The sequence below is a fragment of the Muntiacus reevesi genome, chromosome 4, assembly GCF_963930625.1.
Source record: "Muntiacus reevesi chromosome 4, mMunRee1.1, whole genome shotgun sequence".
In the NCBI taxonomy this organism is placed as follows: Eukaryota; Metazoa; Chordata; class Mammalia; order Artiodactyla; family Cervidae; genus Muntiacus; species Muntiacus reevesi.
In genome coordinates this window covers 32,833,078-32,954,973 of record NC_089252.1, presented here as the reverse complement: position 1 = coordinate 32,954,973, position 121,896 = coordinate 32,833,078, and the positions used below count along the sequence as shown (strand labels likewise).

At 38.2% G+C, this 121,896-nt stretch overlaps 1 protein-coding gene, 1 long non-coding RNA gene and 2 other non-coding genes across 9 annotated transcripts; 2 read left to right on the top strand and 2 right to left on the bottom strand.

Moving 5' to 3' along the window:
- Positions 1-8,470: 8,470 nt before the first annotated feature.
- Positions 8,471-106,925, top strand: MIB1 (MIB E3 ubiquitin protein ligase 1). Its single transcript, XM_065932478.1, has 21 exons — positions 8,471-8,913; positions 25,749-25,920; positions 27,798-27,927; positions 34,416-34,520; positions 35,943-36,009; positions 37,308-37,512; positions 44,144-44,327; positions 45,619-45,763; positions 47,435-47,568; positions 51,395-51,502; positions 61,076-61,273; positions 62,112-62,263; positions 81,728-81,860; positions 83,758-83,844; positions 85,496-85,657; positions 87,765-87,946; positions 89,457-89,649; positions 94,166-94,244; positions 97,120-97,233; positions 98,582-98,682; positions 100,716-106,925. Exons 1-21 carry the CDS (start codon positions 8,685-8,687, stop codon positions 100,854-100,856), a joined length of 3,021 nt encoding a protein of 1,006 aa, XP_065788550.1. The 5' UTR covers positions 8,471-8,684; the 3' UTR covers positions 100,857-106,925.
- On the bottom strand, positions 12,866-12,938 carry TRNAG-CCC (transfer RNA glycine (anticodon CCC)). The gene has a single exon. It is a non-coding gene; the product is annotated as a tRNA-Gly (tRNA).
- Positions 38,365-72,064, bottom strand: LOC136166348 (uncharacterized). 6 transcript variants are annotated; one of them, XR_010662884.1, is made up of 4 exons: positions 71,757-72,064; positions 71,193-71,358; positions 69,802-70,033; positions 38,365-38,679 (listed from the first exon to the last, which is right to left on the bottom strand). It is a non-coding gene; the product is annotated as an uncharacterized lncRNA (long non-coding RNA). The 6 variants fall into 6 exon arrangements; XR_010662885.1 differs by lacking the exon at positions 38,365-38,679 and adding an exon at positions 48,805-50,836; XR_010662883.1 differs by lacking the exon at positions 38,365-38,679 and adding an exon at positions 64,003-66,010 and having other exon boundaries at positions 71,775-72,061.
- Positions 80,304-80,375, top strand: TRNAC-ACA (transfer RNA cysteine (anticodon ACA)). Its single transcript has one exon. It is a non-coding gene; the product is annotated as a tRNA-Cys (tRNA).
- Positions 106,926-121,896: the final 14,971 nt, after the last annotated feature.

The following is a 121,896-nucleotide window of genomic DNA, read 5'->3' as shown; positions in this document are numbered from 1 at the left end:
GTTTTATTGGTTGAAAGAATTTATTTGTCAAGTGAGGAATGTTTCCACCAGAAAATACCAAAAATATCTCCACTGAATTGGAGGTTGAGACAGACACTTGAACACTTGGGGTTTTTCAAGACTGAAGACAAAAGGAGAAGGGGACGACAGAGGATGAGATGGTTGGATGGCATCACCAACTCAATGGACATGAGTTTGAGAAAACTCCAGTAGATAGCAAAGGACAGGGAAACCTGGCATGCTGCAGTCCACGGGGTCACAAGGAGTCGGACACAACTTAGCCACTGAACAACAACAAATTGACAAGCACTGAAGAGGGTTACTGTGTTGACTGAGTCATGGGTTCCGATTACCAAGTGGAAATGGGATTCTTGCTACAGAAAAGGTTAAGAAAGAACTGCGCTTGGAATCAAGAGATTCTTTGAGGCATATTTCAAAATAGTACACATAAATTCTAGTAAAATTTAATGGTAGACTACATGCATTAGGGCTCTCCAGAGAAACAGAGCCAATAGGATGTATATATGTAAACACATACACGTAGCACAGTTCTCAGGGGTGTGGTGGGTCAAAGAATCTGCCTGTCAATGCAGGAGACGTGGGTTTGATCCCTGGATTGGGAAAATCCCCTGGAGAAGGAAATGGCAACCCACTCCAGTATTCCTGCCTGGAAAATCCCATGGACAGGGGAGCCTGGTGGGCTACAGTCCATGGATTTGCAAAGAGTTGGACATGACTGAGAGACTGAACACACACACACACACACACACACACACACACACATTTGTCTTCACATAGATAACATATACAAAAATATAAAAAATACTATTAATAGAGTTCAATTATGAGGAATTGCCTCAATGGATTATGGAGGCTGAGGAGCCCAGAGATCTTCAGGCAGCAAGCTGAAGAGTCAGGACAGTTAATGCGTTCAGTTTGAGTCCAAAGGCTTGAGAACTACGAAAGTTGATGATATGCATCAGGTCCAGTTTAAAAGTCCACAGACTCAAAACCCAAGAGAAGTTGATGTTTTGAGCTAAGTTCAAGGACCAGGAAAAAAAAAGACACAACAAATCAATGTCGCAGCTGAAGTAGTAAGGCAAAAGGAGTTCCCTCTTATTCAGACTTCGTATTCTATTTAGGTCTTCAATTGTTTATAAGAGACCCACTCACATTAGGGAGGGAAGTCTGCTTAACTCAGTCTACTGATTTAAAGGCTAGTTTTATCTGGACACACCTCATAGAGACAGCCAGAAAAATGTTTGTGCAAATTTCCTGGTCCCCTGTCAACAGTCAAACTGACACATAAAATTAATTATCACAGTAAAACGACCCACTAAGGACTGAGAGCAAAGTCCTTCAAAAATGAATACTTGAACCACCTGCCAGGTATGGGACTACAGTCAGCTGACTTGTTGGCAGAGGGAAAAGGAAATATGAACTGTGTAATGGAAAGAGGGGAGTTATAAACATCAACTATGGTCTTGTGACCAGTAACAGAAATGAGGACAGTAACAGCTATGCTTATTTTCATCCTTGCTTGTTGCATTAATTTCCAAGAGATGCCATAAGAAAGTATCACAAACTTGGTAGAATAAAACAACAGGAATTTATTCTTTCACAGTTCTGGAGGCTTGAAGTCCAAAATTAAGGTGTTGTCAGGGCTCTGCTCTCTGTTTGAAGGCAGTAGGGAAGAATCTTTGCTGGCTTCTCCCTGGTGGCTGGTAGCCTTTGATCTTCTTGTCTTACAGGGGCATCACTGCATTCAACCTCTGCGTTTCTTGTCACATGGTCTTCTTCCCCATACATCTGTGTGTCCACATCTTCTTTTCCTTCCTCTTGTAAGGACACCAGTCATTGGATTCAGGGCCCACTCTATTCCAGTATGACCTAATCTTAACTTGATTACATCTATGAACACTCTTTTTTTTAAATAAGCTTGTTTCACAGGTATCAGGGGTTATCTTTATGGGGGACATAATTAAGTTTGCAACACTTACATATGAAACCAATTATTTTCCTCCTTCTCACTTCCCAGATTAATTTTTTTAAATTGAAGTTTAATTGTTATGCAACATTATTATTAGTTTCAGGTGTACAACCTAGTGATTTGCTATTTGAGATAGTGCAATGTGTGCTAAGTTGCTTCAGTCATGTCTGATTCTTTGTGACCCTGTGGACTGTAGCCCTCCAGGCTCCTCTATCCATGGGATTCTCCAGGCAAAAATACTGGAGTGGGTTGCCATGCCCTTCTCCAGAGGATCTTCTCAACCCAGGGATCGAACCTAGGTCTCTTGATTCTCCTGCATTGGCAGTCACATTCTTTACTACTAGCGCCACCTGAGACCACATGGTGCAAAATGATCATCAAAATAAGTTAGTATCTGTCACCATCCAGTTCCAGTTTTCTTGTGATGAGCACTTTTGAGATCTACTCTCTTAACAATTTCAAATAAGCAACACGATATTTAAAATTTTTTTAAATTTTATTTAGTTATTTTTGGCTGTGCTGGGTCATTGTTGCTGCGTGTGGGCTCTCTCCTGTTGTGGTCTGAGGACTTTTCACTGAGGTGGCTTCTCTTGCTGAGGAGCACGGGATCTAGGGTGCACGAGGGCTTCAGCAGTTGTGACTCAAGAGCCCAGTTGCCCTGAGACATGTGGGATTCTCCCAGGCCAGCGATCAAACCCATGTTCCCTGCACTGGCAGGTGCACTCGTAACCACTGGACCACCAGTGAAGCCTGCAATATGGTATTAAGCCATAGTTGTTATGCTGTACATTACATCCCCATGACATTTATTTTATAACTGGAAGTATGTACCTTTGACCTTCTTTACTCAATACACCCACCCTCCAATCACTGTTTTTGGCAATCTCCAATTTATTTTCTGTAACTAGGAGAACTTGTTCTTCTTCTTCTTCTTTTTTTTTAAATTCCATATATAAGTGAGATCACATATTATTTGTCTTTCTGTTTATTTAACTTAGCATAATGTTCTCAAGGTCCATCCTTGTTGTTGCAAATGGCGAGATTTTATTCTTTTTATGGTTGAATACTATACCACTGTGTGTGTGTGTACACACATTTTCTTTATCCATTCCTCCATTAATTGACCTTGTGCTATGTTGTATTGCACAACTGCACAGACACGAGAGTGACTAGGCACAGCACATGTTGTATTGTTGGGTCTATGTGCTAAGCCGTGTCCGATTGTTTGTGACCCAGTGGACTTTAGCCCACCAGGTCCTTTGCTTATGGAATTCTCCAGGTAAGAATACTGCAGTGGGTTGCCATTTCCTCCTCCAGGGGATCTTCCTGACCCAGGGCTCAAACCCAAGTGTCTTATGTCTCCTGTCTCGGCAGGTGGATCCTTTATCACTAGCCCTACCTGGGAAGCGTTGGTGGTTGTCTGAGCCTTCTCTCTTTTCTCTTGGTCTGTCTAGGAAAATGTGAATTTCATTGGTGGTTGTTTACATTAAAATGTAGGTTACAGTTTATCTAGGAGGAACTGTGGCTGAACTGGAATTAATATCTCTCAGATACAAATATGGAAATAGATGGGAATTTGTGTCTTCTCTTCTTGGGGGGGAGAGAGAGAGAGACGGTGCAGGTATCTTCATGTTCAATAGAACAGTTGCATCCTGCGTGGCAGATGTGTGATATTACTTCTCTGCTACCTGCAAGTATTTAAGTACAGTAGAGTGAGAATAGTGCTGAGTACCCCAGAGGGTAGACTACTATTATTCGTGAGAGATCACTGATGAGAGAAGTCATTTTGGTTTCCTGCTTCTGAGATGGAGCTTACAGCAGCTTCTGGGTTCCTACTCAAGCAGTGCGGTTTCAGGGATTGCAACAGTAGAGTGTGTCTGTACAATGGTAGGTGGCTTTGGGCTCCCGGTCTCCTGCAGCTTCAGGGAGCATGGGCCCCTGACGTCCTGCAAAATAGTAGTCGTTTCAACACCAATAGCTTCAATGGCACAGTGGTCATGGGTCCTTGGTAACATTATTTTCTCTTCCAGTCCTGAGGGATAGTGTTCTCCAGTATTTTCTAATCTCATCTTGCTTCTGTATCCCTTTGAAAACTTTTGCAAACAATTGACTGCATTCATTAAATTCCATGTCTGAGTATTTAGCAAGTTTTGTGTTTTCCTAAGTGGACACTAGCTGATACCCTTTTCTTCTTGGGCACCCAACTAAGCTACATTTTTCCTCCCTTTAAATTACATGTGGCTGACTTCTAGGCGATGGTATATAACTGAGTGATATATGCTGTTTGGGTCCAAGACTTTTGAAAAGTGAGTATGCAACCCTCTCTACTTTTCCTCCACTTTCTTAAGTGCAACATAGATAACTTTAGGGGGTGGTGGAATAACAGAATAAGTCTCTGGATGGCCATGTGGAGGAAAGCATTAGGCTATTATATGAATGGAAAACAAAAAATTGTATTTGAACCTTTATGTGCTTTGGTGTCCATGATAGCAGATGGTGTTACTCTAGCTGATAAAGTTATTTTCCAAATATTATACATTTTTGCTGACTATAAATCAGCCACAAATGCATTCATAGTAGTAGAGTAGCAGGTGAATGGCAAAATTACTACATTTCTGGAGCAAGGATTTATTTAGTTTACCTTACTTATGGTTGGAATAAAAATTGTACTATTTTTGAATACCCTAAATGTTTCTGAACAAATGGGAAGATAAGCCTACATATGTGCAAAATGACTGGCATATTTGGAGATGTGCATATGTCCTAAACATGACAAATACATGTATGACACAGTGTTTTCCGAAGTGCGGTATGCCTACTTTGGAGACTAACTTAAACATCTAGGGATGCAGAAGATGATCCACTGGTGTGAAAGAAAGTATGAAAACTTTTCTATTTATTCAGTATCTTATCCTCTTGTAATGTCTATTGTTGAGTATGTTACATAACATGTAACATGCTACTACATATATGTTATACAGTAATAATTACACATATTGGAAGTATATGGTCAAAAATTTTGCACTGAAAAGAATGCATGAACAAAAATATTTAGAGATCACTGGCAAGCTTATTTAAGGGCCTTGAGTAGTCTTAGTGACATGATAGTGTTATAAATTCACAGTGTATTTAACAAGGTAATAGATGTATAGGAGAGTGTTTAATATATAGAAATTCATCTAGTATTACATGGGTTATAGCTTTTGCTTTTTTCTTAACTTTCTCTGAAATTCTGGATGAGTTACTTAATTAGTGCTGGTCTCATTTCTTCTTATCAAATATGGGGATTAGGTTAATTTGATTAATTGTGCTCAGTGGTACTCCAAAAGTTTTGATGAGTTTCTCTAGAGCAAAGGTAGGAGGCAGGGAGGCTACAGGAAGACTCTAGACAAGACTTCCAGCCTTGCTCTATTACGTCATCTAGGGTACTTAGCTCCCATTATAGGTCATACTACAGGGTAAGAACAGGAAGAAAGGAAAATCGCTGGGCTAGATCACTTCTTAATATCCATTTCCATTTTAAGGGCAAATAAAATTCAAAGCTATTATAACTAATCTCTGGTATTGAGAATAAATGCCTATCTAAATACTACATGATGTCCTCATAAGTATAAAACTCCTGGGTGAGATAAACACAATCAAACATATGGAAAGTCATTATCAATATATTGGACTTGATGTAAAATGCAAGGTTGTACTATTAAGTGTCTTAGCATCTCAGTTGGCTTTTTCTTGAGTTAGCTTACTTTACAAAGTCAACCACAGTATAACTTGTGCTGTGGCTATATTTTTTTCTAAAATCTTTTTATCAACTTATTAATGCATGTCATGTGATTAATTTAACTGGTTAAAAAAAAAAGAAGGAACCCAATAAAGATCCCAAGAGAGGAGAGTTGGCAGCGAGAGAATAGCACATTTAACACTTCCAGGATGAAAACGCTTTAAAATAGACTAGATATTAGGCTGGTCTATTTTGAACAAATACTTTAACTGTTAATTTTCTAAAATAAGCTCTGTTTGGTCTTTGGGATTCCATATGGTATTTTCCTGTTTTGAACATGAAAAAGTAAGAATATTTATTTCGCTACATTACTATTCATTGGTTATACTTTACATCTCATTATTTGATTCAGCTGGAGTACTCCTTGATCCCTTGACACTCAGGAAAAGTGACAGCAAGCCGACTTCACATCCGTGCTGGGCTGTGAACCACTTATTTTAAAACTCATACACCATAATGTCATTTAAGTAAAAGCAGCCAGAGACCACTCTTCAGTTCAGTTTAGTTCAGTTTCTCAGTTGTGTCTGACTCTTTGAGACCCCATGAATCGCAGCATGCAAGGCCTCCCTGTCCATCACAAACTCCCGGAGTTTACTCAAACTCATGTCCATCGAGCCGGTGATGCCATCCAGCCATCTCATCCTCTGTCATCCCCTTCTCCTCCTGCCCCTAATCCCTCCCAGCATCAGGGTCTTTTCCAATGAGTCAACTCTTCACATGAGGTGGCCAAAGTATTGGAGTTTCAGCTTCAACATCAGTCCTTCCAATGAACACCCAGGACTGATCTCCTTTAGGATGGACTGGTTGGATCTCCTTGCAGTCCAAGGGACTCTCAAGAGTCTTCTCCAACACCACAGTTCAAAAGCATCAATTCTTTGGTGCTTAGCTTTCTTCACAGTCCAACTCTCACATCCATACATGACCACTGAAAAAACCATAGCCTTGACTAGATGGACCTTTGTTGGCAAAGTAATGTCTCTGCTTTTTAATATGCTGTCCAGGTTGGTCATAACTTTCCTTCCAAGAAGTAAGCGTCTTTTTATTTCATGGCTGCAATCACCATCTGCAGTGATTTTGGAGCCCCCCAAAATAAAGTCAGCCACTGTTTCCCCATCTATTTCCCATGAAGTGATGGGACCAGATGCTATGATCTTACTTTTCTTAATGCTAAGCTTTAAGCCAACTTTTTCACTCTCCTCTTTCACTTTCATCAAGAGGCATTTTAGTTCCTCTTCACTTTCTGCCATAAGGGTGATATCATCTGCATATCTGAGGTTATTGATATTTCTCCCAGCAATCTTGATTCCAGCTTGTGCTTCTTCCAGCCCAGCGTCTCTCATGATGTACTCTATATAAGTTAAATAAGCAGGGTGACAATATACAGCCTTGATGTACTCCTTTTCCTATTTGGAACCAGTCTGTTGTTCTATGCCCAGTTCTAACTGTTGCTTCCTGACCTGCATACAGGTTTCTCAAGAGGCAGGTCAGACCACTCTTATAACCCTCTTATTTTGCTGTGTTTTGTGACTGGGGGCCGAATTATGTAACAGACAGGGGTTGTTACAATGGGTAAGGTGCTTGTAAACCCTTTCCAGGGACTTGTGCTGTTTGGGGTCTACTTACCCCTCTGACTCCGTATAAAGGTAAGACACACGTCATTCGGAACCATTCTGCTCAGTTTCGAAACACATCACTGATTACTCACGGTGGTCTGAAATGCTTTCAGTTTACATAAACAGAAATACAGGTCTCCCTTAATCTGTGTCATAATCTGCCCTATTCCTCGCCTCGTAAAAAGGAAGACTAAAATGTTATGTAATCCCAAATTCACACGTAGTACAATCAGGCCACGCTAGAACTTAATGAATTAAGACTGACCCAGAGAGACTCCGTTTCGGCAGCCCGGGCGGCATCCGGAGCCTCACTTCCTCCAGCCCCACCTCCAAGCTGTCCAGACGTGGTGCCCCGCCCCCTCCACTCACAGCCAATGGGACACGCCGCACCACCGGTCCGCCCCGACCACGGGGAGCCGCCCCTCCTTTGCCCCAGACAGGGGCGGGGCGTCTACCGCTCCCTGCTCCAGGCTGCGCGCACGCGCACTCTCATAGGGCCTGGGCGAGACGCTTAGGGCTGGGTTTTCTTCTCCTTCCTTCCCCCTCTAGTTGCGTGACTTTCTCAAAGCCGTACACCGCAGTGTTACTGAGGGTCCCTTTCCTAATCCCTCAAAGGACGTGCTGCTCCGGCCTTGGGTGCGCCAGTACCCGGATGTGGAGCCGCTCTCGCCCGGCGGGGACTCTGTGGCGGGGCGGAGCGCGGCGGCGTGCGCGGGGGCAGAGAGAAGGGGGCCCCTGGGCCCGGGCACTCGCCGGACGCCGGGAGGTACCATCACCGCCCACGGGGGAGGAGGCGGCGCCGGCGCTCGGGCGTCCACCCCGGGGCGAGGGCCCGGGGGAGAAGATAGGCCGGCAGTTAAGCCTGCTCCCCGCCGCCCGCGCCGTCTCCCCCGGGCGAGCCTCCCCCGGTCCCCTCCGCTCCCCGCGCTCACGGTCGGGGGAGAGCGTGGTTTCCTGGCGGCCGTCGCTGTAGCCCGGCCGGGGAGCCCGGAGGAAGCGGGGGAGTCCCCGCCCACGGCCCCCTCCCCTCTGCCCGCCCGCCGCTGCCGCCGCCGCCGCCTCAGCCTCCGAGCCGCTGCAGTCCGGCCTCCAGTCTGAGAGGGGGGCGCGGCGGCGGCGGCGACGGCTGGGGAGTGGCTGCGGGCTCGGCAGGGACCGCGCCGCCGCCCCCGTGAGTTATTCCCACGTCCCCCGGGGCTCGCTGCCGCCCCCGCCGGCGCCGAGAGTCCGGCCCGGGCCCAACTCCCTTACGGGCCCCCCGGCGGCGGCGGCGGCGGCGGAGCCCGCGGCTCGGGCCCCGATGAGTAACTCCAGGAACAACCGGGTGATGGTGGAAGGGGTCGGGGCCCGCGTAGTGCGCGGCCCGGACTGGAAGTGGGGGAAGCAGGACGGCGGCGAGGGCCATGTGGGCACGGTCCGGAGCTTCGAGAGCCCCGAGGAGGTGGTGGTGGTGTGGGACAACGGCACGGCCGCCAACTACCGCTGTTCCGGGGCCTACGATCTGCGCATCCTGGACAGCGCGCCCACGGGTAAGGGCGGCCTCCGGGGCCCGGGGCCTGCGCGTGGGGCCCGGGCGATGCGGGGTGGGCCGGGGGGCGTCGGGCGGCCTGGGCGAAGCCCCGCGGTCCAACGCCTCCCCCGCCGCGCCCGGCCGGAGGGAGCGGCTAGGGAAAGAGCCAGAGGGAATTTTAGGTTCCTTACCTGGTAAACACAAACTTCCAAGGAGAAAAGACCCCCCTGCTTCCCTTCCCTCCGCCCAGTCCCCAAGGGAAATGATGGCTGCACCAGTACAAGGATGCTTTCAAGCCTGGAAGGCACAAAGCGCCGGGAAGACAACAGACCCCTCCCCTCCTCCTCCGGGGAAGGGATCTGGAGAGGCCTGTCCAATAAAGCCATTGAAATTAATCAGCCGCCGAGTGATAAGTGTCTGAAGGGAGGCTTGCTTTGCCATATGGTGTTTCGTTGGCCGGTAACAATTGCCGTGGGGCCGTTGGTACCTCGGTTTTGTTGCGATTCCCCTTCCTCCTCTGACATGCAGTAAGACTTGGAGTTCAGTAGCTGAATGCCACTTCGTACCCTGTGGACTGCTTTTTCATCTTGTTTCGTTATGTATCTTTATAGCAATAGAAGGAAAAACAGTCTCAATATTGAACCCTTTCTTTGTGTTAAATACTCTCTCAAGTGAAAGATAGGCATAGGGCTCACCAGATATCTTTTAACATCTCAGTTCCTCTGTAAGGTTAAGGCAGGGACTTATCCTTTAACAAGACTCTGAGTCATTGTCCTCGATTCACTAAGTTTCAGGGAACTGTTGGTTACTGATTCTAGAATTTTTCTATAATGTGATCACCTGAAAGCTTGCTCTCAGAATAATTTAATCGTATTCATTTTCACGTAGATTTATCCTTGGGACCCTGTTCAGTAGGAAATAGTTTCAGATTTCATATTTGATAGTTTCCAGCATGCTTTAGCTATTTCTAAAGCTTTATGATTGAGTTTTGCGAAACCTAACAGATCCTGAAATGGGTACATAGTTATTGTTAGCCGCCAGTAGAAAGGAAATTAACACAAGGCAACTCAGTTATTGAATAGATAATGCCTAGAATTGTGTTTCTTAGCTGGTTGTTTAAATGTTGCAGAAGATTTATGTGCAGGGCCAAAAGAAGAGATTTCCCTGTAAAGAAAGGGACCACCAGTGTCTTCTTACAGAACACTCATTGCAAGCATATGTAAATATCAATGTATTGTAAATCTGCAACCCTTTTAAAACTGTTAAGAAACTACTGTTTTATTCTCTTCTGTACTTCTGCTTCTTAACTTAATAGTACCTATTATTGATTGTTAAACTGTGCTATGCTAAGTCGATGCAGTCGTGTCCCACTCTTTGCAACCCTGTGGACTGTATAGCCTGCCATGCGCCTGTGTCCTTGGGATTCTCCAGGCAAGAATACTGGAGCGGCTTGTCATGCTCTTCTCCAGGGGATCTTCCCCATCCAGGGATCGAACTTGCATCCCTTATGTCTCCTGCATTGGCAGGCAGGTTCTTTACCACTCGCGCCACCTGGGAAGCTCCTTAGTGATTGTTCCATGTTAGCGAATATAGATAGGTCTACCTTATTATTTCATAGCTGCATAATATTCCAGTGACTGTATGCAGTACTTTAAGTCCTTGAACATGTATATGCAGGTGTACGGAGCACTTCCGAAGTGGAATTGCCACATTAAAGGGTACATATGTGTAACATTTTGGTAGATGTTGACTAAATGCCCTGCAGAGACATTTTTACCAATTTGCCCTCCTAACAACACTGTATGGGGCATATTCTTGTTTCTGGACACTCTTAATTAAAATTTTATCCTGCTAGGGCAAGCTAAACTTTGACCACAACTCAACAATTTGAAGGCATCTTGGGATCTGTAATGATAGGTTTATGGGGAATTTTAAATATCTCTCCAGGGTAAAGGTAAAGTGTATCAAATCCTGTACTGCAGCAGGTTTTGAAGGGATATTCCTGTTCCCTGTATGTTTTATAGTATGGAATATATCTGTCCTATAAATAGTTATATTATGTAAAAACAGGTATTTTTCAGAGGTTTAAAAATCTTAGTTTACAAGATAATTTTACACATTATTTAATCCGTTGGTATGTATCAATTCATCTTGTTCATCGGATGCTGTTAGCAAACATTTTTAAAACCCCTATAGAAAATTAGTGTTAAGCAAATAAAACAAGAAAGTAAAGTTTCTTCAAGAAGAAAACGTCTGATATGTTAAAATGTAGAATAGTCCTGTTTACTGTTTGGGACAAGGTTTCTCGGTTTTGGCACTATTGCTGTTTGCAGCTGATTAGATAATTCTTTACTGGAGGGGGCTGCCCTGTGCACGCGCCTCTACCCACTGGTTGTAGACATGATAACCCAGAATATTTCAGATAGTGCCAGGTGCCTCCTAGGGAGCAGAATTGCCCCCAGTTGATACTCATTAGTTTGAGGATATGTGCTTATGTGGTAAAAGTATACCAAAAAGTAATAATAATTGCCAAACATTTCTTTCAGGTGTCATATGATAAGTTTGAATTTATGGCTAGGATAGTCAGGCTTTGAAAAGAGGAGCATTTAGTGTATATTTGAGTGATATAACTTCTGTCTTGTATCCAGATATACTTGGTTAATTTATAGTGAGTAAGAGGATTGTGGAAATACGTATGTTACTGAATTCGTTGGGAGTTAATTTTGGGAAGTGTGTAATCAAGTAGGTATAGTCAACATTTTATCATTTGGGTACTGACTTTATAGGATTGGGGAGAAATGTATTTTTACTCAGTGCTCGTTTTTTGGTCACTTGACCTCAGTGTTGTATTGTTACCAGAGAAAGACTGGAGAAGATAATTTGCATTGCCTATTAAGGTTCTTTCTACCCTCTTGAGTATGGATAGTAAAAGTTAGAAGTATAAATGATTAGGTTTATTTAAAATCAGCTTCTGGTATTGTTGGTCCAGGCTGCGTTGGGGTGGTTCTTTGTCCTTTTCTTCCACCCCTAGCAAAGAGTGCCTCTTTGGTCACACGTGGACCAACTCCTCAGACATCATTACTCAGTTGAAGGCCTAGAAGTGCTCACCCTGGAGAAAAAGTGAAGTCAATTAATAAGCCTCAGCATTTCCTTTCTGAGTCCCCTTATTTCTCTTCTGATCTGTTTCTAAAACTACAGGAGAAAAAAGTGTTATCCAGGGAGAGAGCCTTGGGAAAAAACAGGACTTGTGTGAACAGTGTTTGGGGAGTAGGATGCCAGACCTGGAAAGGATGAGATATTGTGAGATGGTTTTTGCCAAAGGCATCTGAAAGGAAAGCTTGATTTTCCTAAACAGCTATCTATTTTGAAGACTTAGGTAACATACCTTTTCCTTTTTTATCTTCATCTACTAAAGTGATGTTTTAAATGATGAAAGTCCATCTAGTTGTTTTTTTTTTTTCCATCTAGTTTTAATACTCCCTGTAGATTGCAACTTGATTGAACGAGGACCTCAAGAAATCAATTTGAAGTTCTCAGGAAATAGTTACCACTCTATCAGTACTTGTCAGAAAATAAACATGTGGGTCACCTGGGAACCTTTAAAAATGCAGATTCTGATTCACTAAGTGTGGAATTCAGCAAGAGTAGTTGAAAAGCTCCCAGGTGATGGAGATGATGCTGGCCCATGGACACGCTTACCTGGTCTTAGTTGTGGCATGTGCTTAGTTGCTCAGTCGTATCTCACTCTTTGCGACTCTGTGGACTGTGGCCCACCAGGCTCCTCTGTCCATGGGATTCTCCAGGCAAGATTAGTAGAGTGGGTTGCCATGCCCTCCTCCAGGTGATCTGTCCAACCCAGGGATCGAACCCAGGTCTCCTGGATGGCAGGCCGTTTCTTTATTAAGTCTGAGCCGCCAGGGAAGCCCTAGTTGTGGCATGTGAACTCTTGAATTGCGGCATGTGGGGTCTAGTTCCCTGATCAGGGATTGAACCTGGGCTCCCTGCATTGGGAGCACAGAGTCTTAACCACTGGACCACCAGGGAAATACCCTGTAATGCTGTCTTATTATATGGTGGTGATTTAGTTCCCGAGTTGTATCCAACTCTTGCAATGGACTGTGTAGCCTGCCAGACTCCCTGTGTCCATGAGATTTCCCTAGGCAAGAATACTGGAGTGGGTTGCCATTTCCTTCTCCAGGATCAAACCCAGGCCTCTTGCATTATAGGCAGATTCTTTACCAACGGAGCCACCAACCAAAGGCTTATCTCTGTGGTTAGATTAGATGTTCCTTTCTGGCTGTGTCTCTGGGTAGCCTCCCACAGGTTCCCTCCTCCTCCTCTAACTGCTGGACGGTGTGATTGCAGTGTACCCTATGCTCCTTTCTGCTGCCACAGGTATGCTGGTTGTGATTGGCTTTTGCATGAGATTATTAGTTGGAGGGGAAGGAGTATGTGTTTGTTCCTTGTATCTCCATTTTCTAGCAAAACCATAGCTCTGGATGAGTATTTTCTGAATAAATCGCCCTTTTCAAAGAGCTTTGAAGTCATTAGATGCGCAGTTGGATTTCAAACACAGATAAAGAGAAACTCAGGCTTGGAGAGATGAGAAACTTGTTCAGTCCCAAAGCTGGTGAATGGCAGATTATAAGGATGAAAACTCAGTGAATTCATTGCTTTCCCCCATCATTCTCTCTTCTGTTCATAGTAGTTCAGAAATGATCACCGTTTGTATTACTTTTCCTGAGGGAAAATTGACTAGAAAATTGAGATAAATTGTTCTAGTCTGTGATATGGTTGTTTGATTAACTTAGTGTAACACTATTGTTGGACATTAATGGTTTTTCTGTATGTGTGTCCCACATGTAACATGTAATCCAGCCCTATGGAACCCTCCTTTAAGCCTCTTACGTTTAAATAATCCTGTTTTTTCATTGTTTTCCCATTTTTAGAAGTGGTGGATTGGTGTGGTTTCCTGTCTGCTGACTGGACCCTGATTAATGCAGTGTGTTTACCTAACTCAGTCTTATGTTTCTATTTCATTTACCAGTCAAGTAAACATTTTTATTGAAATTTAGCTGGTAGTTTTCCACCTTTTCTGATCCTGATCATTCTTACAAACGAATTGGAAGGTGTTTTACTTTTATATTTTGAATAAATGAATCCAGAATCTACTGAATTTAAGATGAAATAAAAATGATTTTCTTTTATGGATGCAGATGTTAGAGTTTATTGGTGACACACATTGTTTCAGCATTAAAGACTACATAATGAGGGAAGTATCTCCAGATGTCAGTTTTCACCTTGCTTACTCTAGTTCCCTTTGGACTGCATTTATTTTCTTATTTCTTGTCAAACATCACCTTTACCTGGAGGGACAGATTAAATGGTATAATTAAAAAGTATATGTGTCTTCTAGGTAGCATACTGTTAGCAACCACTTTTCATTCTAGAAAAGGCGTGCAATTTGGGAATACTTACTCTTATTTTGTAGGGAAAAAAAGAAACTTATTTTTGATTTTGACTTTTAAGCACTTTATCTCAAGAGAATCAACATGTGGTTTTATACCAGTAAGATGTATTCTGCAAGTCTGAATGACTATGTCTTAGTGTGCCAGAAGTGAGCAACAGTGTTAGACCCTCAGCTGTCAAACTCCCACCCATCCTCACTACACCTTGTATTGTGTGTGTGATATGATTTTTTTTTTTTAGTGACCCACTGAGGGTGCTAGTATCAGCTGAGTAATGTATAATTACTAACCTAGTTTCATTCTTAGATTTTTAGAAAAAACAGTAAATATGAAAGTTTTAATGGAAGTCCATACCCTTTATTCAGAATGCTTGGGACTGAGTTTATAAACTTTTGGATTTTAGAGCTGTAATATGGTATTTGCCACAGAGTACATATCACCCACTTCCAGGTCCAGAGCAGCACCTGTCATATCAGATACCCCAGTATTTCTGCAGAAAGCGTATGAATAATTATACTATGGGAAAAACATCTGCTTCACTGAATAATGCTGAAGCCTTTGACTGTGTGGATCATGACAAACTGTGGAAAATTCTTAGAGATGGGAGTATCAGACCACCTTACCTGCCTCATGAGAAACCTGTATGTGGGTCAAGAAACAACAGTTAGAACCGTACATGGAACAATGGATTGGTTCAAAATTGGGAAAGGAGTACGTCAAGTCTATATATTTTCACCCTGCTTATTTAACTTATATGCAAAGTACATCATGCAGAATGCTGAGCTGGATGAATCACAAGCTGGAAATCAGGATTGCTGGGAGAAATTTCAACAGCCTCAGATATGCAGATGATATGACTCAAATGGCAGAAAGTGAAGAAGAACTAAAGAGCCTCTTGATGAGGTTGGAAGAGGAAAGTGAAAAAGTTGGCTTAAAACTTCAGCATTCAGGAAACTAAGATCATGGCATCTGGTCCCATCATTATGTGGCAGGTAGAAGGGGGAAACATGAAAACAGTGGCAGATTTTATTTTCTTGGGCTCCAAAATCACTGTGGATGGTGACTGCAGCCATGAGATTAAAAGATGCTCCTAGGAAGGAAAGCTATGACAAACCTAGAAAGCGTATTGAAAAGCAGACATCACTTTGCTGACAAAGGTCTTTGACTATGTGTCAAAGCTGCTGGTTTTCCCTGAATATTCATTGGAAGGACTGCTGCTGAAGCTGAAGCTCCAGTACCTTGGTCACCTGATGTGAAGAGCCGACTCATTAGAAAAGACCCTGATGTTGAGAAAGATTAAAGGCAGGAAGAGAAAGGGGACAGGGGATGAGATGGTTGGATGGCATCACTAATTCAATGAATGTGAATTTGAGCAAGCTCTGGAAGATGGTGAAGGACAGGGAAGCCTGGCATGCTGGAGTCCGTGGGGTCACAACGAGTCGGACACATCAAAGAGTGAGTGACCGAACAAAACAACAACATAGCATTTTGTTCATTCAGATCAGGATTTACCACTAAGTTTGCCGCTCATTTACAAAAAACTTGAGACTTTTGGGATTTTGGAATAGATAAGAGATTGTGGGCGTATCCCTTCCATTTCAAAGCACCATTCTTCTGTATTTCCTGGGTCCTGTACCTCACTTTGGAAACTGTTGTACTGAGTCACCAGACAAGAGCTTATGCATGTTAAGTAAGTGTCTGTAGGGAAATGGCTCTTCTAGAACATTCCTCATTCTCCTAAGCCCGTTTCTCTGCTCATATACTTTCATTTGTACCCATGGCCAGCTTAGCTTGCCCCCCCCCGCCCCCTTTTAAACTGGGATGTTTGCATTACAATAAACCACCTCCTCAGACTGAACTAGGAACACAGAAACAGTGTGATCTTTTCCCCATAGATAGCTCTGTGTAAATAGGTTCTTATGAAATAGTCTGGTATCTAAGTTACTTTTATAAGTTCATTTCTGAGGGAAAATGATCCTGAATTCTAAACAACTGGCTTTTAAATGAACTTGTAGAATACAACTAAGATAAGGTGGGATTTAAACTAATGGAGGAGATAATGGAACGTAGCAGGTAGTCCACTCACTCACTCCTGGCTTGGAGTGACTTTGGGAGCATATTTACTTTTGTAGATGCTTGCTGTGGTTAGGATTAGTTTATATTCTGTATGCATACTCATGATAAGAGTATATGGCTTTCTCCCAGGAGTGGGTTTATCGTCTTGATGATAATTTTGTTCCTAAAAAAGCAAGAAATGGGGTGGAAACTTCTGATATTAAAAAAAAAAAATCATTATTTGAACTCTGGGAGTTTTATATGGCTAGTAGTAGTAGTAATAAATCGTGAAAGCTTAAGATTGTAATGTTTTACATTATGGGGCCTTGCTTACCTCCCTTTCCCAGTCTCTCTCCGTGGAGTAGTGGAAAACGCGCTGGGTTAGTACAGAAGTTATGGTGTTTGTTCATTCTCTATTTCCTCATGTGGGCTTGTTAACTAGAGGGATGGACATTGACTGAACTCGCGTCGTGTCGGAAACTGTGCTAAGCTTTTTACATACTTTATCTCATTTAGTCCTCATAAAAGTGTTATTTGATAGCTTTCATTTTACTGATGAGAAAACAGGCTATGGGAAATGGACAAGTTTGCCCAAGATTTCATAAGTAATTGGTTGAGGTTGAGGTTCACATCCAGGCTTGTCAGTTTCCCCCCTTCCCCATACTTTATAACATTAATCTATTTAAACTTTAATTCTTCACCTGTCAAATGAAGTTGGAGTAGGTCAAGGTACATAGATTGTTTTTCTTCTAAAATGAAATAATGAAGTTTTATCTGTTAGGGAAAAAAGTGGATAAAGTTTTCATTTTTGTTTGATTTCATTAATTTTCTACTCTTGTGTAACAAGTGCTAAAAATAGCAAATATATTACTGAAATTGCTAGTTGTGTGCCTAGTTTGACACCTTGTTTCTTTTGTTTGAACTGTGTGAGGCATGATTGTTTTGCAAGCTTTTAATAAAGTAGAGTAGAAAAAATAGATGAGAGAATAACTTGTCCAACAGAAAAGATGAGAGAATCGTAGATTTTGAGTGAGACACTTTCAAAGACATCTCCTTAACTCAAAATAAGAGTTGGTTAGAAGTTGATGGTGTTTCACTCTACTACACTATTGAAATTAACTAATAAATAGATAATTTTTTCATTTTCTCAGGGGGCACTAGTGGTAAAGAACCTGCCTGCCAGTGTTGGAGACCTCAGTTACGAGAGTTCAGTTCCTGGATGGGGTAGATCCCCTGGAGATCTCCAGTGTTCTTGCCTGGAGAATCCCACGAACAGAGGAGCCTGGTGGGAGGAGTCCATGGGGTTGCAGAGTCAGGCACGACAGAAGTGACTTAGCATGCATGCAGATAATCTTTTCAGTTTTTAAAATGTATCTCTCTGAGATTTATTTGGTTATTAGAATGGGATTCAATAACTTTTGAGTATATAGTATGTTAAATGGGAAACACGATGCCCTAGATATGTAATTATTCTTCAGACAAAATCAGAGCTAAGTAAAGAAAAAAACCCAGATAGAGTCAAGAGCATAAGAAGCCAAGCTTTGTAATCAGACTCACATGGTTTGAATTTGAGCCCACTCAATTTCTTCATCTATAAATGAGGATAATAATGCTTACCTTTTAATATTGTTGGGAAGGTTATGTGATATATGTGAAGCACCTAGCTTGGTGTACTGATTTAAGTGGTAGTTAGTATTATTAATAATCTTATTTTCACTAATTTACTGTTTCTCAAGAGTAAGGAATGCGGAGTATACCAAGCAGCTGGCAGGTCACAGAGGCCTCACCCTCATTAGGAATTTTAATTACACTTCAGTCAATTTCTAAACAATAAGTACTTTGATAGTTCAGGGAGGATAAGATGCATGTTCTAGTTGGTTAACCCTCTTTAATTTCTGTAAACTTTTTGTCACACTGATTTGGGGTTAAAATTGAGTGAATCCATAAATCAGAAATAGGAATTCCTGGTTAGTTGAATGACATCAGCAAATAGTTACGCCACAATAGATAATTGTGTTCAAACACTGGTTGATAACTTGTAAATTACTTTTTATTGTTAGGTGAAATCTTTTAATTAGGGCAAAAAGGTAGTAGAGGGTTAACTAGGCACTGTACTAGTCTACTAGGAATGCTTATCTTTTATTTTAAAAGTTTATTATGTAGTATTTAAGGTATCCAGGTACATAAGTGATTAATAAATACCTTCACCCCTATCTAAAAGATAAAGCATTTCTGATTGTTTGAAACACTGTGTACTTCTTCCCAATTTCATTCCCTTCCTCTCCTAAAGTAACCACCATGTAGAAATTCTGCTATCACTATGTAGAAATTAGTAGTTCCTATGGATTTCTTTATATTTATGCTATGTTGTATATATCTGTAAACAATCAGCATTTTTGTATTCTTGTATAATTTTAAAATGGAACTTTATGATTGAAGAGTTCATCCATGTCGAATTGTGTGGCTCTTAAAGATTCATTTTAGATACTCCATTATATACCTAATATATGTCTGCACTCTCTTGCTAATGAACATTTATTTACTTTTGCTTCACATAATGAACTGCTCATAGAAACTTCTTTCAATCATCTTTTCTCTCTAGAAATTTAGCTTGAATAAATGCTTTGTGAATTTGAACTGTTTTCCTTGCCACTTTTAAGAACTTGTGGTTATTGATTCCAATTAGCATGTTTTACCGTTCTCATAAAATTAGCCAACAAAAAGACTTAAGCTATGTAGATTCTCTAAGTTACTGAATTTAGGCGAGATGTCATTAAATGTAGAGCAGATGGTCATTTAAGTATTAGAATGAGTCAAAAGCTAGCATCAGGTGGTTCATTTAGCAGTGGCAGATGTCTTCATGAAGCTTAGCAAAGGGAAAGAGCGTTACTCTCTAGGGTGATATGGTATTCTATAAGGAGAAAATGCACTAATGGGTTTAGTTAAGGAATTACATTTCAAGAAAGGGAAATTTTAAGGACTCACTCTGGCCAGGGCTGAGGAGGTTTTGAATGGAAGAGAACAGTTTTAGGTGAGAATGAATTGGGTGGATGAAGTAAGGGCAAACAAAACAGCTACCACAGTAAGAGGTCAATAAAATGTTGGCCTTGTTCATTTAAGGCTGTTTCTCCTTTTTAATGTTTTCTTTAAATATCAGCTTTTGTTTTAAAGTCAATTCATTGCATTCTCATTAAAAATTCTCTCCTGCTCATTTCGGTGTTGGGGCAGCTGCTTTGTTGACTTTCTCCAGTTCTCAGCATCGGTCTGTCTCACAGCTGTTCAGTAGCTTTGTTGGCATTCGAACTGTGGGAACCAAGAAAGGATTTGGATGTGCTTTTGTGTGCATTAATGGTTTTCCTGAAGTATTCTTAAAACCATGAATTGTAGGAGGGGTTTTGTTTTTAACCAGTTATCATTGTGTGTTTAAATGGTTCCATTTAAAGAAAGCGTGTACTCAGATTATGAGCTGATGAATGTTATTATTGTACTGTGTGGAAAATGCACTTAGAGATGAAAAATATGTAAATAGGGGACTAGCTGAAACCTGGACTTGTCTTTTTTTGGTCAGGTGGGGATACATTTTCCCTTTGCCTCTCATCAATCCACACTCCTTTGAAGAGCTGGACCAATAGTTTAGGATGTGCCTCTCAGAGTGTAGTGGGCCAGTTTGTTTAGTATGCTTGGCTTTTTGTGATGGTGTAGGAGACCTGTCTTAGACCTTGTTCAGAAATGTAACTCTTGTGTGGCCATTTACTGTTACTGCTCTTTGATATTATGAAGTTTTGGGTCCTGGTATTTTCCTTTGTTAAGACAGATTAAGGAGTGTACATGTTAGGTATGCGTTTATTTTCATAAGCATGGAATAACTAGGTTAGACTATGGGTTAAAAGAAGAAAACTTTGAGTTGTAGTTACGTACCACATTGCTAACGTAACAATTTGAAAGTTGGTTTCTATAAATCATTGGAGTTCCTCGTATTTTTATTTTCAGCTTTTATTTTAATTGTGAGGGACATATACCAGCATTTCTGATGCTTATACTGCATGTTAAATGTGCCTTCTTACCCAGCTGCTTCCTAGAATTAATATACGCTGAGTGTAGAAAATTTGAAAAACCACAAAGGGGAATGAGTCCCATCAAGCACATTTTGGGGGTTATCTTTCAAATTTTTCTATGTACATGTGTTATACATATAATGTAATTTATTTACCAAAGTGCTGTATTGTAATTCTTAGCAAACTACTTTATAAAATAATAATATTGTTTACCATCTCAGTAATGTTTCTTCTGCAATGTAGTTTAATAACCGCAGAGAATTTTCCTCTATGGATTACCCTAGTTCACACATAAATAGTCCCATATTTTCAGCATCAGTTATGTTAAATTTTTATTTACTACAAAAAATTTAGTATCATTGGGTGTACCTTTTTAAAATTTTGTAGGCGAGGTCAAAATCTTTTAGCGCATTTAAAACATTTTGCAGGTACCTTCTAGGTAGAGATTGTACCAATTTATGTTTCCCTCTCAACAGTATCCAGCTGACTGACTTTCTTGACACCATCTTCACATACACAGATGTGTTATTTGTAATGTGTGCTGATTCAGGAAGATAAAGTTGGTATCTCTTGTACTTTCTTTTTAAAGTTATGAAATTATAATAGACACTTCTCCAAAAAAGACATACAGATGGCTAATAAACACATGAAAAGATGCTCAACATTGCTCATTATTAGAGAAATGCAAATCAAACCACAATGAGGTATCATCTTACGCTGATCAGAATGGCCACCATCAAAAAGTCTACAAACAATAAATGCTGGAGAGGGTGTGGAGAAAAGGAACCCTTTTACACTGTTGGTGAGAATGCAAACTGGTAGAGCCAGAATGGAGAACAGTGTGAAGATTCCTTAAAAAACTGGAAATAGAACTGCCGTACGACCCAGCAATCCCATTGCTGGGCATACACACTGAGGAAACTAGAATTGAAAGAGACACATGTACCCCAGTGTACATTGCAGCACTGTTGACAGTAGCCAGGACACGGAAGCAACCTAGATGTCTGTTGGCAGATGAATGGATAAGGAAGTTGTGGCACATATACACAATGGACTGTTACTCAGCTATAAACAGGAATGCATGGGGCTGATTCAGTTCGAATGAGTGGATGAAACTGGAGCCTCATACAGAGTGAAGAAAGTCAGAGAAACACCAATACAGTATATTCATGCATATATATGGAATTTATAGAGACGGTAATGATGATCCTACATGCAAGGCAGCAAAAGAGACACCGATGTAAAGAACAGACTTTTGGACTCTGTGGGAGAAGGCACAATCATCATATGTGAGATGATTTGAGAGAATAGCATTGAAACATGTATGTTACCATATGTAAAATAGATGATCAGTGCAAGTTCGATGCATGAAGCAGGGCACTCAAAGCCGGTGCTCTGAGACAACCCAGAGGGATTGGGTTGGGGAGGGAGGTGGAAGGGGGCTTCAGGATGGGGGACACACGACACCTGTGGCTGGTTCATATCGATGTATGGCAAAAATCACAATATTGTAAAGTAATTATCTGCCAATTAAAATAATTGAAAAAAACCGAAAAGCGAAATAATTCAAAAGTGTACAGACAGCAAACAAATGTGGAAGTGCCCTCCTTCCTCATCTGTGCTGCCTCGACCGCTGTGTGCAGTTGGAAGGAGTGGCTTGGTTTCCTCCGTTTGTACACTTTCTGCATGGGTGTGCAGACATGGGTATGTGCATGACTTCTACATTTTGTGTCATGCTTAGACTTGACTCAGGATTATAAAAGATGCTGTTCAGCTATTTTTTCTAGCACTTTTATGGTTTTCTTTTTTCATATTTAGCTCATTATCCTTATTTTTGCTACACTGCCCTGCAGAGAACTATAATTTAACAAAGATTGTATCTTATTTTTAACTTGCATTGTTTTAGTTGCAATGGTTGTGTAACAAATACCCCAAAACTTTGCATCGTGGAAAATATTTGTATGCTCGAGGCTGAGCGGGGAATGGTTTGCCTCTGCTCCACCAGTGTCTGGGGCTTCAGTGAGAAGAGTCAGCAGTGGAGGGGCCGGCCCAGCCAGCCTTCCTTGGGCATGTCTTTCCACCTCTCTGTGGCTTCTCCGAATGGTCTCTGCTTTGTGGCAGCTTCAGGTAGCCAGACTTACTATGAAAGAGCTCGCGGGGCGGGGCGGGGCGGGGGCGGTGGGCGGGGCGGGGGCGGTGGGCGGGGCGGGGGCGGTGGGCGGGGCGGTGGGCGGGGCGGGGGCGGTGGGCGGCGTGAATCTCCAAAGGGGGAGAGAGAGACATGGACAGACAGATGGCACAGAAATCACACAGTGTCACTCTGACCGCCTTCTGTTAACCAAGGCACATGTCCCCTCTGGTTCATGGGGAGGAAAACAGACCTGCCTGTTGATGGTCACTTGTCATTCCTTGTCCTGTTGTCAGGGGAGCACTTGGGGTGGATATAGTCAGTGAGATTTTCTTCAGAAAATAATCTGCCACACCTTTCCTCCATTTTAAGTATACACTCAGTTTTCCAGGAATGTAACTGATATAAATCTTAAAGCAGGTGTATATCTGTATTTCAGTATTAAAATCAATGAATTAAAAAACTGCTCATAGTGTGATTTTTGCTGTTTCTTATTAAAAAGTGTGATTTTTATGAAAATTTAAAATTCACTTTAGTAGCCTTGCATCAGATATGACAGTTGTTCAAAGTCTTTTGTCTGTTGATAGGTTTTAGAATTTACCTTAAAATCTTAATGTGAGCCAGCATAATTTCTTTCTTAACTCTGTAGACTTTTGCTATTTGTGTTGAGAGATAATAATTACAAGAATATTTACAATATTATGTTTTCAAAATGAACACTTTAAGGAAAGGTTATATTTTGGTTTAAATAAAAATATAGCAGATTCTTAGTAATCCTTGTGATTAGCCAGATTATGGATTCCTTGCTACTTAGGGAATTAAAAAAAAAAACAAAACACCTCCTCATATGATTGAAAAACACCAAACAAATCCTTTTCTCTGTACTCACTTATACACCCCAAAAGAAAGAGTAGATGCACATTGCATTTGGCCTTCTGATTTATATCCTAAAAACACTAAAGCATGCAGTACCAGTGAATGCTGGTAGTTCTGAGTTGTGCAGCCATAAACTTGGTTTTTAATTTTAGTTTACAGTCTGTTAAGCTGGAGCCTAATCTCCTTTGGGCCTGTGGCAGATGATCACTTCCATGATTGATGCAGTCAGAATTAATTAGCCGTAGGCTAGGATGGGAAAGGCTGGATGAGCTACCCTGGAGTAGGCCTGTCTCGAATGGCAGGTGTGTCCTCTGTTGCAATCCTGGAGTGAACACAATGAAAAGAACCCAGGGGATAGGTCAGGGAAGCTATAAGCTTTGGGGAAAAACCAGAGATAAAATAGTAATTAGTGAATGGAGAGGGCGGGTAATTTGCTAAAATGAAGGTCACCCACACATGAATTGATTGATTATTCTCCATATGTAGTCTCTGGGAAATTGAGAAATTTGTTCTTTAATTTTTGTATAAAGTGTTGCTGAATTTGCCAAGGATATATGACAGCTTTGATCGCTAAGTTAGAAATGGTTAGAAATGGTTGACAAGCACATTTAATATAGCTACATTAAGGTTAAGTGCAGTCTAACTCCTTACATTTGCCTTTTTGCTCTAATGCCTTTCAAAGCATGTTTACCCCTGTTATACCACTTCAGCTTCACAATGTCTCTTTCCATATTGTCTTGGTCTGCTTGGGCTGCCATCACGATCTACCACAGACTGGGGGGACTGGGGGATTTGTAAAGAACAGGAATTGATTTCTCAGAGACTAGGTAGTCCGAGTCCAGAGTGGTGATGGCTAGTTCGGTTCCCTGGTGAGGGCTCATTCCTTCCAGTGTTCGTTTCTCCCCACCCCATCCCTCCCTCCCTTTTACATCTTAACTGTCTCAGCTTAGGCACTTAATTTAGAATCTGGTTACCATCCTCATAGAGATTTTAAACTTGGATATAGATATGAGTTAAATAGGGTTTTTCTCTTTTCCGGGAAGTAGCAATAGTGTATTAGTTCTTGTTTAGTTACAGAAGTGCTACTTTTTTTTTTTTTTCTTTTTAAGAAGTGCTACTTTTATAGTTCTTGCATATTCTGCACATTCTCATTTTATTCTTAGAACATACCTTTCCTTTAAAGATCATGTCACTTCCTCCGAAGGGGATGAGGTTCTGAGAACTAATAGGACTCATTTTTTGTTTAATTATTGGAAAATCTCTAAATTTATACAAAACAGTATAATGAGTCCCTGTGTTGACTGTTACCCAACTTCAAATGAGCAGTCTTGTTTCATCTCAACTCACTGTACTTCCCCTCCCTCTCCACTGTGTATTTTGAAATAAATACTGTAGTTTTACATGTAAATATTTTAGTTAAAATGACTTTTGTGGACACAGATAAAGCTATTGACAGAGCCAGAATTTGATGTAGGAGTGTGCCATCATCGAGCGTGACCATTCAGCATGTCATGAAATAGTGACACTGATGTTCACAGGCCACACATTGTTTAAAAAACCCCTAGTTTTAATTTACTTGGACAAGTGGTCTTAATGTAACAGAATAATAAAGGAGCATTATTTCCTCGTCTTATTACCGTACGGTGCCAGTTTTTTCGTTAATTTGTAGTGGTATTTTTGGTGGAGATTGTTTTACCAAGTGCTTGTTTTATTTTTCTCGTGTTTATTACTTCTTTTTCCTTAAGGAAAAAAAAAAAAACACCACCCCACAACAAACTCAGCTGTATTATTTCCCATTAAACTGGGAAGCAAAAAGTTATCAATACCTAGGGATAAAAGCTTAAGTTAATTGACAGCTTGTTTCTGATATTATGAGGATAAAACTGTCTTCTTCTTTGGAATTATTTACCTGGAGAATAGGTTCATGTTCCTCAAAAAGTGTTTTTAGTCTGAAACATCTCCTTGATGATAAAGTATTCTTCCTTCTCTCTCTGGATTGAACCTGCATTTCAGGTTTGGATGAGAGCAAGGAAAGTGCTACTGAGAAGTGTTCTTACTAATGAAAAAAGAAGGAATAGGAAAGATTTAGTCTGTAATTTGTACTCTAGAATATTTGCTGTCTGTTATCTTGAAACTGTATGTGGTTCATTTGAAATACTGTTTCTTGCTTTACTGAGCTATTTTGTAAAATGTTGTGTTCCTATTTTTTCCCTCGGAATACTGTTAAACAGTACTGGAAATTAACGTCAGCATGGCATCTCTGCTTTAACAGGCATCAAGCACGATGGAACCATGTGTGATACCTGCCGCCAGCAGCCGATCATTGGCATTCGGTGGAAGTGTGCGGAGTGTACAAATTATGACTTGTGCACCGTTTGTTATCATGGAGATAAACATCATTTAAGGCATCGCTTTTATAGAATTACCACACCAGGGAGTGAGCGGTATGGGAATCAATTTTTTTTTTTCCAATTGCAATTCTTTGTATCTGTTACATTTTTTGTACCATTCAGCCTTAAACATAGGATTAGGAAATAGCTTCTGACAGCTGGTTTAGTGGGAAGTAGCAGATACCAGGCTAGATGAGGACCAGGGCCACCACATCACGAGAAGAGAGCTAGTGCAGACTAGCTATGTGTGTTTTCCAGGATAATCACATCACGAGAAGAGAGCTAGTGCAGGAGCTGTGTGTGTTTTCCAGGATAATCAGGGCTGTTTGTTCTCTCGTATGGAGACCTGGCCCTGCTCAGTGTTTGGATGTGTGAGGGTGGCCCAAGGAAGGCTGATGGTTTTCTCGTGTGCATTCTGTCCTGTGAACACTAGGTCACAGTTATGGAATCAAGAGACATTTATTCAGACTATAGAGCATTAAGACTGTACTTGGGTAAGTCTGAAGATAAATAGGGCATGTTATTCTTAAGCAGTTTACAGGTTAAGGGATTATTTGTCAGCAGTGATTATCATGTCATGTTTCAGACTGTATATAGAGATACGTAAAAAGTGTCTTAGGACCAAAGAGAGGAGTGTTGAGTGTGAGTCAGTGCAGAGTTTTCGCTCATGGAGTATTCTCAGGGAGCTGTGACTAATGCAGAGAAGCAAGAGTCAAGTCGGTGAAGGGAGGCAACAGGAGTGATAGAAAGATGGATTTTTGGGTCAGACTGTCCTGGTTCAAATCTTGGCCCTGCCATTTGTTAAGTCATTTCCTACATATTATTTAGTTTTGTCTTTTGCTTACAGTTTTTAAAGTTGGAGTGTGGTAAAGACATTCTGAAAATGAATAGAATAATGAGATGAAGTAGAATTTAAAAATCCCAATTCTTTTTGATTTTTTAGGAATGAGAAGGCTGTAGGAAAATAAGGGATGGAAGGCCTTGGAGAATCATGCTAGTCTAGGTAGCTGGATGTAGCATCTTTTTCAAGGTCCGTAGTCTTTTGTAGGTATATACTGCTTTAGAGACAGTTTTGTGTAGGTCAGATCCAGTCCACAGGTGTATTTTGCTTGACTTGCTCTCAATTTTTGAACAGTTGCTTACCTTGTAAAACTTGTGAGAGGTGAATTTCTGTGAAAGGTGATTTCACAGAAAGATCAAGTTTTTGAATTCTAACTCCCCCCCGCGCCCCCACCCAGGCTGTCAACACAGGGCCTGCGTTTGTTCCTGGCAGTGGTTGGCTGAAGCCCAGGAGCATCTGCCCCTTTGGACAAACCGTCCTCTGGAGTTCACCAAAGTCCCTACCACTCCTTATTGTCTTCCTCTGCCCAAGGTCAAGTGCCAGTTGTCATTTGTCATGGCTGCGGTGCTCTCTCTCAGGCCCTCGTTTGTAGTATGTGCCTGGCAGTTGTAGGGTTTTGTATATGCCATCTCTAAAGTAGTGAAGAGCTGTAGTGATGCCCTGCAGTGGTTAGACTGGATTCATGTGTTGATTCCATTCCTGTGTAACTTTTGTGACCTTGGGCAAGTTATTGATGCTTACCTCTTTGGGACTTAGTTTCCTCATTTGTAAAATGAGCAATGTAATAGATAGTACCCTTTATCTTAAGGCGGGTAACAGAGTTTATATCTCTAAGTATTTTTATGTATAGGAAAAGCTAAGTGAATATAAAGTGTTGTTATTATTCCAACTACTAATGTCTTCATCAGCGTAACTTAGGGAATGAGGAAAGTGTTCCTGTTACTTGCTGTTATGGTGTTAACCAGAGCAAAGAAAAATCTTTTATACTTTCAAAATAACCTTTTATATAGTCTTTATTTTAAAAAATAAATTGCCACCCATTACCAATTTTATTTTTACATAAATTTGAAAATAGATAATCTTCTTTTAGGGTTCTGTTAGAGTCTCGTAGAAAATCGAAGAAGATCACGGCCCGAGGGATCTTTGCAGGTGCCAGAGTGGTACGAGGAGTGGACTGGCAGTGGGAAGATCAGGATGGAGGAAATGGACGCAGGGGAAAGGTAAAGGTTGTTTATGATCCATCATGTTGTTCTCGAATACTGTATATTCAGATAATGTTAAAATTACTGTAATTGAATTTCATGGCCCATTTTCTTTAAGGCCAATAGCAGTTTCTTAAACTTTCATTTTTCTTTCCCCTGGGAAGAAAAATGATTGTTCCTCTCTGCTGTACACATTAGTGTTCAGCGAGAAGATTGGTGGTTGGGTTTTTCTTTTCCACCTTTAGGCTTCGCTTTACCATTTTGTTGCTCAGAATGCCTTTCTGGACATCCTCTTTGGGCCAGTCCTTCTTAAGCAGTATCTCATGTTCTTGGCTTTCTTGTTATTAACATTTCATCTGAATTTACTTGCTTTATGTTCCATTCCCTCAAACGTGTGTTTCTGAGGGATCATAGGCAGAGTGGTCTGGGGATCAATTACAGCAGTTACTCTGAAGGGAATTTTGTAGTCTCTTTAATGGGGTGGGATAACCAGAGATATCAGGGTAAGTGAGTTGTTGGTTTTGCTTATTTTGGATTTCATGTTGCTTCTGCTGGTGATGCAGTCGTTGATTCAGTCAACAAATCCTGAATGTTTGTTCTGGGTATTTTGCTCAGTGAACTGAATGTGTATTCAAATCCTGAGTGTGTGTTCTGGGTGTTTAGCTCAGTGTACTGAGTGTATATTCAAATCCTGAGTGTGTGTTCTGGGTGTTTAGCTCAGTGTACTGAGTGTATATTCAAATCCTGAGTGTGTGTTCTGGGTGTTTTGCTCAATGTACTGAGTGTATATTCAAATCCTGAGTGTGTGTTCTGGGTGTTTAGCTCAGTGTACTGAGTGTGTATTCAAATGCTGAGTGTGTGTTCTGGGGTGTTTTGCTCGGTGTACTGAGTGTATATGCAAGTCCTAAGTGTGTGTTCTGGGTGCTTTGCTTGGTGTACTGAAATTAACAGTATTTCCCTTTGAGACTTCAGCTTCAGTCCCTGTTCCACTGTTACCTTCTGTAAAATATTGTTCTTAGGATTAAGGAATGATGACTTTAAAGTCTGTGTCTTCTGAGGAACTCCTCCTAGGAACTTGAAGGCCTCTTGTACTACTTCGTGCTGTATAGATTCTTTTGAATTTAAGATTTTTAAACATTTGTCAAATAAGATGTTTTCCAAATTCAGAGTATTGCTGTATTGATTTCATTTTTAAATGATAAGGTCTAATGTTTAATGTTTGAAAGTCAGACAAATATTTTAGTCTTTATCTTTTAAGTACTTTGATTTTTATTAAGGAAGCAATGCTTTTTAAGAAAAACTTTAGTAAATATTTACTGACCACTTAGGTGCAGGATTCTGTTCCAGACGTGAGGGTTGTAGGAATAAACAGAAAAGGCAAAGCTCCTATTCTTCGGAGACCTGTGTTCTCATTAGAGGAGATGGAGAACCAGAAATCCGAATCTAAGTTCTGTGACCAGCAGCATTAGTGTCACCTGACAGCTTGTTAGAAGTATGCTAGGTAATAGTCACCTTCCTCCTAGACTTTCTAATTTAGAATCTTCACGTTAATAAGATGCCTAAGTCACTCAGGTGCACATTACAGTTTGAGAAGCATGCTTCTTTCTTTTTTATTATTTAAACTTTTTGTTTTGTATTGGAGTATATATAGCCAGTTAACAATGTTGTGAAAGTTTCAGGTGGATGGCAAAGGGACTCAGTTACATGTATACATGTATCCATTCTCCCCCAAATTCTCTTCCCATCCAGGCTGCCACTTAACATTGAGCAGAGTTCCCTGTGCTATGCTATACAGCAGGTCCTTGTTGGTTATCTGAAATACAGCAGAGTGTACATGTCCATCCCAAACTCCCTAACTATCCCTCAGCTCCCCTCCCCACCCCTACCCTGGGCAACCATAAGGAGAAGCATGTTACCAGAAGCAAAACTAGACCGCAGACCAGTGTGAGTTTGGGGAAGGCACCGTCTCTGGCTGAATGGAGTGCTGTGGGGGCACGCTTGGCAAGCCAGTGGCAGAGCAGGGGCAGTCTTGTCCCAGTGCAGAGGGTCTTGGTGAGTGGAACTCAGCCTGGATGTCACCCTCTGCTTTCCTCTTTGGCAAGGCCCTTTGTGCAGTAAACAGCTTCTGCAATCATTTACAGCAATCCTGTGTCACATGGGGTGTGTAAAACATACGTTGAAGCTTGAAGAATAGTAGTGAAATTTTAAAAAGTAAATTTTATTCCTACTCTACGGCTTAGAAAAGAGTGTTATGAATACCTTTAAAAGCCTTCTGTTTACTCTTTCCCAGCTGCAAGCCTTGCAAGGTAACTAATTCTTCCTGTCATTATTCCCTTGTTTGTCTTTATTATTGTATGACTTAGTGCTCTGTATTACAACATTTAGGATTTAATTTTTTGAGAAACCAAGTAGCAAGCAGAAACCTAGCCTTTGTAAAGACAGAGCAGAACTGTGCTTTTAGACGAAGGCTTCTAGGGAGAAGATAAACTGAATTCAGTCTCTGGATAACGACATCCCTGGGAGCTCGTAAGAGTCTTTCTGGGGTAGTCAGTAGCCGTGGTCACTAGTGGGTCCTGGAAACACGGGGCTCAGCGTGGGCAGGACACCAGGGAGGGCAGAAGTATGGACCACGTGCTGTACGCTGGACAGGAATGGAGTCAGAGCGCGTGTGTTGTTTGCTTCCAAACTTACCATGCTGCACCTCAAAGTTTTAGAAATAAGGCAAAGCAGAGTATTCTATGGAGTGGGCTGGTTTAGGGGGCAGGGAATGGGGGTGCAGGGGAGAGTGGGAACCTCATCATTACATAGGCCAGTAAGCCAAGTTCAGTTGAGAATTTGGGTCTGGCTCACTCAGGCAGTGTGTCCTTGGGTCGATAAAGCGATATGATGGCAGTGGACATCTTGGTATTGAAAGCCTTCAGCACGTCTGGCCTGTGAGTCATGTGGCTGCAGTCGGGTTGCCCTTGACACCTGGTAGCCAGCAGGCATCTTGGCAGCCCCCTCTGATGGATGCCTTTGTCTCTTTCCTGGCTGGATCTTGTGTTTTCTGTATCCTATTACATCATCTTCCTTAGTTACTCTTCCTTTTGACGGAGTACACGTCCTAGTAATGTTTTTTGAAAGAGTACATGAGAAGTAAGTTTTTTAATACTTTTATTCTAAAAAGTGTTTTAGCTTTATATTCTTCCTCACACTTAATTATGTGGTCAGAGGGTTAAAAAAACTTTTTTTCATCACCTTTTCAAAAGCAGTTGCTGCTAAAGCCTGAAGCCACGTAAATGGTACTTCCTGGGATTTGTATTATATCGACACTTCTTAGGGGGAATGCAAAGTAGCAACTTTGAAGCTTTGAGTCATCAGTATTACATTTTTGGTTTGTTATGATTTAATGCTTGTTACATTTTAGGAACAAAAAGAAAAATAAATGAAACCATTTTGCACATATGACTCTGAGTGAGGGAACTTAATGTAATAGGAAGTCTTCAAGGTAACATTATTTAAGCACATGTTTGAAATGAAATACAATTTTTGTCTGACTCTGACTGTGTGTGTGAATGAATAACGTTTTTAATTTCCCCTTTTCCTTCATGGCTGGCTTCTCTCTCCCAGTCCTCTGGTGTAACCCACATGAAGGTGGTAGTGTATTCTTATCTTTTTTACCTTGAGGTTCAAGATTCCCCATTCTCATTACTATGTGTTCTCAACTGTATGGTTAGTTGGAGCCATTTTAAGGGATGGATTCCAAATTGGGCTGATATTGTGTTAATACTGACACCGGCTATGGCCTGTCACATGCCTGCATGTACCGTGGTTTTTTGCATGTGACAACAGTGTTAACACACAAATAAGCAGAGCAAGTGCAGGCTTTGACAGACATGATGTAAGGATATCACAGAAATGTGTAATATGGTCTTAACTACCTATGTTAGTATTTCAAGACTGTTTTCATTTTACACATGCTTTAAATATGTGTTAATTGCCTCATACACATACACTAGATATATTTCCTTCTTTTTATTTTATTTTATTTTATTTTTAGTTCTACCACTTTATTGCTACCAACCCATCTCCCTCCACCCTCGTGCACACATGCTCAGTCATGTAACCCCATGGACTTCAGCCTGCCAGGCTCCTCTGTCCATGGACTTTTCCAGGCAAGAATACTGGAGTGGGTTGCCATTTCCTTCTCCTATTTCCTTCTTTTTAAAAAACTTTATTATGGAAAATTTCAAACATACACCAGAAAGCATAATATAACAAATCCCCGTGCACCCAACATCCAACTTCAGACTTTATCAGTGTTTTAAAAACTGCCATTTATTTGTTGAAGAAATCAAGTTCTTTGTATTTTTCTGATCGATTCTTTATGGTATTCTTTAACGTGTTCTTCTAACTGTTGTATTTCTTATAAACTTATTGTTAGATGTAGAGAAATGAGTAGATTCGGGTTCAAGTTTATTTTGGCAAGAGTACCTCATTACTGGTGTGTGTACTTAGATTGCACATAAAGGAGGCATGTAAAGTCTTGATTATTCTACTATTAGTGGTGTTAAGATTGATCAGTGCAGATATTGTCGGTTTGATCTTTACAGAATTTCTCAGCAACCTTCTACCAAATGTTTTAGTAGCCATTCCACACGTATTTATTAATCAGAATCGAAAGTAAGAAATTAATGTAGTTATTTTCTTATGCTTTCCACTTTATTTCCTACTCGACAAACTGAATCACATTAACAAATGAAGTGATTTCATTTAGTGTTTCACAGTTTGAGTAATGAACTTGCTTATATTCCAAGTAATTTGAAATTTAGGATGAATTCGATTTAAGCAAAATTTGTAGTCTTTGTTTTTTAGTTGATTGAATGCTTTTTTGTCCCTCTCATAAAAACACAGGCTTATTTAATCTAGTACTGCATTTTTAAAAATAAATGAAATAGAATCTGACTGTATTATAATCAAAGTGATTTTTCCTTTCTACAAATTGCATGTTTCACTTTAGAATGTTAGAAACTCTTGCTTTTGAAGATTATACAGTGGTTAGTTGCGAAAATCATAAAACACAGCCTGGCAGCAATGGACTCCGCAGTCGGGATGGCAGTTACTTCTATTAGGAGGCAGGAGGGTGGGGTTGATGAGAGGCATGCAGGGGACTTTAAAAGTACTGGTAATTTTCTTTTTCTTAATCTAATGTTCATTTCATTTTTTAATTATTTTTTAAAGTTTGTGTTATATTTTTATAACATAATTTATTTTAAAATTAGAAAGAATAAACTCATTTACTAATGCTTTGAAATATTATTCAAGTATTTAATTAAATCCTAAGCATAAAAACTTTTTATCTCACAAAAGCACTGTAAACTACATGGCTTGCAAAATTGTTTCTTTAGCACAGGATGAAAATGAAGCAGTCATTATGTAAAATATGTAGCTTGCGAAACTGTTTCTTTAGCACAGGGTGGAAATGAAGTGGTCATTATGTATCTTATTTGAAATAGTAGTCTGTTTTTAAGGGCATACCTTAAAGGTTATGTTTAGTATCAGCCTGGCATTCTGAGAAACTATGACGGGTGGTTGGTAAGTGCCAAGTTGGAGAAGAGTCCTGAGTTGCACATGTACAGCCTCCCAGCCTGGGCTGTAGACTGGTTCACTTGAGAATCCCCAAGTTCAGTGCTCACTCTGTGTCATTTTTGTGTAGCTGATTCTTGGCCCTAAATCAATAGCAACTCTAGTTTTTTTGTTTTTTGTTTTTTAAATATTGACTGCTCTAACGAATCCGTCTTGCGGCATGTGGGGCCTGGAGGTAGTGTCTGGGTTTCCATTGTAGTCGTGGCATTTTAGCTTGGATGGCCTGCTTTTCAGGGCAGCTGAGGGGCACTGCTGGAGGACAGATCTCTCAGGCCCTCTTTAAACTTGGCCTTTGAGCCTGTGCTCATCCCGTTTCAGCTGACCAGAGAGCTGAGTTATCTTGAATTGTTCTGGGTATTTGGTCAAAGATTTTAAATTTTGTATCAAAAAATAGGTTTGAAAGGATACACTGCTGTTAGTAGGAACCCTTTAAGAGTAAAGATTTAAAATTTTGAATTACGTATTTGCTGATAATCCATCATCACTGTAATCACTAAGCCTCTCAATTTAAAATTTCTGCAGTAGTTTTAGGGACTTCCCTGGTGGTCCAGTAGTTAGGACTCCATGCTCTCTCTCACTGCTGTGGCCCCAGGTTCAATTCCTGGTCCAGTAAACTGAGATACTGTAAGCCATGCCATGTGGCCAAAAACAAATAAATAAAATTTCTACAGTGCTGTTAGAAATAACCTTATAATATTCTGGAAAAGTATCTCTAATTCAATTATATGTTAGAAGTGATATATATTTGGCAAGTAAGTGTTTTTCATGATCCTGTTACACAAGATTGTAACTGAGGTAATTTTAAAGATTTAAATATAATTAAAAGAATCAGCCTTTCCTCTCTTCTTAAAGATTTTTTTTCCCTCAAAAATTTCCCTTAGGTAACAGAGATCCAGGACTGGAGTGCATCAAGCCCGCATAGCGCAGCCTACGTTCTCTGGGATAATGGTGCTAAGAACCTGTACAGAGTTGGCTTTGAGGGCATGGTAAGTGCAAGAACCATAGAAGATGAAAATATTGGGTGGGTGAAAGAAAGGAAATTAAAAATAGCCCTTATTGTAATCTTTCATTTTTTCTTGTGTCATTTCCTTTTGTCATAATGTCATCTGAATCATGAGTAGGCAGTAGGAAGGAACATCTGTAAAGTGAGAATTGAATATAATAGGTGTTAAGATTATTTTTAAGGTGTTTTTTCCTTGTATTTTTAAAGTGTACTGTTGATAATTGAAAATGACTGACCTAGAAACACTGTGAATTACTCAAGTGCTAAAGGAGTAGTATTTATATATAGGTTGATTCCCATTCTTTTTTGATGGCTGGGTAGCACTCCTTGTATGATTATGCCATTGTTTATGAAATTTCTGTTGATGGGTGTCTGGGTTGGCTTTTTGTTTTTGTTTTTCATTGTTGCAAGCACTGTTTCAGTGACATACATCCTTGTGCATATGTCTTTGTACATTTATGAGTATATTTTCTTAAGATAGATTCCTAGAAGTGGAATTGCTAGGTTAAAGTATCACATTAAAACAGTTTGACCCATGACTCTTTGGCTAGGATTGAACTAAATGTGAACTCCAGTGGCAAAGGAGGCTGTAACAGAGAGTTGGATTGTGTGTATGTGTGTAAAGGAGCTCATTTTCTTAATACAGTAAGTGTATATTGGTCACTTTATACATCTATATATGTGTATATATATGGTACTGTTAGGCACTTTCAGGTAATCTAGTTCTGAATTTTCATAGTCACCCTCAAAGTTTCTCATCTAACTTCACGTTTTCTGTACTTTTCGTTATACCACAACTGCTTCCCCATTCAAATAGATACTTAAGTAATTTCTTATTAAAGCTAAGTGGGAAGGAACTTCAGTTAACTAAATTATGGTCAAATAAGGACTAAAAGTGATATAAATAGGAAATTATATGGACACAGAATCAAAAGACTGGATTTGGTACTTTCTTTTTCTCCCTTCTGACTAGTTTTGGATAATTTCCTTTATTAAATGAATCAATGCCTACCTTGTATGTTTGATAAAATTGGTTAGAAAGATCAAATGAGATGACCTCTTTTTTGGTAAAAGTATCTTTTAAATGGAATGTATTATGTACTTTTTAAATACAAGATTTTTGTTGTAGTTCTTTTTTTCCAGCATGTGTTTTTGAAAATATTTCAGTGGTAAAGATCCAGACATTTTAATTTTGAACTATAAAAGAAAGCTTAAAGTATGACATATCTGAAGATCAAGTTTATAGTTTTTGATGGATGTTTTTGAAAGCAGTGTTTAGTGTGATTATTAACCCAGAGCTACTTCTGTTGAGGATAATGTTCTGAGTGAACATTTTTGCCTATTTTAGGTATTGAGCTATACTTGGAGCTTTTAAGGGTGATTCTTTTGGTTTCTTTTTTTGTAGTCTGATCTGAAGTGTGTCCAGGATGCCAAAGGAGGTTCTTTCTACAGAGATCATTGTCCTGTGCTAGGTAAGTTAGCAGACAAGAAAATTTCTGAATAACGGGTCTGAGTTCATGGAATCAGAAAAGCGTTTCAACTGGGCTTTACGAAAATTAGTTACCATTAAAGATTTTTAAAGGCATGCTCTTGGTTGTGTTTGGTTTTAAAAGCATTTGTTCTTTTTTAATGATTCATTTAGTCTCTGAAAGAGTTATCATGTCTTGCTAAATTGATACATCATTTATAGGGCATACCAATACTGTGTGAAACTTTTTTGTTTTAATCATGAACTTGTTGAAAAATTTTGTGTTGTATTACCAATGTTATATATCTTATACTGCTGAGAATGAGACTGAACAATTTATTTATAAATTCCTTTGAAAATATAACATTAGCTCCAAGATTAAGATAATATGATAAATATAAATTAACGTATGATTAAAATAAAGAACAAGAAAACCAAAACTACTTTCATTTTATAGATTCTTCATTGTTGCTACAATGGACATTTGCCACATTCTTCAGATTAAGCCTTTAGGCTCTTCTGATTTAGCTGTTCTCGTGTGAACTCTGTGTTTCTCTTTTCAAATCATTTGTTTTCCCTTACTGCCCCAAAGTGCTGTTTTCTTGCAGCATACTCTAATTTTTTAGAAAAAAGGAGAATATGGAAGAAAATCTTACGGTTTTGATGAGAGATGAGATCATCTCTCTTGCATTCAGAAACATTCTTCTTTTGTATTTGGACTTTACAAGAAAATTGTGGAATCAACGTAGACATTTAGGATCTCTCAGCATAGTGTTTGATGATCATGCCTCCTCTGTCCCAGAAATAGCTTTGAAAATAATCTTGGAAATGGGCTTTTAAAATATTTAAAAATGCTATTAAGGCAAAAATCACAAAAACCATTTGGTAAATAATAATAGTAAGCACCTCAGAGATAGCAAAATTCCAGGAGTCTCTTTCGTATTCTTTAGTTAGCTATCCTGACTCTTCAACAAGCCGTCCAGGCAGAAAGGCGAGTTACCAACGCCCAGAGCTTCGTGTTTCGATAGTTAGTGCCTTGTCATCTATAGATTCTGCTCCTCTTCAGTCATTGTTATAAATCATTACTTTATTTCTGCTTTTGAGTCTGTTTTCTTTTCTTTCTTTTTTAAAGCTGTATAATTCTAGATTTTTATACTCACATTTTATTCTCAAACCATTTTAAGACTAGATAGTAACTGAAACTCAACTGTCTGGGGCTTTTTAAAAAAAATTAGAGCAGTGCAGTTGCCTGTTGTTGCTGTGGTTTTCCTCGTCCTTGGTCACCTCCCTCTGCAATTACAGGTGAGCAGAATGGCAACAGGAATCCTGGTGGACTGCAGATTGGGGACCTGGTCAACATAGATCTTGACCTTGAAATTGTACAGTCTTTGCAGCACGGTCATGGCGGATGGACTGATGGCATGTTTGAGACCTTGACTACAACTGGAACAGTTTGTGGAATTGATGAAGATCATGACATTGTAGTACAGTATCCAAGCGGCAATAGGTTGGTTCTATTTCTTAATTTTCAGTAATAGCAAGTGAAATTTGTCTACAGAGGAACTCTGAGCCTTACAAAAAGCAAATAATGTGACATAACAAAGACTTCTTACAGCTGACTCTTCAGTAGTAGAAGAAAATCCAGAATACCTTAGTAAAGTGGAAGGAAGCAAGTAAGAACTCTCTGTGTGTGTGTGTATTTATGAGTCAATGCTCTGTGCACTTTTTTCTCCCTTTAGTGAGCAGAATACATTGTATCAGTATTGGGTCCAAGTGTAGCTAACAAGTTGTCTGTTCCTGGTGGACTGTATCAGTCTACCCTGAATGAACAGGGTAATAGCAGTGAACTCCTCTGGTCCCTGTCTCCTGTTGTCTCATGGTGACACAGCTCTCCTTTGCCACACGCTCATCGGTATCAGCAACACAGCACTGTGTGCATTTAGTCATTTCTGTAACCTTCCATACACACCATCCTTCCATGCACACTCCATCCTTCCATGCTCCTTGTCTTCCTCTTCTCTGGATTACTCCTCTGCCTCCTGTAAATACTGAATATGTGCTTGCCTCCTCTCTCCAGCTACCCTCCCTGGTACATGCATACAATATTTGTCTGTTTAAGCCTCCTATTATCCACTAAAACGGTTATTTATTTGATCGCTGGGTTTCAAGTTTCTTGGAGACTGGGCCTGTGCCTTTTATTTGTTTATCCCTAGGGGCCAAAATGTATCCAATTTGCTAATATGTTTATAGTATTTTAGAGAAAAAACAATAGTTAATTGTCAAATCTTTATTACTGCCATGTACTTAAAGAAACTAACTCTCCCAAATTTCTTTAGGGGAGGGATTATATATAGAATAAGAAAAATAAACATTAAATTGCTAGCCAAAGTATAAATTAACTCTAATTGTTTTCAGATCTGGAGAATATATGTGACCATATCAAGAGATGCACAAAAAACATTTGACAAAATCCAATATCCTTCATGGTAAAAATACTAAATAAACTAAGAACAGAAGGGGAACTTCTTCAGCCTGATAAAGGGCATCTATGAAATCCTACAGTGAGCAGCGTCCTCAGTGGTGAAAGACTGAATGCTTTCTCCTTTAAGATCAGCAACAAAACCAGGATGTCTGCTCTCCATGCTTTTATTCCATCTTGTCCTAGAGGGTCAAGCTGTGGCGGTTAGGCAAGAAAAAGAAATAAGAGGGAGAAGTAAGAGAATGGAACAAGTTAAACCATCTCTGTTCACATGTGATGTGATCTTGTGCATAGAAAAATCTAGGAATCAACAAAAAAAACTGTTAGAAGTAATAAATGAATTCAGCATAGTCATGGGATATAATATTAATATAGAAAAATAATATAAAAAGTGTAACTCTCTATACTGCAATGAACAACCTGAAAATGAAAATAATAAAGCAATTCTGTTTATAATAGCATCAAAGAATAAAATACTTAATGTTAAATTTAGCCCAATAAGTACAAGGCGTATACACTGAAGACTAAAACATTATTAAGGAAATTAAAGATGACCTAAATAAATGGAAAGATGTTTCATGTTTATGGATCAGAAGATCTAATATTGTGTAGCTGGTGCATTAGTTTCCTAGAATTGCCACAACAAATTAGCACAGAGTGGCTTCACAGCAGAAGTTTCTTCTTTGACAGTCCTGGAGGCTCACAGCCAGGCTGCTGGCAAGCCTGGTCCCTTCTGCGGACTCGGAGGAGGGTCTGCGCCGCGCCTCTTTCCTGGCGCCGACGGCTGCTGTAGTCCTTCGTGTGCCTTGGCCGGCTGGCGCATCACTTGTTTCTTTGTCTCCTTCTTCACTTGGCCTTGTCCCCAGCGAGTCTGTGTGTCCCTGTGTCTTCACATGACCACCTCCTCCTCCTTTTTTGGGGTGACGCACACATTTTATTTTTAAATTCATTCAAATTAATCTCTGGTTAGTCAAGTTCAGTATCAGAGATTATCTGATACCGAGAGCCACATAAACTATCCTCTGGCCCACTATTTTCTTTTCATCAAGCCAGCACTTGTAGCTTAGCCCTCCATGAGGAAAGAACCCTAAGGAGGCGTAGAAGAACATTAATTGAGCTCATGGAAATTCTAAAATCTTTTACATAGAAAATGATGAAAAGATGGTTGTATATGACCTTTTAAGGACACCAGTCATTGGATTTAGGGCCCATGCTAATTATTCATGACCTTATTTTGACTTGATCATATCTGCAAAGACTCTGTTTCTAAATAAGGTCACATTCAGGTATTGGGGATTAACATTTCAGCATATGTTTTTGGAGGAAATAATTCATCATTTAACATATGATAGTATTCCTCAAATTAATCAACAGATATATACAATCCCTATTAAAATCCTGTTGCCTTTCTTTTACAGAAATTGGCATACTGATCCTAAAACTCATGTGGAAACTGAAGGGACCCAGAATAGCCAAAACAGTTTGAAAATGAACAGCAAAGTTGGAGGACTCCCTAATTTGAAAATTTACTACACAGCTACAGTAATCAAGACAGTCTATTACTGACTTAAAAATGGACATGTAGATTCAGTTCAGTTCAGTTCATTCACTCAGTCGTGTCCGACTCTTTGCAACCCCATGAACTGCAGCACGCCAGGCCCCCGTGTCCATCACCAACTCCCGGAGTTCACCCAAACCAATGTTCTTTGAGTCGGTGATGCCATCCAACCATCTCATCCTCTGTTGTCCCCTTCTCCTCCTGCCCTCAATCTTTCCCAGCATCAGAGTCTTTTCAAATGAGTCAGTTCTTCACATCAGGTGGCCAAAGTATTGGAGTTTCAGCTTCAAAATCAGTCCTACCAATGAACACCCAGGACTGATCTTTAGTGTGGACTGATTGGATCTCCTTGCAGTCCAAGGGACTCTCAAGAGTCTTCTCCAACACCACAGTTCAAAAGCATCAATTTTTCAGCACTCAACATTCTTCACAGGGCAACTCTCACATCCATACATGACCACTGGAAAAACCATAGCCTTGACCAGACGGACTTTTGTTGACAAAGTAATGTCTCTGCTTTCTAGGTTGCTGTCTAGGTTGGTCATAACTTTCCTTCCAAGAAGTAAGTGTCTTTTAATTTCATGGCTACAATCACCATCTGCAGTGATTTTGGAACCCAGAAAAATAAAGTCAGGCACTGTTTCCACTGTTTCCGCATCTATTTGCCATGAAGTGATGGGACTGGATGCCATGATCTTAGTTTTCTGAATGTTGAGCTTTAAGCCAACTTTTTCAGTCTCCTCCTTCACCTTCATCAAGAGGCTCTTTAGTTCTTCACTTTCTACCATAAGGGTGGTGTCATCTGCATATCTGAGGTTATTGATGTTTCTCCTGGCAACCTTGATTCCAGCTTGTGCTTCCTCCAGCCCAGCATTTCTCATGATGTATTCTGCATATAAGTTAAATAAGCAGGGTGACAATATACAGCCTTGATGTACTCCTTTTCTTATTTGGAACCAGTCTGTTGTTTCATGTCCAGTTCTAACTGTTGCTTCCTGACCTACATACAGGTTTCTCAAGAGGCAAATCAGGTGGTCTGGTATTCCCATCTCGCACAATTTTCCACAGTTTATTGTGATCCACACAGTCAAAGGCTTTGGCATAGTCAATAAAGCAGAAATAGATGTTTTTCTGGAACTCTCTTGCTTTTTCAATGATACCGGGGATGTTGGCAATTTGATCTCTGGTTCCTCTGCCTTTTCTAAAACCAGCTTGTAGATTGATTGAGTAGAATTGAGAGTCCAGAAATAAGCCCTTGCATTTAAAGTCAGTTAATTTTTTATAAGTGTTCAGCACAGTTCAGTGGGGGAAACAATAGTCTTTTCAACAAATGGTGCTGACAGTATTTACAAATATTCAATTATTACAATCTTCATCTAATTTTGTGTTAACTAATGTTTTTGTCAATTATGCAATAATTAAAAAATAAAACTGCAGTTAAAGAAAACACCCAAACCAAATCATGCTGCGTCAGTTGTATATTGGCATGCAATAGAATGAAATTGGACCCCTAATTTACACCATGTATAAATATTAAGTCGGAATGAATCACAGACCTAAATGCAAGAGGTAAAACTGGAAAACTCTTAGAACAAAACATAGTTGTACATCTTCATGACCTTGGATTAAACTGTGGTTTCTTAGATATGACCTCCAGGGTAGAAGCAACCAAAGAAAAAGTGAATAAGTTATACTTCATCAAAATTAAAACTTTAATATTTCTAAGGGGGCTGTCAAAACGGTGAAGAGACAACCTGTGGGATGGGAGAAAATATTTGCAAATCGTATGTTTGATTAGGGACTTGTGTGTAGAATACACTGTAAAGAACTCTTAAAATTCAACAATAAAAGGTAAATAACCTAGTTGAAAATGGACAAAAGATTTAAATAGACATTTTTTAACAGAAGATATTAATATTGTTCAGTTGTATCCAACTTTTGCGACCCCATAGACTGAAGCCCACCAGGCTCCTCTGTCCATGGAATTTTCCAGGCAAGAATACGGGAATGGGTTGCTATTTCCTTCTCCAGGAGATCTTCCCAACCCAGGGATTGAACCCTGGCCTCCTGCATTGCAGGCAAATTCGTTACCATCTGAGCTACGAGGGAAGCTTCTCACAGAAGGTACAGAAATGGTCAGTGAATGCATTGCATTAGTCTGCTAGGGTTTCCTTAACAAAATATCACAGGCTGGTGGCTTAATCAATAGACATTTCTTTATTTATTCTTTTTTTTTACTGTTCTGGAGGCTAGAAGTCCAAGATCAGGGTGCCATCAGGGTAGGTTTCTGGTGAGACCTCTTCTGGGCTTGGAGAGGACTGCTTTCTCATTGTCCTCACGTGGCACCTGGCCTTTATGAGATCATTCAGCCTTACTTTTCTCCCTAAAGGCCCCGTCTCCAATACACTGACATCAGAGCCATAGAGCTTTACCATGTGAACTCTGGAGGGAGTCAGTCCATTCTGTTTCACCCCTGAGGAGATGCAGGACATTGTTAGTTACTAAGGAAATTCAATTCACAGCCACAATGAAATACCACTTCACATACTAGAATGGCTAGAACAGAAAGGTAGGATAATTACAAGTGTTGCTGAGGGCATAGAGAAATTGGAACGAAACCCTCCTACATTAACGATAAGTAGGTGAAGTGGTCTAAATGCTTTGGAAAACAGTAGTTTCTCAAAATGTTAAATATAGAGTTGACGTATGACCCAGCATGTCCACTTCCAGGTTTATAGCCAAGAAAATTACAATGTGCCCACACCAAAATCTGTACATGAATGTTTGTAGAAGCATTATTCATAACAGCCAATATGTGGAAATAAGCCAAATGTGTATTGACTCCTGAATGGATAAGCAAGTTGTGGTATATCCATCCAATGGAACATTTTATTTGGCTATAAAAATGGATGGAGTACTGACATATGCTGCAACATAGATAAATCTTGAAAAAATTTCTTGAGTGAAAGAAGCCTGTCACAAAACGTCACATACTATCTGATTTTATTTATAGAAAATGTCTAGAATAAGGAAATCCATAGAAACAGAAAGTGTATTACTGGTTGTTAGAGGCTGGGAAGAGAGAGTTGATTTCACAGTCACTGCTGATTGTCATGGGGGTATCTTTTTGTGATGATGAAAATGAAATTATTATAGTGGTGATTGGTTATATAACTGAATATTCTAAAACCACTGATTTATACACATTAAATGAGTGAATTGTATGTGAATTACATCTTAAGAAGGGAAAAAATCTTAAATTCAGAATAGCACGTATTAACATATGTTGTCTTAAATGGCCTCTTATTTGGAAATGGTAAATTAACACAGTTTAGAATTGTTACTTGCAGAATTCCTCCTTGGTCCAAATTCTCTTGGGTACTAGTGTTATTAGTAACATAACACTTGACTTTTAGAAAAAAAAATTTTATTCTTTATTTAAGAACAGTTTATTAAGTACTTATCCTGTATTAGGGCCCGTGATTAGTTTTAGAATTAGACAGTTAAGACATGGTCCTCTACTTTGAAGAAGTTTCCCTTTAAATTTGGATAGATAAAGTCAGAAATAGCTGTATTGCAATGTTGTAAGTAGTTGTGAGAAGTGAATATTCAGGCTGTTCTGAAGGTACAAAAGAAGAGTGATCATTTCAGCTGGGCAAATTAACTCTCTGTTACAACCATCACTCAGCATATTAATAGAAGATCTGCATTCCATATACAATGGAATATTAACCGTTGTGTGGAGGGGTGCAGAATGGTGATCAAGGTGTGTTTGTGTGCAGTGAAACTTTCACTTTACATGTTTTTGAAATGTTTTAATCTTTAACAACGAGTGTGTATTACTTTTATAACAATTTTTAAAGCATGCAAGCGATAATCTAGACAAAAGTGTATCGTACCAGTATGGTGAGATTATGACTCTTCTCTCAAATTTGTGTAATAAAATTCTAAAAAGAAATACAGATCATTGAGGATGTAATCGTAAAGGATTGCTTTACACTTTGGATGTGTTATATTGCTTTTCTCCCTCCAGTGGTTAACTATGAATGTTGTGCTGAAGTTAAGTAAACTTAGCGACTTTGAATTTGGTTTGGTTTTTAGGTGGACCTTCAACCCTGCTGTTCTTACTAAAGCAAACATTGTCCGAAGTGGGGATGCGGCGCAGGGCGCAGAGGGAGGCACCTCTCAGTTTCAAGTGGGTGATCTTGTACAAGTTTGTTATGATCTGGAGAGAATTAAACTTCTACAGAGAGGACATGGAGAATGGGCAGAAGCTATGCTCCCAGTAAGTATATATAAAGTCCTTTGGGAGTCGGAACTATAGCTTGCTTACGTGGTTTTGAAAAGCTTTGATGAGTTTAATTTTAGAAACTATAAATTAGCTTAATCCTTTGAGAATTGTACTCTACACTGGCAGTTTAGCATCTGTATGCCTTTTATTTTCTAAATTTACTTCAGTTAGAGTAACTTTGTTGTTGTTTAGTTTTTTTTTAAAATTTTTTTATTGAAGAATGATTGCTTCATAGAATTTTGTTGTTTTCTGTCAAACCTCAACATGAATTGGCCATAGGTGCACATATATCTCCTCCCTTTTGAACCTTCCCTCCCATCTCCCGCCCCATCCTACCCTCTAGATTGATACAGGGCCCCCTGCTTGAGTTTCCTGAGCCATACAGCAAACTCCTGTTGGCTATCCATTTTACATATGGTAATGTAAGTTTTCATGTTACTCTTTCCATACATCTCACCCTCTCCTCCCCTCTCCCCATGTCTGTAAGTCCATTCTCCATGTCTGTTTAGTTGCTAAGTTGTATCCAACTCTTTGTGACCCCATGGACTGTAGCTCACCAGGCTCCTCTGTCCATGGGATTCTCCAGGCACAAATATGGGTAGCCTTCCCCTTCTCCAGGGGATCTTGCCTGACCCAGGGATTGAATTTGGGTCTCCTGCAGTGTATTCTTTACTGCTAAGCCACCAGGGAAGCCCTTCGATTAGCCTGGGACGATCCCTAAAGGGCTATAGTTAATATTTGATAGATAAATCTAATTTGATAGAGCCTTTAGAGGCAAATGTAATGTTAAGGTGAGACAAAGAGGCTTCCTGATCCTTCACCCCAGAATGACAATGACTTTCATACTTCTGTCCTGAAATTAGGCTTGATTCCAAAAAGGATTTAAACATAAATGTAAGCTTTGAGCCCTTTTTGGTTTAAGGTTTTTTTTTTAGAAAGCAGATTTTCTTTTTTTAGGCTAGATCAATGATAGTTTGGACTATTTGAGTTACAAGTTTTCCTAGGTATCTTATAATGTTGCTTTTTTGAATAAGATTGTCATGATTATTTTTATATTCTTGTGGAAGTGTAATAGTTTTATTAAAATATTTTTTAAAGATACTCTGTAAAGTTTGTCGCTAGTTTATAATCCATTTGAATATGATTATCCTTTAAAAGTTTTTAAAATTAGGAATAAAGTAAAATTAATACTTCAAACATGTAAAAACTGATGATTGATTTCTATAGCGTAGACTTGGAAACATAAATCTAATAAATCAAACATAAATCTAATCTTGTTTTTAAGACTTTAGGTAAAGTTGGCCGAGTACAGCAGATTTATTCAGACAGCGATTTAAAGGTGGAAGTATGTGGAACATCTTGGACGTATAATCCGGCGGCGGTTTCCAAGGTGGCATCCGCAGGATCAGCCATTAGCAACGCGTCTGGTGGTATGTTCTGTTTTGTTTCTTTAATAGCAATGTGGTTTACATTAGAGCCCTTCCTCATTCTCCAGTTCTGGTACACAGATAATGTTGTGTGTGATCTTGATTTTCTCCCAGATCACATTACCTCACCTGCATATTAACTGCCTTTTAAACTTGCGCTAAATGTCTTTTTTTTTTCTTTTTTCATATGATGAACCACCTTTGCACTGGCTGAGGTATGCCTTGTGAAAATTCTATAAACATGTTCATTTTCTCAGATACATCAAGGGCTTCTCCACGTCAAATAGGAGATACCTGAAGTTCAACATGCTACTCTTTAGTCAGAACATTTGTTTTCTGCCACAGAACCGTCACTCTCTTTGACTGCCTTATTTATTTTTTAAATTTCCAATATTATTGCTAGCAGATGGCTTTCTTTCTGGACATTTTTCTGTATCAGCCATACCTTTTCTCTTGTCATTTTATGAGAGGTATTGTACAGGCCACAGTGGGTGGAGAGAACTGTGCTAAGATGTGAGTATGCTGGATGCTTGGGTAGACCCAGGCCCGGAGCTTTTCTCCTCATGATCCAGCTCTGTGTACACACTCAGTTCATTAGACAACTGGTTACAACTTACTCTACGAATGTAGCTGACATCCAGAAGAGAAGATGGAGCCATGACTGTGCACAGTAAGAAAGTGAAGGAAAACGTTGGCTGACCTCCAGTTTTATTTTGTGCTGCCTTCTACTTCCTCTGCTTGTGTTGTCTTTCCTGCTGTAATTTGCTAATGTGTTTGAGGTTAAATCAGGTGGTGTTTATTTTTACCTTGTGGTTAGATAGCATCACAGTAGGCTGACTTTTATCAGGCTAGCCAAAAATTTCATCCATAACATCTTATGGAAAAACCCAAATGAACTTTTTGGCCTACCCATTACATATTGAAAGAGTGAAAATTGTTGATATCCTTCTTTCAGATAATGTCGGTTTGGTGTTGGGTCTCAGTTTGTGACCTCTTTCCTTTCCAGTAAGTAGATCCTAGAGTTAAGGAGGAGAACTGGGTAGATTCTCTACTGATCAATGCTATTTGGAGGGGAAAAAACCAAACCAAACCTTAGGAAAGGGTTTATATAAGCACATACCTGGTTCTTTCTTGTTTTAGTCAGAACCAGTCAGTTGGCACCTTTGAAGTATTTTATTTTAATATTTTCAACTAAAAATTGGTTTGTCCCTAAAATATTTCCCCAGAGACTCTAGAGATTATATTGCTTTTGTATCATAATAATTGGTCTGTTGCATTGAGGTCTGAGAGCAGTAAGATACACTCAAGACCTGAAAGGCAATTTGTATCATTATGATACTCCTGTGGTAGTGTGTTCATTTATAATATCTTTGGTATGACTCCAAAATCTTGAATTACAGTTTGTGTGTAACTCTCTTTTTCTGAAATTTTAACTTGAAATACATGAATTGGAGTAAACCAGGAGTAACTGTGGGCTCAGATTTAAAGCAGTTTTATATGGTAGTAACTGTAACTTGCATGGGTAGTATCTGTAGCTTAGTACCAAAGTAATATTAATGACAGACATAATAAAACAGGAAAAGTATGTATTACAGGCATGTGGGTAATTGTTGTCTGTTAGTAGTTACGATTTGAGATCCTCCTATGTTAGCAGCTTTATTTGATGCTTTACAGAAAGACTCTCCCAACTCTTGAAGAAATTATTTGAAACCCAAGAATCTGGTGACCTCAATGAAGAATTAGTTAAGGCTGCTGCCAATGGAGATGTTGCTAAAGTGGAAGATTTGCTAAAAAGACCAGATGTGGATGTGAGCATTTTAAACTTTATTTTGAAGCATGCGCAAAAATAGAATAGTTATAACAAACCTTTTACTTAGCAGTTAAGATATTGCCACATGTGCTTCATCTATTCCTTCTTCCTTGTTTTCCTAAGGTATTTTAAAGATGACACTGGGCATTATTTCTTCATTGTGCATTTCTAGAAGATTACTGACTTTCTTATTTTAATACTGACTTTTGAATTTTATGATGTCAAAATTTACTTTCAGGTTTTTAAGTAGTTAGTGTCCTTTGGGGAAATTCAGTGAAATTTTCTTGTGGTAAATGTTATAATGTTTTAAAAATATATTTTAAAAATATATAACCAATTATAAGCAATTTTCCATCCTCCTTTTCAAAACATTTAACCTAAGCTTTCCCCTCTCCTCCTTGTGAAAGTTGACTGTTTCATGGTTCATAATGCAGTTGAATTAGGGGTCATGCATTTTGTAAATCTTAATAGTTTATGTTGTAATGTTACCATTCACCAAAGCCATATTTTAAATGGGTTCAAACTGCAAATTCTGGTTCTCGCTTAGTTGTTCACTGGCTTAAGCATCGCTACTATTCTGGAACCAATATGATGTCAGTGCTGGCCAAAAGATTGTAGGTTGAGTGTCACTTTGAATCATTGTCACTGTGTAATGAGGGCTTTCATTACCATATCTTTGTATGTAAGTATGCTGGACAGTTTGACAGAGATCAGATCTATAATTTGTAAGGTGAAAGTGAAAGATGCTCAATTATGTCTGACTCTGCGACCCCATGGACTATACAATCAATGAAATTCTCCAGGCTAGCATACTGGAGTGGATGGCCTTTCCCTTCTCTGCGGCTCTTCCCAACCCAGGGATCGAACCCAGGTCTCCTGCATTGCAGGCAGATTCTTTACCAGCTGAGCCACAAGGGAAGCCCAAGAATACTGAAGTGGGTAGACTCTCCCGTCTCCAGCAGATCTTCCTGACCCAGGAATCGAACTGGGGTCTCCTGCATTGCAGGCGGATTCTTTACCAACTGATCTGTCAGGGAAGCCTGAAATAACATCTTATTCCTGTGATTTCATGTGGCATTTCAGGTTTGTTGGGGATCAGTTGCAGCAGCATGGCACAGTAGTTTCTTGATTGGTTGTGAGCTATGTCACAAATAGTTTGAGATATTAAAGTACCAAATGTTTTTTTGTGTTTGGAATGTAGAGTCAGACTTCTTTTATATTTACTTAACGCAGATTTACATTTTATTACACTTAATTTTTTCTTCATTACAGATTTATTTCAGTTGTTTTTTTAGAATGTAGTACATTCTAAAAATTTAAAGGGAAAAATAGTTCTCCAAGATTTGTTATGAAAAGCAGCTTCTCCTTCTCAGTGCTATTTTCCTTTTCTTCAGAGGCAACTGTTTTCATCTCTTTGAGCTGATTTCCTTCATACAGTTACCTCCTCATCTTTCAGTAACTTCTATTGTTATTTCTTGACTTGTAGGTTTTAGAAGTTATGTTTTGATACTGCTCTCTGAAGGTGAGGATTCCACTTTCCTTCTCCACATTTAGCCCATCCTTTCCACACACATGCATACCTCTTCCAAGTTCTTAATATGGCATTGCTTTATAATTTTGTTAATGTTAGAACTAATTTTGCATGTTACATTAAAATAGCATCCATATCTGAGCTGTGGAGGATACTCGATTATGTTTTCTTGCACAACTTTTTGCTTTCCTTGGTGTTCATAATTGTTCTTTAAAAAAAAAAAACCACCTGAAGTGTGATTTACATACAGTGAAAAATACATGGGTCAGTCAGTTTTGACAAATGCATACGCCTACGTAATCCACAGCCCTACTCAGATGTAGAACACTTCCATTGTTCCAAAGGGTTCACTTGTCTCTCTTAACCCCAGGACATAATCTAAACACTTTTGTTTTCATTTGTTAGTAATCTGTATTGTTACTATTAATTCTTCTCCAGAATTCTCTCTTAATTGTGTAATCTCTTAAGACATTCAGCACATCAGGTCTTGTATGCATCTCATCTGAGAGAGATTTCTCTTAGTGCCTCTGACGGGATCCATCTGGAATGTCTCTCACTCATCATCCTCCAGGTTCCTTTCCCCTCTCTCCTGTGCTGGATTTCTTGTTTTCTTTATCCTATGTCCTTCTGTCTCCAATTTCATTCTATTTTTTGTGAAGTAAGGCTTTCAGTAGCTTCTTCAGAAAAAGGGGACATGAGAAATAGACCTTCAGTATGTAACTTTTTTAACATTACAGTTAAATTTTAGGTGGGAAGAGAATTCAAGTTTAGATGTCATTTTCCTTCAGAATAATTCCATTTTCTTCCAGCATTCAGAATTGCCCTTCTGATTCCTGATCCTTCATGTGATCTGTTTTATTTTTTCAAGCATGCAGATCTCTTTTCACCAATGTCTGAACTTGTACAGTGTTGTGCCTTGATGTGGATCTATCTTCATCTGTTGCTTTTAATGTTTGATCTTTTTATCCTGGAAATCATGTCTTTCATATATGCAAATTTTGGATAATTTTTTAATTTTAGATTTTAGTTTTAGAGCAGTTTTAGATTTTAATAAACTGAATTGGAAAGATACAGAGATTTTCCATGTATTCTGTTTGTTGAGATTGTTTCTGCTCCATTGTATTTCCTTTGCTTCTTTGTTAAAAATCACTTGAGTGTATTTATGAGAGGCTGTTTCTGGGCTTCCTGTTCTTTTCCTTTCTTCCGTTGTTTATTCTCTGGCTAGTACCACACTGTCGGGATTACTGTAGCTTTGTGGTACGTCTCGGAGTCCGGTAGTGTCAGTCTTCCAGCTTTGTTGCTCTCCTTTAATATTGGGTTGACTGTTCTGGGCCTTTTGCCTGTCCATTTAAACTTCCATACAGTAACTCGCTGGGATTTTGATAGTGATTATGTTGAATCTGCGGATCAAGTGGGGAAGAACTGACATCTTGACATTATTGAGTCTTCTTATCCTTGAACACGGAGTATCGCTCCATCTATTTAGTTTCTTAATTCCATTTATCAGAGTTCTGTAGTATTCCTTATGTACATTTTATATACATTTTGTTAAAGTTATACCTAAGTTCTTAATTTTAGGGGGCAATAATGTAAATGGTATTGTGTTTTTACTTGCATTTCCTGGTTTATTAGTAATATTGAGCATCTTTATGTTCATGTCGGCTATTTGGAATGTCTTCTTTGGAAAAAATGTCTGTTTTTCCATGTTGCATTTCCATATCCATTTACACAACATCTGAAGTGAAGAAAAGATCGGATGTTACTGCTTTATAGTAGAACAGTGGAACAGTTGTGTATAGCTACTCTGGTAACTCATTTACGTATCCTTTGTGGTAGTTTGCTTACCATTGACATTTGGCTGTGTTTGTTGAATTTATGCATACTATACTAGACAGTATCTTTTCTGAAAGTCTTCCATTCACCTCATTACTTTTTTTTTCATTGAAACAGACTCTGAGGTTTAATAATACTTAAAGTAGACACATATTTAAAATAAATGTAACTTCCCTTTGTCCCTCCTTCCCTCCCGTCCTTTTCTGTTTCAACTTTGCAGATTGGCTAAAAGTTCTTTTGTAACTTTTAACAGTGGGACTCTTAGAGTGCCTGAATCCCTCCCTAACTTAGAAATGTGATACAGGTCAAGTTTCTGGTGATCTGTATCAGGATATATAGAACACCAACCTAAATTGTTCTCATAGAATCATTCAGTTTGTTGGGTTTAAACCTACACCATGTGTATGTATTGGCGCTTTCCTTCTTGTGACATTTCTTCATCCTTTCTTTTTGTATCTAGGTGAATGGACAGTGTGCTGGTCACACAGCTATGCAAGCTGCTAGTCAGAATGGACATGTTGACATTTTGAAGTTACTTTTGAAGCAAAATGTGGATGTAGAAGCAGAGGTAATTAAACTAAGTTTTAAAACTATGTAAGTAAAAATTAATGTCCTAGAAATGGTCCTTCTGTATCATTGAGATGGATGCTTTTTCATTTTGAAATTTAATATTAACTCAAGGCTCTTCTGATTAGAAAGAAAAAATTTGAGAAAAGACAGCGTGAAGCATTTTGTGTTTTTCTGTGCTCTCTCGATATTCTAGGCACAACCCTAAGTGAAGAAGGTTGAGTTTCTTTTTGCTATGGTAGGACTACTATGCTGTTGAGAGCTCGGTGGTATTTACCCATGACTCATACTGGGGAAATTGAGGAAAGAGGAATATAAATCACATGGGGCAAGATTTTCCCTGATCTGTGACACGCAGAGGGCTTTCCTTGTTTTTTTGTTTTTTCATGAGGGAACCAGTAAATTAGAATTTGTTTAGTCTTACAGTTTCTTAACCTTAATTTGGGTTTTTAAAGATTTTATAGTGTGTGTTTATCACTCTATATGTGTATATGTGCTTAATTTAATGTAGAACGTGTTCTTATTAAAGGAGAAATTAATGATTCTTACTGGCATTGAAATTTCATTGGCTGGTGTGGGTAGAAGGCTTCCTTTGTTGCAGTTAACTATAACAGCATCACTTAAAAATATATCAGAATTGTATTTGTTTTAGTCTGATGCAGGATTACTTAGGAATAAGCCAAATTCTATCAAACTCATACTAGGCAAAATGTTGCAATTTTGTCCAAATGACACTCCCATCTGAGGAAGCTATTTAATAAGGATTTGAATTTTGGAGGGCAAAATTTGTGGGTCAGTCTGTTTTTTACTAATTATAAAAATTTAAAGACATGTTTGAAAACAGAAATCTTACATTCTTTTTGCTTTTTTCCCCCATTTGTGTATATCTTGAGTTGTTGAATAGCTACTAAAGAACCAGTGGTATTTTAGGTCATTCTTGATGTTGGCATCTTCTTTTGCCTAGAGCTTGAGTTTTAAATTAGCATATTAGACATTTGTAAACTGTACACTAGTTTTATTACTGTGATGTATTTATGAATGGGGTTATATAATTTGACTTTGCGTTTACAGAGTAACTTTAAGTCACATCTTTCTTGGTTGTGAATTTAGGAGCCCAGTATATGTTACAAGGATTTTTTTTTTTTTTTTTTTGGTGATGCGAGATAGACTTAGTATAATGTAATATTTTGTAAATATTACATTTTGAACATCCCATTTTTTAATTTAATGAATCCAGAAACTACAAACTAAAATACTACAAGCCTTCTGACCTTTTTTTTTTGGCCATGCCTTGGAGCTTGCAGGGTCTTAGTTTCCTGACCAGGGATTGAACCTGGGCAATGGCAGTGAAAGTGCCGAGTAGTAACCACTAGACCACCAAGGAATTCCCCAGGCTCTTCTGATTAAAGAAAATAAGCTGAAAGGCTTTAAAAACCAAAAATTTTTTTGTCTGGTTTTCTAAAAAAAAACAAACTATCCTTTCTGATTCAGCATTACTAAACCTTACAAAGTGAGACTATCCATAGACTTGTTCACATGAGAGGTTGCGTAGAGTAGGGCTGCGGCTCGGGGGCTGGGAATGAAGTTGGCACTATTTTTCAAGAGTAGGGTTCTTTCCTTTCTTTCTTTCTTTCTTTTTTTTTTTTTTTCTTAATTGAACTCAAATAAGCAAAACAGTTATTACTCTCCACGTAAGATTGGAGTTGGAGCGAGGCCAGTAGTTTGTAAATAACATCATTCAGTTTGGAAGCTCCATCTGTTACTACACAGATACGTGTGGCCTTCTACCATACCACCGCTTATTTTCATTCCGGGCATTTTCTGTTTTAAAAACCATTGTAGGCAGATGTAATTTGTAGAGATAGTGTGAAAAAGGGGTAGTTACACATCTGATTAAGTTATAACACAGTTTCCCAGTGGGTAGAAAACTACATTTAAAAACTGGGTTGAAGTATAAATATGATTCATTGCCTAAGAATAAAGCAAAAGTTCAGCAAAGTTTCATATTTCTAGAATGTGAGATTCAACATTGTTATAAATAGCAATATAATTTACTTAAAACAGTGATTCTTAATTGGGGGGCATTTCTGTCCCGCAGGGGACGTTTTGTGGAGACATTTTTGATTGTCACAACTGTTTGGTGGGGAGCAGGGGACTGACAGGCGTGTAATGGATAGAAACTGAGGATGCTACTAAACATCCTCGAATGTACAGGGCAGTTCCCACAGCAAAGAATTATCCAGTCTAAAATGTCAGCAATGCTGATTGGAAATCCTGGTTTATAAAAGAGGGAGAAAATAGTTAATTTTTCAAATGCACTTAAAATTGTGATTCATCGTTTGTAAATTGATCAATCTGTTTGTAAATTAATTATTATTGGGAATTTTAAACAATTGTAAAAATAGAATAGTCTAATGAATCCTGTGTACTCATTTTTCCACTTGAGTTATTTTTTCTGGCCAAGTCTGTCTTTTTTTTTTTTTTTTTTTTTTGACCAAGTCTGTCTTATCAGTACCCTCTTAACTCTCATTTCCTCCAATGAATTATTTTGAAGCAAATCCAGATATCATATTATTTCATCTGTAAATAGTTTTAGTATGTATCCTAGAAGATTAAGTGCTCTTCTCTTAAAACCTTTATTATACCTTTAACATACCTAGACACAATAATTTTTTTTTTTTTTAATTAGTTAGAGGCTAATTACTTCACAACATTTCAGTGGGTTTTGTCATACATTGACATATCAGCCATGGAGTTACATGTATTCCCCATCCCGATCCCCCCTCCCATCTCCCTCTCCACCCGATTCCTCTGGGTCTTCCCAGCCCACCAGGCCCGAGTACTTGTCTCATGCATCCCAGCTGAGCTGGTGATCTGTTTCACTATAGATAATATACATGCTGTTCTTTCGAAACATCCCACCCTCACCTTCTCCCACAGAGTTCAAAAGTCTGTTCTGTACTTCTGTGTCTCTTTTTCTGTTTTGCATATAGGGTTATCATTACCATCTTTCTAAATTCCATATATATGCGTTAGTATACTGTATTGGTCTTTATCTTTCTGGCTTACTTCACTCTGTATAATGGGCTCCAGTTTCATCCATCTCATTAGAACTGATTCAAATGAATTCTTTTTAATGGCTGAGTAATATTCCATGGTGTATATGTACCACAGCTTCCTTATCCATTCGTCTGCTGATGGGCATCTAGGTTGCTTCCATGTCCTGGCTATTATAAACAGTGCTGTGATGAGTATTGGGGTGCATGTGTCTCTTTCAGATCTGATTTCCTCAGTGTGTATGCCCAGAAGTGGTATTGCTGGGTCATATGGTAGTTCTATTTCCAGTTTTTTAAGAAATCTCCACACTATTCTCCATAGTGGCTGTACTAGTTTGCATTCCCACCAACAGTGTAAGAGGGTTCCCTTTTCTCCACACCCTCTCCAGCATTTATTGCTTGTAGACTTTTGGATAGCAGCCATCCTGACTAGCGTGTAATGGTACCTCACTGTGGTTTTGATTTGCATTTCTCTGATAATAAGTGATGTTGAGCATCTTTTCATGTGTTTGTTAGCCATCTGTATGTCTTCTTTGGAGAAATGTCTGTTTAGTTCTTTGGCCCGTTTTTTGATTGGGTCGTTTATTTTTCTGGAATTGAGCTGCAGGAGTTGCTTGTATATTTTTGAGATTAATCCTTTGTCTGTTGCTTCGTTTGCTATTATTTTCTCCCAACCTGAGGGCTGTCTTTTCACCTTGCTTGTAGTTTCCTTTGTTGTGCAAAAGCCTTTAATTTTCATTAGGTCCCATTTTTTTATTTTTGCTCTTATTTCCAGTATTCTGGGAGGTGGGTCATAGAGGATCCTGCTGTGATTCATGTCGGAGAGTGTTTTGCCTATGTTCTCCTCTAGGAGTTTTATAGTTTCTGATCTTACATTTAGATCTTTAATCCATTTTGAGTTTATTTTTGTGTATGGTGTTAGAAAGTGTTCTAGTTTCATTCTTTTACAAGTTGTTGACCAGTTTTCCCAGCACCACTTGTTAAAGAGGTTGTCTTTTTTCCATTGTATATCCTTGCCTCCTTTGTCGAAGATAAGGTAGACACAGTAATTTAATAATGATTTTTTTTAAATCCAATTTTATTAAAAGTTTGAAGTTAGCTGAAGAATAAAGAGAATAGTATATTTTGTTCTCTGGGAATCTCATTCTGCATCCTTTAATTTTATTCTTCTGCATCAAGAAGTGAGCTCAGGATAGTATAGCTCACAGATTGCAATCTGTAGCCTGAAGGCCAGGTCCAGCCCTTCATTTCTTTTTAAAAGTATTATTGGAACACAACGCAGTCATTCTTTTATTTTATTGTGTAGTCTGCTTTTGTGCTCCAGCTGCAAAACTGAATAGTTGTGATAAAAGATCATATAGCTTGTAAAACTTATTTTACTTTCTGGCCCTTCACAGAAAAGTTTGCTGGCCCCTAGTATAGATGACTATTTCAGATTTTTTAGTTGATTTAAGCTGTTAGAAAGCTAAATTATTTGCTGTATATTATACCTTTCAAATATGTGATAAGGTTACATTTTTTGCCTATTTCTTTTTCTTAGGGAAACTCAGAGCTATTTTGGAAAGTTGGTTGTCTCCATGTATGACCTACTGAATACAGTAGGGTTACCTTCTGTTTCCTTCTTAATGTGTAGGTAGAGGCACCGAGGACTGATCTTAGGTATGTCGATTTGGGTGGGCTCATTTTTCATCCTCCAAGGACTCAGTATTTTTTTTTTCCTACTGATGAATATAATAAGTAAAGGTGTGGAGGACTGAATGGAAGCCCAGTTTTAAAAAGTGAGTTCTTTACAATAAGTTTTTCAAATATAGTACAAATACATACTGATGATATCAGCAAATTTTAAGTGGTTTTATTATTTAAGACTAATGAAAGGAGAATATTAATAGTAGGGAATAATACTAGACTTTGTCAAAAAACCCAAGTTTGAATGGTATTGTTGCTGTCTAAAATAATATTGGGCAAAAAGTTTAATTGGTTTAACTTTCTGTTTCCTCATCTATGATAATAATTTGAAGGGGTGGGGAGTCGAGTAAGGGAAACAAGATACCACTTATAATATAGAACACCATGGAAATTTAAGGTTTCATTATTATCTGTGTTCTTATTAAACATTTCTCTCCAACTAGTGAAAGTTTGGAGAAGGAAATGGCAATCTAATCCAGTGTTCTTGCCTGGAGAATCCTATGGACAGAGTAGCCTGGTGTAGTCTACAGTCCATGGGGTCTCAAAGAGTTGGATAACGACTGAGCAACTTCACTTTTCACTTTTCTTTTCAGTGAAGGCTAGCAGTTTCTCAAAAAAAAACAAAAACAACGAACAAATCCCAGATGCTATTTCTGTCTAATTCTGTTTATCTGGTTAATGAAAACAAAACTGTTGAAAACATTGTATTTAACTGTAATCTGCAAAGGAACAGGCAAGTAGATTTTCAGTTCAGTTCAGTCGGTCAGTCATGTCCAGCTCTTTTCGACCCCATGAATCGCAGCACGCCAGGCCTCCCTGTCCATCACCAACTTCCGGAGTCTACTCAAGCTCATGTCCGTCGAGTCGGTGATGCCATTAAGCCATCTCATCCTCTGTCGTCCCCTTCTCCTCCTACCCCTAATCCCTTCGAGCATCAGGGTCTTTTTCTAATGAATCAGCTCTTTGCATTAAGTGGCCAAAGTATTGGAGTTTCAGCTTCAGCATCAGTCCTTCCAATGAACACCTAGGACTGATCTCCTTTAGGATGGACCTGTTGGATCTCCTTGCAGTTGAAGGGACTTTCAAGAGTCTTCTCCAACACCACAGTTCAAAAGCCTCAATTTTTCAGCGCTCAGCTTTCTTCACAGTCCAACTCTCACATCCATACATGAGCACTGGAAAAACCATAGCCTTGACCAGACGGACCTTTGTTGGCAAAGTAGTCTCTCTGCTTTTTAATATGCTGTCTAGGTAGGTCATAACTGACTAGTCAATTCAAGGAAATTCTTTTTTGAAAACAAATCAGGACTCAGAATAATAACCTCCAGAATGGCTCTAGGAATTAGCATACATGGTTTCCTAGGGATCCATGTTAGTTCAGGTTGTGGCTAGAGGCTTTTCCACTTCCCTTTCCCTACACACTCCCCCTCCCCCAAAATACTGACACTGTTAAAAACATGAAAAGATCTGATTTATTCATATAAGACCCAGAAAACAGTCCTTAGGGTGCCTTTTGCAGGAAGGCAGAGTGCAACCTGAGATTGCCCAAACAAAAAAGGTCAGAGTTTTAAAGGGGCCATATCATAGTTTTATAGTGCTCCCCTATCAGCACCTCTGTTTAGTTGCACAGGTTGGGTCCTAAGAATCGTCACTGACTCCTCTTTTTTCCCCAGACTCCTTGTTCGGAATGTGACTAAGTCCCGTTGGCTCTGTGAAATTTATCCAGAATTCACACAACTTTCATCCCTGCTGCCACTGTACTGTCTCCTCGCACTTCTCTTCCCCAGATCAGGGCTTTCTCTCACTTCTCTCAACTGTTTACTCACACCTTCCCTGGGAGGGGCCATCGCTTGGCTGTCTTGTCTTTCTTCCCTGCTATATTTTCTCCTTGGCATTTCCTCCTACCAAACATTTACATTTTATTTACATATTTCATTTTTAATATTCTCTTTATCCCACTAGAATGGCAACTGAGGACAGGAGTTTTGTCTTGGCTGTTGTTATATTTCTATGTCCAGAACAGCACTGAGTTCATAGTGGGCGCCTAGTCCGTGATTACTGAATGAATGAATGAACGAACACACCAGAATATACCATATCCACATAGTCTGTTTAGGTTTAAGTATGATCAGGTTAGCAGCATCTTGATTAATTGGATGAGTTTTACGGAAAATAAGATGAGGTGTGATGTTACTTATTATATTTGAGAATAATAAAATAGTTGACATAATTTCTGAAAATAAATTAGAAATTAGAGTTAAACTAATTTTGTGAGTCAGAGAAGAGATGCCTGAACTGAGTTTTAAAGAATGCGTGTTTTCAAGCCAGTAACATAATTGAACAAGAGTATTGAAGTCTGAGAGCAGCATGTGAACATATGGGGTCAAGTCAGTTGGTTAAGTTAGTTTTATGTGTGAGAGAAGATGGCAGCAGATGAGTCTGGAATAGCCCACAGAAGTAGGCTTTAATGTTCTTTATAAAGTTACATAAAAGAATTTTAAACATAAACTTTGTGTTTTATAGAGAAAATTGTTTTTTGTGTGAAGAATAGATTGGAGTAAGAAGGCTGGGTGAGCTATGGCAGTAGGTCAGGTGAATGAGAATAAAAGAAGGCCTGAATCACTTAGATGTAGAATTGGGCAAGAGAGAATAGAGCCTAAACTAAAGAGTGAGAGCCATCAAATTTGGTGCTTGCTTGTAGGGGTTCAGCAAAAGGAAGTAGATGAGCATGACTGATGGGTCCTGAATGTGTTGACTGTACAGCCTGTGGTTTTATCAGCCAGTAGAGGGGAGGGTGGAACAAGAGCAGGTTTTAGAGGTTAGGAGGAAGCGAAGAGGAGGAAGAGGGTAGAAAGGAACAAGATCAGTGTTAGATTTAATTTGAGGCCCCTTTGCAGGTCTCTTTAGATCACCTTTTGGAAGTGAGCTGTTGTGCTGGGCCTCAACAACTTGTTTGGTGACAGTATCAGAGACAGAATAAATATCTCGTTGTTTGAAGCCTTTTGAAATATGTAAGATAAATTCGGAAGAAAGCAACAAAACCTGAAAGCTATGGTCTTTGTGCAAGTGAGGTTTTCTAATTTAGAATAAAAATCTGGAAATTAATTGTTGTTTTCTAGTGTGTGTATGTATTTTCCAAAATCTTGATATTTTCCTTATGTATTTTCCTTTGACATATATATTTGGGTTGTAATTTTTTAGTTTTTTAATTTAACATAAGCAAATTGTTGATGGAACCTGCATTTTTGTTTTTGTAGCAGTTCTCCAGCAGTCATCAATATATGGTACATTTCATAAATAGTTCCTATCTTTATTCAGTGAGTGTCAGTGGACTGATGTTCTCATTTTAATGGAAGGAGTACCACTAGATAGGCTTAAAAATTATAACAGAAAATGAATCTAGACTGGAAGTTAGGAAGATCTTAAATCTAAAATTCTGAAATACTGAAATGTGTTACTTGAGAAGTTAACAATATACACACAAACATATATATATATATATATATATTTTTTTTTTTTGGTAAGAAGCTTTTTTTTTCTGGAATTTTAGATATAATACTGCTCAGAGGCACAAGAGTTGAATCCTTAATCTTTCCTGTGGTAGTTTGCTGGTTCCTTTCGGCTTAAGGTTGAGAAGTAACAAAAACTCCTAACTTGTTCTGCTGGAATATTAGTAAAGGAGAGGTTCTGAATTGTGGTTTCCTAGCCTTTTAAGAATGATTGTCAAGCCATTGTGGACTCCTGATTGAGCAGTTTTACTTTTAGTATCTATTTGAGAAAATATGCAAAGACCAAAAACTATTTTGAATTCAGCAACTGCTGTGTTCATTTTTTTAAAATGTATTTAGCTATGATGATATTTATCTGCATTATCTTTGGAAAGTAGTTCAGATAAGCCCAAGTGCAATATGGATTTTCAAGCCACTTGCAAAAACTAGAGTCCATCAAGGGCTACCGTGGGTTGGAGAAAGTCTGAGAGTCTGCTTACTTCTGGATGTTAATATTTGAGATACATATGGAATAAAGCAGTACCCTTATAATATCCTTTTCCATCTGCATCTAACAATGAGACTCTTTTTGGTATGGACTATATATATTATCTTTATGGTTCAATATAAGCATTTTTTTTTTTTAAAAGCAGTCTCTTACATTTGAGAAACAGTTAAGCAATTTCTACCTCTCCTCTCCTCAGAAATACGCCAACATTAGGTGAGGCATACCTACTGGATCCCTCGAAAATAGTTTTGGCAGTTTGTATGTATAGAATTACACTTGTTTGTGTTTCATTTTTATCTTTAAATGAAGTGCTTAATAACTTTTTTCTGTTCTTGAATATATAGAAAAGTGTATGCTCATCAGCTAGAGATAACCAGTGTTAACATGAGGGTGTATTTCTCCCCTTAAAGCTGGTTGAGATCATACTCTTTGGCATTCTTCCTTCTTTTTTAAAAATTACTCAACAGTTAGTATAATTTCTATGTTATTAAGAAGTCTGTGTAAGATTTTTTTGGATGAAAAAACTTCATATAGTTGTGATCTAACATTTTTCTAATGTTGGCTTACCATCATGGCTGATAATTTAGGAGTACTGAAGAATCAGACTACTTCTGATCTAACTGTTGGTCTAGTATGTGTGTGGATGATATAATGATCCAGGTCATAATTTATCTTTGGCGCTAATCCCTAGTCAAATGAATTTCTAGTTATCTTGTTGGCTCCATTCTGTTTCCTTTTCTCACATTAATCTGGTTCTTGATGAATTATTATAGTAGCATCACTTTTTTTTTTCTTCCTGAAACATTCTCTGATTGAGACTTAATGCTGCTCTTTAGGATAAAGATGGTGATAGAGCGGTTCACCATGCTGCCTTTGGAGATGAGGGAGCTGTTATAGAAGTGCTGCACCGAGGCAGCGCTGATCTGAACGCCAGAAACAAGCGCAGGCAGACACCGCTTCACATTGCTGTCAATAAAGGTCACCTTCAGGTGGTGAAGACCTTACTGGACTTTGGCTGTCACCCCAGTCTTCAGGTAAAACTATTAAAGAATTATATTGTGCAGGTATTTCCAGGATTCTTTTAAGTGACAATAGTAGTTTCTGTGGCAAGCATTCCTTTGTTATCAGTCCTTTCTGTATGATCATAGTGAATGATTCCAAAGGTATAGAATGCCATAAAATTGGCAGCTATTCCTTCTTAGAAAAGCCTTTGTTAAGAAAGTGTCAGTAAATTGATTTTGTATGGGGGAGTTGGTGATGGGGACTTGCAAAAATATCAGCTAGGAGTTGGTTTAACTTTATTGACCATGACAGTGAGCTTTAGCAATTCATAATAGTTACTTCAGAGGAGTCTAAATTATTTTAATTGTAGCTTAGTTTATCTTAGATTGTTGGTCTAGTCCTTAATCTAGTCTTGGAAGATTTTCTGATTTAGAAAATATATATGGAGTTTTAGGATTGATTTTATAATAGATATGGAATTTTAGGGTGTAACTGTTAATGGCAGGAGTGTGGTATAGAGGCCCATTGTAAGCTAGTGAGTTGGGTGGGGGGGGGGTCAGCTTTTCTGTCTCATTAAAATTTTGATTGTATTTGAGGATACTTCCTTGCTTTTATTTTCTTTGGAAAACTCTAGCATGTTTATTGTATTGTCCATCTAGATTGACTAGAAATTTCTTTACTATAGTGAGGCTAGTATTTCTTGCCTGCATTTTGAAATTTAACACACAGCATGTTTTATTACTACTGGTTGTTGGATATGGCTTCTGTTTTTCTTTGCTTAGTAGATCATTATAAGAATTAACTTTACATATAATAATTAATTGAAGAAGAGCTAATGAAAATCTCTTAAAACTTTGAAAAAAAAAAAAGGATTCTGAAGGCGATACTCCTCTTCATGATGCAATAAGTAAGAAACGTGATGACATCCTGGCAGTTCTTCTAGAGGCTGGAGCAGATGTTACCATTACGAACAACAATGGGTTTAATGCTCTACACCATGCTGCACTGAGAGGAAACCCCAGGTAAAGATGTCACCTTTTACTATTTCCTATGCAGTTAAAAATAGGTTTCTGTTGTGGGCTCCCTTTTTCTGATGCTTATAAGGAAGTGATTTTGGCTTATTTTAATACTTTAAATTGTTTTAAAATCTAAGGAAATTATGTCTTAAATAGATTAGTTTTATATATTTTTTTTTGTTAAACTAATACAAATATCATGAAATGACTATTTAGATTTCTGTTAAATATGGGTATAAAATATCAGGAATACTTGTATTCTAAAGGTTTAATTAAAATGCATTCCACCTGGAGATTTATGTGTCTTCAAGATCATTCTCAAGCATCCTCTTACCAAAACCTCATGTTATCTGTTTTTTTTTCTTTTATTCCAAGTTGTCTATTTGCATAGTAATTTTTTTTAAACTTTTGAATAAAAAACTTTTACCTAATTTTTTATTAATAATATAATTAACTATGAACTTCTAGTACAGATGTCTTCTAACCATTGTTAGGGTAATAAGTGGTCTACTGAAAAAAGTGCTTGTTGGTGAAGTTTGAGAAAGACTTTTGGGAAGTCATAAAATTCATAAAGGATCTGCAGAGTCTCACAGAAAAGAAAATTGCTTAGCTTTGCTTAACAAAGAACTTTCTGTGAATGAATTTTTTGAAACAACTTTACCTTGAGAAGCATTTTGGAAAATTCTGGGTTATTCCCCAGGGATCTAGTGGTTAGTACTATCTGCTCTAACTGCTAAGAGCCTGGGTTCAACTCCTGGTTGGGGAACTACCTTGTGTTGAGGCCCCAAAATAATCATTACAGTAATAGTAATAATAATAATAAAAAATAAACTCTTAAAAAAAAATTCTTCATTAGATGTATTGTGTTTATAGTTGAATCAAGCCACGTGTATTGACTGAGGAAGATATTTACTTGGAAGTTTATTTTGATAATTTAAAAATTTAAAAAAATTTGAGATGTAATTGACATATGATACTATATTAATGTCCCTCGTGGCTCAGCTAGTAAAGAATGTGCCTGCAATGTGGGAGACCTGGGTTTGATCCCTAGGTTGGGAAGATCCAGGATACCATGGACTGTGTAGTCCATGGGGTCGCAAAGAGTCAGACATGACTAAGTGACCTTCATTCATTTCACTTCACTTTATTATATTAATATCATGTATTAAAAATAGTGATTTGATATTTGTATATATTGTGACGTGATTGCCACAGTATGTCTAGTTAACATCCATCACCATGCATAGTTCTGAATTTTTTTCTTATGATAAGAGCTTCTAAGATCTATTTGCTCAGCAGCTTTCAAATATACAATGCAATATTATTAATTGTAGACTCCATAATTTCTTATTCTTTGGTTCCATATTGCATTTTTACAAGATGTTTCCTTTTACAGTAATTTTTTGCTGTTTTTTTTTAGCTTCTTAAGATCACCACTAGAGGGTGAGCACAGAGAACAAAAGAAGTTTATTGAAGTTGGCTATTGGTACTATAACAATAGATACATAATCTAGGATGAAATAAATGGCCATATTTTAGGTTATGTCTTGATTTTTTTTTTCAAATTTTAAATATTTGAACACACCAAATATTTAATGTTGATATTGTAAAGGAGAGAAAATAGTATTATGTGTTCCCTGCCTTTCAAATAAAAGGTGGTGATGATAGATTTACCACATGCAAGTAGTTGACATGCATTATCTCATTTAATCCCTTGAACAGCTTTTTGAAGCAGGAAGCAGGTGTTAATATCCTCATTTTATAGATGAAGAATATGAAGCTTATAAAGAAATGAAGTTTATCAATACTTGTATTCAAGGTCATGCAGCTGCCCAGTGAAACAGCTGGAACTTGAGCACAGTCTATTTGAATTTAGAATCGTTTGATCTTAGCTGCCTTATATTATTTCCTCTGTATTATGGGCTGTATGTGAGGTAAGGCTAGAACACATGGATAGTGAATGATTTAACCAAGAGTATACCAATACACCAAGCTGATTTCTGTGTCATGAGCCTATCTTTTAAGTTTATCTCCCACTAATTAAAATCTCTCTGCCCACCTTGACCTTAAGCTATACTGTACTACTCTCTCTCTCTAAAAGTTTCTGCTCTTTTCCTTCACTGATTTAACACTTTCTTTCTTTAAGATGCCCTTAACCGACTTTCTCCCTGAGGTCTTAGATTTCATCTTTGAAATTATTTTCCATTTGCCCTATACTTCCTTGTTCTGTGTTCCTGTTTTCTGCAGTTATCTTCTTTGGCTGTCCCTTAGTATGTGCATTTTTATGTTTATTTCTGTTAAAATTTTGGGCACAAATATTTGTGTATCTCCCATAATGCCTTGACTGTGGGTGAGGACTCAATAGATGTTAGTCTTAATTTGACAGGACAGTGTTAGATATCACAAGAGTATATAATCGATTAAAATAAAAATTCTATAGAGAAATTGTCAGGAGTTCATACAGAGCAAGTATTTCAAGTTAGAATTGGCAAAAAGATTTTCTTGAGGGAATTTAATTTAGGTTATATAATATTTTTAAGTTATAAAGTTTAAGGTAGATTAAAAACTAAAGTGTTTAGGAGCTGAGTAACTTTTAAATATTTTTAATTTTTTAACTTTATTGAGCACATTGAGAGCAGGCTAGTATATTTAATAATGTTAAACCAAGGAGGGGGAAAAAAATAATACTTCTGTTTCTTTAATTCTTGAGAATTCCTCTGGAAATTTGTAACAGTGACTCCTCCAACCAGATAATTGATGTCAGGTGACATAAAAAAAGAGAAAAAAGTAAACACTTTGATTCTACAACAAAGTGGTGCTTTAGTTAAAGGTATATGATTTCTTTATTCCTATTTGCTTAAGACATTTTATGCAGTTGTGACTGTAGATTGTCAGATAAAGGATGATTTTAATTGAACATGAAAGAATATGAGAAGATGTTGCAAGTTATTTATTTGTTGTAATTGTAAACCGGTTATTTTGAGTTTTTTCTTTTATATTAGATTTCTTATTCTTAAAATTGACTTTTCTTTCCTGGTACTAACCAGTGATGTCATAAGACAGAAGGAACCATTTAAACTCAGATTTAAGAGAAAAAAGGTCTTCTCATTTTACAATTGAGGAGACAGGTTTGGAGAGTTGAAATATCTATATAAGTAAAAGGTAGCAATGCTTAGTATTTTGTCTCTCTTTTGAGGATTAAAGTTTTTTGGTTCAGTCCCAGAAGAATTACATACTTATTATTTAAGTCTGTCTGCCAAATGCTCTGCAGTGACACTGTCTCCTCTTCCACCTTACCTATCAACGTTCTGATAAATAGCAGTCAGTTAATTGCTAATCACATGAAGGCTAGTGACTCAGCATTTCTGGAGTTTTGTTTTATATAATGTTATGAAGTGAAGTGAAGTGAAAGTCACTCAGTTGTGTTCGACTCTTTGTGACCCCATGGACTATACAGTCCATGGAATTCTCCAGGCCAGAATACTGGAGTGGGTAGCTTCTCCCCTTCTCTGGGGGATCTTCCCAACCCAGGGATGGAACCCAGGTCTCCTTCATTGCAGGTGGATTCTTTACCAGCTGAGCCACCAGGAAAACCCATTTAATGTTATACTTTTCTTTAATTTAAAATAGTGCATGTCCACACTGTGGCATTCCTGTTACGGTTTCAGGTGGCTTTCTCAGATATTTTCTTCCTTTGAAAGAATTTTTTAAAAAATTTTGTGGCACAGTCTGCATTTCAATATCATTTCTTTTCTGAAGGACAAGAAATTTAATACAGAGACCATAAATGAATAAAATAATTTTATTTGAAAGCCTTACATCATTCACACAGTTTTTCATAAAACTGTTTATTAACATCATATACTACTATAGCTCTTTCAAGTAGAATTAACAGTTACAAATTATTTTATTTAAACCATAATTTGAATAAATAAGTTGAAATTAGTTGACATGTGATTGATAATGATAAATGAAAATGCTGGCTGTCCTGTAGTAATCAATGCATAGCTACAGCTGGTTGAAGGGGACCAAATCCATTGAAGAGGCGATTTGGTTCCATTTTACCAGCTCTAGCAAAGCATTGCCGTGCTGCTAGCTGGGGACCTAAAACAGTTAAATTTTTTTTATTTTGGATTTTAAATTATGATTATGATCCTTCCTCAAATGTTAAGAGAATCTCACATCAGTATTTTAGCCATAAATTGTAAAACTTTATTTTCTGAAGGCACTTCTGCTGTTTCCCACTCTAGTTGTGCAGAAGTCTTTACCCTTTAGCACGTTGTTAGTGCATTAAGGAGTTATCAATGTACACCTTTATTTTTTTTTAGCACCTTTGCTGAATTCTTAAATATAGACAGTGACCTGTTTCAAAACCAGCACCATTTAAAAAGAAACATATAGACCTTGATGTGTATCAGAGTAATGTTTTCTATTTATCTTTGAGCAGTAAACCAAATAAGCAGGTGAAATAGGTTAGGGAGGAATACTGCTAGTCAGTCACACTTTTCTACCGCCACTTCTTTTTTTAGCATAATGCTTAAAGACTAACAGCAGGTTGCTGACAGGGAGGGAAGGATGAATGGCCTTAAGAAAAGTACCTCTGGTACCCTTTGGTTTATAAATAGATCACACGTGTATTCAGTGTATTGCTTAGACTTGTGTTGAAGGAATGGCCTTGCATGATAGCTTATTTTTCTTTCTTTTTGCTTATGTAGTGTTACTAACCATAGGTTAATAATTGAACTCTTTTAAAAGTCTAGTTCCTTGACTGAATTCTCTGTCATTTCGGGTACAGATTGCCTGGGTACTTCTCATTATCTGCTTAATAATACATTGTGGTTAGGAATAATCATGAATTTGAGTATGAAAATTACCGCTAAAACTCAGTATAGCAAGTTTTTGTTATAAGGGAATTTCAGTATTGAGAAGGGATGTTTTCTGAAAATACCTTTTTAAAATAAAACTTTGAACAGTTATAGTTTGCCTGTAAGGTAAGTGCTCTCACTGAAATATAAACAGTAGAGAAATAGTTATGTGTTTTGAACCAAACTGGGAGAAGGTCAACACTAATTCAGGCAATATTCAAACACTTCTAGTATTAAGTATATCCCACATCTGTTGGCTGAAGGGTATCATGCTGCTGGTGAAATTAATGTAACTACAATTATTTCCATCATTTATTCTAACAGAAAAGAAACAGGTGTTAAATTGCCTGGACTTAAGTGCTGAAGATAGCAATAAAACTGACTTCTATTTTTACTAGTTATATGGGAGCTGTTTAGCAGATCCAGTTGCTCAAGTGTGCTTTGGATGGCAGTTCAGTTTCATATACTGGCCATATCGGGGCAAGAGAGGCCAGGGGGAAAAAAAAAATAGTACAGCATTTGATAATGTCAGCATCTGTTATCCCTGTCAGAGAGACAGTTGAAATGTTTGAGTTACACCAGTGTCAGCAGATGCCCAGAGTTTAATATGTACTCAGTTAAAAATGAACAGCTGATCTAAGTGATAGATGTGACATTTTAGAGTGATTGAAAATACTCTTAGATATGTTAAGTTTAACTTGTAAGCATTAGAATCAGTGTATAATTATAGTTTTTCAAATGAATAATAGATACTGTCATTTTCTAAGGTTTGGAAGCTCTTAATATTGTAGCAACAAGATTCTTAGTTGCTGGAATGTTTTAAAATATATAAAACTTTTATACCCATAGAATGGTGAATATAATTGCTTATTATAAAACATAGATAAAGTAATACCCTTTGAGTAGTTTCATAGAGGAACCTCTACTTTTGAGGTGTATATTGTCAGTTTTTGATGTTTAGGGCGTGTATAGTTAAACTTAATGAAAGGAATATGAAGCTTTGCCATCCTTTTTGTGGATAGTCAGGAAGAAGGTCTGCTCTTGAGTGAGTTAAGCTTTGAACTGATTTTTTTTTTCTTTGAAAATGTAAAATTTTAAAATTAATGAACTTTTTGTAATTTCCAATAAATATTCTATAACTTCTATGCTTATATGTAAGTCATTCTCTCCTTTTTAATCTGCTGATTAAATGAAAATCACCTTTTGACAATTATTTAGTTGTCTTATTAAACAGAAAATTAACAATTCATGAATAACCTTATGACCATTTCTATTCAACTGTGACAAAATATTTAGACATGTGATGACTTATGTCTGAATACTCTAATCAAAAGAAATTATTAGAATATATGAATATTAATATTTCTTCTCTAAATCTATTTTAGTAGCTTAAAATAGGTACTACTTATAAATTGTTGCTAAGAGCTTTATCATTTAAAATATTTATCTATATAAGTATATATTGTACAAAATACATTTCACATAAAATGTAAAATGTATTTTAATATCTCTAGCATACTATAAACAGTAGGCTATCATGTTTATAAAAAATTGAAGTGTATTTGCCTAGTACCAATAAAAGATGGTTATTCTTTCTGTGTAAATTGATTTCATGATTGTAGTGTTTCATTTTATGTGCCCTCTTTGGAGAAAGCAAATTCAAGGATAGTATAGATAATAAGTTAATTTATTTTAATATTTGGCAGTCTGTGACAAATGTGCCTTATTGACTTATACCTATTTCCCAGAATTTTATCAATTTTTCTTGAATAAATCGTATGTCTTGATTTAAACTAAATACTTACATAGCATTGAAAGTGGAAACTGGATTAAGGAGAAGGACAGGGACCACTTTTTTTTCTTTGAGAGTAGAATTTTACTTGAAAGATAGTCTTTAAAAATTATAGCTATGTCTGTAGCTTTCAGAAAGAAAACTTAAAACACCGAAACTTGCTTCAGGAATTCTTCTAATATTGTTAAATTATAATTAAATTATATTGTTAATTGTAATTATTCTTCATATCAAAATATGAAAAATAGCTGTTGAAATGCAAATGAAGTCAACTTTTGTTAAATATCAGCCCTACTAATATGATACATTTAAATTAAAATTGTGGAGACAGAAAATGGGTCATGTGTATCATTTCTTTGTACTGGTATCTCTGTTTTCTCTTTTGTATTCAAATTTTAATCATGTGAGTACTTAATTTAAAAATGTAAAATGTAGTATGCTTTAAACTTAAAAGATTTAGAAGGAATTCCATGTTAATTGTAAATCTACTTCAGTAGAACTTTTTTCCTCATGAAATATAAATCAGCAACAGTTAGTTTCCATCTGAAAGTAGTAGGTACATTTTCTGGTGTTAGTATTGCCAAAGGTCATCTCTTTGATAGGTTAATTCGACATATGAAGGTCATTCTCATAGCTGCAGTCTAGTTTCCTCATGGTGGTTTATTGCCTACCAAAAATACATACTTCTTTACATTCCATAGCATTGTATGTTCATATGGGTACATAAAGAAGTATGTACTCTGAGTAGGTATTACTAAGTTGTTAGCTGTAAAAACATGACATGTTTTATTTTCCTGTTTCTTAGTAAACCTTTCAGCTTACTGATGGAGAGCAGTAGTAGATCATTTGCAGAGAATATCAGAGACTAAACTTCATGACAGATTTACCTGAGGCATGGCATTAGTGCCGTTTATGGTTCCGTGTTCTCGGTAGACATACACTTCTAAACATTGACCCGTTATCTGTTGAACTTTGTCCTGGTTTGGTTCTTTTTGAGAGATATCCATTGAATCAGTGGGGATTTACAGAGTGTATTTCAGAAATTGGTAAGATCAGCCTAGTATTTCTTCATAGTCTTCAGAGCAAATTTCTTCTTATTTTTTAGTTTGCTTCTAGAACCTACAAGTAGACAATAATTAATTTGGTGCATGTTCTTTTTACCAGCTAGATATGTTATTAAAGACTTAATAATTAACCAATTAGTACTACTTCTGATGTTGACTCTAAAGTTGAAAAAACAAGGAGAAAAATTGGATCTTTTTAGAGTATGAATGAACTGAATTTTTTTTTAATGATTATGTTTTTTGTTAGTTTTGTTTTAAAGGTCACAGATAAGAACTCATGATCATTTGAAAACCTCTGTGTTGTTCCTTTCTTATTAGTTACTTACCTGATTTTCGCAGTATGGTGGTCCTGTCTGGGTTAAATATAAATTTAGATAGAGGAATTAATATCTAATTTTGGTGAGTTGAGTTGTTCTGATACTTTGATTTTTTTTTTTAATAGGAAGGATAAGTACCAGAACAGTCAAGTTTTCCAAAGTCACACTTTAAAAGAACTGAAAGGTATTAGCTAGTGAGCAGTTGGGTTTTAGCTTGGTCCTTTAGCATGAAAACAAATTAGAGTTGGTGAGTTGCCTTTTATTATTGTGGCATTAAGAAGTTAATTTATAAGAAGACCATAAGAAAATTTCAGATCTGAGAGAGGAGGGGTAATAAAAGACACGGGAAGTAGAATTCCTGAAGCCCGTTGTAAGAAGTGACTGTAGCTCATAGAGGGCAGAGGACCACATAGCAGGAGATGGTCCAGTACTGCAGCAGTTTCAGCAGTGCAGCATTGGAGTTTCACCATCCATATTCTGGTTTAATTTTGTGCCCAGCTATCAGAGGAAGCACTAAAAAGCATTTTGTGATCTCCCAAGTTTCTTGGTTGACTAAACCTTGAAAGAGTTAATAGTTTTTAAAAGATAATAGGCTCTGAAGGCAGGTGGCCATTTCCTAGGGATACAGAATCACCACTTAATCTGAAACAGTAAAGACTGACTCTTTAATAATGTAAAAGACAGGAATGGACTTGTACAGGTTTGACATTGAGTCATCTGTCATGATATTTGAGCAGCATTCCTTTTTACGCTGCATAAGGTCTCTGCTTGAACTGTGAAAAAACGGCTATGCCCAGGTAGAATTTAACAATAAAAGCAGGTATTGAGTCGATAGTAGGTAAGCATGCAGAAAACCATAAACCTCCATTAAAGTACAGTCTTATGGTGCTGTGTTACCTGTAAGCTTAGTGTCATGAGCAGGGAGAGAGAGAATGACCCAGAGAGTCACGCCAGTAGCAGCCATCTCATCTTGATCGGCTCTTCACTCTATTTGCTGAATCAGCGCTTCTTTTCATGAGCCAGGGGAAGTAAAGGGGAAGTATCAGTGAACACAGGACCCCACCTTTTAATATAAATTTGGAAAACAAGTGAACAAACAAAGTATATCAGCCATCTTTTCCCTCTGCCTTCCCTTATGCTTAAGGGAAAAAAACCCCAAACTTTAATAAAATTGAGTCAGCGTTGGCCATTTGATTTGGAATGTCCTATTACTGGTATTGCATGAATATGAGTACCTTGTCTCTGGTGTATAGAAAGTGAAGCAACCGGGAAAGGTTGCTTCAACGGCCAAGAAAATGCACCTCACTAATTGCTCAGATGGAATGCTTCAGAAATGGGGGAAAAGTTGCAGAGGAGGTTACTTTTACAATCTAAAAAAGACACACGCGCACACACACACAAACCCAGCAAAAACCAAAACACACCTCACTCCCCCCCCACCAAATAACTGTAAACATTCACCCTGTTTCCTTTGCCCACCAGAGGACATTGGGGTCTTCTGACTTCTCAGGAAATGTTCTGCATCTTTCTTGCTGTGGAATTTTTGTTTGTTTGTTTTTAGTTGCCAGGATTAGATGGTAGATCTGTATTGAAGCTACCTTGTCATATCCAGAGGTCAAGTCTGCAAGCAAGGTCAGGACTTCCACATGGTCACTACAGAGGTTAACTTATATTCCTCCCTCAGTGGCCACAGGCTGAACTGTTACAGCTTTATAGGCAGCTAAGCATTTGAAACATGCACTCCCAGGCAAACAGGCTCTCTTGTGCCTCTCTCTTCCCTGACCATATTTAGTCAACCATAGCAAAAAATAGTCTCTCAGCTGTCGATTGTCGATCCAAAAGCTGAGGAAGCCTCTATCTTGCTCTCTGCCTATTGATTATTCATCCTGCGGTCCAAACACTGCCTTGCCATTTGTCCTGCATTTTTTTTTTTTCAAAGCACTGCCAAATAAAGCGGTCTCTCATGTTTCCACTTACACATCCCAGATTTATACTGAGCTTGCGCTGAGGCTAGGAAAGCCTGATGCGGCTGCCACTATACTTAGAAGCACTGCAGCGAAAAAAGGAAAGAGAAAAAATATTACCCTGGCTAGTAGCAAGATGGTCTTTGGACAGATATGGGACAAGTAAAGTCCCTCTGCTGCCAAAATATATTTCATAACCTGTTTTTTTTTTAAATCAGTAAACAAAGAAAAAAAAGCAGGATAATGATATTTTACATAGCTCAAGACCTGAAGGGATTTTGTAGTGTTACCTTTAGGGCTCGTTGTTGCTACACATTCTTTTTAAATTTAATAAGTAATAGTTGAATGGAAAAATACGTAGAAAGGGTAAGTAGAACCAATGTATTGAAGGTGAAGAGATCACTCAGGAGGAAAGGAGGAATGTGTAAATGAAATCTTGGAAACACTACTTAAAACTTTTAAATTAAAAAAACTTTTAATTCAGTGTCAGTTTTAATAAATTTTTTAGTAGTGCTTAGGTGAGAAACAGGGTCTGGAATGCTTCTTAGTAATTGTGTTACTTTTCTATTGAAACTATAGTTATATAACTATTGTAATGCATTAATTAAATTCTACTTTATTTTCAAGTGTGAAGTGGTTTTTTTCTGCTTTCTACATTGCTGTTCTGCTTTACTTTTCTGAAATAGCATTTAGGCATGATCATTTCACACTTTATTACAGATTCAACATAGTCATTAGCCTTTCTGTAACTTGTTGCTATTCAGTCACAAAGTCCAACTTTTGTCACCCAGTGGATTGTAGCCTGTCAGGCTTCTCTGTCCATAGGATTTCCCGGGCAAGTATACTGGAGTAGGTTGCCATTTCCTTCTCCAGGGGATCTTCCTAACCCAGGGATTGAACCCGTGTCTCCTGTATTGCAGATGAATTCTTTACTGCTGAGCCACCAGGGAAGCCCTTCTGTAACTTTGTCACGTAATGCATGTTGTAGGGGGAAAATACCTTTGTTCTAAACTTTACTAGCATATCACCATAAATTTTAATATTGAGATTTATTTTTTTAACCAAGGAGAAAAAAAATTTAACATCAAATTCTGCAAATAAATGGCAGTACAATTTAAGATCTAACAAACCTAAGAATGCCTAGGAGAAACCAACTATACCTTGTTCTTAATTCATATATAGCCTCTTAAGTATTGATTCAGTTCAGTTCAGTCGTTAAGTCGTGTGCGACTCTTTGCGACCCCATGGACTGCGGCACACCAGGCTTCCCTGTCCATCACCAACTCCTGGAGTTTATTCAAACTCATGTCCACTGAGTTGGTGATGCCATCCAACCATCTCATCCTCTGTCGTCCCCTTCTCCTCCTGCCCTCAATTTTTCCCAGCATCAGGGTCTTTTCCAATGAGTCAGTTCTTCTCATCAGGTGGCCAAAGTATTGGGGTTTCAGCTTGAGCATCAGTCCTTTCAATGAATATTCAGGACTGATTTCCTTTAGGGTGGACTGGTTGGATCTCCTTGCAGTCCAAGGGACTCTCAAGAGTCTTCTCCAACACCACAGTTCAAAAGCATCAATTCTTCAGCAGTCAGCTTTCTTTATAGTCCAACTCTCACATCCATTGATTCAGTTAAGAACCAGAAAAAACCATTTTCAGTTTTCTGAGCTCATTCTCCTACAAGGGAAGTTCGTCCTTGATATCTTTTTGTCTTTAGCATTTTTTATAACATAGCAGTTTAATTATTTTGAATGGCTGTTTTAAAACAGTGACATAAAGCATGCTTCTGTAGATATTTGGGCAGTTTTATAGAGCCAGCTTTTCTAGATATTGAAGTAATGTTGGACAATTGTGAGAAGATGTTGCATCTCAGAGTACAGGATAGGTTAATTTTAAAATTTCTAAACTACCTCATATTTCCTGACCATTTTGTAGCAGTGAAAGTCGTCCTTTCCCACCTCTCAAGCAAACACTTACATAGTGTATGAAAGGACAGGCCCTTTTCTAAGGCCTTTAAAATCCCCGTAATAGTCCTACGAAATAGCACTTGTGATTCTTTACACACTTTATAGATGAGGAAACTGAGGCATAGAAGGTAAGTACCCTGCTCAAGTCACCAGCCCTTTTGTTTGCTGGTACCAGCATGTGAGCCCAGGTGCTGTGGCTTCAGACCTAGATCTTTATCCCTGTGTCTGCCACTGATGTGGTTTAGAATAATGCAAGCAGTTAGGACCTGGACTCCAGGGGACTGGAACCTGTACCAGAAATGTGGCATGTTGAGCATTCTTGGCCCCCGTATGCTGAGAAAAGTGACCGTTCATTTGATTGTTTCTTCCTTTGTTCCATTCAACTAAATTTTGAGCACCTCATACTAGGAGCACAGAGGGGGCATAAAGATGAGGAAAACGGCTTCCCTGGCTTACAGTGTAGAAGAGATCATTTTGGTTGTCCTATTTTAAGAATGATCGAGCCCTCACCTGTACAACCCTCCTGCAGCCTGTATTATCATTGCATATCTGTCATTTTGAGCTAATTTCTACTGCATTACCAAATTCCTGGTTAATGAATTTAAGCTAAATTAATGAACCTTTTAATTACAGTATCTGTCAAAAAAAAAGTTTGTGGGGAACAAAATTAAGCACACCAAAAAAATTTAACATTTGAGTCATGTCTGTTTATCCCTATAAATAGATGAAAGAAAATAAAAACTGTCCATATTCATTTGCTAAAATAATTATTACAGATAGCATGTTTGTCTCCTTCCATTTAGATTGGGGTGGGTGTGTATTGAGTAAAGATGTGTTCAAACTGTTAGATATTAACCTGCTCTTAGCGTGGCCTACAGAACTTCTGCTTGAGATTTATCAACTTTCTTAGCAGGTTCCTTTATGGATTCTGTACTAACATGCTTAAATTATATTTGAGGGATTGTTCAATAGAAAGAATTTATTGAACCCCTAATATGTGCTATTATTTCAATGTCTTTTTTTACATTCAGTAATACTAATATGTAAGGCCTCCTCAGTTTAGCTACTGTGGTTTGTTTGGAAAAATGTTGCCCATCTCTGCAGAGAGACTGCAGAGCACGGCAGGTCCTAAAAATGGAGCCGCTGCCATTTGGCTGTTACATACCAGTGCAGACAGCTGCTTGTCCCCTCTGCTTCTTAGAACTCATTTGTTCATCGTTCAGCAAGCGTTTGAGTATTACCATGTGCCAAGGATTATGCTCGGCACCACTATTAGTTGTTCCGGAACTTAATGCTTCTTTGGCACTATTCACAAATGCCTGCTTAACTGGTAGTAAGATCTTATCCTTAAACCATCCATGTCCTTAACCTTTTGGAAAACAACCAGATTGAGAAATAAAGAAGAGTGTTTGAACGTTGGGGAAAGGATCTTCAAACCTCATACAGTGCTCCACCAGTGAGAGTCTGTTGGCTTAGTAAAATTATTGATTTATCGAACTGGTAGCACCCTTATCCCAGCAACTCTAAGGGCCTCAGTGCTTGCAGCATAACAACAGAATCCTCTTAATTAGCTAAGGTGCCATGGGGAACAGCTGACCTTCATTGGTTATGTTGTGGGGTCCTCAGATTGTCCGCCCCATAGGAGGAAAGGAGACAGACCATTCAGAACTGCTCTGGACATGAAGGGAAGGGGACCAGAGACTGTTCTTTTTTTCCTCTTAGCTCATACTGCAGGCTGGGCCCAAAGGGTGACTTTTCTTGAGGTGTTGTGTTGTTTTTGTTTGCTTTTTGTGAAGGCAATAGATCAAGAATTAACATTAATTAGCAGCTTTCTAATTAAGATGAGAAGGTTATAGGTCACTCTTAAAATTAAGCTACCCCAAATTTCCAGTATAGAAGAATTCCAGATCATTTATGTGAATACTCTGTCTTCAAGGAAGTGGAATATAACTTTCCACCTGTTAAGAGTAGGCCACCTGTAGTGACTTCCTTCCAAAGAGTGTAGATTATTATTCTGTAGTAGAGAAAGGGAGAAAAAGAGCAACTCTACAGTGGAGAAAACGGACAGATGCTACCTCAACCAGATGGTCACGGTTCACGTTGACAGATAAGTCATGTTGATAGTGTGTGCCCTTGATGTGATGAAATGACACTGTCTTTGTTTTTTTTTTTTTTTTCTTTTAATTTTTTATTTTATTTTATTTTATTTTAATTTTTCAGTGGGTTTTGTCATACATTGATATGAATCAGCCATAGAGTTACACGAATTCCCCATCCCGGTCTCCCATCCCACCTCCCTCTCCACCCGATTCCTCTGGATCTTCCCAGCCCAACAGGCCCGAGCACTTGACTCATGCCTCCCACCTGGGCTGGTGGTCTGTTTCACCACAGATAATATACATGCTGTTCTTTCGAAACATCCCACCCTCCCCTTCTCCCACAGAGTTCAAAAGTCTGTTCTGTACTTCTGCATCTCTTCTTCTGCCCTGCATATAGGGCCACCGTTACCATCTTTCTAAATTCCGTATATATGTGTTAGTATGCTGTAATGTTCTTTATCTTTCTGGCTTACTTCACTCTGTATAATGGGCTCCAGTTTCATCCATCTCATTAGAACTGATTCAAATGAATTCTTTTTAAGGGCTGAGTAATATTCCATGGTGTATATGTACCACAGCTTCCTTATCCATTCATCTGCTGATGGGCATCTGGGTTGCTTCCATGTCCTGGCTATTATAAACAGTGCTGCGATGAACACTGGGGTGCACGTGTCTCTTTCAGATCTGGTTTCCTCAGTGTGTATGCCCAGAAGTGGTATTGCTGGGTCATATGGTAGTTCTATTTCCAGTTTTTTAAGAAATCTCCACACTGTTCTCCATAGTGGCTGTACTAGTTTGCATTCCCACCAACAGTGTAGGAGGGTTCCCTTTTCTCCACACCCTCTCCAGCATTTATTGCTTGTAGACTTTTGGATAGCAGCCATCCTGACTGGCGTGTAATGGTACCTCATTGTGGTTTTGATTTGCATTTCTCTGATAATGAGTGATGTGGAGCATCTTTTCATGTGTTTGTTAGCCATCTGTATGTCTTCTTTGGAGAAATGTCTGTTTAGTTCTTTGGCCCATTTTTTGATTGGGTCATTTATTTTTCTGGAATTGAGCTTCAGGAGTTGCTTGTATATTTTTGAGATTAATCCTTTGTCTGTTTCCTCATTTGCTATTATTTTCTCCCAACCTGAGGGCTGTCTTTTCACCTTACTTATAGTTTCCTTTGTTGTGCAAAAGCTTTTAATTTTCATTAGGTCCCATTTGTTTATTTTTGCTTTTATTTCCAATATTCTAGGAGGTGGGTCATAGAAGATCTTGCTGTGATTTATGTCAGAGAGTGTTTTGCCTATGTTCTCCTGTAGGAGTTTTATAGTTTCTGGTCTTATATTTAGATCTTTAATCCATTTTGAGTTTATTTTTGTGTATGGTGTTAGAAAGTGTTCTAGTTTCATTCTTTTACAAGTGGTTGACCAGTTTTCCCAGCACCACTTGTTAAAGAGGTTGTCTTTTTTCCATTGTATATCCTTGCCTCCTTTGTCAAAGATAAGGTGTCCATAGGTTCGTGGATTTATCTCTGGGCTTTCTATTCTGTTCCATTGATCTATATTTCTGTCTTTGTGCCAGTACCATACTGAAGGACACTGTCTTTGAAACCTCCTCCTCAAATTCATAATCCCAGCTGTAATCATCAGAAAACATCAGACAAATTACAAACAAGGAGCATTCTATATTACTGATTAGTACTCCTCAACATATAGTACTGATTAGTACTCTTCAACATCATCAAAAACAAGGAAAGTCTAAGAAACTGTCATAGTGAAAGGAAGCCTGAGGAGCCATGACAACTGAGTGTAATGTGGTATTCTGGAGCAGAAAGAGTACATTAAATAAAACTAAGGAAATTGGAGTGAAGTATGGTCTTTAGTTAATAACTGTCAGTACTGGTTCCTTAATGGTCACAAATGTATCATCCTAATGTACAGTATTAACAGTAGGGGTGAGGAACTCTGTACTGCCTTCACCATTTTCTGTAAATCTAAAATCTAAAAGTTTATTTAAAAACGGCAAAACCAAAAACTAATCTGACCACTCCTAGCTAGCTGTTGACTTTCGCATTAATTTTGGTTTGGGACTATCTGCAGTATTTCTCCAGAACTTAGAGCATTTAATCAGGAGTTGATTTTGTTATAATTCAGTTAACATAAGGTAAGTTTAGTCTTATATTCTTTTAAAAGTATATTAAAACAAAAAGTGTATTTCAGAATAAATTTTATCAAGACCAGTCTTAAAAAGATTTAGTTATGTGAAAGGGAGCCTTTTTTTATTTGAAAGCTGATGACTTTGAATTTGTGAAAATTGTAAAGGGGATAGATTTGCATGAAAGGGGGTATAAGGGCTAGATTTGGAAGGTGGCTGTTACAGATGATCAGAGGAAAGGTAATGAAAGTCTATATAAAAGATACTAGGGCCCCTAGGAAATAATAGTGTAGTTTTAAAAGGGAAAGTCAGCAGAACACATTGAATGCAGGAGTAAGAAGGGAGGAGAGGGTCTAGAATGATTCCCATATATCTGACTTGGGTGGCTGGTTAAATGATAATAAGAATAACCAAAATCAAGAATACAAGAGGAATTCTTGGGAAGGGGAAAAGGGAAATTTGTATTGGGTACTTCATCGATCTATAAACTTAGAATTGTAATAACACTATTATATTGAAGAGCTTTAGATTATACTAAAACATTTTACCTACATTATCTCATTTTAGTGCTTACAGAACTCTTTTCATATAGGCCCATAGAGATGACTAACACTAACATTAATAAGAATGTCAAATTATTTTTCATATGATGATGTACTGAAAACTGACAGCATTCTCTCTGATTCTTTTGGAGGGTAAATTTGGGTGCTGAGGTTCTTGTCACAGAACTTTTTCTACAGATAAAGCTGGTGATACGCTAATAGATTATTTTTCTCATTCTTTTTCCAGACTTCATAGAGAATAATTCTTCACTCTCTTTTTAACCAATAGTTATTTTCCAAAAAAAGAAAAAGACATGATTTTAATCTTTTTACTTATAATTCTGTTCTGATGATTTTTCTATCTATGTATTACCCTGATTTGTCTTCTGGATCGCCTCTTCTACAAATATCTTTTTCTGTAATTATCCATTTGTTTATTTACTTAATTATTATCTGGTGTATTCACCTTATTTGCCAATATAACACTATTTCTACGGGAAATCAAAAATTAATGTGATTCATCTCTAATACCATGGGACTCAACCACAATAAGAACCTAAAAAAGGTTACATTTTGGTTACATTTTGTCTTTAATGCAACTTTTAATGGTTACATTTTGTCTTTAATACAACTTTTCACATGGTTTAATACTTGTATCTTCAAAACACTCCAAAAGAGTCTTGAAACTATAGATTCTGTTTTTCACAAGGTCAGCTGTGTAAGGTAGTAGATAATGTATGACTTTAGCTTCATGGTTATGCCAAATCCAAACACTTGGTAGTATATTGTTGTACCATATACTTAACTTTTCCCCGTTAAGAATTTGAGTCAAAATTTACATAATTTCTAAAATTTATTTTAGTCTACTCAATGGGGAAGTTTAAAGTCCTTACAATTACTGAAAATGAACTAAAGCAAGAATCTTCAGCTTTGTATGAGGTCTGTGAATGGAACTTAGATTCCCTCAAAATTATATGTAAAGATTTTTATGTGCATTTTTTTTGGGGAGGGAATAGTTTCTGGCCTTCCACAGATTTCCAAAGAAGTCTGTCATTCATGGACAGTGATTTTAACTTCAGTAACAGCCACTGAAGGCTGTCTTTTAAGTTTTGATTCTCAATATGCCTTGGGTCATTAACCTGTTTGAAAATCTGATAAAAGCTATAAACTTCCAGATATGAGTACAATTTTAGAAATTCATGGATCCTCCAAAGCATGTTCTCAGATGTGTTGGACTCCTACGTGGGATTCATGGACCACTGCCGTTAAAGAAACATCTTCTGCATCACGTTAGACTTCCCTGGTGGCTCAGATGGTAAAGCATCTGCCTACAGTGCAGGAGACCCAGGTTCAATCCCTGGGTTGGGAAGATCTGCTGGAGAAGGAAATGGCAACCCACTCCAGTATTCTTGCCTGGAAAAGTCCATAGATGGAGGAGCCTAGTAGGCTACAGTCCATGGGGTTGCAGAGCTGGACACGACTGAGCGACTTCACTTTCACTTTCACTTTAGTTTCATTATTTTAGAGATTCAACAGTTTCTTTTACACGCATTCTTATTCTGCATCTTCAGACTGTCTCTCCATACGTTTAAGATATTTCTGTTTCAGATTTTTCTCTCCTGTGTATCACCTTAGGAAAAACTATCCCAATATGTACCTTACTGTTAACTTCTTGCCGTTTTATACTCTATTGACACAATTTTAAAAGCTTTTCTGCATTTACTGCCTTTGTTAGGTGTGGGGGAACATTCAATATCTAATACATATATCAGTATTGTCTATGCCAAGTCCAGTACTGTTTATAGAAGCTGTTCATTATCTCAGGAGTCAGTCTTAAAAAAAAAAAATTAGTGGACAGATATTAAGGGAAATTTTCCCCAAATTTTTCAAAAATTAAAAAAAATTATTTTTAGATTTTTCCCTAATTGTGAGTTGTCCACACAAAACCTTTGTTAGGAGAAGTTACTGATGAATGGTAAGAAAAGTTGCTTCTTATTTTACTTTCTTTTTTGAGGGTAGGCTAGCCTTTTCTTTACAAAGCAGGGTTTCTCAGTAATTAGTTCCCCTGATCTAATATGATTTAATGGTTTATGGTTTAATCTTTGGTGCTCTTTAGGATAACTTACTTTCTTTTTCTTTTTTTTTTTGCTTTGGAGATATTTGGTTATCATATTTAAATTTTAAATGTTTGAGTACCATTTTGTGTGTTTCGATATCAATTAGATTTAGCACTACCAAATGACATTTATCAGGTTTTTAACTCTGCAGAATTCATGATAATCTGCCAACCACATAAAATTTGTCTTAATTATCACTGTTTTCCCCAATTAACTCTTGTTACCTGGTTGTTCTTCATTAACATTTTCATTAATATATACTACTCTAATTGAACCTAAGAGATTCCACAAATTCAAACTATGTCCTTATTAGGGTATATTTCACTTTTGTTTTTTTCCCTTTCAGAATGTTCCCTGTTGTAGCACTCCCATTCTATTTTGATTCTACTTTCCAAACAGTGATAATTCGTTTACCTCTTAAAATGTCAAAGGGCTGTTGTGCATTTGAGATTTAGAAATTTTGAATTTCTGTTTGTCTCTTAAGGGCATGATTTTCTTTAAAGAGGAATATTTTCATTTGCTCTTTAGAGTTTCTTTTGAATATTTTTTCTAAAGAAAATAATAAAATATATAACTAAATATCAAATATAAATTTGCCTTTCAGCGCAATGCGTGTTTTACTGTCTAAATTACCGAGACCATGGATTGTGGATGAGAAGAAAGATGATGGTTATACTGCCTTGCATCTGGCAGCCCTTAATAATCATGTAGAAGTGGCTGAACTGTTGGTGCATCAGGTAGGAAAAGCAGTTCAGTAATTGTTAACAATTTTGGGTCATTGCTAATCATTGATTTATCATTATTTCATCAACTACTTATGGATGAGATGGTTGGATGGCATCACTGATTCGATGGACATGAGTTTGAGCAAGCTCCAGAGTTGGTGATGGACAGGGAAGCCTGGTATGCTGCAGCCCATGGGGTTGCAAAGAGACATGACTGAATGACTGAACTGAACTGAACTACTTACTAGTAGGTTACAGTAAAATCCCATGATGATGCAAATTCAGCTGTGGTATGAATTTAGTCTTCTGCCTAACAGTGGTGCTTCAGTGGAGGGAAGTAGTAGTGGGGGTGTGGGTAAGGTGGGTGTGGATCCTTCACGCCTCCAGTATTCTCTGCACAGTCTTCTCGAGTTGGTCCAGCAAAATAGGCATCAAATTAAAGGGATTTTCCAGAATCACTGCCACTGTTGTGGAAGTGTCGCTCAGCTACATCATTAAGAACCAGTATGCTGATGTCTAAACCAGTGTTATGAGTTGCTACCAGGTGACACCAGGCTGCAGTTAGGACCTCGGGACTCAGTTCTCAACAACTGCTGGACCCCTTGAACCTGTGACTGGATAGCAGGGTAGACTCACCTTAGTTATTTCATTTATCTTAGGAATAAGATACCTCTACATTTTTATGAGCTTGGATTTTGAGGGATACCTATTGATTGCAATTTTGATATTTTGGTATATTCAGCAAAATTTTTAAAACTAAAGTTTCCAAAGAATTATCTGTGACTCCTGACTTCAAGGAACTTACAGTCTGGTTATGAAGATGAAATGGCAGGGAAATTTAGTAGATAGTTCATTATGTGTAATTAGGTCTTAGATCATAAGATGGACAGTCTGTACAAAGACACTTAAAGAAAGAAAGTTCAAAAGCTAAACTGCCTTTCCCCTGCCATTCTAAGCCTTTATTATTAAAGTTAATTCTCTTAGAAGTGTTGTTAACTGTGATAAATTCCTTTTCATCCAAAATCCAAACTACTGACCTAAGCCAGTACCACACTGTCTTGGTTTTGCTTAGTCGCTCAGTTGTGTCCGACTCTTTGCGACCCCATGAACTGCAGCCCGCCAGTCTCCTCTTGTCCATGGGAATTTTCCAGGCAAGAATACTGGAGTGAGTTACCATGCCCTCCTCCAGGGGATCTTCCCAACCCAGAGATCGAACCCAGGTCTCCTCCATTGCAGGTGGATTCTTTACCAGCTGAGCCACCAGGGAAGCCAGAGAATACTGGAGTGGGTAGCCTATCCCTTCTCCAGGGGATTTTCCTGACCCAGGAATCAAACTGGGATCTCCTGCATTCTTTATCAGCTGAACTACTAGGGAAGCCCACTGTCTTGGTTACTGTTGCTGTATAGTAATCAGTAACTGAACTGAAGTAATAACTGTAGTAACTATTATAATCAGTAACTGAAATCAGTTGGAGTAAGTTCTCTAACTTTGTTGTTTTTTTCTCAGACCTACTTTAACATTCTAGGTCTTCTGAATTTCCAAATACAATATGAAGACTCATTAATACATTTTCAGGAAGTACTTACTTAAAATGAGCTGATTATTTCCGTTGCTCTGTAATGGAGATGAAAAGGGAGCTGTGTTTTACTCTGTATTGTCCTTTGTCCTATAACTGTCCTTAGGTGGAATCACCACAGTAAAAATAGTTTTAAATTTGCCATTCTACTTCAGAAAGTTTGCTGTCCCACCACTTCTTCCTGCTATCCTCATCTGTTACCATATATTACAAGGTCTAGCCCTTGGAGGGGGCGTGGTCAGCAGCACCCAGTTTTATGGGTTCCTCATAGAGAGAGAGTTTATGTGCTTCTCTCTTGTCACATTTAACTGCAAGTCTTGTTGTTCTTTCAGGGAAATGCAAACCTGGACATCCAGAATGTGAACCAGCAGACTGCCCTCCACCTTGCTGTGGAGCGGCAGCACACCCAGATTGTGAGGGTAACGTGTCTACTAAAGTGAATCTTGCCCTTTTAAATGATATGTTGTTAGGCTTCTCAGAAGGCGTAGTTAGAGGTAAAATTATGATTTTAGGCTAGTATTTTACATCAGTTGGGTAAAGGATTTTAATTTCTAATAGGAAAAATCTTAACTCTTATATTCAAAGTTTTTATAATTTTATTGTCAGATTTGTAAATTCCTGGTATATTAAATCAGAGAATTTCAAAGTAACATATACATTTTTTAAAAGTATACTCCCTTTTAACTTTTATAATTGAGAGTGAACTGTAATTAGAGGCTTTGGCTAGACATTTGCCAGACATTTCAAAGAAGCTGGCATACGTATTTTTATTTTACTAATCTGGTGATTCCAAATCAAATACTTGAAAGATGATCTGTTTAAACTTTTTTGTAGAGCAGTGATTCTTAAAGTCTGGAGGCTGAAGCAGCAGCAATAGCATCACGTAGAGCTTTGGCAGAAAAGTAAATTCTTGGGCCCCATCTCAGACCAACCAGAGCAGAACCCACAAGGGTGGGAACTAGCAATCTCTGGTTTTACAGGCCCCCACGTAATTCTGATGTAGATTTAAATTTGAGAAACAGACCTACAGAGACATTTTATATAATCTTTTTGAAACACAGTGAACAAAAAAAGAGCAAAATAGTAATTTGCCAAAACAGGTAGGACTAGATGCTTGAGATTGATTTCTTTGTATGGTGTTTTTCTCAAACTCTGATAACATTTGCAGAAAGGTTAGGGAACTCGTTAAAGCAAAGTTTTATGTTTACTGCTTAAAATATCTGTTGAGGTATATCAATTATGCATTGTACGTAAGAGATTTTAACTTAGCAAACACTTCACATTTATAATTATTTAAAATTCTCTTGCCAGAAATTCTTCATTTCTCTGATGTTTGGACTTACAACCCTTATAACCATACATTTGGAGAAAATTGACCAAAGGGAATGGAAAAAAATAAATGCATATTTCTTTAAATAATAGAAGAATTTTGAGTATTGTGATTTGGTCCTATTGGAAATACTTAAAATATACCAACTCACATATCTGAAATTAAAAGGAGAGAAAAAAATGTCCTGAATTTCCTCCAGTTATTTTGATCTTAGAGTGGAATAATTAAGCTGCATATTGGTTCTTGTTTCTTTCTGCTGTCCCTGATTCAGTATGTTTGAATAATCAAACTCATCATTATTTGTAAGGAGTCACAGGGATAGAGTGGTGGCAAGCAAACACATAAATTAACTTTCGTGGCAGCCCCATCAGATAGGGCTCTCATACTGTTACTTTAATTTTAATTTTTTTCAGCTTTATTAAGTTATAATAGACAGATGGTAATTGTATACATTTAAAGTGTACAACTTCGTATTTTGATCCAGGTATACATTGTGAAATAATCACCATAATCAAGCTAATTGACAGAGCCACCATCACACATAGCTTGTGTATCTGTGTGGTGAGAACATTTAAAGTCTGCCTTCTCAGCAAATTGTAAGAACAAGATACAATACCATGCAATGGGGATGCTCTCCAGAACAAATTCATCTTACGTAACTGAAACTTTGTTACTTTAGATGTATTATAATTTCTTGTGTGTGGAATATTTTAGGAAAAAGAGACACTTTTCTCTTCTAGCTTTTGGTCCGTGCAGGCGCCAAGTTAGATATTCAGGATAAGGATGGGGACACTCCTCTGCACGAAGCCCTGAGGCATCACACTCTGTCTCAGCTGCGTCAGCTTCAAGATATGCAGGATGTGGGGAAGGTCGATGCTGCCTGGGAGCCATCCAAAAACACGGTGAGATAATTGTCACTTCTGTGCCAGGAGGAGCATCTTTTAATGCAAGGTCTTACATTTATGGCTCATTGGACCTGCATCTGATCAGATATTCCATCAGAAGTACAAATGTAGGAATTTAGTTTATGAGCTAAACACTAGTCAGTACTGACTGTATTGTTTGCATTCTTACTAAAAGTTGTTTGGTTCTCTTTATGCAACTTAAGCCATTCAGCTAGGAGGGCTGTGGTGTCTTGTTGTGGTTTGGGGTTGCATTTCCTCATGACTACTGGTATTGAACATCTTTTCATTTGCAGGTTTATCACCCATGTATATTTGACAAAACTGTCACTTCAAACCTTAATTTATCATGTTGTTGAGCTGTTTTCCTACTACCAATCTGAATCAAGTTCCATATCAGATATGCGATATGCACATATATTCTCCCAGTCTGTGGCTTGTCTTTGTATTCTTTTAATGGTATTTTTTGAAGCAATAGTTTTTTTTTTTTTTTCCCCCAGACTTTAAACTTTTTATTTTGAATCGGCATATAGCCAATCAACAGTGTTGTGGTAGTTTTAGATGAACAGCAAAGGAGCTCAGCCATACATATACATGTATCTGTTCTCCCTCAGACCCCCTCCCCCCTCCAGTCTGGTACATGACATTGAGCAAAATTCATGTGCTATACAGTAGGTACTTGTCGGTTATCTGTTTTGAACATAGCAGTGTGTACCTGACCTTCCCAAACTCCCTAAGTATCCCTTACCCCCAGCAACCAGAAGTTCATTTTCTAAGTCTATGAGTTGAAGAATAGTAATTTTAATGAAGTCTGATTTAGCAATTTTTTTCTTTTATTGTTTGTGTCCTGAGAAATCTCTGCTAAATCTAAGGTCATTAAGGTTTTTTCCTGTTTTATATTAGAAGTTTATAAAGTTTGAGCTGTTACACTTAGGCCTGTGATTGATTTTGAGTTAATTTTTATATACACAGTATGAAGTATGGGTCATCTTTTTTTGCTTGTGGATATCATCATTCCAATCCCATTTGTTGAGAAAGACTATCTTTTTCTACTGAATTGCTTCTTGTGCCTTTATCTAAAATCAGTTCTCTTCTGGTGATCTATGTCTTTAGCTCTGTAATGCCAACACACTATCTTGATTACTGTAGCTTTATAATAAATATTGAGGTCAGTCCAACTTTCAGCCTGTTTTTCAAAGTTGCTTTACTATTCTCGGTCCTTCACCTTTCCATATGAATTTTAGAATCATTTTAAAAAATGTAAAAGAATTCCGAGACCAAAGTGTTGGCTAATTGCTGCCTGTCTTTCTGTATGACCTTGGGTAAATACTCTAACTCCTATGTGCCTTGTTTTTCTCATTTTAAAAGGAGGGGAAGGGAGTAACTACCTCCATAAGGTTGTAAGGATTAAATGAGTTAGTTCATGGAAAGTGCTTAAAATAGTTCTTAGTCCACTGTAGATGCTCCATCAATGTTAACAATTATTATGACTATTTTCACACAAGATGTGTGAGTCAGTAGCTCAGATGACAGTAGAACCTGAATTGTCTCATTCTCCACTTTGTGTCTTAATTCCTAGCTCTTGGTTCTTTTCTCAGTTATCTCTCCCCTTATTGTTTCAAATTGATTGCTAACAGCTCCAGGGCCAAGTTGTTAGAAAAGGGAGTACTGTTTCCTCAATATCTCAATCAGAAGTTCCATTCTTGAGTCTTACGGGCCTTAATTGACTTGATTTAGATTATGTGCCACCCCTGAACTAAGCACAGATGAAGTGGGTATCTGACTGACTTGGACCTTCTTTGGGTTCACTTCTGAAGCTGGAGGATGGGTCAGTCCTCATACTGTACCTGGGGACACTGGGGATGGGTGAGAAGGGGACTGATACTAGGACTGCACCCCGTAAGTGTCCATCACGTCTCGATAGTGTGTATGCTCTTCCCAGGCATTTTCTTATTCACACATACATATTCATAGATACATGCATGCATATATACGTAAGCACACACACCACACACACACACACATATGTATGTATATATATTTGGTGATAAGAAATGATAACAGATTCCTAAAGGGGAGAATAATGACTCTTTTCATATGATTTCAGTTAATAATGGGACTTGGTACCCAGGGGGCTGAGAAGAAGAGTGCGGCATCTATTGCCTGTTTCTTGGCGGCTAACGGTGCTGACCTTAGCATCCGAAATAAGAAGGGTCAGTCACCACTTGATCTCTGTCCTGATCCAAGTCTCTGCAAAGCCTTGGCAAAGTGTCATAAAGAAAAAGTCAGGTTTGTATTATTTATTTTCATAAAACCTAATCTGTACATAAAGTATCATGTGGCTTCACAATTAAGGATTTGGTTCTTGTCATCAAACATTCAAGTTGTCCCTTGAACTTTGTACTTTCTTTCTTCTCATAATTTATGTGTAGTGATGAAATGACACCTCTTTGGAATCCATACACAGAGCTGTGTTACAGGGAAATTAATATAATAAAGTATTTTTTATTGAAGTATAGTTGATTTACAATGCTATTTTCTGATGTATAGCAAAGTGATTCACTTACACATAAATATGCATATTCTTTTCCATTATGATTTATTACAAGATACTGAGTATAGTTACTTGTGCTATATAGCAGGACCTTGTGTATTTTATATTGAACGTGTGGTAGTTTGTACCTACTAATCCCGAACTCCTCTCATTTATCCTTTCCCCTTTGTTAACTCTAAGTTTGTTTTCTGTGTCAGTTTCTATGTCTGTTTCATAAGTCAGTTCAGTTTGTATCATATTTTAGAGTCCACGTAAGTGATAGATGATATTTGTCTTTCTCTGCCTTATTTTGCTTACTGTGATAATCTCTAGGTTCATTCATGTTGCTGCAAATGGCATTATTTTATTTTTTTTTATGGCTAAGTAGTTGTACATAGAGGTATATACATATCTTTAAGTATATTCTTAAGGAACATAAAATTCTATTAGAGAAAGAGAATGTATCTAAAAATGTATAGGTAAAGGCACTGTAATTACTGCAGTGATAACTTAAACACTGGGCTGTAAGGGAAACCACTACGTGTGTGTGAACATGTGAGCCTGCGTTTTCATGAGTTTCTGAAGATTCAGTAGAAGCAGTATGTCCCTTCTCTGTAGCTGTAGTTGGCTGTGCATGTGTCTTTCTGTGTCGTGTATATGTATTTATGGATGTGTTCTGCCTTTCTGGAATAGAATCTTTATGCTCCTTAAGGATAAATTTAAAGAAATGTCAAAACAGCAGCTGCAGTGACCTATTTTTCACAGTTCCCTGTCCGTTGTGGACTCTGATGATGCTTCCTTCTGTCTGTACTTAGGGCAACTAACATGGGCTCTAGGTAGGATTTTTGGTTTTTTTAGTTTTTTTTGTTTTTTGTTTTTTTCATTTTTGTTTTATTCCTATGTCCTGTGTCTTCCTCAGCTGGTTCTGTATAGATAAAAAAAAAGGTTCTGAGTGAAACTGTTCATGTTAGTTTTTTTTTAAGCTAATGTTTTTGACTTCTGTGTTAGAAGATTCACCCTTTTTCATTGGGTGAGGATTTGTTCAATTGAAATTTGAATCGTGCTATATGTACTAAAAAAAAATGCAGAGAGGTAGAAAAATATAATATATACCGTGTTTCGTATATGATGGTAAAGCTTAGTTTTTAAACATAGCTAAAGTTTTTATGCAAGCGAATGATGCTCCGGATGTTTTACAACATTTCAATTAATGAATCTGTAACAAATATTCTGATAGGTTTGATTAGAATTACTTTCTTTTATTAGTGGTCAGGTGGGTTCTCGAAGTCCTTCTATGATTAGTAATGACTCTGAAACCTTAGAAGAGTGTATGGTGTGCTCCGACATGAAGAGAGACACTCTGTTTGGCCCATGTGGGCACATCGCTACCTGTTCTCTGTGTTCTCCGCGAGTCAAGAAATGCCTCATCTGTAAAGAGCAAGTTCAGTCCAGGACCAAGGTAATATGTTTTTCATACAACATTTTACTATTTTTTGATCTTTGAGACTACACTTAATGATAAGTAAGATTATATGATGCCGTGTGTCTGTTTTAATTTTGTTCTTCCTAAGCAAGATCTAAACATGGGAATGTATCATTTATACATTTATCAAGACACCAGTTGAAACATGTAAGATTAGTTAAAAATAAAGTTGTCTACTATTTTACTTTCAGAGTCCCTTATCACCTGAAGATGTGTTTAATTCCACTTTGTGGTTTTAGTTACTTGTATATTACACCTTTTTTGAGCGCATGAATTGTTTTGTATTCCTCTTTGTAGAAGACCAGTTGATTTTTTTCAGCAGAGTGTCACATAGTCTGGATTTATTTGATTGTTGTCATGGTGTTCTTTGTTTCTATATCCTCTGTATCTCTTTGAATTGGAAGTTAGATCTCACGGCTCGATTAGTATCGACTTGGACATTTTTGGAAAGAAAACTTCGTAGATGATGCTACTCATTTGATGTTGTGTCCCACTCTTCATTAGGCAGATGAAGTCTGATAATCCTGTAATTCTTTATCTCATCTGACTCCTTTTGTTTTCTGAGAAGCAGAGTCTTTTCTGAGTTTCTGGTTTCTTCCTTTTTTCCCCCATGTAACTTAGTGCTTTATCATCTTACTCATTTTAGTTTATGAAATAATTTATTTTCTTTAGTTTTTCTTAATGTGTGTATATCTGAAGTGAGGTTTAAGTTCTTACAAATAATTTCTCTCAAAGTGGGTAGCTTAAATCAAAATATACTGTGGTTTTCTTTGGCTTCATTTATGAAGGTTATATTCTTTTTCTCATTCCCTTTTTGTTATTCTTTTTATTTTTCTCTAGATATTTCCTAAGCTATACATTAACATTCATTATTAGCAACAAGTTGGCACTAATTCTCACGATGAACTAGCTGACAGTGACTTGAAAGGTGAAATCTTGTCAGTTTCTTGCATTTTCATAGGGCTTCTTCTAAGACTATGTTTTTTATGATCCAAATGACTGTATCATTGGTAAAATTTTAGGCACAGGAAAAAGTTCCAGGAGTTATTTTTGGGTGAGAGGTATTGAATTAGTAGTACGTGTGTAATTGTTTAATTTGTTTATTTTATTTCATTTTATTTGCATTTAGTGTACACATTTTTATTTAGTGAACACGGATACTAAATCAACTTTCTCTCTTAAAATAGGTTATGATAGATTTCTCTTTCTATTCTCACACATTTTAACATTTGTTTAATCTGTTTATAAAGGGAGGAAGGATATACTGGCAGCACTCACTGAATGCCAGGCACTGTGTTGGCATTTCATATGCATTACATTGGTAATAAATTAATAAATTAACTAAATTTATTTATAAATCTATTAATAAATTTACAAATTTAATAAATTAATGTGAATCGCTTTACTTGGTATTTATAATTTGCTTTAGTTACCTGCTGACAGAGTAACAGTTTGGGAAAGAATCTGAAAGAATAAAAATTTAAGCCATTCTCTTGTTTTTAGATTCTGTGTATTCTGCTGTTGTGCTTGAAACTTTTTTTTAGATTAAACCCTATTTCAAAAATGTTTCTTGAGCACTTGTTTTATAGCCAAGACAGATGTATATGATAGTTGCCCGCTATAAATTAGTAATCTCTTGGCAAACTGTGACTTAAGAGTAAAAGCTACTCTTCTGTATAGGGATGTCATTGGTGCTTTAAGGGAGATGTGACGTGAGCTCAGATCCCAGGGTTGTGTAAAGCGGAGTCTCATCTTAGAACTCTTATTGATCCTCTAGTCACTCTGGTGTTTTCAGGTGAAAAAGCTGAAGCTCAAAGAAGTACAGTGACACCTGGGTCTTGAACTCAGTTTTCTTGATTCTTAAGTCCCTATTCTTTCCTCTGTGTTACGCTATACAAACGAAATTAAAAACAATGTCTACAAGAGAGGGTTGACAGAACAGGAAGGTAGAAAGGAAGGAATATGTTGTTATTCCTTTTTAGTCCAGTTCTGAACTCCAGGAATCAGAAAGCTTTCTGTTTGTATTTTAAGTTACAGAATTTTCATTCCTGTGCGAAAGTACAAAAACTTAACACATACCCTCCCAAGAGGTTTGTCAGGTTGGTTGTGGAACCTTTGAATATATGGAAATAGTGACCCCAAGTGGCTAAAGAATCATGAACATCTTCATGAAGATAAATTGTAAAACGATATTTGAATGAGGAAGAATAAATGAGCTTGGTCTGTTTAGCAATTAAAGAAATACAAATGTGAAATTATGAACTATTATTAACTATTTTCATCAAATTAGCAAAAACAGACTTCAAAATTTGCTAGCCAGGGAAGTGGGAAATGAGTACTCTCTTAACACTGCAGTTGGCTGAATCACTGGGTTCACGTTTTTTGGGTTTTTTTTTGAGAGACCATCCTGACAATATATATACAAACTTTTACAATAAACATGCTTTGATATAGTGATTCCACTCCTGGGAATGTAACCTGGGGAGAAAATCCTGAAGGGCTAACATTTATGCTTGCAAAGATCTTTTTAAAGAACTAATAGCTGAATGGGTAAGTAAGTGATTATTACATTGGTTTGCTAGATTATTTTAACACCTTTATAAACAATTCAGATACACAGACAGTTGTGTTGGGAATCAGCACATCTTTTATATAGTGAGGAGCAGAGAATCATCATGTGTTAGGCACTGATTATATATTAAGCGTTGAACTAAGCACTTTACACATAGTATCTAATTTATTCTTTTTTTCAATGGTCACATTTTAATGTTTGGCCACTATTTAGCACATATAATTCCTACAATATTTATATGAAGATACCCCTCATAGAGGTGGCTGTATCAGTCAGAATTCTAGCTGCTGATGTTTGGGATTTTCATTTCTTCTTTCACCCAGATTGTGCCTACTTTTCTTTTTAGCTTACTAGCCACCAGATAGCTAACTTGAACACCTTTGAAACTTACCATGGTCCTCACACCTTCCTTTAGAGAAACAAAAGACTTTCTTGGGAGCTATGAAAAATATACCTGCCTCCAGGGTTTGGGTCCATTAGCCACTTTTCCAGAGCCTTCCTAGTTTTGTTCCCCTTCCTGTGGTTCTGCTGACATACTGCATAGTGTTAGCAGCTTGGGGGCTTAAGGTCATCGTTCCCTTCTTTGTAGTCACATCTTGAACAGGCCTAAAGCCTGGGTGTGTAATCGTAGACTTGGAAAGACCACCCTGGTCTTGCATCTTATAAGCTGTAGGAGGCTGAAATTTGTTTCTTTCAACTGTTTTAAATCAAGTTAGAAACTTAGCAGATATCTTAGATTTCTTCTCTATTCTGTACATTTTATTAGTTACCAAGTCTTCTTAAATATTTCTCCTAACTCTACTCCTCTATCTTACTCTGTCTTACTGCAGATATCCACCCCCCGCTCCCCGCCCCGCTGCCAATCTGATAGAATTTTTCCAGGATATACCTGAATAAGGGCCACCTAACTCCTCTCCCTGTCTTCTAATTGACTCTTACTACCTTGTGAAGAAGGATTGTTCTTTGTTGTTCAGAGTTTTTAAAAGCTTCATCTCCACAGTGTTAGTAACTTGTTAGTACTGGAGCTGGAATTGGAATCCAGGAACATTAAGATTCTGCCCAACCACATCTTACTGCTTCCCACGAAGTTACTATGTCCACAGCAAGGTCTAAGTTGGGACGGTCCAATATTAGGTGGTTCAGGTGAAGAGGTGGACAGTATCGTTAAGCGACACAAGTAGGGGTGAACGTGTGTCAGAGGGAAGGAGAATGAGGGAAAGGTGAATGTGGGGCCAAGGGTGGTGGGCAGGTGGGGGTCAGAGAAGCAGAGCAAGCTTAAGAAATCATTATACATGCAGAAGGCAGATTAAGTGGAGAACAGGAAGAAACACTGAGGGAAATCAGGAATACTCTGTGGAGGGCTGTGGCTTTAGAGATCAGGGGAAAGACTAGTTCAGAGCTCTGGGCTTCAGCCAGTGGCTGGGTGGGAGTGGGCCCATGTTCTGGAAAAGGATGTGCTAGGTGGCATTCCTCGGATGTGGATCAATAAACCCCTCCTCCTCTTCAAGCTTTAGCAGTCTGGCTATTCTGGTTAGGTTTTTATGAATGTTAGAAATCTATCTTATCTCAGTCATTTGTCCTTTTAATGTTTCTTTCAAAAGCAGTTTAAGCAAAAAAAGAAAACTGAAGTCTAGTCTGTTCTCCCTGACCTTGGAGGAAGTGGAATTTTCGATGTCATTCTTTAGGACAGGTAGGGAGACTGAAGTGGAACGAGGCCAGCTTAGCTGGGGTGTTTAAAAAAATATGAAAATAAATGACCAAGAGACTAGATAGAGGACAAAGGAGAAGCCTGTGGTAAATTCCTCTGTGTGGAAGAGTTTCCTTACAGAGGAGCAATGCATTTGGATACAAAAGGAGCTGTTAGAGTCACTCAGTTTATTTGTAGATGTTCATGCTTACGCTGTACCCTCTTTTTCGCAGATTGAAGAATGCGTGGTATGCTCCGACAAGAAAGCAGCTGTTCTTTTTCAGCCGTGCGGACACATGTGTGCTTGTGAGAGTAAGTGGCCCAGACAGAGCTTCCTCAGAATTATCATAAAACAGAAAGCGAAACAGATTATACCTTTGACTTTTTAAAAAAAGTACCTCATGAACAGAGGAGTCGGTAGCCTCTGGGACTCTCCATTTGTTCTCTGCACAAGTGTCACCACTGTCCCTCCTTGGTCCTGAGTGTTAGCGAAGGCTGGATGCGCTGCATTCCCCCAGCTCAACTTTTTATTTCATTTGTGTGTGAGCACAACTGAAATAAAATGACTTCTTCTCACATACAGGAGAAATTTGTTTCCAAAAATGAACATTGAAACATTTAGTGTGGCCTTTTTCCCTGTATAAAATGAACGCGTCTTCATTTGTCTACACCTTTGTGGAACCTCCTCCTGTGTACACTCTCCACTGCTGAACCACTCACAACAGCCATTCGGGGCAATAATTTCTGGCCTTCTTAACCTTCCTTAACCTCTATGTCAAAAGAGCTTATAGAAATCTTTTCTTTATGGGGGTAATATTAAAATTTAAGAGGCGTTTTAACCTTTGCTTTTACATATTTTCCTTGTTCTTTGCAGGTTAATATATTTAGTATTAATGTTCTCCCTTTTAATTTTTACTTGTCAGTGAAGGATTTTAAACATGTTTAACAGTTTATACTTAAATGGGCCCAAGCTAAAACATGGTGTTTCCTCTTATGAAATAGTTCAGTCACTTAGGTGTTGGTTTTTAATATAAAATCTGACAAAGTAACAACTGTGTGATAGATTAATCTCATTGGCACAGATTTGCTTTAAATAAGCATTGGGGGTTTTTTTTTTTTTTTGGCTGCTTTTCAACTAAGAAATGATCAAGGTTTTCTGCTATAACATTCTGCTCCAAGTTAATTGTTTCTGTTTACCAGAGACTGGTATAATGGCTGTTATCAGCTGTCAGAGGCCAAGAAGAAAGAGAATTCTGTCTTAAGTAAAAAGAGCTCAGGTTATGCAAGTTTTCATAGCCCAGGAATTAGCCAACATTTTCTGTAAAAAGTCAACTAGAAAACATTTTTGGCTTTGTGGGCCCCGTGATTTCTGCAGTAACAACTCAACCCTTTCCAGCTGCTTGCCTCTGCCATTGTACTGCACGAACAGCCTTAGACAGCATGTAAGCAAATGGGTGGGACTGTTTTCCATTAAAACTTTATTTATAAAAACTTAGTGACCAGTTGGGTTTGGCCTGCAGTCTGTGGTTTGCTGACCCTGTCATAAAGCTGGTTATAGTTAATAGTTGGTAATGTGGACTCTAGAGCCTTAGTGTAATATTTTCCCTCAGGAATTCCCCAAAGTTTTTACATTATTTTTGCTTTAGAATATAATGAGAGCAACTGCTGATCTTATTGAGTTCTTAATTTGTGCCAACTATTGTAATCTCTTTTTGGGTATCTCCTCGTTTATTTTCATAAGAAGCCTAAGAAGTTGATTTCTTTCTCCATTTTACAGATATATTGTTGGTAAACATATATTTGCTAGGGAGGCTGGACTTGTGGGAAAAAGGAGTTTCCTTTCTCAAGGAGTATGTAGGACAGCAGTTGGTCCAGTGTCCACAGCACAGTAATCAAGGAAGGAGGAGCTACAGCCCTTTGGACAGGCTGAAGAAAGATTTTATATCAATAATATGACAACCTAACTTAATAGTTACAGGAATTTTAAATAATTTGTTGTTGTTCAATTGCTAAGCCTGGTCTGACTCTTTGTGACGCCATGGACTGTAGCCTGCCACGCCCCCCCTGTCCTCCACTGTCTCCTGGAGTTTGCTCAGATTCCTGCCCATTGACTTGGTGATGCTATCTATTTGAAATAATAGTGAGTATGTATTACATACTCAGGCTGTTAAATTATAAATTCAAGAGAAAAAAGTCTGTCCTCAGATTGAAGACAAATCCCAAACCAGTTGTCTGCTAGCAATAGCTCCTACCTGGTTCATCTTGCCTAGGCCAGCATCTGACCCATCTCTTTTTAGGCCTTGGCACAAGATCGACCTTGACAGAGCATCTCTGTCCACCAGTATCGGCACGGTTGACAGTCTATGACCCCCTTGTCCACACTGGTGATTTTGTATTTCGTTAAGGTTTACTACTGTATCGTAAAGATACCCTGCCACAGTTTTTATTATTTTTCCTGTTTTTGATACTTGTTACCATAGGCTAAGATATGGAGTATACTTTTATAATAAATGCTAATGGGAAAGAATGTGTAGAAGCACTATGTATTATTTTATATTAATAACTTTAGGTGTAACATTAATAGTCCATAACATAGAATTGTGCCTGAGAATTTCTTCTTTGAATGGGAAATCATTCTACCTCTAATATAGAGGTATTAGAAAGATAGTCCATTATGATGAATTGTTCTGACTGCTAACATTAAAAAACTATTCACTAAGAAATTTCCTTGTGAGATTGCATCAATTTGATAGGAAGAGAATTGTATAGTATATTTTAGGAATTTAAGAGACTAGTGATAAAATACTTACAAAAGAAAGTAGTTTTTAAAAATTAGGCTGGCAGCCTTATAATTCTTGTTATAGTAGTTAAATTCATGAAAGGTCTTTCCCTCCTTTATTCTTAAGCCTTAAGATCTTGAAATATTCATGTTACACATTTTTAAAAAATTTTGAAACTCCCCCTCAGTTTTTTCCAGTGTATTAGAAAATGCTGTTATTTTCATAATGGCGGGCTTTCTACTTTAGAGGCTGCCAATGAAAAATACGCTTTCTTCAGTAGGTGACATCTTGAGGAGGTAGAATCGTGTACCGCTGTGACTTAGTGCTTATCTCACTGTTAGATGAGTGGAGGAATGCGGCCCCGCTCATGTTTTCTTCTGTGAGACGTGTTGTGTTGCCATTTGCAGACTGTGCCAATCTGATGAAGAAGTGTGTGCAGTGTCGGGCGGTGGTTGAGCGAAGAGTGCCCTTCATCATGTGCTGCGGCGGGAAAAGTGCAGAGGATGCCGCCGACGATATCTGTAAGTGGGTTTTCTTACTTTGTTGGGACTTTCATAGACACGTCTTCTCATAGTGTATTGTACTGTCTGCTTGTAAAACAGAAGGTATGTGACTTGACTCTACAAGGAACAGGTATGTTATAGGAAACCTGAAATTGTATTTTTCTAACTTGTAATATTTTGGAGCTTTAAGCAGTAGTCTTTTAAGGAAATATCCTTGTGTGTTTTATAAAAGTATTGTGTTCTTAAAGATAATTTGGCTATTTTTAAGATGAAATTTATTGTGTCTCAGGGCAGGAGGACATCATATTATAAATTGTTTTTTCAGTTTGCACATGTATTAACCTTAGTCCTTTATGTAATAGGTTTACCTAGTGTATTTAATTGTTTTATGAAATAGTCTTTATTTGTGACAGAGTAGCTATAGATAAACGGAAGTATAACCCAGTGAACAGTGGAAAGATGAGAAGTAAGTTATTTACCTTCAAGGTACAGTTGACCCTTGAACATCACAGATTTGCACTGTGAATCTTATTTTTGGCCACATCACGTGGCTTGCAGAATCTCAGTTCCCCAACCAGGGATTGAACCCAGGCCACAGTAGTTGAAAGCCTGGAATCCTAACCACCAGGTCACCAGGGAACTCCCAAAATGTGGATATTTTTTAGTAGTAAATACTGTGGGACTACATGGTTCGTGTGTGGTTGGTCGAGTCCAGTAATGTGAAGAAACCATGGATTTGGAGGGCCACTCTAAGTTAGTTGTTGGTTAACCCTTGTGTTGTTCAAGGGTCACCTGTAGTACAGCGGTATAAAAATAGTTTTCATCTCTGCACAAGACGTAAACTGTATGGTCTCTTTGATTTCTTTGTTCTGTGTAGGGTGAGGAATAACATTAGTGTAGCCACTTTGTTTTTATCACCAATAGAGCAGGGTAAAAGTCCTGGGGACAGATTAACCGGAGTATAAGTCCAAGTGTCTGGAGAAGAGGAAAAGTGAGGTAAAAAATTTCCCTCCATTTAGTAGGTATCATGGACCTTTTTTCACGGAGTTCCTCATCTCAGATCAGTAGCAAGAGGAGAGCCTTGAAAAACCTGGAAGTGTCTTCGTAGTGTGAATTATTGTCCCACTGAGTTAAACATAATTAGAAATTAATGTGTAAACCTATTCCTTTTTGAAGATTATAAATGAAGAAGTTTAACATGAATTCACTGCTGTAGCCGTTGTTCACGTGGGAAAAAAAAGTTTTTTAAGAGTATTCGAATAACAATATCATGTTTTTAATAAATAAAAGTAATAATTTTGAAATTAAAAAAATCATTTTTGCTTCACAGCAGTCATAACATTAAGATTCTTTGTGTGTGCTTTAGCCAGTGGGAATATTCCGGTGCTGCAGAAGGACAAGGATAATACCAACGTCAATGCGGACGTGCAGAAGCTGCAGCAGCAGCTACAGGACATCAAAGAGCAGGTAACGGCGCTTCTCCAGGGCGGAGAGCGACTCCGAGGGCACCAGCGCCTCTTTTTCTAAAAAAGTGCTAGCATGGTCTATGGCGAGCGTGGTTCACGTTAGTGTATCACTTGTAGTATTTGAATATTTGCAGTCAGCAAGATCTGATTACAAGATTTCATCAAGTACTTGACAAAATAGGAAACACACCACACCCAACATGAAAAAAACGTCCATCACACTTCTTCTGCCTGTCAGATTGAGGGGGGAAGTGTTAGAAACTGTCAGTATCTAGTGTTCAGGCAAAGTATATAGCAGCTGCAACTCACACAGTGCTGATGGGGATATTAATTAGTAAAAACACTTTGGGAAAGTTTGGCATCATTGGAGAAGGCAATGGCAACCCACTCCAGGACTCTTGCCTGGAGAATCCCAGGGACAGGGGAGCCTGGTGGACTCAGAGTCGGACACGACTGAAGTGACTTAGCAGCAGCAGCATAAAACTAAATAGGATTTAAGTCTTTTTTCCCTCTTATCTTACCATTTGACTCAGCAGTTAAATCTGATTTAATTCAAAGGGTTGAGCACAATGGGTATTCTTTAGTTGGCAGTCACATCAGTGTTGCCATACAGTTGTTAAGAGTTCCACTCTTGTCTTTTCTATCTGAAGTTTTTTCTTTTTTAAATAATCTTTGTGGCCATATTTCATCACTAAAGTATTTAAATAGTTAAAACTCATTTTGGGGGGAATGTTGAGGTTTCTTACCCTTTCAAGGTTACCAAGAGAAAGCATCTGAATAAGTCTCTTTTTAAATTTTAAATCTCCAATCTCTCTCTTACCCCAATGTCTCTTTAAAAAACAAAAATTTATTTTATATGCTATTAAGGTTATATTAATCCAAAGTAACTTACCCTCAATTGCACAGATGTGTTTACTTTTGGAAATAAGAGTTATTAATTAACTACATAAACCTCTGGGAAGTTTAATGAAAAAGAAACTATTTTAGTTTTAAAAAGCTGCTTTGGCTTTTTAAAATAAAAACTGATTTTTCTATCCCTTTTCTTCTCAAAACTTCAAAGATAAATGTGAAAATTTACCTTGGAAGAATGGAGCCAGCAAGTGAGACTGTAGTTCTTTTTTCCTATTGTTTTCTTCACAATGATTTCTGATATTGTCAGAGTTGGTAATTACATTTTCCTATAGATTTTAGGCCTGATTTATTAATCTGTACATTTTTATTTAATTATTTCATTTCTGTGTTATTTGGGAAAGGTATAATTCAGAATGAAATTATGTTTTGAAATTATATTATGTTTTTATAAACGTAAAATGTGTTTTGTGAGTGTATGTGTGATTTTTTCTAGAAAATTTCATAGAAGTATACTCCTGAATTCTTCTAAGTTGATGAAGTTACATTTAGCAATAGCTAAGGTTAATTGTTTTTAACCAGAGGGTGTGTATTGAAGGCAGCCCAGTGCAGCTTCATGTCTAAAAGCAAGAGCTCTGGGGCCACATACACCCGAGCTCCCATTCTGGCTCGTCTTTAGCCTCACTAAGGCTAATGCCTTTAGCTCACTAAACCTCAGTTTCCTCTTTTGAAATGAGAGTGATATATGCCTTGGGCCTGGATCGCATCTAGCATAGTGCTTGGTGTGTGTGTGTATGTTCTTAGCAGTATCCTCCACTGCTTCCTGCAATACTTTGTGTTATTTTCATACAAGAACAACCTGGTACCTAGAGTTGGAGAATCTGGGTCAGACTGAAGGGGCTATTTTCATCCTTTTCCTATTAGATTTTGACATTTGCATTTTTAATTTTATGGACTATTTATTTTATATAGTGCCTTTTTATACTGACCTGACAGTACAGCCAGTATTTCTATTTTTATAAGGATGCTATCTTAAAGATTCAAAAATTTAAAAATGTCCAGCAGCCAAAGATTATTTGACTACAACAACAACCAAATTAATGACGTTGCAGAGTTGTCAGATTACACTTTCAAACTAGAAAGTAGCTCAGCATTTATTACTTTGTTTATTATCTCACATTGCAGACAATGTGCCCTGTGTGTTTGGATCGTCTGAAGAACATGATCTTCCTTTGTGGCCATGGGACATGCCAGCTATGTGGAGACCGGATGAGTGAATGTCCCATCTGTCGAAAGGCTATCGAACGGAGGATTCTTTTGTATTAACTAAGAAACCCCCTGTGTTCTGTTAGCTAAAATATTTTGGCCATGAGATCTTAGTGAGCTTTTTAAGCTAGTTGAAGGTTCTAATGAATTAATTTTTAATTTCATAGTTTCTTTACTAGAGTGTAATTAGGCTCTAAACATACCAGAACAACTATAACAAAAAAACTCTACAAAACAGTGTTTGAAGCTGTGTATTTTGTTTTCCTTTCAATTGAAACATCAAATCCATGTAATTCATATTTAATTTGCCTTCGGCATCTAAGGGAGAAAGTCCTTTAAGGATCTCCTCTTATTTTTTGTTTTCATTGCATTTTCTCTCATAGTTTATAAACGTTGTTAGACCTCAAAAGATATACTTCCTTATGGTCAGCTGTCTTTCAGTTTATCATGATTTTTACAGTGAGTTGACACAGGTACCCAGAAAGGTCATGCATCATATGAAAGGTGCAAATCAAACCATTATGTTTCATATGTTAAATAATAAAATTATAGTACAAGTTCTGCATGGTTAAAGGAATACTGAAGAGAGGATTCTCCTTATAAGGTAACATAAAGTTATCGAAATGATTGTCTCTACATTCTCAGAGTAAATGGAAATACAAAATGAGAGAATAGTGACTTTGCATTTAGCTTATTTTCTGGATTCAAAGGAAAATTGTTTCATTTGTTTCCAAATGACTGAGACATGAAAAGTAAAAATAAGCAATCACAGTGGGGAATTGAAGGCAGGGCAGGTAGGGGCATCCAGCGCCTATTAACTGTTATAACTGCCCTTCTTACATTAATTTGTACACTGTTTTGTTCAGCCAGCTTATAAAAAAATGACTGAAAAATGGGCTGCAGTTTCCCCTGTGGTTACTTATTCAGGCTTGATCTGACCAGTGAAATGGTATTACCCTGTTTGGGCCCCCGGGGTTCAGTTTAACTTTTCTGATGTGTGGAGTAGCAGTAATCCAGGAAGGGAAAAGCACTGTCCTCAGTAAGGCAATGGTCCTTTCTCCTCTGCCTCAGTTCTGCCAGTGTCACTGTTTATATCTTCCTCAGAGGCCTCGCTTCCATTATCTTTCAGATAGTAGAGCTGACTCTAAAGAAAACAGTCTCTCATCATACCTAACAATGGGGATATTATTTAACCTGCTGGCAATATCCAAGACCTTGTAAATAACCGATGATAGACACTTAATTTAGAAAGAATGATTAGGACATTTACAGAAATATGTCTGATTATCTGTGTTTTTGTGTTGTTTTACTCTGGAGCATCTAATTATTTTTTTCTCTTTCAACATCTGGAATGAATATACACATAAGTAAGTGTTTTGGGGTTCATTGCTGCTAGATTATACAAATATCAGCTGTTTACAGTAGTATCTACTATATGTGTATACGTTTACTCCTAAGGATAAGTATCTTTTTTGTGGGTTTTTTCCCCTTTGACTCTGGTTCTTATTTCAGTTCTCCTGCTGCAACAATTAAATTTGGAAGTACAAGATCTCTAGCCCTCCTAATAGCATGTTTCTGGCTCATTAATGGCTGCTGCCTCTGCAAGTCTGGTGAGAGCAGTGGTGCACTGTGCTGCCTTTCTAGTCTTGGTAATTCCATAACTGTGTTTAGTGGAGTGACTTACCATTTAGAACAGTAAAAATTTTTATAAATTTGAAATTTGAAAATTTATATTGACTCTACTCAGTTACCTAATAACAGGCTACTGAGGCTGTTGTTGAAGCCATATTTTGAAGTTATAAAAAGATAGCACATCTGTCCAGTGATGTTCACTTAAAGAGACAGACTATTTTCTTTCAGATCTGTAAACAGTGTAAGTGAGGGGTTTCCTTCTCTTCCATACCGCGTGCTGCCCATCTCTTTTCCACAAGGTCGATTGTAAGGAGGGAGCGCCTGGCTGACTCGTGCACAGCTTGACCAACCAGAAAATTGTATAGTCCGGAGCTTTACTTCACTTAAATTCTTGTTACAGATCTTCTGAGCTACAGTGCGTAAGCTTACATCCCTAAAAGGCAGTTTCAACTTCCAGACTAGCTTATTTCCTCCATATTAAAAATATAATAACCTGTAAACTATTATAAAAGTCGTAAAGTCACTGTAACTGTAGTGTTGTACACTTGTGGATTTTCTCCATTTGTACCACTCTGAAATTTGTCTAGTGAAAAGAAAATGTTTTTTCATTCATGTTTTTAAGCACCTGAAAAATAATTTTAAATTTATTTTTGATTTGTGAGAGAGAATAAGTTTAAGAACTTCATTATTTAACTGACTTTCCTCTAATTCTATGAAACTGCTACCTCTTATTATACGTCTCAGCAGCGCTCCCCGTTAGGACGTGTCCTTGTCATGATCATCTTTTTATCTTGTGCCTCGAAGGAGTTTTTGCTTTTCCAAGAATCGTTAGGGGGAAGAAAAAAAACCACCAAAACTGACATACATTCACTCAAAAGCGTATTTATTGGGCTTCAGGAGCAAGATACACAACAGTGAAAAAATTGTCAGCTTCTAAGCACATACAGAATTTATCATGCAGCCGTTGCGTACTTGAAGTATTCTTTTCAAGAAGAAGGGATCTATAGATACTGATAACCTTTCTTCCTAATGTTTTGGAAGAACTGTCATTAGGGTTCCCTCTCTGTACCCCCTCACCTCTACCATATTTTTCTTTTATCCTAATATTGTCAGCTTTGTGACCCAAAACATACATACAACTTAACCAGATGGTGCTATTCTAATAGTTTTCCTTCCCATAATTTAACATTCTTACTGTTTATACCATAAACATATTTCATTTTGTTGGGAGCAAGGAAGTTTTTCAAGAGAAGGTCATTTTGTTGTATTAGTATTGGAATATTATATTACACAAGTGTTTTTGTTTAGCTGGCCAAATTATGCTTGGTTGTTTGTAAATTTAAACATTGCAGATTGACCATCTAGCTACTGAGGCATAAAATTTATTGATAATGTTGAAAATAACTTTCTTAAATTTATGTTTTTGATGGCTTTAGCCTGTAAGAGCATTTAGCATATTGCAATGCATGCTGCTTAAGATTTGCCCAGTTCAAATTTCAAAGCTTGCTAGGTCATTTTTACGTGGCAGAAATAGACGGTCTTGTGTTGTAGTCTTATGTGTTGCCCAGTGCTGTTTTTTGTTTATTGTGAATTTTGGACCCTTTTGGACTAAGAATTATTTAAACTTATGAACTTGGAGAATTGGTGATGAAATTGGATAGAGGGGATGATAGGGATTGCAGCAAGTAAAAAAAGAAAAAGTCAGTTTTTGAGTTTAGAGAAAATTGGGGATCATGTAGATTTTATCAAAGTGGTAACTATAGAAGTATATTCAACTTTCTCACTTTGCAGAGTTGAAACTATGCCCATTAAGCAGCAGTCCTCTTCTCCCTCCTCCAGTGGAATAGAATTTTGATTAAATATAAATGGAGAAACACCTGAATATCTTAAGAGTTTGTATTTGCAAGACCTACAGTGATGGTGAATAATCAAGTTTGGGGAAGACAGAATTTCTCTTCTCCCTCCCAGTCATCATCAGTCATAATTGAGGGGGTTATAAATATCTGTTAATTAGAAGGGTTTATTTCATTTTGAGTCAGAGGGGAGAAACACACTTTAAACATTGTAATTAGGTTAGCTTTGAATTTATATTAAATTGAGAAGGTATTAGAGCTTCACAAATTTTGTGTGCCATGTTGTTGAAAATGTCAGTTTTCTTTAAGTCTACTTGTAACTGTTTTCAAGATTTTTTTTCTCTCAAAAAGGCATCTTAATTTTATTTGCTTGAGTATTATAATAGGAATGCTTACTGATATTACTTGATGAATCATGTATAGCCTTGGAACTTTTACATATATGTAAAACTATAACAGTATTAACAGTTGTACTTCTTTAAAACACTAAAATTGAGGAAAAGCTATTTAATGCTGTCTCATGTATACATTGCTTTGCTACAGCAAGGGGGAAATTTTTTTAGATTGAGCCTCAATTTGCTGGTAAGTGGTTGGTGGTGAAACTAGAGTATAAAAATATGAACTAGATAGTAGAACTGGTGAGTTAAAATTGTAAGTTGCTACATTGGCATTTTCTACCTCCTTTTCTGTCAGAGTATTTTCCAGCATTTATTCATATTTGTGACTAAGGAGGAGATGGAAACCTGAGGTTAAAATTGAGATTTTTATTTTGTTGAGGAAGCAAAGGTGACTTGCCACATCAATTTGGTGCCTAAATCCGTAACTACAAGTTACAATTAATATGAAATGTGTAAGAGAGATAATATTGCTGAATATATTACTTTTCTTGTGCAGTCTATTTAGTTTTGTTTCATAAACATGACTTCTTCCCTCCAAAAAGCAAAATGGTCTTGTAATTTTCTATAGAATAAACAAATGTGCCATTTTGTCTGAAATCAATGATTTCAGGAAGTCATTGAAAGTTCTGACTCAGGGCTTTTTAACAGTTTAAGCAATTGTTAGTTATATTTTGGAAAATCCATCTACATAATTCTTCAGTGCCTTGAAAGAATTATTAACTTGGCAACACTACTAAAATTTTATAGAAGGTGGTCTTTGGTGTGCGTTTATCATCATACACACGTTGATAAGTTGTATTTCTTAGCTCATGTTATAGCGATACTGCTTGTGTGCTGGGTTTGGGTAATTCTTTAAAGTAAGTTTTTTTAGATTTGCACTTGATCATTTTTTTTAATGGATTATTTATGGCCATGACACAGTTACCAGGAAAGTGCTTCTATGTTAAGTCATTATGCCAAGTCATGTATCAGTAGCACCTGGGAAGAGGAGCTAGAGTTCATACCTTTTGCTATTTTAGCAAAAAGAAGAATCTATTTGGAAAACAGATTGTCTTCCCCTCAAATGAAAAGACCTTTTGTTTAAATGATTCGGTTAAAAAAACTTTTTTTTTAAGAAAATCATGAATTGAGTATCACTCTTTAACGCTGGTCTTACTTAGGCTGAATTCACAAAATATTCTGTTCAGTACGCTTGTGTCATCCTAGATACGTTACATTTAGTGATAGAAGGCAGTTTAATTGACCATAGCAGTGTTCTGCTTTGTATTTTTTCCAGTGTTTTTTAGCTTTCATTTGATTAAAGTCTTGTTTGTGAATATAGTTTTTGTATGGCAAATGATTCTCATTTATTAGCTTTCTCTTAAAAAATGCTTAGCGAGAGCTAAGCTTTTAAAAATAAATGCAAACATTTACCATTAATAAAGCATATGATATATCATTATATAATGCTTTTTGCTGATCTTTTGAAACTATTCCTTAAAGATGTATACATGAATTTTGATTTCTTTATGTAATTTGAAAACAAATCTCAATACATCAATCTTTTTATTGAGAAGGAAATTATCATGTCTTTGAGAAACAAGGAAATATGTCTCCAACTCTATACAAGACAAGGTGCCCACGTCTAGAAGGCTCTCATTGCAATTGTTTACATTTAAGGTACCTCTCTATCAATGGGGCCAAAGGTTTTCCTATTTTAACACCTCACATTCTCAGGATTAAGAGATATTGTAAAAGTAGTCTAAAGGATAAACTTGAAAGAAAATAAATCGAGTCGTCATGACTCAACTTCTATAAAAAGTTTATTACACTTCACAACTCCAATGTAGATTTCATTTTGAAGAGGTACACATTTTAAAACAATGATTTACTTGACTTTGTTAGCATTTTGTGACTAAATCAGTAATAGAAGGGTTTTGTGGGTTATTTTATTTTTCAAGTTAATAGAAGTACTTATTTGTGAAGTTACTGGGAAGTTGTCTAATTTAGTTCAAAAATTAAGTATGTATATAACTCAGATGTTTAAGAGCAAAACCATCTAAAACAAAAACCATTTAAAATTGTTTATTTGAAAAACATATGTATTTCACCTTTAAAATTGTGAATTAATTTTTTTGATAACCTTTAATTAACTATATTTGGGGGTTTATTTCTATTGCTGTATAATTAGACATTTCATGGCAATATTTTTTTATTAAATTGAAACTCTGTATAGGTTTTTAAAATAAACCCATTTTAGAAAATCTGATTTCTGCTTTTTATCATTGATAGGTATTCGTTTTTCAGAGAAATTAAAATTGTTAGTCTTACAGTGTAGCATTTCCCAGACTGACTAATAATGAAAACTTTTAAATGATACATTGCAGGGCAGTGATAGGAGTTTAAAAGATAAAACAAGTGCATGGATTAAAGTAGAACACCAAAAATGATTCTCCCATAAATTAATTGCTAAAGAATGACCATCTGGCTAATAGTTTTTTCTCCTTATAGCAAAACTAGTTGAGAGATTTATTTTTATCTTAAGGATAAAAAGAGGATAAACATTATATGAAAAGATAAGACAAGACCTGGAACAGTGACCACCAGTCCCAGAGTTGATGCTATGTCCCTGCAGCTGCTGAGCAGTGCTGCCTTCGCGCTGATGTTATAATCGGATACCATGCACTCATGCTTAAAATGCCCCTTCATGTTAGGTTCTCACTCTTAGATATGGCAACTCTTTGAAAGGCAGATTTTCAATCAGTATAAATATTATTTCTCATACATTTAAGACTGTTGACCTTACTTCCTTTTATTTCCACAGAACAACAAGTAATATCTTGAGTGAAATATTGATGTACAGTTTGGGGAAAGCCTTTTTAGGTGAAGTTAACCCTGATTTAATACAAAAATAGATAATTGAATCAGAGTGTCTTTGGCTGCTGACCATGGCCAAACCACACTGAAGAAAGACTGAAGTTCACAAAGATGATATGCCCTTAGTATGAATGTAATAGTGCAGGAGTATCGTGTTAGTTTCCTTTTGCTCTGTGGCAGATTACCATGACTGTTTTGGCTTAACACAGTAGGAGCCTGGGAGGTCAGACGTCTGACTTGAGTTTCCCTGGGCTCAAATCAACCTGTTGTCAGCACTTTCTGGTTGCTCTTAGGGAAGTTCCATGTCCTTGCTTTTTCTAGTTTCTGGAGGCAGCCCACTTTCCTTGGCCCCTGTTTGTCTTCAAAGCCATCAATGGCCAGCTGAGTCTTACTTTGCATCATGCTGACAGTCAATGCCTCTTCTGCTTCCTGACATTTTCCACTTTTAAGGATCCTTGGGAGTTCCCTGGTGGCCCAGTGGTTAAGATCCTACAAGCCATGCCGCATAGCCAAAAAAAGAAAAAAAAAAAATCCATTTTTTTTTTGCCCGTGGCAAAAGAATGAATAGGCAAATGAATTGATGAGAACTTTCAGTAAACTAGGAACAGAAAAGAACATCCTCAACCTGATAAAGAACATCTACAAAAAACCTACAGCTGACATTACTCTGAGACTTAGAAACTAGATGCTGTTTCCCCATAAGGTTGAGAAGGAGGCAAAGAGGTCCCCTCCTAAGGTCCTAGCTAATGCAGTAAGAAAAGGAAGTAAAAACTATGCAGATTGGAAAGAAAGAAAACTGTGTCTGTAGATGACATGATTGTCTATTTGCAAGTTTCTAAAGAATTGACAGGAAAACTCTTGGAATTAATAAGCAATTATAGCAAGGTTGCAAGATAAAAAGTTAATGTACAAAAGTTAACTGCTTTTCTATATACCAACAATGAAAAGTTGAGATTCGAAATTTAAAATAATATCATCTATATTTGTTTAGTCGCTAAGTCCTGTGCAACTCTTTTGACCCCATAGACTATAGCCCACCAGGCTCCTCTGTCCATGGGATTTCCCAGGCAAGAAGACTGGAGTGGGTTGCCATTTCCTTCTCCAGAGGATCTTCGCAACTCAGGGATTGAACCCACGTCTCCTGCATTTCTTTACCACTGAGCTATCAGGGAAGCCCACCACTTACATTAGCACAAAAAAAATAACTTGTGTATAAAAAAAATACTTGTGTATAAATATAACAAAACATGTGAAAGATCTATATGAGGAAAACTATAAAACTCTTGATAAAAGAAATTTTTGAAAATCTAAGTAAATGGAGAGAGATTCCATGACTATAGATAGAAAGAATCAGTATTGTTAAGATGTCAGTTCTTCCCAACCTCATCTATAGATTCAGTGCAGTCCCAAACAGAATTCCAGCGAGTTATTTTATAGACATCACCAAACCAATACTACAGTTTATATAGGAAGATAAAAGACTTGGAATAGCTAGAAAAATATTAAAAATGAACAAAGTCATAGGACAAACTATCTGCCTAAAGACTTACTATAAAGCTAAAATAAGACATTGTAGATAACTGTATCTCAATTTTTTAAGAAGTCATCAAGACTGTGATATTGGCAAAAGATTGGGCAAGTGGATTGATTAAACAGAGAGCCTACCAATAGACCCACACAAATATAGTCAACAGATCTTTGATAATGGCCATGAAATGGAGAAAAGGTAGTCTTTTTAAGAAACGGTGCAGAAACAACTGGCTCAGCAGTAGAGAATCCTGCCACTGCAGGAGCCAGCAGGTTTGACCCCTGGGTCAGGAGGATTCCCTGGAGAAGGAAATGGCAACCCACTCCAATGTTCTTGCCTGGGATATCTCGAAAAGAGCCAGACACGACTTAGTAACTAGAACAAACCAAAAAAAAAACCAAAAAACAAAAACCCAGCAACAACTGGGCATATACATGTAGAAAAAAAAAAAAAACACACCTAGATTCAGACCTTACACTTTTCACAAAAATTAACTCAAAATGCATCATAGGGCTAAATATGAAATGCCAAATACAAAACTTCTAGAAGGTAACAGGAGAAAATCCAGGTGACCTTGAGTTTAGTGTGTTATGTATTTTATTCTACTTCATTTCATTCCATCCCTTTTCATTTTATTTTATTTTTTTGCTGCATGCTTGCAGGAATTCCTCTACCAGGGTTGAACCTGGGCCATGGGAGTGAAATTGCCCAGTCCTAACCATTAGACCCGTAGGGAACTCCCTAGTTGTAAGTTTTTAGATACCACACTAAAAGCATGACACATGAAGGAAACGATTGTTAAATTGGTCTTCCTTAAAACTAAAAATGTACGCTTTGCAAAAGACATTTTTGAAAAAAATGAAAAGTAAGCCACAGGTTGGAAAAAAATACCTGCAAAACACATAAAGGGGCTTGTATACAGAATGTAAAAAGAACCCTAGAACTTGAGCTTAAGAATGCAACCCAATTAAAAAAATGAGCAAAGATTTGAACTGAAAGCTCAGTAAGGAATATATTACATATGGCACACAAGCATAAATGTTTCTCCTTTTGAGAAACTGTGCCAGACACAAAAGGCCACATACTGTATGAGCCCATTTAAATGAAATGCCCAGAATACAGACATTATTCTACACAGGCAATAGACTTCGGTGACTGCCAGTGACTTGGGAGAGGGGTGAAGGGGGACTGACTTCTGTAATGGGGCTTCTTATAGGGGTGATGAAAATATTCTGGATTGAGTTGCACAGTTACCTAAAAACTACTGAAGTTTAATAATTTGAAGTGAATTTTATAATATGTGAATTGTATTTCTATTTTAGAAAAGAATATTAGTGATCTCCATAAGTAATCGTGTAGAGATCCCATTCGCTGAGGCTCTTCTCCAGGAAACGGACAGTTTGGCTTGAGAGTCTAACCATCATCAGCCTCTCCAACCTGGTAACAGGATTTGTTCAGCTCCTCCCATTCCCAGCCATCAGATGGCTGCTCTCCCCATGAAGTTATAGTGCGGCCAGACTTTGCCTTGACACAGTATATTTACTCAGAAGACCTGTTTAAAGAAAGGCAGGGACTAATTATTTCTGGTATAATTGATTGATTGCATGAGTAAACTTGGGAGATAACGAAGGACAGGGAAGCCTGGCATGCTGCAGCTCATAGGGTAGCAGAGTTGGACACAACTGAGAGACCGAAGAACAAACTGATTAGTGGGTTGTTTGTTTGCATCTTCCAAAGATGACCTGTTCTTTTTTTTTTTAAACAATATTTTAATTTCATGGATTTAAACACTGTATACACTTTATTAATAATATATTGCAGTTATACTGTACTCATTGGCGCTCACACTGTCTCATCTCTGGTCGGAGGAAAGTTACTCAAACTGAGTTCTATTGACTCAAATGTGTTCCTCGTTGGGAGTTTTCTTGCTTTCTGAAATGACAAAATTTCCAGTCTCGTCCTGTATATTCTCTGCACAGACGTGGAATAGGACATTTCTCCAAGGACTCCTGACTCTGTTTAGTGATAAGTGATATCTAGAGGCCATAATTTGGGCGCTAGAGGTGTCAATGCTTTGGGGTTGGTCGTTGCTTCTTGGCCTTTTCAGTAGAAAGAGCTAGGAACATTATTTTTAAGAGAAATGCTATGAGTTGAAACTGAAGAATCTTGGATCTCAAATTCAGGACCACTGGCTGTTTATTTAGCCTTATTGATTTTATGTCTAGCTCTCTTTTCAACCAGTTAATAAATGTATTTGCTTTATTGCACAGCCACAGTGTTATCACCAACAGTATGATTTCTGAAAACAGTTAAAATATTTTTGCAGGTTTTTTTTTTTTAACACTATAGTAAATCCCACTGGGGATGTTTTAGTGAAATGACTGTTTTGAAGACCCTGGAGTAGCTCTCTCTATATCATTATGCTATCAACTCACTTTCAGATATTAGGAATTGCCTTCATCATTAATTTTTTAAATTTCATTTTAAGTTATGTGAAATGTGTGCATTTTTTCAAAGTCAATTCCACAAAGCAGGATATAGTCCATGAAGTCTAGCTTCCTTTCCTATCCCTTCCATCCTCCATTCTCCTATAAATAATATTATGGTTTATTTTCCCTCCACTGTTTTTATTTTAATACTACAAAATACACATATTTATTGGTTCCCTCTTGTTTTTAAAAACACAAATATGCATACTCTGCATGTGGTCTCTGCCCAACCTCTCACATTTTAGTAAAAATGACTTAATATCTTATTATATAGAATGACTTTTTAAAGAGTTGCTCCATAGAAAATGGATACATGTTGATATATGGATGAGTCTCTTTGCTATTCACATGAAACCATGACAACATTGTTAATCGGCTATACCCCAATACAAGATAAAAAAGATCAAAAAAAGAAAAATTGCTCTGCAGAGGGAAACAGGAAAAGGAAAAGTAGAAGTTGCCTGTCATTCCAGAGCTGAGAGAGGGTGGCCTACAGAGTCTGCTTCTGGGCTGCCTGGCTCAGTGAGTGGGAGGTCAGTGTGGCCTGGAAAGTGGTGGGCGATATTCTGGGGCTCTGGCCAAGTGATCCTAAGCCAGGTAGGTTAGTTTCCCGCTCCCCAGACTCTGGTTTAATCCAGCATCTTATCCTCCAGCCTCATCTCCCCTCCCCCCAGGAAGAAGGGCAGGGTGAGGAGTCATCGCCCAGCCCCTGGAGCCTTCTTGGGGGGAAGAGCAGGCCAGCTGATGTCCTGCACCGTGCCCCGCCTCTCACCCCACACCCTCCCACTGCCAGGGGAGTCTCCTTCCAGTTTCAGCAAAGGGCATTTACTTCTGAGTGGGACCTCAGGCATTTCCTATGGGAAGATAAACGCAGACACACACCAGAGCCCAGGACAGTCCTCCTGGCCCTGCTGGGGAAGACAGGGGGTGGGGGGGTGCTGGTCTCTCTGTGCCCCCTGCTCTGGAATTCTGCTCGCACCAGGGAAACCAGGCTTCCTGGACAAGAGGTGTTTTCTCTCTGTGTGTATTGTCAGAGGCTCTGTCAGACCTGGTCCCAACTGAGGAAATTGTTCATTGAACAGAAACTTCTAGATTTTTTTTTTCTTCTCTTTTTAAAAGATGTTCCATACAGGAGTGTGAAGTGACTCTTCAGTGAGCATCAAGATGATGAATAAATATGACATCGTTAAGTTTAATGATAGCCTAAATCTCATTAAGCACCTACCATGCACATCAAACTCACTGAGTTTCATTTTACCTGTGAGGATGGTGAGAGTCAGAGACATGAAACATATTGCTCACAGTCTTTCATTTAGTCAGTAGCTGTGCTAGGATCCAAAATTGGACTTCTTTTTCTTATCTGCCCCCTACCCTTCCCTCCATCGTTGTGGTTTTTTTTTTTTTTTAAACCAAAAGCATCACAAGTTGACATCACACATCTCCCTCCCGCCTTTGATGAGAGCCCTGATGTGTGTGGGGGAAGAAAGTTAATATGAGAAATAACAGAATTTCAAGATGAAAGAACCTGGGCAGTTAGAGTTAGTAACATACCTCACCTTTCTGCCCCTTGATTTTTTCCCCTGAAGGACGGTAGAAAAGTAAGTTCCCCAAACTGGGATCTCTCTGGGTGCACCCATGGTGAAAGGCAGGGAAGCCTGGCGTGCTGCCCTCCATGGGATAGCGAAGAGTCAGACACGACTGAGTTACTAAACAAACGAGTGCACCGCCTTCTCTCTTCCACAAGAGGTCAGTAAAATCCTCTTAGTGAGCTGAAGACCCGTTATTGCCATTAACCACTATGGGACTGGGCCAGGAGGATCGTTCTGTTATTGAAGGGACCTCTGACCTTCACTCCTGCAGTATCTTGACAGGAGAGCAGGCTATTTTGACTAGGTGTTAATGAGAACCAAATCTTTGGTTTACCATTTACATGTCTGATGAGTGGAAGAATTTTTCACAGGCCAGCCTAGGGCTGCATTCATTTCAACCCCCTTTTTTTTTCTCCTCCGCAGTCTGTGTACCTTAGGTACCAAGTGCCCCAGGAACATTAAGATACTCCTTTCAGCCCTGCTTTTCCAATCAAACCACCAGGCAGGGAGAGTGATGGGAAGGGCCCTAGGAGCCATGACCATACCAGGAAGGCTTAGCAGTAACATAAATATACAGAGGGACTTCCCTTGTGGCTCAACTGGTAAAGATTCCGCCTGCAATGCATGAGACCTGGGTTGGGAAGATCCCCTGGAGGAGGGAAAGTCTATCCACTCCAGTATTCTGGCCTGGAGAAGTCCATGGACTGTATAGTGGTGTTGGAGAAGACTCTTGACAGCAAGGAGATCCACCCAGTCAATCCTAAAGGAAATCAGTCCTGAATATTCATTGGAAGGACTGATGCTAAAGCTGAAATGCCAATACTTTGGGCACCTGCTTTGAGGAACTGACTCACTGGAAAAGACCCTGATACTGGGAAAGACTGAAGTCTGGAGCAGAAGGGAATGACAGAGGATGAGATGGTTGGATGGCGTCACTGACTTGATGGACATGAGTTTGAGCAAGCTCTGGGAGTTGGTGATGGACAGAGAAGCCTGGTGTGCTGCAGTCCATGGGGTTGCAAAGAGTCAGACATGACTGAACTGGACTGAACTGAACTGAAATATACAGAGAAGTTAACTGCAAGTCACCAGGATGTATCTAAGTAAATCCAAAATAAATCCTCCTTATTGTACATCCCCCCATCCACCTCATCTCAAAAATGTGGGGCTACCTCATGGTCACCTGACACAGAGAAGTGAAAGGAAAGTAGAAGGAGAAATACTCAGTGGTGATAACTGATTGCATTTAAAATATGTTACTTTTGCTATTTTGCAAACAACATGACCACATGAACATACTCCTGGACCTTTCCCAGGATTGCCTGTCTGGTGGGGCCTGCAGCTCAAGCTTATTCAGTTCTGAGCAGAAGGACCCTGTGGACACCCAACTCATGCTCAGCCTTGCCACAGCTGGAGGGGAGAGAGCAACCCCAGCCCACTACCGGCAAGGATATGTGTGGCATCTAGTGACAGGCCCTCTCTAGCAGTAGGCAGGCAGGTGACAGGATTTCCCCGTACCCCTGAATATTGCAGTCTCTGCTTTTTTTTTTTGGGGGGGGGGGTGTCCTCCATTATTTTATTTGCATTCTGAATCTGCTCTGTGGTCACTTAAATAAACTTCTTGCAAGTTAAGATACACTACCAATCAGCAAGCAGTCAAGAAAATAGAAAGTAACCCAGGGATGTTCTGGTGGCTCAATCGGTAAAGAAGCCACCTTCAATGCAGGAGCCGGGGGTTTGATCCCTGGGTGGGGAAGATCCCCTGGAGGAGGAAATGGCAACCCACTCCAGTATTCTTGCCTGGAGAATCCCATGGACTGAGGCGCCTGGCGGGCTACAATCCATGGGATCACAGAAGAGTTGCAGACAGGACTTAACGACTAAACCAACCCCCACCCCCGACCCCAGGCGTGCCAGAGGCAATGGGAGCAACACCCTCCCTCATTGCTCTTGCAGCCCAAGGGACCTGGTCGTTTTCTATGCATATTTACCTTTGGTGACAGCCCCTAGCTGACTTGCTCCTGCATCCCTCCCAACAAAGTTGTAACTGGTTCCCTGTATTAAATCTTCCCCTGGAATGCCTGAAGTGCTTTCCATTCTCTTGGCAGACTCTGATTGGAATGAAATGTAATTTGGGGGAGGCTGTGGGTCATTACACCAGGGAGAAAGGTCAGGGGAGACTCCCGCGCACAAAGCATGGCGGAAGTGAGCTTGCTGGTGGAGACGTAAGTCTGCGCCGCCATCTTGTGTGGTCCACTCGCCTAGGGCCCGCACTGTGAAAGCTTTGCTCACGCGCTTCTCCTTGGCCTGAAACCTCCACCTCGCACACCTCTCACATCCTGAACCAGAGCCCTGGAGCTTCCCGGGAACTCCCAGGGCCTCGAATCTCTCCTCTGTCTGCCCTCCTACAACTTTTAACAAGCAATTCCCGCAGCAACTATTTGTTAAGGATCCATTCCAGGATGGCCTTCGGGTAAACCTTCGTGTACTGCTTACAAAGCATTTTATGTGAGTCCATCTCGGTTGAGCCAGATTATAAACAAATTGGTGACAGGGACGAGGATTTCTCACGGGCCTATCCCAGTTCTCTGTGCATGTCAGCACTGAATAAATACTCATCTGATTGATGCAGTTCTGTCTCCCCTCTGAGGACCAAACCTTTTGGCAGTTTCCTCCAAGGAGACTGTACACTCTGGGTGGAGAAGGTGGTGTTATCTCTTGCAGAAATTCTAACGGTATTTCCCCCATCTTTGCTGATGGGCTCTTGCATATTCCTCAGCTGGGAGCAGAGGCAACTGTCCTTCTCCAGTAAACCAGTCAGCAGCTGTGATTCAGGGCACATCCCCTCCCATATCCTATTTTCTTGTTTACTGTTTTTCTTCTGCAACCGGAACATACATTCTGGGAGGGTATGGCCTCTGCCAATCCTGGTCACAATTGTATTCTCAGAGCAGAGTCTGGCACATCACGGTAGGCAGTCCTTAAATACGTGCTAAAATATTGGAGTGAATACCATAACATGAAATTGCTTCATAAATTAAAGGGGATTATCAAAAGTGAGTTTTCACCAATGCAACAATAGCTAACAATTGCGTATGGTTTACTACTGCCAACCACAGTGTTAAGGGTTTAGTATCTATTATTATCTTGTTCCATTTGCACAGCAGTGTAAGAGAGATCTATCATTATTTATGAGTTTTAGTCAAATAAATTGTTTTCTTAGTAGCATAGGTATTGATAAGAAAGAAGGGAGATAGAGTTACCAGTTGGTTAAACTGTGATAAACCCATACCTGGAGGAACTTGTCATTCTTTTTTTTTTTTTTTTGAAAACATGACATTGTGATGTCAAACTTGTGTCTTGTTTTCCCGAAGCAACTCCTCTGAACTCAGCTGGGCTCTGCATGAGGACACAGGGTAAAGTAAATGGGCCCTTCAGAAATATGCTGACCTGTCATTTCGCTCGCACTTCTCCCCTCCTAATCTTCTAATAACTTGATTGCTGGGAAAGGGGCCAAATAGGGAAAGCCCTGCTGGCAGGCAGAGAATTTCTGCTCCAAAGGGAACTTTGGGGTCATCGGCCGGCCCCCTTCTTTGGACCCAGGAGGACATTCAGTCGTCAGGAAGACGATCTCCTGATGGGACAGCATTGCTTCTCTTAGCCAAACTCCTTTTCCCAAATCAGAAGATGAACCATACACTTCATCAATATGTCCTGAACTCTGCTAGCTAACGCGATGATTTTAAGGAACAAGGGGCCACCGCTCATTTCCTTTGCTAATTTCTTCCTGCAAAGCTGACCTCAGGTATTTTACTTGGATCCTTTAAAAAATATTTGGGATCCCATTATTCCCTTGAGTGATACATGGGTATCTGTTCTGATGACAGCAGAATAATAGTATACTCAGTGAAATGAAGTGCTGGGATTTTACCGTATGGTATAGAGGTAGGTCATCCAAAAACCTGCGGGTGGAATCTATCATCACAAATCCGAAATCCCAACCCAGGGTGGAAAATATTTCTGGAGAGACTTGTAGGCAATGGGCAAGACAACTTTGTTCTGAAGATTGGTTTACAAAAGCATTTTTTGGGGGGCACAGTACTTGAGGGACTAGCCTACTGTGTTTCCCCTTTGCCTGGCAAAGTAATAGAGCAACTCTTTCCTTCTCCTCCATGCAAAAAAATAAAAAAAGTTCTTCCTTATTTCTGAGTTGTATAAGAAAGCAAGAAAAGCAGTGAAGACAAAGTTCTAATATTCATTTTTATTAACTCTAGAAATGTTTTATTTCAAAATATGTGCTTGCCATTGCTTTCACTGAATAAATGAAAGCAATTATAAAATGTAGCCTGTGTCCTTCCAGAATTCTTGCTGATTGTCAGAAACAGGAAAATATCGTAATTTCCCATGAAACGCCAGCATCAGCATAACAGGTTAGTACCATGCAGTGCCACGCCATCGCACATTTCCCGGGCCCCTCACTAAAATGTTGTTTTAAAAAGACATTCCGACTGCCTCCAGTGCCAAGTGGATGCTGCCTGGATATTCCGTGATGGTGATGAACAGCCTTCTAAGTGCATGTACTGAATTTAAGAAACCCAACACCACAGCACGTAAAATCACATGCCAGATCTCACACGGCCGCCAAATCACATCCGCCTCTATCTCTCTGGATGATCCTTCCCCAAAATATAGGCCTGGAACCTTGCCCTGAACATCAGCCAACTGGACATGAGCAGGCCCGGGTAGAGAGGGAACTCTAGGTCTGTTCTCCTATAAATCTCAACCAGAGCCAAACCTTGATTGTCCGTGGTTGCGGGCAGAGGAGAAGGGTGCTGTGGGGCCGTGAGTAAGCAGAGCTTGCTGATAAACTCAAACCTTATTTTAGGCAATTGGAGAAAAATTAATTTCCAAATTCTTTGGGTTTTTTTTTTTTTTTTTTGAATGCACTGATGAAAAGTGTAACAAGTAATGACAATTATACTCAGAGTCTTTTCTTTCTTCTTCTTCTTCTTCTTTTTTTTTTTTTCTTTTTGTATTGGGGTATAGCCATTCATGGGGCTTCCCTGGTGGTTAAGATGGTAAAGAATCTGCCTGCAATGCAGGAGACCCAAGTTCGATCCCTGGGTCAGGAAGATCTGCTGGAGAAGGGAATGGCTACCCGCTTCAGTATTCTTGCCTGGAGAATTCCAGAGGAAACTTGCGGGCTACAGTCCATGGGATCACAAAGAGTCGGATACAGCTGAGCAGCTGACACTTTCACTTCTCATAGTGATTAACAGTCTTACAGTTTCAGATGAACAGTGAAGGGACTCAGCCATATGTATACATGTATCCACTTGCTTTGAGCCTTGAGTCTCGGAGTCTTTTCATTATCACCATTTTACTTTCTGGATTAGGCGCTGAGGAGAGAGAACACAGCCCAAACGTGGTACCCAGGTGGAGCTGGAACAGCAGAGAGGACTCAGGAGTTCCCAGACTGGAAATCAAGTCCCCAGATAATTGAAATTTAACTACGATACTGATTTCTTGTGCAATTACCCTGGAGTTAGCTTCTACTGTGTAAAGGGCACAATCAATCTGCAGAGATTAAGTTTTAATCTAGAGGTTCACATTAATATTTAAGTCCCTCAGGTCAAATACTTAATCCTTGAATAAGAAACTGTATATTTAAAAGTCTGTTACAATATACACATAGGCAAGCAAATGCTCTGAACACAGTCCAGCAAATAGCTAAGAGGAGTTACATTTGGGAAGATGGAAGGGACCAGTAGAAGATAGGTATGGGAGTGGGGTGTTTTTTAATTTTGGCTGTGCCATAGGCACATGCGATCTTAGTTCCTGGCTGTGAAAGTGCAGAGTTTTAACCACTGGACCACCAGGGAAGTCCCAGGAGTGGGGTGTTTTTTTAAAAAGTTCTTTACTTAAATTTTTTAAATGAGAGTATAAAATAGCATTATAAAAGTGAGATATCTTTTTTTTTCTTCTTTTTGGTTGCACAGGCTTCTTAGTTCCCTGACCAGGGATCAGACCCATGCCTGCTGCAATAGATGTTTGAAGTCCTAACCCCTGATGACCAGGGAAGTCCCCTAAAGTGAGGTATCTTGAGTCAAAGCTTCTAGAGGGCAGAGATGGGTCCTGCAGCCCCATATCTGTGATACATCAATATTTTTGTGCTGACCCAGCCTGAAAGCCCTCTTGACAAGTTTCTTTTTGAAGCTGTGTTTGTCTCACTGGGGTAATTTTATTTGCTGAGAACTAAAATTTGCAGTATCCTTTGTGAATTGACATTCATGCTGTCCTTGTATTATGACAGTGCTTTAAAATTACTTGCTGTTTCAGTACCCTTGAGACAAAGTTGCCACCTGCTCTCTTTTTTTAAACAAGTAAAGAGCTAAAACAAAAGATGAAAAGTATCTTTGCAAGGTCTTATGACAGTAAAGAGTTAGCAAAGGCTAGGAATTGTTTTTGCTTTCAGGTTCTTTGTGATATGTTGCTCTTCCAAAAGTCTTTTGTGTGTGTTAGTCACTCAGTCATGTCCGACTCTTTGCAACTCCATGGACTGTAACCGGCCAGACTCCTCTGTCCGTGGAATCCTTCAGGCAAGAATACTGGAGTGGGTTGCCATTTCCTTCTCCAGCGGATCTTTCCGACACAGGGATCGACCCCAGGTCTCCTGTACTGCAGGCAGATTCTTTACTGTCTGAGCCACTAGGGAAGCCCTTTCCAAAAGTCCTTAGTGTTGTAAACTCTGATGGGATCTAGGTAAGTCTTCACTTTCCTAAATGTTCCATAATCTAAAGTGAAACCTCTTCACTAGTCAGGACTGGGGACAGAGACATGAAGAATTGGGTTCTTCTTCTAGGGCCTTCACAGAAAGATTCCCTGTGTTTTCCTCTGGGCTCCTCACTAGAGACTGACTCAGGGGCCCCAATGTCACGACCCCAAGGGTGGTGTTAGGGTCGTGGGTAAGCATTTGCAGTTAAATGTTGTGTGGACACAGTGCCAAATGCAGAAACGACTTCCACTATGGAGAATATTAGAGAGAATCTGTTGAATTTTTTAGGGGCAAATTGACATGGCTCATTTCTTGTCAATGTGGACTTTGCTTCCTCTCTCTTCTGCCCAGCTCAAATCTGGAATTTATGTTCCAAGAGTAGCCAACAATGTCTTATAAAGTTGAAAGAAATCAAGTTGTTATGTTTCCCCCTGCCAACTAAGTGGTCTATATTTTCTTTTATGAATTAGAGTTTCCAGTAATAGAACAGCAATGATGATACTATTGTTCAGTTGATAAGTTGTGTCTGACTGTTTGCAACCCCATGGCCTGTAGCACACCAGTCTTTTTCGTCCTTCAGTATCTCCCAAAGTTTGCTCAAATTCATGTCCACTGAGTCGGTGATACCATCCAGCCATCTCATCCTCTGTTGCCCCCTTCTCTCCTGCCCTCAATCTTTCCCAGCAGTGGTAATATACAGAGGAGGTTATGCCAGTCCAATGAAGAGGATACATTTTCTTCTTTTTTTTGGTTGCTCCTCTGGAGAAGGAGAGAGAATCTCGGTGGAGAGAGGCTTTGACAGGTACAGTATAACTTATCAGGCTTTCAAGTAACTAGCTGAGGTTAGCCTCAGTTCAGATATGTCAGAGCTGTCAGAGGCCAGGCCTGAAATCTGTAAGGCATTACAGACTGAAAACCCAGCGAGGACGGCTGAAGGTCTCAGTGGGAATTCCAACACACAGAAAGAGTCTGGAGTGTCTCCACGCTTGGGCCTGACCCTTGATAATACTTGGAGTTTGCTTTTTTTGTTGTTGTTGCAGGATTACTAAGTTCCCTGGGTTTTTGTTCTTTTGGCTCCTGAAATTGGTCCATTGCACCTCTGGGACAATTCATCATTATGTGGGGAGAGGCGAGGGATCACCTCCACAGGGTCCACCCCCGCCCTGCCCCCCAGAGCTAGGGGAAGCTTGGTTATTAGAGATTAGCAGGCAGAGCTGACACAATCCTCCATGTTAGCTGGGGAAAGAATGAATGCATGCGAGCAGAGGTAAAGTTTTCAGATGCCTTATGTTGTTAGTACTGGTTTCAGAGATGCTAGTGGAAGCCAACAATGGTAACAAAATGCACTGCCTGAAACATGGCTTCTTTTTCTATCCTGCTCACCAAAGTGAGTGAATGAAATGCTCCTACAAACAGGCAAGAAAAATACTTGAGTAGAAAGAAGTGGGATTTGAAGTAGAAACTTTGGGCCAAATTGACCGGTGGTCCTCAGCCATCCACATAACCTCTTTGACCCTCGGTCTTCCCACAGGTACAATGGTGATGATGAGGATACTTTATTTGTCAGCTTGATGAAGGATCATGTAGTGATGTTGTCATCTATGAGGTGACATTATTAATAGAGGCTTTAGGGTAATTATGAATCAGCACAAACTTTGTGAAATCAACAAAGGATTGGACTGCCAGTGGGTTACTCTAATCAAAGTGAGATGGTAGGAAAAAATGTAGGCTGCAGGAGAAAATGGCCAAAGGAATGCAAATCCTCAACTGATAGAGTATCTCACAGGGATGTAAGCTGGTCTCCTTCTCTCCACCCCTTGCCTTATTGGAGGTTCTTATAATTGAAGGAGGCTGGAAAATAACTATCCAACAAAATGAGAAATGCCTACCTGTCTATCCAGCCTTGTGTGTGTGGAGGAGGGGAAGGGAGATTTGAAATTCCCTGCAATAAAGCTCAATGAAGAAATTTTATTTTAAAAA

Bases quoted from the DNA above. Each gene is read 5' to 3' on its own strand.
- MIB1 (XM_065932478.1), top strand. From the start codon at position 8,685: ATGAGTAACTCCAGGAACAACCGGGTGATGGTGGAAGGGGTCGGGGCC. The intron at 45,764-47,434 runs GTATGTTCTGTT...GATGCTTTACAG, and splicing joins CATTAGCAACGCGTCTGGTG to AAAGACTCTCCCAACTCTTG. The intron at 85,658-87,764 runs GTGAGATAATTG...ATATGATTTCAG, and splicing joins GGGAGCCATCCAAAAACACG to TTAATAATGGGACTTGGTAC.